Source organism: Grampus griseus (genome assembly GCF_964374135.1).
Source record: "Grampus griseus genome assembly, chromosome: 8".
Lineage (NCBI taxonomy): Eukaryota > Metazoa > Chordata > Mammalia > Artiodactyla > Delphinidae > Grampus > Grampus griseus.
This window is the reverse complement of record NC_139002.1, coordinates 64,532,412-64,671,359: the sequence shown is the minus strand read 5'-3', so window position 1 is coordinate 64,671,359 and position 138,948 is coordinate 64,532,412. Positions and strand designations below refer to the sequence as shown.

The 138,948-nt window shown below is 40.8% G+C and overlaps 1 protein-coding gene across 3 annotated transcripts; it reads left to right on the top strand.

Moving 5' to 3' along the window:
• Positions 1–27,231: 27,231 nt before the first annotated feature.
• On the top strand, positions 27,232–131,745 carry DENND5A (DENN domain containing 5A; the record flags this gene model as incomplete). 3 transcript variants are annotated; one of them, XM_082659686.1, is made up of 23 exons in its annotated part: positions 27,232–27,343; positions 66,793–66,864; positions 67,626–67,735; positions 69,442–70,099; positions 79,451–79,638; positions 87,278–87,595; positions 88,779–88,994; positions 89,494–89,728; positions 104,984–105,134; positions 106,505–106,598; positions 108,806–108,937; positions 113,395–113,547; positions 117,776–117,860; positions 119,417–119,501; positions 120,294–120,422; positions 124,049–124,170; positions 125,338–125,483; positions 126,060–126,178; positions 126,571–126,752; positions 127,365–127,447; positions 127,944–128,067; positions 129,066–129,200; positions 130,725–131,745. In XM_082659686.1, 23 exons carry the CDS (start codon positions 27,232–27,234, stop codon positions 130,802–130,804), a joined length of 3,729 nt encoding a protein of 1,242 aa, XP_082515812.1. In that variant the 3' UTR covers positions 130,805–131,745. The 3 variants fall into 3 exon arrangements, with proteins under 3 accessions (XP_082515812.1, XP_082515810.1, XP_082515811.1); XM_082659684.1 differs by having other exon boundaries at positions 129,066–129,234; XM_082659685.1 differs by lacking the exons at positions 104,984–105,134; positions 106,505–106,598; positions 108,806–108,937; ... (10 more) ...; positions 129,066–129,200; positions 130,725–131,745 and adding an exon at positions 96,648–97,054.
• Positions 131,746–138,948: the final 7,203 nt, after the last annotated feature.

The following is a 138,948-nucleotide window of genomic DNA, read 5'->3' as shown; positions in this document are numbered from 1 at the left end:
TTCTCTATAAAGGAATTGATCTCAGAGAGAGCAGTGAGCAGTCCTGAAGAGAGAATTTTAGTTCCCTGCCCAGGAATTGGACCTAGGTAGCGTGGATGAAAACCAGGAATGGTAGCCACCAGACCACCAGGGGCTAGAGGCTAGAAGCAAAGTGGCCCTAGCTTTTTCCCATTTGAAAGGAAGAATGTCTTGTTCAAGGAGGCAAAAACTGTAAAAACAGGTACAAGGTTTATTATTAAAGACAGCACAACGTATGGGAGAGCACACAGAGAAGCAGTTTGTTTAAGACAGAAGTAAGGCAGAAACACACACCCAGAGAGAAAGGGTATGGGCATCCTCTCTAATGAGGAGGAGCACAGTAAGTCAGAAGCCAGGCAGAAATAGACGCCTGGAAAGGAGTGTGGGCTTCCTGAATGAGGAGCGCAATAAAGAGGTGATTTAAATCACATATAGGACAGCCCTTCTGGGTCTTTGTTTACATTTAGCCAATTATCTTGTTTCTTTTTTCACACCTGACTGGTCCTAGGACTCTCCTCAACATGCATGTGCAACTTTTTTTTTTTTTTTTTTTTGCGGTACGGGGGCCTGTCACTGCTGTGGCCTCTCCCGTTGCAGAGCACAGGCTCCAGACGCGCAGGCCCAGTGGCCATGGCTCACGGGCCTAGCCGCTCCGCGGCATGTGGGATCTTCCCGGACTGGGGCACGAACCCGTGTCCCTTGCATCTGCAGGCGGACTCTCAACCAGTGTACCACCAGGGAAGCCCTGTTTAGATGTTTTAAGGTGGATCTTATTGCAGTTTCAATACTCTACTGATTATTGCTCTTTCTGTTTTTTCTTCATTACCTGGGGAAAACTTGCTAAGCTGGGTGACTTCGGAGGATGTTGTTCAAGCTCTAGGCCTCATTTTTCTCATCTGGACTAAGTGAGCTCTAAGGTCCAGGTTCCTTACAGCTCAGACATGATAGGATTCTCTGAAATTAATGAGATACATTAACAGACCCTTCTAACTAAAAATATTAAATTAAGCAGCCTTTGCTTTGTCTAGCTTGTTTTTTTGTTTTAAAAATTTATTATTTTTGGCTGCGTTGGGTCTTCGTTGCTGTGTGAGGGCTTTCTCTAGTTGTGGTGAGTGGGGGCTACTCTTCATTGCAGTGTGCGGGCTTCTCGTTGCAGTGACTTCTCTTGTGGAGCACGGGCTCTAGATGCGCAGGCTCAGTAGTTGTTGCTCGCGGGCTGTAGAGTGCAGGCTCAGTAGTTGCGGTGCACGGGCCCAGTTGTTCCGCGGCATGTGGGATCTTCCTGGACTAGGGCTCGAACCCATGTCACCTGCATTGGTGGGCAGATTCTTAACCACTGTGCCACCAGGGAAGTCCTGTCTAGCTTGTTTTATAGCTTACGGTGCCAGATGTAGATTTCACATACACTATCTCATTTAAATAAATTAACCATTTTATTTGCAATGAAAGACTTGAGAAAACAGAACAAGGGCTATTCCCATTTGGTTAGTTTGCTAGTAATATGAGGTAGAGTAAAATGGAAATTGTTTAGGGGCTAAAAGGACTCTTCTGAAGAGTCTTTTCATCCTAGAAATACTTGGTATGAAAAACAGAAGTCATAATATCAAGTCTGATGACCACTTCGAGTTATCGGGGATGGTACTTTGAGAATAGAAGGTGGGGGAACTCACTAACTCCTATATTATATTTTGGGGGCCTGCCTGGGCTCCTTAATCTAAGGTTTACTATCATGTAACATCTGGAGCTGTGCCAAGTGGGTACTCTTGTCATGATGACTGAACTGTTAGATAAAGACTGCCAGGAAGAACTTCCCTGGTGGCAGTCCAGTGGTTAAGACTCCACGCTTCCACTGCAGGAGGTGCAGGTTCAATGCCTGGTTGGGAAATTAAGATCCTGCATGCTGCACGGGCATGCTCAAAAAAAAAAAAAAGGAGTGATGGGGAGTAGAAATTGACCCAGTGTTAGCCACTGATAGTTCTGGAGTACCACTTGAAAGTCTAAGGGGACTTTTGAAAACCACTCTGAAATCGTAAAACTATGGAAGCTGAGAGATGGAATTACGCTGTTCAGGTCTGTGTATTTTAAATGGAAAACTAGTCACATTTTAGCATTGTCTTAACCCTGTAGAGTGAATCTATAAGAATCTTCATCCTGAAATTATAGTCTGGAAGATGGTCTTTTGTGCAGCATCACCTACACTTCCTTAAGTAAATGGATTCTTTCCTGGAAAGCTAACAGGTCCAAGGTAGACATAGTGTACTGAGTCAAGACCCCTACCTACTTTAACCTTTGAGACGGTTTCCTGGTGACTAGATCAGCACTCTGGGGCTTGCTTTGGAATTCATGTTAGAACACCAGTCAAGGTTTGTGATGGATAATCTAATGTGTCAACTTGACTGGGCCATGAGATGCCCCAATAGCTGGTTAAACATTATTTCTGAGTGTGTCTTTGAGGGTGTTTCCAGAAGAGATTAGCATTTGAATTGGTGGTCTGAGTAAAGCAGATTGCCCTCCCGCATGTGGGTGGGCATCATCCAATCTGTTGAGGGCCTGAATGGAACAAAAAGGTAGAGGAAAGTTGAATTCACTCTCTGCCTGATGGTTGAACTGGAACATTGATCTGCCCATGGTAGTCCTAGTTCTCAGGCCTTCTGACCTGGACTAGAATCATCATTGGCTCTCAGGCCTTCGACCTATACCACCGACTCTCCTGGGTCTCCAGCTTGCAGACAGTAGATTGTGGGATTTCTCAGTCTCTGTAATCACATGAGCTGATACCTTAATAAGAAATCTCTTTATATAAATATATGTAATATATATCAACGTTTCCTATTGACTCTGTTACTCTGGAGAGCCCTAAGGTCATAGGCTACTATTAACTAGAGAAATATTGAAAGGAAATAGTGATAGATATTGCAGAGGAAAATTGGAATTCCTGGTGAAGTCTGGAAATGATGAAGGGATAGTGATTGATACAAAAAAATTAGAATTATACGTCGTCATCAAGAATTATACGTGGTCTCAAAGATGCAGATGCCCATGTCAGTGTAGTGGTAAGCATGAGTCCTTATATAAGGTATTTGGTAATGTGGATAATTGTCAGAATTTATAGTTTATGGCTACACAAAAAATAGGAAAAATAAAATAATCTCTACCTATATGAAGACTTGGGAGATTTCTCATCAAGTCATGTGATAAGGGTGCTATCAAATACATTTTGGAACATCAGGTCTAGCTGGAGTCAAACATTATAGAAGCAATTTTTAGTGATGTTTAAGTGTAGAAACTAAGATTCCACCTAAGGCCTGAGAGACTCTTGAATCATCTTTCTTAGGTCTCAAATTTGGGTGGAGAAGCAGGATGACACACTGGTTATCTTTAGATAACAATTCTAGCCAGCCTTGTTGGGAAGAGAGGCATCAGTTCAAACGAGCTGGAACTGAGTTCAGAGGCCCAATGAGTAAAGTTCTGGGCAATGGAAAGAAATACATTCCTTACCTTTTGATCGAAGTGCTGCCTAAAGCAAGCCCTAGACATCAATTTGCTTCAGCTGTGAATGTGTGGAAAGGCTTGGTTACAAACAAAACAAGCCTAGCAGGTTTTGGAATATTTGGGAGAGGTTCTGAGAAAACAAAGGGCTGCTTGATTCGGGGAGTGGAGGAGGAGAGTGGGTGGGGCTGAAACACTAACCCATTTGTTACTGTTGTAGAAGCTGGGCATTTGGGGAAGACTGCACTCATGTCCTGATTATTAGTTATTAGTTATTAGTCAGGGTTCATTGATGGCAAACAACAAAACTCAACTCTGGCTTGAGCAAAAGGATATTCATTGGTACCTTTGGAGGCTAGGAACCAGAAGCACTGGAATGGCCTCATAACAGGATAGAGGTCGGGCTACTGCCAATGGAATGAATAAAGTACAACTGTCTGCATCTTGTAGGCATTTGCTCAGCATTCACATTCCAGGGGTTACCACTGGAATGGTAACCATTCCACTCAGCCACCAGACTAAAGAAATTGGAATGCTGATAGGAAGGGGAAATGAATTTAAGTTAACCAAAAAGCCACAAATAGAAAACGGGAAATGAGAGGAGCTGGAATGATTGATCCCTGTGAGCAGAAAGCTTGAAGGTCATATATACACATCCTCTCCCTTAACAGTGATAGAGACCCTGAAATGAGACACTGAAGTAGTCAGGAAGCCCATCTGATGATGTACATTCTCAGGGCATGGGACAGAGACAAAAGAAACCCGATTCTGAGGGTGCGGAGAGTAGCAGAAGATCCTGCCTGGGAACTTGCCTAGTTTGGGGGTTTATGCTGTTTTATCCAATAAGAATGTGCTAAATGTCTAAAATTGAGAGCTCCCAGTTTTGCTCTTCTGTCAGTCTTCCTCCTAAAAATGGCTCCATTAAAAAAAAAAAAGGCTCCATTCATACATCTAGTTTTTTATGCCAAACACTTAGTAGCCAGTCTTTATTCTTCACCCTGAATTCGATTCATCAGCACAACTTATTAATTATGCCTCCAGCACTTTAAAAAAATATAAATTTATTTATTTATGGTTGCATTGGGTCTTCATTGCTGTGCATGGGCTTTCTCTGGTTGCGGTGAGCGGGGGCTACTCTTGGTTGTGGTGCACTGGTTCCTCATTGCAGTGGCTTCTCTTGTTGCAGAGCATGGGCTCTAGGCTTCAGTAGTTGTGGCTCGCAGGCTCAGTAGTTGTGGCTTGTGGGCCCTAGAGCACAGGCTCAGTAGTTGTGGAGCCTGGGCTTAGTTGCTCTGCGGCATGTGGGTTCTTCCTGGACCAGGGCTCAAACCCGTGTCCCCTGCATTGGCAGGTGGACTCTTAACCACTGCGTCACCAGGGAAGCCGTACTTCCAGAACTCTTGAATCCAACTACTTCTTCCATCTTTATTGCTAGCATTGTAGTTTGTCCAAGTCCATTTACCTTTGACCTGGAGTACTTCAATAACCTAATTTGTCTGCCTTTTGCCAGGCTTGCTCCTCTAAATTCCATTTTCTACACAGCAGCCAACATGATCTCTTAAAAACTTAAGTTACCTATCAAGATTGTGAACTACCATAGCCTGCTGGCTTCGTGTCCAAAATCAGCCCTAGAGGAACAAGGGAAGCAAGAGAGAAGCACAAACATCATGAGAAACCTCTGGGGAGAATGAAAGTTTTAGAGACTCTCTGTGTGTGTTTACACATGTATGCTCACTACTGCTAGTAGCTAGAGCCATGGGGGAGGACTGGAGACAAATGAAAGTATGGGTTGAATGTTTCGAAGTTACATTTTTTTCTCTTCCTGCGTTAAATAATAGCCCAGACTCCCTGTGTCACCGGGATAACAACAGGATAGTGCGAAAGTGCTGCTGGGGTGAAGAACTGATGAACACAGGGCCTAGCAGCCCTCAACATTCACTTCTCTCCACCCCTGCCCCCGACCCCACCCCAATCCAGGACTTAGGAATCATAAACTAAAGAGACTACCTCCTACATTGGGGTTTCTTTCCAAGAGTTTATAGGTAAATCCCTGACCTGAGGAGTGGCCTAATAAAGTGGCAGTCAAAGGAACCTAGTATCTGAGGCTTTCTACCCTGGAACTTACTCCATCCTCTCTCTTTAAATTCACTGGGAGAGACACTGAGACTTGGCCTTCAGTCCCTGCTTGATAGATATTAACAGAAAGAGTAACTAATACCAGGAGAACATACGATCATTAACCAAGACAACTAGACACCTGAGAAGAACAATCACTATGAAAGAAAGACAGCAAATTAAACAACGTATAATATTTAAAGCAGAATTATTGGATGAGATAAATGTTAATAAATATATTCAAAATAATAAAGATATTAATATGCTATGAGAACAAGAAATCATAAAGAACTAGGTAAAATATTAAATATGTATAATCATTGAAATAAAGAATATAATAGATGAATATTTAAACAAAAATTTTAAGTGAGAGGATTGAAAGGTATACCAGGTAATTCTAAATCAAAAGAAAGCTGGAGCACTTGACAAAATAGACTTAAAGACAAAAATATCATAGGTGATAAATATACTGAGAAAAAAGTATAGAGTGGAAGATACAATGATTATAAGTATAAATGCATTAAAAACATAGCTTCAAAACGTAAAAAGCAACAACCTATAGAACTGTGGGGAAAATGGATAAATTGATTGCGATTGGAGATTTTAACACATCCCTCTCAGAAACTGAGAAGCAGACAAAAATGAGCAAATACTGAATATATGAAAACTAAATTAATTAAAGCATATATATGTATGATATATATGTAGAATTATGCACCCAAAAAAGAATACATATTCCTTCTGAACACATGCAAAATCTTTACAAAAACAGATCACAGAGAAAGCCTCAATAAATTGCAAAAGACTGATATCAAACAATTTTTTTTAATAAATTTATTTTATTTATTTATTTGTGGCTGCGTTGAGTCTTCGTTGCTGCATTCAGGCTTCCTCTAGTTGCGCCAAGCTAAGGCTACTCTTCGTTGCAGTGCGTGGGCTTCTCATTGTAGTGGCTTCTCTTGTTGTGGAGCACGGCTCCAGGCGCATGGGCTTTAGTAGTTGTGGCACGTGGGCTCAGTAGTTGTGGCTCATGGGCTCTAGAGCACAGGCTCAGTAGTTGTGGCCCATGGACTTAGCTGCTCCATGGCATGTGGGATCTTCCCGGACCAGGGATCGAACCTGTGTCCCCTGCATTGGCAGGTGGATTCTTAACCACTGCGAAGGGAAGTGGTTAAGAATTCCCACACCAGGGAAGCCCCTAGACAATCTTTATACTGCAGTGAAGTTAGAAATTAATAACAAAAAGGTAGCTTAAAAATCCAATTTGTGGGACTTCCCTGGTGTTCCAGTGGTAAAGAATCCGCCTTACAAAGCAGGGGATGCGGGTTCGAACTCTGGTCAGGTAACTAAGATCCCACATACCGCGGTGGGCAACTGAGCTCGCGCACCTCAACTAGATCCTGAGTGCTGCAAACTACAGAGCCCACGCGCTCTGGAGACTGCACGCCGCAACTGGAGAGAGAAAACCTGCCCGCCACAACTAGAGAGAAGCCTGTGTGCCACAACAAAGAACCCGTGCCACAGTGGAAGATCCAGCATGCCTCAACGAAGATCCCACATACCACAACTAAGACCTGATGCAGGTAAAAAAATAAAAATAAATAATAAAAAAATTCCAATTTGTGTAGTAAAGGAAAACATAAATGATATTATGAAATATTTGAAATTCAATGATAATGAATATCTTATATGTTAAAATTTATGGGACACAACTAGCACAGTAGTTAAAGTGAGATGGACTAAACACACTTAAATATTTTAATTACATCAAAAAACAAAAAACATTAAAATTTGAAAATCAATCCATGTAATCCACTATATTAACACGCTGAAGAAGAAAGTTCATTTATCATTTCAATAGATGCAGAAAAAGCATTTGGCAAAATTCAACAGCCACTCATGATAAAAACATTCAGAAAAAGGAATAGAGAGGAACTTCTTTAACTTGACAGAATACAACAGCTAACTAAAGAAGAAATAGTTATTATTACACTTAATGGTGAAAGATTGAATGTTTTCCCTTAGATCAGGAACAAGGCAAGGATATCCACTCTCACCAATTTATATAACACAGTGTTGCAAGTTTTAGCTAGTAAAATGAGGCAGAAAAAGGGATAAAAAGCATATAGGAACTTACCTAGTGGCACAGTGGTTAAGAATCTGCCTGCCGATGCAGGGTACACAGGTTCAGGCCCTGGTCCTGGAAGATCCCACATGCTGCGGAGCAACTAAGCCCATGAACCACAACTACTAAGCCTGCGTGCCTAGAGTCTGTGTTCCACAACAAGAGAAGCCACAGCAATGAGAAACCCGTGCACTGCAGCAAAGAGCAGCCACCGCTGGTCACAACTAGAGAAAGCCCGCGCACAGCAACAGAGACCCAACATAGCCAAAAATAAATAAATAAATTTATATGAAAAGAAGCATACAGATTAGAAAGGAAGAAATAAAATTGTCCCTATTTGCATATGACATGATAATTTCCATAGAAAATACCATGGAATTGACCAAAAAAATGCCTAGAACTAATAAGTGAGTTCAGCAAGGTTGAATTTCTATATACAATGATGAACACATAGAAACTGAAATTAAAAATATAATACCATTTATAGCCACTCAAAACAAAATGAAATACTTAAGTATAAATCTAACAAATTATATACAGGACTTGTATGCTTAAAACTAGATGAGAAAGAAGAGACATACTGGACTTCCCTGGTGGCTCATTGGTTAAAAATCTGCCTGCCAATGCAGGGGGACAAGGGTTCAAGCCCTGGTCCAGGAAGATCCCACATGCTGCAGAGCAACTAAGCCCGTGCACCACAACTACTGAGCCTGCATGCCACAACTACTGAAGCCCGCGTGCCTAGAGCCTGTGCTCCACAACAAGAGAAGTCACCACAATGAGAAACCTGCGCACTGCAACGAAGAGTAGCCCCACGCACTGCAACAAAGAGTACCCCTTGCTCACTGCAAGTAGAGAAAGCCCGCGTGCAGCAACGAAGACCCAACGCAGCCAAAAATAAATAAATTAAATAAATAAATTTATTTAAAAAAAAAAAGAGAGAGAAGAGACCTACCATCTTCATGGACTGGGAGACTCAACACTGTAAAGATGTCAGGGCTCCCCAAATTGATCTGTAGGTTTAATCAATATCTCAGCAAGATATTTTGTAGATAAGATTATTTTAAAATTTATATGGAAAGGCAAAGGAACCAGAATAGATAACACTAGAATAGGTAAAAAGTAGAATAAAGTAGGAGGAATCACTCTTCCCCATTTCAAGACTTATTATATAGCTACAGTAATCAAGACAGTGTGGTACTGGCAGAGGGGCAGATATATAGATCAATGGAACAGAACAGAGAACACAGAAAGAGAACCACACAAATATGCCCAATTGATTTTTGACAAAGGTGCAAAATCAGTTCAATGGAAAAAATATAGCCTTTTAAACAAATAGTGCTGGAGCAATTTGGACATTCATGGGAAAAAAAAATTAACCTCTACAAAAACCTCAAAACATATATCAATTAACTCAAAGTTAATAATAAAACTGAAATGTAAAATATAAAACTAAAACTTTTAGAAAGAAATATAAGAGAAAGTCTTTGTTATCTAGAGCTAGGTAGGGTTCTTAGACTTGTCATCAGAAGCATGATCCATAAAATGAAAAATTGATAATTGTACTTCAGATTTTAAAATGTTGGGACTTCCCTGGCGGTCCAGTGGTTAAGACTTCGCCTTCCAATGCAGGGGGTGCGGGTTTGATCCCTGGTCAGGGAGCTAAGATCCCACATGCCTTGTGACCAAAAAAACCAAAACATAAAACAGATTTTAAAATGTTTACAAAAGATCTTGTTAAGAGGCTGACAAGACAAGCTACGGAATGTGAGAAAATATTTGCACACCACATATCCAATACAGGCCTGGTATCTAGAATGGATGAAGAGCTCTCAAAATTCAACAGTAAAAAAACCCAACAATGCAATTAGAAAATGGGTGAAAGGTATGAACAAATATTTCACCAGAAACAATATACAGATGACAAACAAGCACATGAAAAGATGTTCAACATCATTAGTCATTAGACAACTGCAAATTAAAACAACAAGATATTCCTACACACCTGAGTGGCTAAATAAAAAATAGAGACAATACCAAATGTTGATAAGGATGTGGAGAAACTAGACCATTCATTCATACATTGCTGGTGGAAATGTTAAATAGTATAGCTAATCTGGAAAACAATTTTGCAGTTTCTTAAAAAAAGTAAACATGCAGCTATCATATGACCCAGCAATTGCGTTACTGGGCATTTATCCCAGAGAAATGAAGACTGTTCACATAGAAACCTGCATATGAATGTTTATAACAGTTTCATTCATAATAGCCCCAAACTGGAAACAATACAGATGTCCTTCAATGGGTGAACCATTAAACTGTGGCAACTTCATACCAGGGAATACGGCTCAGCAATTAAAAAGAATGAATTATTTATTCATACAACAACTTGAATGAATGTCCAGAGAATTATACTAAGTGAGAAAAGCCAGTCATAATATGTTTTATATGATTCATTTCTATAACATTCTAGAAGTGACAAAATTATAGACATGGAGTAGATATTAGAGGTTGCCAGAGACTAAGGAAAGGGTGGGTGTAGGACAGAAATGGGTGTGGCTATAAAAGGACCACTTCAGGGATCGTTGTAGTAATAGAAGTGTTCTGTATCTTGACAGTAACAATGTCAATATCCTGGTTGTGGTATTGGACTATAGCTTTCCCAGATATTGCCTTTGGAGGAAATTGGGTAAAAAGTAAATGAGATCTTTCCATGTTATTTCTCAAGGCAACATATAAATCTACAATTATCTCAAAATAAAAAGAGTAATTTAAAAACAAATGAAATGATGGGACTTCCCTGGTGGTCCAGTGGTTAGGACTCCACGCTTTCACTGCCAAGAGCATGGATTCAGTCCCTGTTCTGGGAACTAGGAACCCGCAAGCCGCTCCCTGTGGCCAAAAAAAAAAAGAAGAAGAAGAAGAAACAAATTACATAAATTGTTGGAAATAGAGCAAAAAATCAAAGCCCCAAAACAAAAAAACAAGAAAGAATAAGATAACAGTAGAAATTAATGAACTAAAGAACAAAAAGCCAATAGAGAAGATTAGCAAAATAAAAGTTAGTACTTTGAAAAGATTGTCAGTCATGTTTGACAAGTCTGATCAAGGTAAAAAGGGAAAATGTGCAAATAAATAAAATACAAACAGAAGAAGAGGAAATGGCTATATGCACAATAGAAAATTTTTTATATTTCTGAAATAAATATATATTGGAAAATCTAGATGAAATGGATAAATTCTTAGAAAAACATTTAAAAAAATACAATGCCACAATTGGCAGAAGAAAAAACAGAAAACTTATACAGACCAAAATGTATTAAAAGAAATTGCAAAGGTAATCAGGCACATCACTTTCAAAATCCAGGTGTTTCTCAGGTAAGTTCTAACAAACTTTCAAGGAACAGTTTATTCCTGTCTTAAACAAGCTTTTCCAGAGAGTAGAAAAAGACAGAAAGCCTTCCAGTTCAAAGTGCAAGTGTAGCGGTATAATTTTGATTCCAAAACCTGGTGAGAATAATTCAGTAAAAAAAATTAGACTCATTTCTTTTATGAACACTGATGCAAAAATTCTAAATATTGTATATCTAAATCCAACTCTTATATTTAAAAAATACATCAAGAATAAGTAAAATTTATTCCCAGACCATAGTGATAGTTCAACATAAGAAAAATTTATCAGTGTAATTTGCCACATGAAGAGGAGAAAAAAATACATTATCTTGGTAGATGCAGGAAAATTTCTGATAAAGTTCAATATCTATATAATATATAGTAAAAATTGTAATTATTACAAGTCAGTAATAAAGGTTATTTCTTTAATCTGATAAATTGTTTACCAAACCTATAGCAAATGTCATTCTTTTTTTTAATATATAAATTTATTTATTTATTTATTTACTTATGGCTGCATTGGGTCTTCATTGCTGTGCATGGGCTTTCTCTAGTTGCGGCGAGCGGGGGCTACTCTTCGTTGTGGTGCACAAGCTTCTCACTATGGTGGCTTCTCTTGTTGCGGAGCACGGGCTCTAGGCGCACGGGCTTCAGTAGTTGTGGCACAGGTTCAGTAGTTGTGGCTCACGGGCTCTAGAGCACAGGCTTAGTAGTTGTGGTGCACAGGCCCAGTTGTTCCGCGGCGTGTGGGATCTTCCCGGACCAGGGCTCGAACCCATGTCCCCTGCCCGGCAGGTGGATTCTTAACCACTGCACCACCAGGGAAGTCCCCCAAATGTCATTTTTTTTTTTTTTTTTTTTGCAGTACGCGGGTCTCTCACTGTTGTGGCCTCTCCCGTTGCGGAGCACAGGCTCAGCGGCCATGGCTCACGGGCCCAGCTGCTCCGCGGCATATGGGATCTTCCCGGACCGGGGCACGAACCCGCGTCCCCTGCATCGGCAGGCGGACTCTCAACCACTGCGCCACCAGGGAAGCCCCAAATGTCATTCTTAATGGAAAATTTTAGATGCAATCTCTTTAAGATTGGGAACCAAATAAAGATTCCCACTGCGATTGCTACAGTTTGACATGATACTGAAGGTCTTGGCCAAATGCTGTAAAGAAAGACAAAGAAATATTAGGTGTAAACATTGGAGGGGAAAGGTATAACTGTCATTATTTGAAATTGCTGCAATCATCTACTTAAAACAGCAGAATAAACAAACAAATTGAAACTAAAACAAGGCGTTAGCCCGGTTGCCGGACACAAATAAATGGCATACCGGTTAATAGGATCTACCATCTTAAAAGATAATCTTTTGGGGCTTCCCTGGTGGTGCAGTGGTTGAGTCCGCCCGCAGATGCAGGGGACATGGGTTCGTGCCCCGGTCTGGGAAGATCCCACATTCCGCGGAGCGGCTGGGTCTGTGAGCCATGGCCGCTGAGCCTGCGCGTCTGGAGCCTGTGCTCCGCAACGGGAGAGGACACAACAGTGAGAGGCCCGCATACCGCAAAAAAAAAAAAAGATAATCGTTTGGAATCTCAGCCGTAAACTACAAGGTAATCTCCTCCATTTTTGTACAGCTGTTAAAGGACTAAGTGTTCTCAATGTAGTTAGATCTATTTGCTCTTAACTAACCATGAGCTCTTTGAGTACAGGACCTCTGCTGAAGAGAGGGAAGGTTGATGCAGTCCCAACCAACTGGTATTACTTCAAGAATGGAGACATAAACTTCCAGTTACAAAATAAATGAGTCACGCACCCGGAGGAAATGTATAGCATGGGGAACACAGTCAACGAAAATGCATAGCCCTTTGTTCAAAAAGCAGAAAAAAAATTAGTGCCATTAAAAATACTTAAATGTGGGACTTCCCTGGTGGCGCAGTGGTTAAGAATCTGCCTGTCAATGAGGATTCCCACGTGCCTAGAGCCCATGCTCCACAACAAGAGAAGCCACCCCAATGAGAAGCCCGTGCACTGCAACCAAGAGTAGCCACTGCTTGTTGCAACTAGAGAAAGCCTGAGCGCAGCAACAAAGACCCAGTGCAGCCAAAAAAAAAAAAAAGTCCTTGAATGTAAACATTTTTCTTTGTTTCCAGGGTCTTCTTGATTTGTCCTGGTGTTTGTGTTTACTGTTAGTCTAGGCAAAGAAAAATTAAAATTGTAAATTATTAGCTTGAATTTTATATTTATCTTTATATTGCGCAGTGGCAGTTTTAAATGCAAATATAAGAGCATTTAACTGAATATAGAATCACCGAAATTATACAGTTCTACTGTGACGCTCATACATGCATATTCACTTTATTCTTACACGAACATTGGAAATACTGCAAAAAGTAACTCAACCGTTTTTGTTTCACTTCGTGCTGAGCACTCACTCTACCAGCATTCTTGGACTTACTGATGAATGAAAAAGGCCTGAAAGGAAAAGGAACTATGGGTTGCCCTGTTTTTCCCCTTCCTTCTATGTCACCATTTTTAGCAAGTCATTGGCTACTACAAGGAAGTCACATAAATAAGAATGTGCTAGGGTTCCTCAGTCGTTTGCATTTCTCAGAGTGCCGATGCCTCCTTTCTGTGTTAGGAGCAAGTTCTGGTTTGAATAGAAAGCACACCCTGGCAGGGTAGTCAGCACCCCTACTTATGCAGTTGTAGACATAACATACTTGCCCTGTACTGGCTTTAATTCTCGCTGAATTCCCAAGCAACACAGGTCCACCGGAATTCACCAGCCATGGAATATTGCAGACACTGTATGGGAATCAGGCAGCAAGGAACAGCGGACATGCATTTGCTCATACAACATCTGCTCATGGGCCTGTTCCTTCATTCCATCAGACTTCACTTATAAAACACAAGTTCAAAGATAAAGTTACTAAGAATTTTAAGGGAATTCTCTGGTGGTCCAGTGGTTAGGGCTTGGTGCTCTTACTTCTGGGGCCCCGGTTGGATCCCTGTCAGGGAATTAAGGCAAGCCCCTCCAGGCAACCAAAAGAAAAAAAAAAAAATTAAAGCCGCAACAGCCCAGAATTAAACAAGTTCTGAATACAGAGTCCTGTGCATAGGTAGAAAGCCCGTGGAAGTCGCCCTGGGTGTAATAGAAGGAGGTAAGAATCAATGTAGACTCCAACTATTATTATGTATCCAGTATAGACATTTGTAAACAAATGAGTGAGGAGTGAGGATGGAAAGGGAGGGAGAAGAAGGAGCAGAGAGACTAAAAGAAGCCATGGTGGGGGGGGGTGGGGGGAGAAAGAGAGAGAACAACTAATGTTGACTTGACTTTCTAGTTCTGTGAGGCCCAGTTCTACTTCCTGTGTCTTGCTGTTGACCATCACCATGTTGGGCAATGCAGAGAAAATGCAGCCCCATTGGTAGTTCATACTGTGATTTGGCGTGAACTAGAAAAAGATGCCTCTTTCTTAAGATACTTTACTGCCATCTGTTGGAAAACTGTCGTAATAACTATGTGAATGAATAGTGACCACAATGAATCGTCTCTCTGGGGCAATGCTCTGTCTGTATAGTGAATGGCAGCCCTGCCTGTTACCCTCAGGGTCCCCAGAAGTCAGAGGCACAAATGGGGATAACTTACAACCTGAGCTTAGCAAACTTAGTGGGCGGCAGACAGGAGTTGAGGCAGCAGGCCAAGGGGTGGCCCAGGCACACCTCCGAATCATAGAGGCGTTCAGTTAAGAATCAAAACCAGTAGTTCCTCACTTTTAATATTTATTTATTACTTATTTATTTATTTTATTATTTATTTTATCGGGTCTTAGTTGCGGCACGCGGGATCTTCGTTGAGGCACTCGAGATCTTCCGTTACAGCATGAGGGCTTTTCCCTAGTTGTGGTGTGTGGGTGTGGGTTTTTTCTCCTCTAGTTGTGGCACACAGGCTCTCTAGTTGAGACATTTGAGCTCCGTATTTGTGGCGCGCGGCGTAGTTGCCCTTTGGCATGTGGGATCTTAGTTCCCTGACCAGGGGTGGAACCTGGGTCCCCTGCATTGAAAGGCGGATTCTTTACCACTGGACCACCAGGGAAGTCCCCCAGGGATGTCTTTCTAAGTATAGGGTCCCTGAAGTGGGAGAGCAGTAAAAGAACTCTCAATGATGCAGCTATTGGAAACTGTACTCAGGGCCAAGGCCTTCTCTGTAGAACTGGGTAAGCGGAAGACTTGAGAGAATGAGGGACCTACCAAGGTCACATCATCTGAGTGCATTGCAGAGTTAGGATTTTAACTCGGGTTTCCTGGCTCCTGAGCCAGTCTCCTTTACAGTCCCTAGGAGTGGCATCTGCTTCTTTCTTCCTTCTCCTCCTTGTCTTGAAATTTCATGAACTTTTATTCAGACTCAGAACAAACCCAAACCATTTCACATATATTGTGAATATACTGCATTTAATAACAATCATTAATAATTCTTTTGCAAGCTCTACAGTTACCAGCAACCCAGTAATATCTCTTCCTTGCCCACAGAGTACATTAAACTGTACTCTTTTTTTTTTTTTTTTAAACTGTACTCTTAAAAGAACTTCTTGGGAATTCCCTGGTGGTCCAGTGGTTAGGACTTGGCACTTCCACTGCCAGGGCCTGGGTTCAATCCCGGGTTGGGGAACTAATACCCCACAAGCCGCAAGGCGCAGCTAAAAAAGAAAAAAAAAAGAACATTAAAAAAAAAAGAGAACATCTCCTTATGTATGAATAAAGACAAAGTGTTCCCCAAATATGAACTAGGACATAATGCTCTGAACTTTTTTAGAAATTCAGTTTATTTTGATTATAGTTAATTCTTGATGTGTTAAAAGTCTTGTGCTGTTTTAATTCTGTCAATTCATTACTATAAATTTAATCATTTCAGTAATTAAATATTCTTAATTTTTCTATATGTAATTATTCTTATGTTTTTTGCCTATCATACTAAAGGCAAATTGATATAACCTAGAAAACTGATAGTGTGACACTATGTTTTTGTTTATGGTCAGCTGAAAAAAATACTAACATTCAATTGTCAATTGTACAGACTTTTCCATATTTTTTATTGAGGTATCATTTACAGAAGAATTCACTCTTTTTTTTAAAAAATAAAGTTATTTATTTATTTATTTTTGGCTGTGTTGGGTCTTCACTGCTGCGCGAATACTTTCTCTAGTTGCGGTGAGCAGGGGCTACTCTTCGTTGCGATGCGCAGGCTTCTCATTGCGGTGGCTTCTCTTGTTGTAGAGCACGGGCTCTAGGCATACGGGTTTCAGTAGCTGTGGCATTTGGGCTCAGTAGTTGTAGCTCACGGGCTCTAGAGCGGAGGCTCTGTAGCTGCGGCGTGTGGGCTTAATTGCTCCACAGCATGTGGGATCTTCCTAGCCCATGGCTCGAACCCATGTCCCCTGCATTGGCAGGCGGATTCTTAACCATTGCGCCACCAGGGAAGTCCTAGGAGTCACTCTTCCTAGTGTACAATTCTGTAAGTTTTGACAAACATATACAATTATGGAACCACCATCACAATTAAGATATATAACTATTCCATCACTCCTCCAAAAACCTTTGAGAGCCCAGCCACAGTTAAATATATCTTCCTTTTGGGATCTGGTCCAAGGGCCTTTCACTTCCCCTCAGGAGACCATCTGGCCTTTCCCAGAAAGCTCTTGCTCTCAAGTTGATGGGAATAGCAAGGGTCTGTGTTCACAGTCTAAGGGAGAGGGCCGGATACAACACATATAAGGCCATCCACCCAGACTCTCAAAATGCTCTCAACCCAGGAGGACAGAAGGGAGGAGGGGACAGAGGGACCACCAGTGAGTCACTCCTAGGTTTGTCAAGAGCCAAAGGTACCCCTTTGCTTATCTGGTCTAGCAACTCTGCCCTGTCTCAGCCTCCTCAGATACATACAACACACACAAACATACACACACTACCCACAACACAATTGTTTACACATGCAAGTACACAGACACACATCTAATATATGTGAGTGCCTACATATACATTATCGACTCTATACAAATGTTCATTCACATACAAATAAACAGACATGTATATAGATAAACACATGCACACGCTCATGCACAACTTTTGGGAAAGTTGCATCACACGTGAACATTATCAGCAATTTGCTCTTCCTGTTGCTCAACTTCATCCTTCCCCAGGCCATGGGGCAGCAGATGCTGCTTGGTTGCTGACTCTTCTTTGGGGCTTCTTTGTTGCTGTGAGTTATGGTGGCTGAAGGTGATGTCTGATTTTCAACTGATCTAGGGAGCTTGTGTGGTTGAGAGACATGAGGAGCCTGATACTGGTTATGAATGAGGTATTGGGGGCTGGTGGGACAGCAGGACATGGATCAGTGTGCAAAGAGAGCTGACTGCCAGAGATGGCTGTGGGTGTGTCACTCTACCCAGATGTATTTGTGCTTCTTGTCTTAAGAAAGCCCATACTGTGAAGCTTATGTTTTTCTGTATGATCAGTGGGATTCATTTCAGTTTGCACATGGTGAACTCTTCACTGAGCATTGGAGAGGAAGGGTTTTGAGAACCTCTGGGTTCACCAGCTGACCTTTCTTGAATGCTATGCTGTGAGCTGGGAGTGGGCAGGGTCTCGCTGGGTGGGGTCAGCCCTGTTAGTACAGATATGGACTGTCTCTGAAAGGATAAACAAGGCATTGCTGACATTGACTGCTTTGGGGGAGGGAAACTGAGTGGTGGTATCAAGACCCTGTGTGGTGAGATGCAGAGGGCTCTAGAAGTCCCCAGTTGTGGACTCTTAGAAGAGGTGCTGCATTAGCTGGGCCCCGAGGGAGGTCAGCAGGTGAAGGAGGGCAATTAATCTAATGTTAGCTTGGAGTCCAGCCTTGGCCCTATCTTCTCTTCAGAGGCTCTACCTGAGGCCAAGGCAAGAATGTACAGGTGGGAGGGTAAGGGGGGCTGTCCCAGCCTCCTCGCCTATATGGTGTGCCAGGCCAAGGTCCTCCCATCTGCCTAACCACTTTTCCCTTTCACCTCAGAGCAGGCTTAGTTTGGAAGGAGGAGGTAGGGAAGTTCCTGCTCCTGAGGTTTTCTTAGTGGAAGAGGCCATTGGCCCAGGGACTTTGGGATCCAAAAAGTTCTTTCTCCCTTTCAGAGGTACAGGTCTAAATTGGGTTAGCAGGGCCCCAATCTAAGGCCTGAACTTCTAGGTCGTTATCAGGCTCAGGTAGGGGCAGGGAAGTTTTGTAGGTGTTTACTGACACAAATCAGAGAAAACGGGTGAGATGGGAGGTGTGGAGGTGAGACAGGCTAGGACCTGTGGCCTTGGACCCTTTGCTGCAGTGGTTGCACAAGGGACTAAAAATAACTGCATACATGGGCAGTTGGGGCAAATTATGTACAACAGGATACAAAAAACCCAAAAGCCCAACTGTCACTTCTGAGGTGTCAGGAGCAAAAGCAGGGTACGGCACATGATCCCTGCACACAGCACCACCAAGGGGGTGGGCAGATCATCCAAGCCACCCCTCCAGCTTGACCCCTGGACCTGCCCCTACCCTCACCCCATTTAAGGGATCAACTCATTCCCCTCAGGGAGTGAGCAAGGGCACTTGTTACTTGTTTTCACTCCCTTGTGCTGCAGCACGAGTCCCAATAAAGCTTTGCCTGAATTTCTCATCTGGCTTCTTATCAATTTCTATTGATGAAAGAGTCCAAGAACCCGGTTGGGTAAAAGAGGAGGAGCCACAAATAAGTGATTAACTTTGGGCTTTCCAAATGCCAAGGTGAGGATGGGTTATGGGTACTATGGTCCCAAACAGGGTGACTGCTGGGAAAGTAGTTGAGTGAGTAGTAAGGCTTGACTGGAGACAGCCTGTGTGAAGGGGGATATTGGAAGAATAATAGGATGGGTGCGTTGAGCCTGGATCATATAAAGCCTTAGCAGTCACACTAGGAAGAGTTTGTGCCCTACTGAGGATTCTGACTGGCAGGCTGTAGCATGACCAGAGCTGTGTGTCTGGCAGATTAATCTTGCTGTGTGAGTAGGGGAGACTAAAGGAAGGGGATGGCATTTCAAAAAGTTTTAATAATACTTATTTTTTGAGTAGATAATACATTCTTATGGTTCAAAACCCAAAAAGTACAAAACAATGTAAAACGAAACACTTCCCTTCTGTTCCCAATCCCTGTCATTCAGTTTCTGTCCCTAGAAGCAGTAAAGTTTAACAGAATAATTTATTCTTCCAAAAATAGTATATGCATATACAAGAAAGAATAAAGTACATATTTCTTTATTTTATCTTTTTTACACAGATGACAGCATATTACACACACTTGTTTTTTACATGTATCACTTTAATTCACACAACAAACATATGAGGCAAGTAATATCATTATCTCCATTTTACAGATGAAAAAATTAAGGCACAGAGAGGTTAAGAAATTTACCTAAAATTATAGATTTTGTAAATGGTAAAGTTGAGATTTGAACCTTGGGTCTCTGACTTCAGAGATCCATTCAGAGTTCCACTCAGAGCTGTTCTTTAATAAGTGACTTTGTTTCTTCTACATTTAATTTATTTTTAATTTTATTTTTTTGAAGTATAGTTGATGTACAACATTATATAAATTACAGGTGTACGATGTAGTGATTCACAGTTTCTAAAGGTTATAGTTCACTTATACTTAGTATAAAATATTGGCTATATTCCTTGTGTTGTACACTATATCCTTGTAGCTTATTTTCTACCTAATATTTTGTATCTCTTAATCCCCTACCCCTATATTGCTTTCTCCTACATTTTACTTGTATTTTCAGCTCAGATCTACTTTTTCATTTTTAAAAGCCAGCGTCCAAGAAGTAAATTCAGAACAAACAAAGAATGATGACTTACCTTGAAATTTTATTTTATTTTTACTGTGGATTTTTTTCTCAATTTGAAAAATTGTGGTAAAATACACATAACATAAAAGTTACCATTTTCATCACGTTTATGTGTACATTCAGAGGCGTTAGGTACATTCATAATGTTCTGCAGCCACCACCAGCATCCATCTCCAGAACTCTTTTTATTTTGCAAAATAGACACTCTATACCAATTAAACAATAACTCCTCATTCCTCTCCTCCCATCCCCAGCTCCTGGCAACCGCTTTTCTCTTTCTGTCTCTATGACTTTGACTATTCTAGGTACCATATGTAAGTAGAATCACACAGTATTAGTCTTTTTGTGACTGGCTTGTGTCACAAAAAGACGTCGCATGATGTCCTCAAGCCTCATCCATGTTGTAGCATATGTCAAAATTTCCTTCCTTTTTCAGGCTGAATAATATCCCATTGTATCTATATACTACGTTTTACTTATTCATTCACCTATCGATGGACACTTGGGTTACTTCCATGTTTGAACTGTTACACACACAGTTTTGCACTTGCTTTTTATATTAGCGATATATCTTGGATTTTTTTCTGTATCAGTACCTAATGAGTCTCTTTTATTTTTTTCCTTGTCTTTTCTTCTTTCCTTGTCTTCCTGTTTTGTTTTGCAGATGCATAATATTTCAATATTTACAAGCTGTAGTTTCTTTAACCCGTTCCCTAAAGCTGGATATTTAGATTGTTTCCAGTTTTTTTTTTTGGGGGGTGGGGAAGGGGGTTTCTCTTACAAACAACACTGCAATACAAATATATATAATTTTGCAGTTAGTGTTGATTGAAGATACGCCATGACCTCATTCTAGCTTTCAAAGCAAGGTTTGGCTCTGTGAGTAGATCTGTGTGGACCTTTCCTAGGGGCTCATTTGCTCTGCTCTTGGGCTGATCTATTGTGATCATATCCTCCCTCCCTTTACTTTGGTGTTGCTTTTGTAAGGTACAGACTTGCAAGGCTAGCCCTGCTGTTCCTGCATTTCTCCAGGGAAGAACTAACACCCAAGGGAGTAATAAGGCAGGTAATCTGGTATCTTTCAAAATGATATTTTAAAAATATTTGTTGAATATATATTAAGCAAAGGGAAAGAAACTGATTTATTAATAAAAATTATATACTTTTTCTTTTATATTAAAAATAAAGGATTATTACATGCACTGTATATATCATTGTATTTTATATAATATGAATTTGTCTTTTTTCCCAGTTTTTCCATTATTAATATCATTATCCAGCAACACTCACTAAAGGTAGGGGTAACTTATAAGATACAGTTACAAAGTATTTTTCAAAACATGCTTAGTGATTTTCTGGATTTCGTGTAACCAGGATGTTTCACACTTTCAGTAACCTGTTCTTTTTCCAGCTTCCTTTTATAACTTTCTGAACCAAACAAGGGTTAAAAGTAGACAGAACTGTGCTATGCTTTACTCATTGTTAAAATTTTCAGAACCAATAGAATTTTCTAATGGATATTACGTGGACTGTGTGTGTGTGTGTGTGTGTGTGTGTGTGTGTGTATGTGTGTGTGTGTGTGGTGTAGGTGTGGGGAGGGAGGGAAAGAGAGAGAGAGAGAGAAGAATGAGTGTAAGGTTTTTGGCATGAACTGAAAGCATGAAGTGCTTTCACTTACTGAGATGGGGAAAGCATGTGGAAGGGGCAGCATATTACGGGTGTAAATTAGAAATTTGATTTGGAATATGTTAACTTTGAGATGCCTCTTAGACCTCCAGATTGAGATGATAAGAAGTCAGTTGGATATACAAATCTGAGTTCAGGACAAGTTCAAGGCAGAGTTAATATATATGAAGTGCTTAAAATGGTACCTTACATATCCTTTTAAACAAGGCAGATAATGACACTCCTTTGTTCAAAATTCTACAGTGACTTTTCCTTTTATTCAGAGACAAAGACAAAATCTTTACAGTGCGGCTACAAGGCTCTCCGTGATCTGCTTCCCCTACCCCAACACATTCTACTTGGGTGATGGTAATGCTAGCTGCTATAACAAATAAACCCCACAGTACCAGTGGCTTCACACAATTGAAGTCTGTTTCTTGTTCACCAAAGAGCCCAGTGCGGGTATTCTTGGTCAGCTGGAGACTTTCCTCCATGTAGTTGATTCAGAGATCCAGGCTCCTCTGTCTTCTGTTTTGCCATTCCTTAGAACCTCATAATTCTCTACTTTTAGCTGGTGGAAGGCAAAAAAGAGAGAGGGAAGAAGCCTCATTTGTTTCTTAAATTTTTAATTAATTAATTAATCTCATTTGCTTATTTTTTAATTTCTTTTTTTTTAAATTGAAGTATAGTTGATTTACAATGCTGTGCCAATCTCTGCTGTACGGCAAAGTGACTCAGTTATACACATATGGACATTTTTTTTTTAATATTCTTTTACATTATGGTTTATCACAGGATATTGAATACAGTTCCCTGGGCTATACAGTAGGAACTTGTTGTTTATCCATCCTATATATAATAGTTTACATCTACTAATCCCCAGCTCCTGGTCCTTCTCTCTCCCAATCCCCTCCCCCTTGGCAGCCACAAGTTTGTTCTCTATGTCTGTGAGTCTGTTTCTGTTTTTTTTTTTTTTAAACCCCACATTTGTTTATTTATTTATTTTTGGCTGTGTTGGGTCTTCGTTTCTGTGCGAGGGCTTTCTCTAGTTGTGGCAAGTGGGGGCCACTCTTCATTGCGGTGCGCGGGCCTCTCACTATCGTGGCCTCTCTTGTTGTGGAGCACAGGCTCCAGACGCGCAGGCTCAGTAGTTGTGGCTCACAGGCCTAGTTGCTCCGCGGCATGTGGGATCTTCCCAGACGAGGGCTCGAACCCGTGTCCCCTGCATTACCAAGCAGACTCTCAACCACTGCGCCACCAGGGAAGCCCTTCCTGTTTCTGTTTTATAGATAGGTTCATTTGTTCCATATTTTAGATTCCACATGTAAGTGATATCATATGGTATTTGTCTTTCTCTTTATGACTTACTTCACTTAGTATGATAATCTCTAGTTGCATCCATGTTGCTGCAAATGGCAATAGTTCTTTCTTTTTTTATGGCTGTGTAGTATTCCACTGTATATATATCACATGTTCTTTATGCATGCATCTCTTGATGGACATTTAGGTTGTTTCCATGTCTTGGCTATTGTGAATAGTGCTGCTATGAACATAGGGGTGCATGTATCTTTTTGAATTATAGTTTTGTCTGGGTATATGCCCAGGAGTGGGATTGCTGGATCACATGGTAATTCTATTTTTAGTTTTCTGAGGAAGCTCTATACTGTTTTTCATAGTGGCTACACCAACTTACATTCCCACCAACAGTGTAGGAAGGGTTCCCTTTTCTCTCATTTGCTTCTTTTTCTATTTATTTTTTAAAATTTTGGCTGCACTGGGTCTTCGTTGTGGTGCGTGGGCTTCTCTCTAGTTGTTGTGCGCTGGCTGCAGAGCTCGTGGGCTCCAGAGCGCAGGCTCAGTAGTTGCAGTGTGTGGGCTTAGTTGCCCTGCGGCATGTAGGATCTTAGTTCCCCGACCAGGGATCGAACCCACGTCCCCTGCATTGGAAGGTGGATTCTTAACCACTGGACCACCAGGGAAGTCCCTTCATTTGCTTCTTCTTCTTTTTTTTTAATCATTTATTTGGTTGTGCTGGGTCTTAGTTGCGGCCGCAGACTCCTTAGTTGCAGCTCGCAGCCTCCTTAGTTGCAGCTCGCAGCCTCCTTAGTTGTGGCATGTGAACTTTTAGTTGCAGCATGCACGTGGGATCTAGTTCCCTGACCAGGAATCAAACCTGGCCCCCTGCATTGGGAGCACGGAAGTCCACTGAGCCACCAGGAAGTCCCCCCTCATTTGCTTCTTAAATACACTAATCTAGCAATGACACACATAAAGTCCTTCACATATTCTATTGGTGAGAACCAGTCACATGACCAACATGTGAATGCAAGTGGGGTGGGAAACGTTGTCCCTGACCAGGCAGCTGCTTCCTAGGGACAACTCCACACACTGTGGAAGGCGAAACATGATTATTTGGTGAACTACAAGCCAACATCACCACACCTAACATCTTCTCCCACTCCTCCCACTCCCAACACTTCCCAGCCATCCTAACCTTCTTATTGCTCCTTGACCACTCCTGGCACACTTTTGCCTCATGCCCTTTCCTGGATTTATCTTCCCTCAGATGTCGACTTGCTCTCTCTCAGATCCTTCATTCTGAAGTGGGTGCCCCAGGTTGCCGCTTATTAAGAGTATACTATGTTCCAGATATTTAAAATTCCTTTCTTCATTCATTAAAAAAATTAATTTATGAATCTTAAAAGCAATCTTGTGGGGGGAAAGGTTGATTATTCTCATTCCAGAGAAGTTAACTGATGTGCCTCAGCTCATACAGCTAGTAGGAGTGGGAGTGAGGATTTAAACTGAAACTTAAAAGCATTCAGCTCTGTTTTTTTTCTCTGACTCTGGCAGAAGCAATCACTCTGCCAAACATATTTCCTACTGGGAAGGAGATCACTTTACAGTTGAGTATTCTGGGTCTCTGAGCAGTTACATTTCCCAGGGCAAATTAATACAGTCTTTCGTTTCTAACTTGTTTTATGAGTTGAGTTAGTGTGAGAGGTCTCCTAGCACCTGATCACCCTGGACACATTGGATAAAAAGTTTCTGGGCTTCAAACTGAGGATAATTAAGACTTTTTGAAGCCTCTTCTTCCACATGACTCCCAGAGTGATCATTCTAAGATGTGAGTCAGAGCTTGTCACTCCTCAGCTTTATTTTGTTTATTTTTTAAAAAATTAAGTCTCTATTTTTTTTTTAAATTTATTTATTTTTAGATTCTTGGCTGCGTTGGGTCTTCATTGTTGTGCGTGGGCTTTCTCTAGTTGCAGAGTGCAGGGGCTACTCTTCTTTGCGGTGTGTGGGCTTCTCATTGCAGTGCCTTGCACAGGCTTCAGTAGTTGTGGCACGCGGGCTTAGTTGCTCCGCAGCATGTGGGATTTTCCTGGACCAGGGCTTGAACCCGTGTAGCCTGCATTGGCAGGCGGATTCTTAACCACTGTGTCACCAGGGAAGTCCCTCCTCAGCTTTAATTCCTGCAGTTTACCATTCCTCTAACACAGGGTAAATTTACAGGGTAAATTCTTTAGCCTGGCATTGGAAGCCTTTCCTGCTCTGTCCCCCTCCTCTCTCCCTGGTTTTATCTCCTTTTAATTCTCTGTCTCCCAGAGAAGTGAATTACTTGTTGTTGCCTGTATGTAACCATTTTAATCTGTCACTCCCTGTTGTTGCACACGCTGCCTGAAACATCCTTTCCTCCCCCTTTTACTTGAGAAATTCTTTTTGATCCTTTGGAACTCAGGTCGGATTATATCTCCTTCTGGAAGCCTTCCCTGACCATCCCCCAACCTGGAAAGATGCCCCTCTTCTGTGCTTTGTAACCATTTAGCTCTCTAAACCTCCTCTACTGTCTCTGCAACCCCAGCATGCAAGATAGGGTGAGGCATCACCCTAAATGCACTTTGTGAAGCTACCTTTTCTACACTTTTCTCTTACTAGTTCAGGCAGGTTACATACAAAGAGGAGCAGGTACTATGGTTCCAAGTGACATTGGCTGTGACCTCCAAGCCACCTCCCCCCCAACCAATACTTAAGAGAGGTACCCAGGAGAAAACGCAGGAGATAGCCCAGGGTCAGCCCTTGGGGAAGCCAGCTGCCTTCTAGGGCCTTTAGCAGCAGCCTGCTAGAGCAAACCCTAGGCACACCTCTTGCTGGAATAATAATATAATCTCTAATATTTATTGAGTGCCTTCTACTTCCAGGCACTATTCTGACTACTTAAACTGTATGCGTATTTATCTCATGTAATCTTCACAGAAAACATGACTGCTGGCTCCTGGAGATTGCCCAAGGTCACACAGTAAATGATAAAGTCCAGATTCAAATCTAAGCATTGTTTCTAGAGCCCATTTTAGTAACCACTCTACATATTACCTTCTTGTTTTCTGATCTCCAGTTTCCTGCTTAGCTTCTGTAGGAAACCAAATCGCGGGGTCCCAACACAAGTAACAGGAGGCAAGTTTTTCTCCTCCTCATCCCCCACTTCTCTCAGGAGGACCGACTCAGGGATGGAACTGAGAATTCTCAGAAGCAGAAGGGGAGCTCCCAAGTGGCATGGGTCTCTGGAGGCTCTAGGAGAGAAAAAGGGACAGCCTGGTGCATGGGAAAAGGCCTGGCTGGACTGGGGGGGAGGGAGCGGGGACTAACCACGAGCCCAAGATTCTGGTCCAGGCTTTGTCTCTTAGACTCTATGTAACCTTGGGGAAAGCCCTTGCTTCTTTCTGAGCCTTAGTTTCCCCATTTGTAAGCCAAGGGTAAATATAGGGCGGGCAGATCCACCTCGGCCAAAAGAGGGGGAATCCTCAGCTCTACTCGGGAAAGGGCTGGGCGTGGACGTTAGGGAGCGGGGTCAGGGAGAAGGCGCTATCTGGGATCTAGGCCGGTGGGCTTCCTGGAGTTAGGATGAGGTGAGCTTCCGAGCTCAATCCTGCGACCCTATTGCTGTGACAGGGCCGGTCTAAACAGGAGATCGCCGGACCTCTAGTGGGAGGCGGAGCGTAGGCCAGGCTCCCGGCTCTGCGGGATGCGTCCATCCATCCCGCACCTCCTCTGCCTTCCTTAAAGGAGTCGCAGCCCCGAGGGGGTGGAGGTTGCGGGCGGCCCAGTAGTTGCCCGCCGCGCTGCGGAGACTGCCTGGGAAGCTGCGGCCAGCCTGCCCGAAGAGCATCACGTCATCTTTTCCGCGAGGCGCCCGCCCCCTCCCCGAAGGCGCCTGCGCAGGCGCGGCGGGAGGGGGCCGCGGTGGGGGTTCTCCTCAGCGCTTTACGCCCTTTTCCAGGCTACCTCCGTCCGCGGCGCTCTCGGCTGGCGGCGGCGGCGGCGCGGAGGGGAAGGCGTCCAGGATGCGGCGCGGGGCGGCCCGGTGCCCCCCTGCCCCGTCACGGCAGCCGCGGCGGCCGCGGGGACCGGGCCAAGGCCGGGGGCGGCGGCCGGAGCCGCGGTAGCGTCGGCGCCGGCGGGAGGGGCGGCCTGAGGGCGGGCGGGCGCCCGGTGCGGGGGCTCCGCGCTCCGCACGGCCCGGCCCGGCTCGGCCCCGGCGCCATGAGCGGCGGCGGCGGCGGTGGAGGGGGCTCGGCGCCCAGTCGCTTCGCCGACTACTTTGTCATCTGCGGGCTGGACACTGAGACCGGGCTGGAGCCGGACGAGCTGTCGGGTGAGTGCTCGCTGAGCCCGGGGCTTCTTCCCCGCGGCCGCCGGGGACCCCTGAGGAAACCACCCCACCTCCGCTTTGTCCCGGGAGCAGGGCGAGGGTCGGTCGGAAGGACCCAGGGCGGGCGCGGGGTAGGGGGCGTCACTCTGGAGGAGGGGAAACGGACGAGGGGCTCTGAGCCTTGAGGGTTCCGAACGGCCCCTGCTCCCCGCTGAGCTGTGGCCAGGTCCTCCCGGATGAGGAGGAGAGAAGGGTTGTCTTCACAGTCTGGTGAAGGTTGAGTGACTTAGTATAAAATAAAGGGAAGCTTGTCCTCGAACACCCATTAGGGAGGGAAGAAGATATCCCACGTCCTGGTGAAAGTAAGTTCCACCCAGACTTAAAAAAAAAAACAAAAAAACCCCAAAAACTTGGTGAGTTTATCTGGCCTCTTCCCAAGAAGCCTGTGATTGCAGTTCCTCAAAACCGTTCTAACCCAGCGCTGGGCTGGGCCCCCTGGGTTGATGGGACGTGAAGTAATAAAGTGAACTTGGGCCACACCAAGGAGGGTGAGAACTCCCTTACATCTAGAAAGGGCTTGTACTCCGGGGCCGTGCCATATTTTATTGAAAATAATTTATGTCTTTTATGAGGCCAGCGTCATTTGTGAATAAAAGGGCAGCAGCCTAGTTGGAGAGCCTGGGTTGCGTAGTGATGCTTCTCAAGTCATCTTTCAAAGGGAAGTGGTGGAGAAGTGAAGATAGGGCCCAGATCAGATTTGGCACTAATTGCCCAAGAGTGTCAGAATTGTAAAATCCCATGAATTCCACTGCACCGGTGTCAGAGTTGTAAAATCCCCGCGAACTCCACTGCACCGTCATTGGAGCCTTTGAATCTCAAGGTTTGGAAAAGTTTTTGTCTGGAGTGTCCAGTTTGCACGTTTCATGTGGGTGGCGGTTTGTTGTGTCATCCTGATTTGATGAGAGATACTCCTTTTTACTGTTCTGTCATGATGTGTTTACTGTAAAGTTTCTCTCCTGAAGGTGATTATCCTGTTGACTAATTTTACTTTGCTTCGGAGGTGACAGGACAGGTTTTGTGTGGTTTTTTTCCCCCCATCAGAAAAATTTCAGTGTTTCTTATGAAAAAAAAAAAAAAGGTGCATACTTCGAAATGGACTTTTTTTTTTTAAGTGTGTTGTATCACATTTATTGATTTGCATATGTTGAACCTTTCTTAAATCCCAGGGATAAATCCCACTTGGTCATGGTGTATGATCCTTTTAATGTGTTATCGAATTTGGTTTGTTAATATTTTACTGAGAATTTTTACACCTATATTCATCAGGGATACTGGCCTATAGTTTTTTTTCCTTGTAGTGTCCTTACCTGGCTTTGGTATCAGAGTGGCCTCGTAAAATGAGTTTGGAAGTGTTCTGACCTCTTCAGTTTTTTGGAAGAGTTTGACAAAGATTGATGTTAATTCTTCTTTAAATGTTTGGTAGAATTCACTAGGGATACCATCTGGTCCTTGGTTTTTCTTTGTTGGGAGGTTTTTGATTACTGATTCAATTTCCTTACTTATTATTGGTTTGTTCAGATTTTCTATTTTCTCATGATTCCGTCTGGTAGGTTGTACGTTTCTAGAAATTTATCCATTTCTTTTAGATTGTCCTATTTGTCAAAATGGACTTCTAAAAAAGTGATAAATTGATGACCTTTAGCAAGGTCAGAGCAAATACACTATTTCCTCAAATCAATAGCAGAGCAGGTGGAGAAAAAATCATGAATCAGTAATACAGTTAATACTAGGCCTCTTGTTGGAGTAGTTTTTCACTTTTTTAGGTCTTCAAATTTTTATAATACTGATGTTAATTTTTCATCTGTGTTTCCTATTTGTTAAATTTGTGACTTTGCGATGTGTCAATAGTTGTTGGAATTCAGTTCATGGTACTGGAACTAGAAGGGACCTCAGAGAGGAAAATGAGGCCCAGGAAGGACAGTAGGGCCTATGTCCTGCTAGTTAATTGCTTGACTTTGATCCAGTGCTCCTCTCGTGACACTAAACTGCATCTCATTGCTTGGCTGGGTCTTTAGAAAACACTAACATGTTGAGAAAGACTAAAAATGACACAGTTCTCCCCAGTAAAAGAAACTTTAAACTGGTGGAATAAACCAGTGTGATTTTTATGTTGTGCTTTTAAGTGTCTATTAAATTTTATAGACATTCGATTTTCAAAAATAAAGAGAATGTTTTGCAAATGATAAAGCTTAGGAGTGGAGCCGGGAAGTGATTTGTCAGTGAGAGCATGGGTTTTGGGGTTAAACATTCTTGCTCTGCTGTTGACTAATTCTGTGACTGGGGGCCAAGTTAGATAACTCTGCTGGGGTCCTCATCTATGAAAAAGAGAATGTAAATAAAAAGTGTCTCATCAAGTAGATTCTCAAAAGGTTAATTCTCTTTTAGTGAATATCTGTTAATTATGTGGCTTTTCAGCAAGCTCAAATTGTATACCTGTGAAAGCTTATTGAGAGAATAAAGAAGGGGGGGGATGAGCTGTATAAAATGTGTAAGGAAGGGTATTTTTCTATCTTTTTAAGTGTGGTTGCAGTAGTGGAATGCCAAGACTATTTATTCAATAGGTGGCCTTTGTTAGAATAAGCACTGATTGAAGGATTTCTTCTTTTCCTTCATTTCATTTCTGGTGGGTTGATAGGGGAATCTGGACTACCCAGAGGGAATCTTTGAGGAAAACAAAACAGAATACAAATAGCTCTTTGCGGGTCAGTCTTGAGACTCTCCAGGGTGCATTTTCTCTCTGCCTTATAGCTCCTAAACTGATGATGTCATAGTAAATGAAACTACAGGAAATTGTGAATTGCACCCAGGTTCTCTAGGGAGGTACCAAGGAGTCTATGTTCTCTCCAAGCAAATTAAGTTATATACATCAGATAGCTTCTATACTCTAGGAGTGAATCCAGAACAAGCAGATCAGAGATGCTCAGTGTTCCTTCTGGCTTTATGGAGAAAGTTTAAGATTCATTTTTTTCTGTTTGCAGCAATAAACATAGAGCTTGCTGTGTTGAATATAGACTCTGATCATTGAATTTATAGGAGTCTCTCCATGTCACCTCTCCCCTTTCCTCTAGACTTAAGCATTTAGGCAAGTCATGTAGTTATTTGTTGTGCAAGGAACAGAGGAAGATATGAAAATTAATTTTGTTTTCTCTTCTGGTTAGTTGAGGGAGTACTTTGGGTTGAAGGAGAGAAAGGTAATCTATTGGTGAAGCAGAAGTCTAGCCAACTTTGAGAAATGGTATCTGCTTGTTAGCTTTTTGAGTTTGTCAAGGAGATAAGCAAATCTGGAAGAAACATTTTTGATTTTGGTTTTTCATTATTGTTGGCCCATTCTAAGTGGGGCAGATGGTAGTAGAGTCCAGTCCCTCTTTCTGCCTCTTTGATGGATGGGTGTTTTGGGCATATTCATTTTCCATTTTTCTTCTTATGGTCACCACCAGGTAACTGCAGGAGAAGGTTTACCATGACATGGGACTCCTGAGTTTACGTTCCCTATCTCTGCCTGAGAGTTAAGTTTCCAGAATGCTAGTAACCTATTTCTTACTATGGAATCTTTACGTTCCTCTGCACTGACCTGCACCCAGCATTGAGATATAAGTATCCTAGGTTTATGCATCCACTACTGCAGTTTCCCAGGCTCTGAGTGGTGGGTCTTACCAAGAATTGAAGAGAGGGCTTAGGAACATAGATAGTTGGGAAACTGGCCAGTGTCCTGTATGAACCTGCTTAGAACATTGACATACCCTGAAATCATCTCTTAATGTCACCATTAGAAGAGAGAAAAAATGCTCCCTGTCCAGGAAAGCCAGAGGACTGGTCAGATCATACTTCTCCTTAACTATATTGGGCAATGAAATTAGAACAACAGAATCATGGAATGTCAAACATGGAAGCTCTCTTAGAGACTATATAACCTTCTGACTTTACAGATGAGGGAACTGAGGCTCTGAGAAAGTTGGAGAATATTTGTCTCCCTTGCCACGTTTTATCCTTCTTTTCTGCTACTGGAGTGCTGCTTTGCATGCTTTGCAGTAGTTTGATGAGTGTGGGGGAGACAAGTAAAATACTTGTCTGGCAGGGGTGGGAGCAGACATGGCAGTTTTGTCTAGTGCAGGTTTCCGTTTCATGTTAAGCAAGAATACTGTGCATGATTATCAAGAGAGAGATCTTAATTTTTTTTTTTTTTTGCGGTATGCGGGCCTCTCACTGTTGTGGCCTCTCCCGTTGCGGAGCACAGACTCCGGACGTGCAGGCTCAGTGGCCATGGCTCATGGGCCCAGCTGCTCTGCGCCATTTGGGATCTTCCCGGACCGGGGCACGAACCCGTGTCCCCTGCATCGGCAGGTGGACTCTCAACCACTGCGGCACCAGGGAAGCCCGAGATCTTAATTTTTTTAGCTTTTTCTTTTTTAATATATTTAAAAAAAATAGTTTTATTTATTTTTGGCTGCTTTGGGTCTTTGTTGCTGCGCGCGGGCTCTTCTCTTGTTGCAGTGAGTGGGGGTTACTCTTCGTTGCGGTGCGCGGGCTTCTCATTGCGGTGGCTTCTCTTGTTGAGGAGCACGGGCTCTAGGTGCGTGGGCTTCAGTAGTTGTGGTGCACTGGCTCAGTAGTTGTGGCTCACGGGCCTATTTGCTCCGTGGCATGTGGGATCTTCCCAGACCAGGGTTTGAACCTGTGTCCCCTGCGTTGACAGGCGGATTCCCAACCACTGCGCCACCAGGGAAGCCTAGCTTTTTCTTTTAATGTAATTTCACACCAAACATTGACATGAATGGTACAAAGAACTTCAGTACATCCTTTTTCCAGATTCACTGTTAACATTTTGCTCCAGTTGCTTTATCACTTATATATGTGTCTTATCTTTCTCTCTCTAATATATAAAAAATCTTTATTGAGATTTAATTCTATTTAAAGTACACAATTCAGTGTTTTTTAGTATATTCACAGAGTTGCGAAATCATGACTAAAGTCAATTTTAGAATATTTTCATCACTCTCCCCCCAAAACCTATACCGTTTAGCAGTTACTTCCCATATCCTTCCAACTCCCTAACATCCCAGCTTTAAGCCACCACTAATCTACTTTTTTTTTTCCTCCTTGGGTGAAAAAACTTTTATTTTCTTATCACCAAATCAGTACTAGTTCACATCATTATTCTTCACATCCATGATAATAAGAAAAACTTAATCTCTTCATAGTAGTTAACATTTTAATATAGATCCTTCTAGACCTTTTATTAAAATGAAAGTTATTTTTGTTATTGTACTTATAATTTCGTAAAAACAGGTGCTGATGAGTTGGAGAAAGAAGAGAGTTTGAGGGCAGTAGGTTGATTGGGAACCACTAATCTACCTTTGATCTTTATGGATTTGTCTATTCTGGACATTACATATAAATGGAATCACAATATATGGTCTTTTGTGATTGGCTTCTTTCACCTAGCATGTTTTCAAGGTTCATCTATGTTGTAGCATGTATCAATATATCATTTCTTTTTATGGCTGAATGATATTGTATAAATATACCACATTTTACTTATCGTAAGTTGATGGACATTGGGTTATTTATATACTTTTTGGTTATTATAAATAATGCTACTGTAAACATTTGTGTACATATTTTTGTGTGGACATATGTTTTCATATCTCTTAGGTATATACCTAGGAGTGGAATAGCTGAGTCATGTGGCAATTGTATGTTTAACCTTTTGAGAAATTGCAGACTCTTTTCCAAAACAGCTGCACTGGTTTACATTTCCACTAGCAGTGTTTGAGGGTTCCACACTCTATATCCTCACCAACACTTATTATCTTTTTGATCATGGGCATCCTAGTGGGTGTAAAGTGGTTATCTCAGTGTGATTTTGATTTGCATATTCTTGGTGACTAAGAAGGATATCTTATTCAAAAGAAAAAGTTATCTCTTCTCAGAGATGAAGTGGGTATAAAAAGTTTGATGAGCCAGTTTCAAACAGGGAGTCAATTTGAAATAACCTTAATTTTTATTTTCCTCTACCAGTCTGGTCAATTCAGCACAGATTCTCTCATGATCATTTTATAAAGGCATCCCTGCTCTGAAGCTCAGACTCCTAGCTGAAGCAAAACTCAAATCCTGGTAGCTTACCTCAGGCATCTGTGGATACTTCCAGAGTTCAGGGTAGAAGGGGGAGATTTCCTAAGTTAGGTCATGTGTTTCCTTTTATAAGGTAGAGCAAATAAGAAGTCAAGAGGAGACACTACTAGCACACAGAAAACAATTACAGAGCAGCCCCAAGGTGATTTAAAATTATATGCTAAATTTAGTTGGAGAGGCTATATTTTTAACATAAGAGCACCCTACTTCACACTCTCTCAGGTAGGGAGGATCACATTGAAGGCAAGTGGATTTTACTTTAATAACAATGGGGCTCTGCTCCTCTCTTCTTAGGAGGAAATCCCGAGTCACAGTGTTTCGTGCTTAAACCAAGTTCTTAGACTCTGTTCCGCCCTTCCTTCCTTCTGTACTAGATTATAAATAGTTTTCTTTGCCTAGGGCCTCCTTCGGCAATACCCATTTCCAGTCCTATATCCTTTTATAAGCTTGTTGTTTTTTGCTAACTCTGGAGGAAGGTGTACTTATACTTGGCTTGGCTTCTCAATTCCTGTTGGCATCTCAATTCCTGTTGCCAAATTCTGGATTTGAATTACTGTCAGGTGGTCTTAGAGGTCTCTTAGGAACCTAGGTACACATGAGGGAACCTATGTTGATATGTTTTAGGTTACTGCTGATACGGCATAGGACCTAGTAAAAGAGAGAAAGCCTTGCCCTTTAGAAGCTGGTGACTTCTTGTGGAATTCAGTGATTACACAGAGACTATCGTTGCCAGATTTTTAGGTTTAGTTCTCAAAAGTTATTAAGTGAGGCAGTTACTGGTCAAATGTCTATGTTCCAGATGTTTTGTAATGACTGATTTTAGTTTAGAGTATACAGAACCCTGGACTGGGTTTGTGAGTGTCAGAGTCCTGTCGTGGTGGAAAACGAGGGCATGTGCTAGCTTTCAAGCTGTTTTCTTCCAAGTGTGCTTCCAAGGGGTCGGGTATGGCTCCAGGAAGTTAGATGGGAACAGCTATGGTTTAGACCATCAAGTTTCTCAAATGTTATACTTAGGATATTTGCTTGATGGTCATCCACGGGATCTATCATAGTTTCTTGTTAAAGAGAGCCAGGTTAGTAATTCTTGTTTGTTTCTTTTGTTCATTAGTGTGATGGGCAATTCAGGTCAAAATTTTGCTAGGCCATCTGTGGTCTACTGAATGGGCTGAACTAGCTGCGTTAATCTAAAATGTTTTCATGGAGTGCTGAGAGGCTGTGAGCAGGGAGAAGATGTGTGGAGGTTCCTCTTATTAAGCTTCATCCCTCTGTGAGTGTGGGATTTCTTGTTTTCTAAACTACTTCTAGGTGGCAAAACATAATATAAGTGTGCATTCATTTATATTGGTCACAGAATCAAAAACTGTCAGAGCTAGGTCTGAGATAGTCCAGCCACCACTTTTGACAGATGGTAATGATTAATATTTGTAAATGATTTAATAGTTTTTGGGCTTCCCTGGTGGCACAGTGGTTGAGAATCTGCCTGCCAGTGCAGCAGACACGGGTTCGAGCCCTGGTCTGGGAAGATCCCACATGCCGCGGAGCAACTAAGCCCTTGAGCCACAACTATTGAGCCTGCGCGTCTGGAGCTTGTGCTCCGCAACAAGAGAGGCCGCGACAGTGAGAGGTCCGTGCACCGCGATGAAGACTGGCCCCTGCTCGCCACAACTAGAGAAAGCCCACACACAGAAGCGAAGACCCAACACAGCCAAAATTAAATAAATAAATAAATAAAATTAAAACAAAAATAAGATGTAATAGTTTTAAAACAGTTTTTAATATTTTCAGTCCCATTTGAAAATATAATTTTTTGTCCACTGTTACCCAGAAAGTTAGAAAGAACTGTTAGAATCCAGGTCTTCTGTCTGCTATCTCACCAGTGATGAGATTATTCTTTTTTTTTTTTTTTTTTTGGCTGCGTCATATGGCTTTTGGGATCTTAGTTCCCCGACCAGGGATTGAACCTGAGCCCTCGACAGTGAAAGCCCAGAGTCCTAACCACTGGACTGCCAGGGAATTCCCGAGATTATTCTTTTAAATTTGGGTATATTGAAGCAATGGCTTAATCATCGAGTGGCAGAGCTGTGGCATGGCCTCTTTGATCAGTCCCCAACCCACAATGCAGTAGAGGAACTCTGTCAGGGGAGGAGTCAGGTCACTCGTTTTTTGAATTGTAGTTAAGGCTGGTTGTTATTTTTTATATATATATTTTCCTGTCTCCCCATTCTTATCAGTTCTGGAAATGTTTTTCTTAGACCAAATAGTTACTGGGGCTTTGTTTCTAAGAAGTTCTGTTTTTTGTGTGGCTGTTTCAGGATGTTTTATGCTGTTTGTCTGAGGTCTGTTTTCTTTGAAAAGAAGAAAAAGAGGTTTGTACCTACTAACCTCAGAAATCCCTCAGTGTAACCTGCAGGTTGCATCTTTTTGTGGTTATTGTTGGGTGCTGGCTATGACTTCTGATTTACCATATTCTTTATAATGAAAGGTAATGGGAAGCAACTAAGAAACTTTCAGGATTTTTTGTATTTTATTTAATTTATTTTTTTATACAGCAGGTTCTTATTACTTATCTATTTTATACATATTAGTGTATACATGTCAATCCCAATCTCCCAATCCATCCCACCACCACCACCTCCCCTGCCACTTTCTCCCCTTGGTGTCCATACGTTTGTTCTCTACATCTGTGTCTGTATTTCTACCCTGCAAACCGGTTCATCTGTACCATTTTTCTAGGTTCCACATATATGCGTTAATATACGATATTTGTTTTTCTCTTTCTGACTTACTTCACTCTGTATGACAGTCTCTAGATCCATCCACGTCTCTACAAGTGACCCAATTTCGTTCCTTTTTATGGCTGAGTAATATTCCATTGCATATACGTACTACATCTTCTTTATCCATTCGTCTGTCAATGGGCATTTAGGTTGCTTCCATGACCTGGCTATTGTAAAGAAACTTTCAGGATTTTTAAAGTCAGGAAGACAGAGAAGGAAATGATTTAGAAATAATAATCATAAGCTAGGATTTATAAGTGGATAAACCCAATTTACAACAAATTACATTCATTAAAAACAGTAATACATTAGAATTACTCTCCAGGAATGTCAAAAGAATTGGTTCCTTTCTCAGTTGTGTCATCTCTGGTGTCCTTTTTTTCTTTATTTTTGTAGTTTTAGAATAATGGCTTTCTAACAATGTCATGAAGATAGGTATTAATTATTGTTATATTGTTGAAGAAAACCAGAGGTTTTATTTTGAGTAAGTTAAATGTCTCTTTTCTAGTTTTCCCCATAGTCTTTTTTTTTTTAATTTAAAAAAGTTTTATTTATTTATTTTTTGGCTGCATCAGGTCTTAGTTGTGGCACGCGGGATCTTTTGTTGCAGCGCGTGGGCCCTTTGTTGCAGTGTGTGGGCTTCTCTCTAGTTGTGGCACACAGGTTCATTAGTTGTGGTGTGCGAGCTCATTAGTTGTGGAGCATGGGCTTAGTTGCCCCATGGCATGTGGGATCTTAGTTCCCTGACCAGGGATCAAACAGACGTCCCCTGCATTGCAAGATGGATTCTTAACCACTGGACCACTAGGGAAGTCCCTTCCCTGGAGTCTTTATTTGACAATGACCATTACATTAAAAATTTTTTTCCTGATTATAAAAACCGTAGGTCATTATACAAATTAAAAAATTACAGAGCTATGTTATAACTTCTCTTGTCCCAGAGTCAGGTAGACAAATTTCTGAGCTTTGCTAGAAGAAATGCTTTACATAGTAGGTATTTGATAAAGATTTGTATTAATTATGAAAAGGTAAAGGCTGCTTATTCAGATTTTCAAAGAATTGTATGTAATCATATATATATATTTTTCTGATATAAGGCATAGTACTTAACGTTTTAGAACTTAAAGAAGCCAGACTTCCACAACTTTTCTAAGTGCTGAGTAATAAAGAAGGTGGGGTCTGTAGAGGAGGAGAGTAGCAATGATTGTTTACCCATACTCAAAAAGCTGAGGGCCAACGTCAGATTTAGAGGTAAGATGGTGATGTGAGAGGCATTTTGTATTGCACTGTGATTATTTTGTAATTTTTAATGTATAAAGCTAAATTTTATAATAGTTCAGATGAACCTTTTTTTTTTTTTTTTTAAATGAATCTAGTTTTAGTTTATTTAACCAGTCCCATGGACTTAGGATCACAATCTCTTATTGGGAAAAATAAAACGAATACCTAGACGTATCACCTGCTAAACTGACATCCATCCAGTTTTGCTTAGCTCTGAGGTTCTGTATGTTCAAATGGTATTTAATCCCTTTCTTTGCTAAGTAATTAAGCTAGCATTCTTCTTTTACCCCCATTTTCTCACATCTCTGTGAAACACATTCTTACCACTGCACTTTTATTGTGTGGAAAGTTGGTATTTAAGCATCTGTAGTTTTATCTTCTAGAAGAATGTTTAGTGTTTTGTGGAGGATTGTTGGTCTCCTGGTCTAGCTCTGTTGGCTGCTTAGCTCAGTTGGTTATGAGTGTGATGAATTTAATAAGGCCAGGGTCATTGAGTCAGTCTTCGTAAGGACCAGTTAGCTTTGTTCTACCCACTTTTGTACTAGCCTCTGCTGACCATCCCACTCACAAGTACACTGTAGTTAATGGGGAACACAGACAAGGAAATGAGGCTAGAGTAAACTGTTCAATCCCTCATAACTAAATTAATAGCTATTTATTGTTTAGTGAATACATTTCAATTCTAGGTACCAAATGACATTATCCTCGCTTTACGGATTAGGAAACTAAAGTGCAGGGAATTTAAATAACATGCTTGAGTTCCCATAGCAAGAATTAGGAACCTTTTTTCCCTGTCTCTAAAGTCCTCTACCATATACCTTTCTGTTATTGAAAGACCAACTTAGTGATGGGACAATTGTTTACATACATGTGTGAGATAGAGTTGCTGTTCTTGTGGAGCTCATAGTCTTCTGACAAGTCAGGCATACATAAACCAATAGCTGTGGAAGAGGATCAGTTCCTTAAGTGAGGAGCAGATAATGAGGTGTTGCTGGGGTTCAGGAGAGGGAAAGAGTATTCTGTTCTCTAGCTTTGTAGTTTATGTCTTGCAAAATTTGCTGTAGAGGGCTTAGCTCTGGCTGTGACCCTGAACAAAAACATGGTCTCTCATGTATTCATTGATTAGTTCAATGCTCATTTAATATGTACAAAAACACCTTTGGCCTATACATAAGTTACAGACTCTGAGGTTTGGAAAAAACATATTTGAAGGTCAACCATGTAAGGAGTGGATTTTCTCTCTCTAAAAATAAAACTTTAAATTATAAAGTACATTTCTTATAGGGAACTTAGAAATTATAGAAAGGTACAGAAATAAGTCACTCACGAGTGACTATTCAGAATTAAGCTTGTAGCATTTTGATGTCTTTTTGTAGTTCCTTCCAATTCTTAAAAGTTCGTATTGCAGTCTGCCTTAAGCACAAGTCCTAAGTATATAGCTTGATGTATTTTTACATATGTTTACATGTGTATAGTCATCACCAATATTCTTTCCAGTTTTTACTATATGTGGGTGTATGTGTGTATACTTTTACATACTGTGATAAGGCGAAATGCAAACATTTTATGTTTTGATTTTTTTTTTCACTTAATGTCCTGTCATGAGTATTTCTCAATATCAGCAAGTATTCTCCTGAAATTTTATTGTGCCTAGTTAAGAGTTAATTAATTACAAGTAATAGAAACTCATTCAAACAAGCTGAAGTAAAAAGGGGATTTATTTCAAATTATAACATTCTATATATTTATAAATAACATCTTAAAAAATATCCCACATCAGTACAAAGATCTTTCTGGTGAATATATTCAAATTTTTATTTTATCAAATACCCTTGTACAAGTATTTTTACACTTGTGGGAGTCATTGTATGGGATTAATTGATAAAACTAGACTCTGTGAGTCCAAGGAATAATGTATATTTTAAGTTTTAATAGATATTGCCTAATCGCCCTCTTCAAAAGTTTAGCCTCTCACCAACAATAAGATTCTACCAATTTTTTCTCTATATCTGCAACGAAATATTAACTGCTTTTCTAAAATGTTTTCAATCTGCTGGGAAGAAAATGTGTGTTTTAATCTAAATTTAACTATTTGTGAGGCTGAGTATCTTTTCATATATTTCATGTACACTTGTGTATTTCATGTTTCACTCCTTCAATGAATTACCTGTTCAGTCCTTTTGTTCATATTTCTGTGGTGTTGTTTATATTTTTCTCATTGATTTGCAGAAACTTTATCTCTTAGGAATATTTTGATTCTCAGGAAATACCTCAGAAACACTTGCAATGAAAAACAATATATGTACACTAATATAGAGTTATAAAATTGAGATCATAAGAGAAAAAAATGTTGTATCCTGCTTTTTAAATTTACTGTTATATGTTGATCATTTTCCCATGTTTTTAAATATGTCTTGAATAGTTTTCTCATGCCATTAAGTATTCTTCATAAACATGATTTTAATTGTTATTTGATTCCAAAGTATGAGTGAATTGTAAAATTTTAATGATTACTTGGCACTTGGGTGGTTTGTTTATACTTTTTTATGATAAATAATTTTACAACGTGTATACTTTATCCAAATCTGTGAGTGTCTGTTGCTTTAGTATATATAACAGTAAGACAGTTATTAAGTCAAATTAGATGAACCTTTAAGCACATTTCATGTGTAATGATGAATTTCTTCTTGGAAGTGCTATACCAATTTATGCTCACTTCTAGCTTGCCATCATTTATGTATATATATATATATTTTTTTGGGGGGGGTTGGTAGATTACACATAACAAAATTTACCATTTTAACCATTTAACATAGTTCAGTGGCATTTAGTACATTTCACAATATTGTGCAGTCATCACCATTATGATATATATAACATGTTCATCACCCCAAAAGGAAACCTGTACTCATTGAACAGTCACTCCCTATTCCTCCCTCCCCCAAACCCCCGGCAACCTCTAATCTGCTCTCCGTTTCTTTGAATTTGCCTATTCTGGATATTTAATATAAATGGAATCATACAATATATGGCCTTTTGTGACTTGCTTCTTTCACTTAGCATAATGTTTCCAAGGTTTATCCATGTTGTAGCATAAATTAGTACCTCATTCCTTCCATTATATGGTTATTATTGTATGTGTGAATGTTTATTCATTCACTTAATGGACATTTGGGTTGTTTCCACTTTTTGGCTATTATGAATAGTGCTGCTATGAGCATTTGTGTTCAAGGTTCTGTAGGAACACCTGTTTGAGTATACACCCAGGAGTGGAATTGTTGGGTCGTATGGTAACTCTGTGTTTAATCTTTTGAAGAACTGCCAAACTGTTTTCCACAGTGACTGCACCATTTTACATTCAGACTGTCAACACACGAGGGCTCTACTTTCTCCACATCCTCACTAATTCTCATTGTTTTCCTTTTTTGGGATATCATTATGTTTTAATCTGTATTTCTTTGACTACTACTAAGGTATATTTTTTAAAAAGCTATTTATTAATCCTTTGTGTTCTTATCGTGAATTGTCTGTGTATGCTTTTTATAATTTCTTTTATTGCTCTTTTTTTGTGGGGGATTGGGGAGGGTTGAGGTTAGGCTGCTTTTGAAGGATAATTATGGATTTCTTTTGCTTAGGAAAGCTGGTGAGTTAGCTACAGAAGTAAGGGGTAAAAAAATGCGGTTTGGAGGGTGTATTAGTTTCCTATGACTGCTGCAACAGATTACCATAAACTGGGCGGCTTAAAACAATAGTGATTTTTTTTTCCTCCTCTGTTCTGGAGGCCAGAAGTCCAAATTCAAGGTGTCAGCAGGCTGCATTCCCTCAGAGGGCCTTTGGGGAGAATAATTCTTTGCCTCTCCCAGCTTCTGGTGGCTGCATTTCTTGGCTTCTGGCCACATCACTCACATCTTCACATCACCATCACCTTTGTGTCTTCTCTGTGTGTCTATCTTATAAGGATACTTCTCTTTGGATTTAGAGCCCACTCAGCTAATTCAGGATGATCTTCTCATCTCAAGATCTTTGATAACCTCTGTAAAGATCTTTTCAAATAAGATAATATTCACAGCTTCTGGGGAGTACGATGTGGACATATCTTTTTTGGGGCCAGCATTCCACCCACTACAGAGGGGCTAAAGGGTAGGTTTTGAATTTCTCTAAGTGTGAGCAAGAAGCAGAGAGGAGTAAAAAGGAGAGCCTAGGAAGAATACTTAGGGAAGAAGAAACTAATATCACCATTGCTCTGTACTGTTACTACACTTGGCATTCAGAAATACCATTGGACTTTTTTTGGCTGTGCTGCGCAGCTTGTGGGATCTTAGTTCCCTGACCGGGAATTGAACCTGGGGCATGGCAATGAAAGTGCTGAGTCCTAACCCCTGGACTGCCAGGGAACTCTCTAGGACTGTTTTTTTAAATTACAGTATAGTTGATTTACAGTGTTATACCATAGGATTTTAGGATAAAAATGACTTAGGTCCAGTTATATTTGACAGAAGCCATGTGACTCCGACAAAAATCGAACTTCTGTTTTGGTAGAACATTCTTATCTATAATAAAGTATTTCTTTAGCACAGTGATGTTGGAACCAGTCAGATATGTTGTCATTGTCATCAGTAATCACTGTCTTATCTAGGCCTTGTATTTGTGCTATATTCTTTTAATATAGGCAACAAAGGCTCATAAAAGAGAAGCAAGAGCTGGTTAGACTTTCCAAACCTCTCATTTTACAGAGGAAGAACATGTGGCTGGGAGGGTTTTGAATAATATTTCTGGGTTCCTGCAGCTGGTTAGTTAACTTAGCACTGAAAATTGAATTTGGGGTCTCTTAATTCTTAGGTGAGTGTTTTTTCCCATGATGTGGTATACAAACTGTGCAAACTGTTAAAGAAGTAAATATTTGTGAATCTATATCTGTATCTATATTGGTCTCCTCTCCTTAAAGCTGAGGTTCTCTGCTGGGATAGTAAAGGATATAGTGTAGCCTAAAAGTTACATCTGTCACCTGGATCAGAATCCTCCATTTACTGTTTGTGTGACCTTGGGTGATTTACTTCTCTGTTTTAATTACTTCATTTTTTTGGTAAGTTTATTTATTTTATTTATTTTTGGCTGCGTTGGGTCTTTGTTGCTACACGCGGGTTTCTCTAGTTGCGGCAAGTGGGGGCCACTCTTCATCGCGGTGCACAGGCTTCTCATTGTGGTGGCTTCTCGTTGCAGAGCACGGGCTCCAGGTGCGTGGGCTTCAGTAGTTGTGGCACGTGGGCTCAGTGGTTGTGGCTCGTGGGCTCTAGAGTGCAGGTTCAGTAGTTGTGGCACATGGGCTTAGTTGCTCCGCAGCATGTGAGATCTTCCAGGACCAGGGCTGGAACCTGTGTCCCCTGCATTGGCAGGCGGACTCTCAACCACTGTGCCACCAGGGAAGCCTTAGTTACTTCATTTTTAAAGTGGAAATAAAACCTATCTCTTAGGGATTTTGTAGGATTAAATAAGTTAATACATTAAATGGCTTGGAATAGTGCCTGGCACATGATGAGTATCCATTAAATGTTTGCTATTGCTAACATTTTTATTCTTTGCATCACTTAATTTTCTATATAATTTTGACATTGTTGGGAAGTGGAAATGGGGTAATAGTACTACATACATTATCTCATTTGGGCCTGTTAGCAACCATATGAGAGAAGTTTTATTTTTCCCATTTTATGGACGAGGAAACTGAGGCACAACACAATTTGCCTGAGGTTATACAGCTAATATACAGAAAGGCTGGGGTTCGAACTCAAATCTGTCAGAATCTGGAGTTTATGCTTTAAAAAAAAAGTGAAACTTTACTAAGGAAACAAACAAACACAGTAAAGTACACGTCAAAGTGTACACTGTGATACATTTTCACAAACTGAACACACCCATGTTGCCAGAACCCCAGAATCCTTCCTTGTGCTTCTTCCAGTCCGTAATTGCCCTCCCACCTACCAAAGGTAACCACTGTTCTGACTTCTAACAGCATCAATTAGTTTTGCCTGTCTTTGTACTTTATATAAATGTAACCATACACTATGTGCTCTTTTGTGTCTGGATTTTTTTTTGCACATTATGTCTGAGAGGTTCATTCATACTGTTATATGCAGTTTTAGATTGATCATTCTCACTGCTGTGTTTCCTTTTGTGTTAACTACTCAATAATTTCTCTCTCAATTCCACTGTTGTTGACACTTGGATAGTGTCTAGATTTTGAATGTTAACAATAGTGATATGTTATGAACATTTCCTGTATGTGCCCTTTTTGTGAACGTGCACTTTGTCCTGAGTATATACCTAGGAGTGGAGTTGCTGGGTCATAGGTTTATGTTCAGCTTTAGTAGATACTGCCGTGCTGTTTTCCACAGTAGCTGGATCAATTTACATTCTCAATTGCAGTGCATGAGAGTGTAGGTTGCTCCCTATCCTTACCAACACTCAGCATTTTCCTTCCTTTTCATTTTAGCTATTCTAGCGGTTATGTAGTGGTATTGCATTACTTAAATTTGCATTTTCTGGATGACTGATGAAGTTGAGTACCTCTCAAAGGTTTATCCGTTATTTGTATATCCTCTTTATAGAAGTATCCAAGTCTTTTGCCATTTTTCTTTTAGGTGGTCTTTTTTTTCCTTATTGATTTAATGGAATCTTTATATGTTTCTAGGTATGTTTCTTGTTTCAGTTATATGTATTGCAAGTTATCTTCTTGTGATTTGTGTATTTCCTTTTCATTCTCTTCACGGTGACTTTTAAAGAACAGAAATTTTTAGTTATAATATAATCCATTTTATCAGTTTTCTCTCTTTATGTTTCGTGCATCTTGTATTCTGTTTAAGATATCTTTGCTATTGCAGGGTCACAAAGATGTTCTGTTTCCTTCTAAAGCTTTTATTGTTTTACCTTTCACATTTAGATCTGAAATCCCAGAGCTAACTCTCTTAAGCACTATGCTATAACACAATTCTGTACTGCCTGAAAAAGCTCCCCCATCTCTCTGTGTGTGTGTGTGTGTGTGTGTGTGTGTGTGTGTGTGTCTGCGTGCACGGGCGCACACCATTTATCAGCATTCTGTAGAGTGAAAGAGAAACATGTCCATTGCTCTCACAGCTGGGCCTAAAGTACAACAAGGCTTTGAAATGACCAATAACAGTGCTTTTAATACACATTTAGTAAAACAAATGTTAGTCATTGTTCTTTTTTTAAAAAAATTATTTATTTAATTTATTTTTGGCTGCATTGGGTCTTTGTTGCTGTGCACGGGCTTTCTCTAGTTGTGGTGAGTGGGGGCTACTCTTCGTTGCGGTGCGCAGGCTTCTCATTGCAGTGGCTTCTCTTGTTGCGGAGCACGGGCTCTAGGCACGCGGGCTTCGGTAGTTGTAGCTCATGGGCTCTAGAGCGCAGGCTCAGTAGTTGTGGAGCACTGACTTACTTGTTCCACAGCATGTGGGATCTTCCTGGACCAGGACTTGAACCTGTGTCCCCTGCATTGGCAGGCGGATTCTTTTTTTTTTTTTTTCTTTCAGGTGGATTCTTAACCAGTGCGCCACCAGGGAAGCCCAGTCATTGTTCTTTGATTTAGTACCAATTGGTAAAATTTTAGTAGTTTAGGAAACTCTGTAAAAAAAAAAAAGGTTGTTAGTATAAAAGGCCTTAAGGGTGAAAATAATTCTCTTCTGTTATTAAGGGTAACCTGACAGGAGGTTCCCAGATTCTTAAATCTTGGCAGTCTGGGAAAGAAGACTGTTGGGTGCTTCCTTGTGAGCTGTGGTTTGAAATTTGAATTTAGGGACATTTTAGTGTTTTTGGTACAGCCACGTTTCCTGCTCTGGGTTCTGCTTTGGTACTCATTCTGTGAAGCAGATAAATGCTGTCACTTTCATGCAGTAGAGGCTTCCTTTTGGGGAAGCATGTGGGAATTTCCAGGGCATTTCTGTGTCTTGTTTTCATGGTTGAAGATTTAGATGTGATTCTTGCATGTATGGCTATTTTTTTGCCTCTTGTGCTCCATACAAGTATGTCCCATATGCTTTACACATATTTACACACTCAGTCCTCTCAATACGCCTATGAAATAGGTATTATTATCCCTGCATTACAGGTGAGGAAACTGAGATTTATAGAAGAGAGACCTTAGGCAGATTACTTAAAATTCAACAAGACATGGAACTAGTATTTGAATTTAGATTTGCTGTCATTAAAGTCCTGTTTCTTCCACCATTATAGTATCTATATCACAGGATATACAGCAGTATCTTCCTAGCTTCATCTGGATGAGAGGCCCATTCAGATTTCTGAGGCCTGTCTGCCTGGAGGACGAAATACAAGTTTACTCAAGTGTGTTCATGAATTCCAGGAGGGGTTGATTTTGAATGATAATTTTTAAAAATTAATTAATTAATTAATTAACTTTTGGCTGTGTTGGGTCTTCGTTGCTGTGCATGGGCTTTCTCTCGTTGTGGTGAGTGGGCTTCTCATTGTGGTGGCTTCTCTTGTTGGGAGCACGGGCTCTAGGGTGTGCAGGCTTCAGTGGTTGTGGCACATGGGCTCAGTAGTTGTGGCTCGCGGGCTCTAGAACGCAGGCTCAGTAGTTGTGGTGCACGGGCTTAGTTGCTTTGCAACATGTGAGATCTTCCTGGACCAGGGCTCGAACCTGTGTCCCCTGCATTGGCAGGCGGATTCTTAACCACTGTGCCATCAAGAAATCCCTTGAATGATAAATTTTTATGTCTCTATAGCACTTAGCGGCATAGAGTTGTGTGCTACACAGTAGGAACTCAATGAAGATTAATGGATAAATTGCTTGAGTATGGAATAATGTAGTAATGTCACAGAATGGGTGAATGTGTGGTAGACAGGGTCTCTATCCGGTGGCTGAGTGGAGAAAACATCAGTCTGTGCTTATATTTATAGCTTGGATTTGTTGAGAGGGTGTGATTATGATGTTAGGTTTTTTTTTTTCTTTTTTTTTTTTTTGCGGTATGCGGGCCTCTCACTGTTGTGGCCTCTCCCGTTGCGGAGCACAGGCTCCGGACGCGCAGGCTCAGAGGCCATGGCTCATGGGCCCAGCCGCTCTGCGGCATGTGGGATCCTCCCGGACCGGGGCGCGAACCCGTGTCCCCTGCATTGGCAGGCGGACTCTCAACCACTGCACCACCAGGGAAGCCCATGATGTTAGGTTTTGGATGAATTGTTTTGATTAAATGTCTTGCACAATGCGTAAATATCTGTGGGTTGATATGTTGATGAATTTTGGGGATATTTTCACCTTGGGAGACAATTAAAATTTTTGGCTCGACACATTTTCTTCCCTCTCTGTGGTAGCAGAAGTGTATTCATTTTCAAAATTCTTCTTTAGCGTCATTTGGAATAGGTTGGCTGGTTTGGTTTTTGCTGCTGTGGTAAGAAGAACTGTGTTATAATTACCATCTCTGCTTCCTCTAACAGTTTTATGGATTTGCTTTGAAGAACCCTAAAAAAGAAGAAACTTTTATTGTGATAAATAGTTCTTCCAGAAGGATGTTTTATACTGGGTGATACTCTAAATGTGAAATCCCAAATAACCACATTTGAAAAAAATATCTCCAAGACTGAAATGGCCCCAGAAGCTCCCCCCTCCATTGTCATGGTAAATTATCAATAGATTGGCAAGGATAGAACTGAATTGGTGAGAGACTGAAACCTGAGATCATTAAGCATTTACATAGGAGCATTTAATTCCTCTGAATGAATTCAAGTCTCCTGACCCAGACAAATTACACCCCAGAGTTCTGAAAGAATTTTGGTATGATTATCATTTAGTCACTGTCAATAACCTGTAAGGAATCATAGAATTACCACAAAAGGCATATTTTCAAGTCTGAGAAGAAGGTAAGAGCTCGACATATTCAAAATCTAGAATGGTTTATTAAGGATGTAGTATGAGGATTTAGAAGAGGAAACTGTGATTATTAGGAGCCAACACGGGCCCGCTAGGAATATGTTAGTGACTTAACTAACCACATTTTCTTTATTAAGGGAGTAGACTAGTAGAAAAGGGGAATACTGTCAGCTACCATTTTTTTTTTTACTTTTAATTTTATATTGGAGTATAGCTGATTAACAATGTTGTGATAATTTCAGGTGCACAGCTAAGCGACTCAGCCGTACATATACATGTATCCATTCTCCCCCAGACTCCCCTCCCATCCAGGCTGCCACGCACTTCCCTTGTGGTCCATTGGTTAAGAATCTGCCTTCCAGTGCAGGGGACGCGGGTTCGAACCCTGGTTGGAGAACTAAGATTCCCATGTGCTGCAGTGCAACTAAGCCTTTGTGCTGCAACTAAGACCCGACACAGCCAAAAATAATAAATAAGTAAATATTAAAAAAAAAAAAAGAGTAAGGTAGGTTAACTCTTTAAAAAAAACCCAGAAAACATTGAGCAGAGTTCCCTGTGCTGTACAGTAAGTCCTTGTTGGTTATCCTTTTTAAATATAGTAGTGTGTTCATGTCAATCCCAACCTCCCTAACTATCCCTTCTCTCCACCCTTGGCCTCCCCCACCCCCCATAACCATAAATTCATTCTCTTAAGTCTGTGAATCTGTTTCTGTTTTGTAAGTACGTTCATTTGTATCATTTCTTTTTAGATTCTGCATATAAACTATATCATACGATATTTCTCTTTGTCTGACTTTCACTCAGTATGACAATCTCAGTATGACAGTTTCATGAATATGGTAGCTCATGTTGGTAAATGAGCTACCATGTTTTGATTCAAGAATGTTTTGAAGGGAATGATTAGGATATAGTTGGGAATAAGAGATTTGAGCTGTATGATGAAACAGGTGATGCAGGGAGTTCCCTGGCAGTCCAGTGGTTAGGACTTGGCGCTTTCACTGCCATGGCCCTGGGTTCAGTCCCTGGTCGGGGAAGTAAGATCCCGCAAGCTGCGTAGCGTGACAAAAAAAAAACCCAAGGGGGGAAAAGAAGAAACAGGTAATGTATAAGTGTAGAAGGGAGGTATGACTTAATAGCAACACAAAAATGTAAGGCTTGTAGTTGGCTGCAAGTTGGATTTATGGCAAAAGTGTGGTTTGGTTGACAAAAAGTTGTGGTTTTAGCTTTCATTAATAGATATTGTTGAAAGAGCGAGTGGATAGTGCTGTTTTTTTTTTTGTTTGTTTGTTTTTGATAGTGCTATTTTAAACGATATTAGACCACACCTAGGTAGAGTACTGATTTCAGTTCTAGGATCTAGGGTAGTGAGGGACCTGAAAATATCATATGAACTACATTCAAAGGAGCAGATTTGTTTTTTGACCAGTATATAGCTCTGACAGTAGCTCCCACAGAAGAGCTCCAGAAAAACTTGGAGATGGAGAAACGGCAGCATTGTTGGACTGCCATAGATTTTGATAGCACTCACTTGAATAAATGTAAATTTTGGCTAAGCAGGCAAAGAAGGGTATGAAGGTCATTCTAGGCAGAGAATAGCATCTACAAAAAGAATAAAGGCATGAAAAAGCATGCCATATTTGAGGAACTACAAGTGAGTTAGTACAGATAGTGTGTAAAGGGGAAGAGGAGGGTGGTAGGAGGTGAGACTGGGGAAATTGGCAGGTGCCTTATATGAAGGTGGAGAAACTGGAATCCGGGTGGATAAAAGTGATTGGCATAAGTCTTGATTGTATATTGAACCAGGCCTAGAATTCCAGGCTTTCTTGTGTCATTTCAAGAGCTCTCTCCCTCTTCCTTTTCTTTAGGTATGTTGTTTTACATTTACTTTAAAATAGTCAGGGCATGGCCTATGGTTATGAAAGGATTCTAAATAATCATACAAGACTATCTTTTACATTCTATAGCAAGCTAAAAAAACTGAAGAAAAGCTGTGACCTACAAGCAGTAGGTTCAGCTGTTAACTTTCCTAGTTATCAGTGCCAGATAATCGTTTTAACTTTTAGAGACAGACAGCCTATATTCTAGGTCATGCTAAAATCAAGAACTCTTTCTGCTTTTCCATGCTATTTGCTTAAAAGAGGGTTCTTTCTTTGCCTAGTTCAAATGATAGTTGCTTGAATGAACAGTTGCAGCTGTAGTGATCCAGCAGTTAACAGCTGTGCCAAATAGAAAATATGTTTATCAAGACCTTGTGGTAACTTTGCGTGTGACTGCGGTGTTTGTAGCTTATTGTTGCACTGACGGCAGGGTTGAATTTCAGCATGGGAAGCAGGTTTCTGAGGCCTTTCTGCTTGTTCCTTAGTCAGGGCTCTCTCTATCCAGGGTTGATATCCAGTCTGTATACTACATGTGTATGGCTAGCATTTGTCCTGATTGGTTGGTGCCCACATTGTACTGATTGTTAAATATTTTGAGAATCATGTCTAACTCTAACCATCCCTCTTTCCTGATCTTATGCCAGACCTGAAGTTTCTGTAATTTGTTTGTGGTTTATTCATACAGAGAAATTGCCTCTTTTTCTCCTCATGCTCTTAAACAATTTTATTTAAAAAATTCCTGGAAACAATTTTTTTTTTAATTATTAAAGGCCGTTATGTAGTATTTTCCTTTAAGTCCACTCATTGATTGGAAAGCTAGGTTCAAACATTAGGAGACAATTAAGGAAATTTGAACACTGACTAAGGATTCTTTTGGTCAAATTTTTCTAGGTGTATTAATAGTATTACGGTTATGTTAAAAGAAAAAAAAGGTCTTATTTTTTAGAGACACATGCCGAAATATTGTAGATAAAATATGTCAAGATTTGCTTTAAAATAATTTGGTATGGGGGTGTACAGATATAAAGTAACATTGGACATGCATTGATATTTGTTGAAACTGGATGATGGATACACGGTAATTCATTGTACTTTTCATAATAAAGAGTTAGAAAAAGTTTATGTATTTTAACCACCCCACATTTATAAAATTATAATTGGATTTTAAAAAATTCTCAAAGGTACATTATTGGCAATTATAACTTCTGATTGCCTTGCAATAATTAGAAGTACAACTTGGGGTTAATATGGGTATACCTCATTTTATTGCACTTCCTTTTATTGGGCTTCACAGATATTGCATTTTTACAGATTGAAGGTTTGTGGCCACCTTGCATGGAGCAAGTCTGTCAGCTCCATTTTCCCAACAGCATTTACTCACTTCATATCTCTGTGTCACATTTTGGTAATTCTGGCAATATTTTAAACTTTTTCATTATTATTGTATTTGCTCTGGTGATCTGTAATTAATGATCTTTGATGTTATTATTGCAAAAAAGATTGACTTGCTGAAGGCTTCAATGATGGTTAGCATTTTTTAGAATGAAGTATTTTTAATTAAGATATGTTGGAGACTTCCCTGGTGGTCTAATGGTTAAGACTCTGCGCTCCCAGTTCAGGGGGCCCAGGTTCAATCCCTGATCAGGGAACTAGATCCCACATGCCGCAACTAAGAGCCTGCATGCCACAACTAAAAGATCCCACACATGGCAAGGAAGGTCCCTTGTGCCGCAGCTAAGAGCCTGCACAGCCAAATAAATAAATAAATCAAGAAAAAAAAGATAGGTACATTGTTTTTTTAGACATAATACTATTGCACACTTACTAGACTACAGTGTAGTGTAAACATAACTTTTATATGCATAGGGAAACCAAAAAATTTGTGTGACTCACTCTTGCTGTATTGTGATATTTGCTTTATTGTGGTGGTCTGGAACCAAACCCATGATATCTCTCAGGTATGTCTGTACTTCCAGCCAAAGGCAAAGAAATTTGACCTTTTAGTTTATATAATATTTTTATATAGTATAGCTTTTTGAAGTATTAAAAATGATGCCCCCCGGCTTCCCTGGTGGTGCAGTGGTTGAGAGTCTGCCTGCCAGTGCGGGGTACACGGGTTTGAGCCCTGGCCCCTTAGGATCCTGCATGCTGCGGAACAACTAAGCCCATGCACCACAACTACTTAGCCTGCGCTCTAGAGCCCGCAAGCCACAGCTACTGAAGGCCGCGCGCCTAGAGCCCTTGCTTTGCAACAAGAGAGGCCACCACGATGAGAAGCCCGTGCGCCGCAACGAGGAGTAGCCTCCACTCGCCGCAATTAGAGAGGGCCCGTCTGCAGCAACAAAGACCCAACTCAGCCATAAAGGAAGAAAGGCTTTATGGGCTTCTAGTTGGGAGCCATTGGCTCTAAAAATTTTGATCAACCTTTTTTGTATTTACACTTCTTAACCCAATTGTAATTAATATTGTAATTGGGAATTTTTTCTTTTCCTATGTATGTTGCTTTAATGGTTAGATTGTATTCCAGTGCCTTAATATACCAAACTATCTTCTTGTTGTTAAGCATTTGCTTTTCTTCTTTTTCTTGCAGTTGTTAATAGCTCTACTATGAGAAATAGCTTTTTAAAAAAATGCTATTTGAGTGCTATTTTAGTGGGTGCCTTTTTTTTTTTCCCCCTGGTGCCTTTTGGGTGGTATTTTAGCGGATTTAGCAGGTCAAAGGGTATGGATATTTTTTTCTTTTTACAGCTTTTGTGATGTCGTGCTAGTTTGGTTGAGCTTCTTTCAAAGGTGTCACTTAGTGTGTTGGAACCATTTCAGTGTTTAATTCTCTGACTGCTATACCAAAGTTTTAAGGCAAATTAACAGTCTGGAAAAAAGGATAAATTTGGTTCTATTCAGAAGAACTGAGCTTTCATTGGGAACAGGGGGAAGGATGGGAATGTATTAACTAAATTTTGCCTTCAGTGAAGTCAGTTTAAGATACTGCCGTTTAGCTCAATTAGAGAGTTAGCTGCATAATAAAGGTGGCATTTGAATGAAGTCTTGAAGGATAGGAACAACTTAGACTTGATGTGAGTGGGGCAGGTAAAAGATAGATGAGCAGGGAGCTATGGGGAATGTTTAGGCAATGTCGAGTCATCCTGTTTGGCCATAACATATGCTATTTACAGCATGGTAATGGAAGCTAGGATTAAAGAGTTAGAGGAACAAGTAAAATAAACAAGAATATGACAGACAGACTGTGTGAAGAATAATAGTGGGGGGAAAAAAAGAGAAATGATGGTATTTGACTGTAATAGCTTGAAGACTATCAGCTGCCACTATTGCTTCTATAAATAACTTGCAGGAAAATTGCTACCCTGTTAGTCATTCTGCTAGGGTCCTCATTTTAGCAGACCTATGATTTTCTAGGAAAAGTAGGATCAGTGTTTGTAGGGTTGTTGATCTAAATGGAACTGATTAATTTTCATAGTCTATCCAGATAAGAGAATATGAGAGATGTAGAAGACAATGGACATTGAGAAGGTGGATATAAAAAAACTGACATAGCGTTTACTCCTTGGGCTTTTTCTAAGAAGCTTTTCATCTAAAGCTTTGGCAACAGTGGTGGCTTTTAGTCTTGGTTTTCTTCCCGGGGCTGATAGAAAGCCCTAGCCTCATGAGTTCATGTTCCTCTTACTAAGCTCAGTTACTGGCAGGTTGGGCCCCCAGTTTAACCTCATACTCTCTGTGGATCCCTAGTACCAAGAGAAGGCTCTGAGGGGCCGTCTTTGTCCTAACTGCTAAAGGGTATGGCAACTTGGAGATTGATGGTGCTTGGTGCAGTGAAAGGATCCAGGAGATTTGGGTTGCTTTAGTTGGGGAGGAACCCCTATTATGACCTGTGGCTTGAGGATACTGTTTTGTATCACAGTAGAGAACTTGGGGTTTTATGGCTTTTTAGCCTTCTGATGAAGATTACTTACTCTTACACCAAGATTTTACTTCTTGACTGCTCTAAATTTTAAAGTTCTGAGAGACATACACTCTAGTGTAGTATGTGTAAAGAACATTGGATGGGGTGTCTGGAGGGGTTTCTAATCCCATTTTGCCTTATACCCATTGGTGACTTATTATCTCTGAGCCAGTTTCCTTATCTGTAAAATCCCTCTGAGGGTTGTGGTGAAGCTTAATAAAATAATATACTATGTGAAAATGTTTTCAGTGAATTTCAGATAGTATATGTATTTTTTCATTTTTTGCATTCAAGGTTTCTCATCCTATATAATGCCAAGAGTAGAGGAAATGTGCAAGAGTAATGTGTGGATAATTGTGGAAAGTTTGGATTCATGAAATTGACCTTTTGAGGAGGAATGCTTTTCATTTTCTAAGACTTAAAGAAGATATAGAGAAAACTCTGACAGTGAGGGCTTTAAGGAAAAGATCTGTATTTTCCTCTTTGGAAATCTTTGCAAAAACACAGAGAAAGTGGGTATTGGGTGAGCAGAAATCTGAGAAGGAGGAAATTATCTTGAAATTTTATTTGTGAGGAGATAAATAAAATTTATCTTTAAATTTGTGCTTTACTCACTTGTGGCAATCTGGGAAGGGAGAACAATGCTGACTCAAGTTGGAAACTAAATCTAGAGCCTTGGTAGATTTTTCACTATAAGGTAGTACTGGATTATGAATTTCAAATACTTTTTCCTCCCAAGAGGGCTTTTAGTAACAAGGCAGGGAGTGATGGTTATTCTCCTTTTCGCTATCAATGAATAATGTAGCTGTGCAAATCCCTCTGTAGGTGATGAGTCAGGACTCCTACAGTTGTTTTGGCTTTGAGTTAAAGTTTTGTTCATTTCAGTTTTCAAGTACTGTGTTAGTATTTTATAACTATTTTAATACATGTTTCTTTGGTTTAAAAGAACTGTGTGATTAATATTAGTCTTCTAGTATTCACCTTTAAATTGGTGCATATAAATAGGAAGAGTTTTTTTTTAATCCTTGTACTTTAATATTGTTAAGATATCTAAATTTTGCAGTATAGAAATTAGGAATTAAATTAGTATTCTAAATCCTAGTTTAAAAAAAAAATCTCTACTAGCTCGAGAGAATTGTGCCATTAAGTTATGCATATTTTTTAGTGTAATCTCTTTATCTTGAGATCATACGTGCTCAAGGTAGGCAATATAGAAAGTAGATAAAAGCATAAAGAAAAAAATAGCAATCACCCATAGTCCAGCCTTCTAGAAGTAACATAACCATGTTTAATATTTTGTGTATTTCTTTCCATAATTTTTTCTGTGTTGAATTACTTAAAAATATATTGTAATGCACCCCAGTGTTCATAGCAGCACTGTTTACAATAGCCAAGACATGGAGGCAACGTAAATGTCCATTGACAGAAAAATGGTTAAAAAAGATGTGGTATATACACACAATGGAATCATAGCCATAAAAAAGAATGAAACAATGCCATTTGCAGCAACATGGATGGACATAGAGATTATCATACTAGGTGAAGTCAGTCAGACAAGGAAAGACATATTCATACAATGGGCTTCCCTGGTGGCGCAGTGGTTAAGAATCTGCCTGCCAATGCAGGGGATATGGGTTTGAGTCCTGGTCTGGGAAGATCTTACATGCTGCAGAGCAATGAAGCCCAAGTGCCACAACAACTGAGCCTGCGCTCTAGAGCCCGCAAGACACAACTACTAAGCCCACGTGCCTAGAGCCCATGCTCCACAACAAGAGAAGCCACTGCAATGAGAAGCCCGCACACTGCAACGAAGAGTAGCCTGTGCTCGCTGCAACTAGAGAAAGCCTGCATGCAGCAACAAAGCCCCAATGCAGCCAAAAATAAATAAATAAAAATTTTAAAAAAGAAATACCATGATATCACTTATATGTGGAATCTTAAAAAATGATACAAATGAAATTAATTACAAAACAGAAATGGACTCCTAGACATAGAAAACAAACTTATGGTTACCAAAGGGGAAAAGGTGGGGGTGGGGGGAGGGATAAATTGGGAATTTGGGATTAACAGATACACACTACTATGTATAAAATAAACAACAAAGACTTACTGTATAGCACAGGGAACTATATTCAATATCTTGTAATAACCTATAATGGAAAAGAATCTGAAAAAGTATGTATATGTGTAGATATATATAACAGTCACTTTGCTGTATACCTGAAACATTGTAAATCAACTATACTTCAGTAAAAAATATATATTATAAGCAAACTGTCATTTTTTTGCAATTTATGGGAAATCTATGTTATAGGTACTTATCTATATTTTTTGCTTCTTTTAATGTTCTTCTGATTTAAAATTTTTATATGATTTTTCTTATCATGTCATTTTATTTTTTGAGGTAGGTAGGACAGAAATCACAAAATTAAATAAAATACCATTATCTTCAGGATGTCTTAAGCTCTGTAGGGTAAGGTACCAAGTTTCATCAGAAATCACATTCACAGGGCTTCTTGAGGGCTTTAACTGTGCCTCTGTTTCCTTTCCTTTTATTTGTACATGATCATATCTAGTTAGGAAAACTGTGTTAATCTTCATTACTCTCTATATTTCTTCTCTTTGAGATTTGCAACATCTGAGAGATTCTTTTTGTTATAGGAGTATGTTGTGGTTTGACCCTTGGGTGAAACCTGTAATGGATACTTCGAAGCAGTGGCTTATGGTAGTTTTTGGTTCACAGATCCCTTTGAGAATCTTACACAAACTATGGATCCTTGCTCTAGCTCAATCTGGATCATTTGAAATCTTGGCTTGCTAGGCCTATTGCACAGCTAGTACCTTAGGTTGTCCCTTTATCTTGGAGTTATACTTTGTGATACTTCTCTTGTGATAGATCCAGTTTGCTGCACATCCCATATATACATCTTTCTTGGTTAATTTTAGTTTTGGCAGAGACCTTTTAAATTTCCACAAGCTTGTTGTTGTTTGTCTTTTTATTTTTTTTAAAAACAACTTTATTGAGATATAATTTACATACCATGAAGTCCATATCCCCCCACTGTAGGCAACTACAAATGTATTTTCTGTCTTTGATTTGCTTATTCTGGACATTTTGTTTAAATGGGATATAATTTTTAAAATCTTTTAAATAAACTGTTTTAGAATAGATTTACATTTATAGAAAAGTTGTGAAGATAGTGCAGGAAGTTCCTATATACCCCACATGCAGTTTCCCCAATAGTAGTATCTTAACATTCAATATGGTACATTTGTCACAATTAGTGAGCCAATATTGATACATTATTATAATTAAAGTGTGGGTCTGTTTTCATCCACTGTGCTGGATCGTTGGAGTGTATTTGCGAATTTGGGAATTCATGCCCTTCATTTCTGGGAAATTTTATTGAATTATTTTGTTGATAAGAGCTTCCCCTTTATTTTCTCTGTTCTCTCTTTATGGGATTCTATTATTTGGATATTAGACTTAGTGGACTGACTCCATACTTTATTCATATTTTCTTAGTTTTTGCATAACTCTCTTTCTGTCCAGTATTCCCCATTCAGGATACCATATTATAAATAGTCGTTATGTTTGTTTAGGCTTCTTTTAGCTGTAACCTTTTCTCAGGCTTGTTTTCTTTTTGATGACTTCGGCAGTTTTGAAGAATATTGGTCAGCTGTTTTGTAGAATGTCCCTCAATCGGGATGTGTGTGATGTTTTTCTTCATGATTAGACCGGGGTTATGGTTTTTTGAGAGGAAGACTACAGAGGTAAAGTGTCATTTTCATCATATTATATCAGGAATACATACATACTCTCAACATGACTTATCATTGTTCATGTTTATCTTGATCTCCTGATAGTGTTTGTCAGATTTTTCCAGTGTTTGTCAGATTTGGTAGCGTTTGTCAGATTTTTCCTATGAGCAGCCCATCCTTAAGGAGTGGGGAGTTATTTTCCACCTCATGATCTCTGGCTATGCATTACATCTGAGAATAATGCACCAAGGGGCTTCCCTGGTGGCGCAGTGGTTAAGAGTCTGCCTGCCAATGCAGGGGACACGGGTTCAAGCCCTGGTCTGGGAAGATCCCACATGCTGCAGAGCAACCAAGCCCGTGGGCCACAACTACTGAGCCCACGTGCCACAGCTACTGAAGCCTGCGCACCTAGAGCCGGTGCTCTGCAACAAGAGAAGCCACGACAATGAGAAGCCCGCGCACCGCAACGAAGACCCAACACAGCCATAAATAAATAAATTAGTTAATTAAAAAAATAAATAAAAAAAAATAATGCACCAAGAAGCTGATTGGGATCTCTGTGTTCATAGGTGGGATTTGGTTACTGAGAGGTTCACTATGGAATGATTTGGCTATGTATTTTTTCCCCTGTACCATCAGTATCTCTAGGTCTTTTTTCTTGTGCTGGTCGGGTTTACATAAAATGCTCCTTCAGGTCTCTGCCTTGAGGGCATAATCCTAGCTGCTAACTTTCTGAGAGCCAAGTAGTGGAAGAGCACTGAGGGTCTCAATGTTCAGTATGTAAATCTTCTCTTATTTCCCTATTTTTAGAATGATACCCTTGCTCTCAGCTATGTCTGTGGTTTCTCAGCTGTTAATGCTTGATAACTGTACAATCCCAAGTATAGACACCCATTCTTCTTCTTCTTATTTTTAATTTATTTTTTTTGGCTGCAGTGTGCGGCATGTGGGATCTTAGTTCCCCAACCAGGGATTGAACCCATGCCCTCTGCAATGGGAGCGTGGAGTCTTAACCACTGGACTGCTAGGGAAGTCCCTTCTTTTTTTATTTTTAATTGAGATATAATTGACATATAGCAATGTATTGTTTTAGGTGTACAACAATGATATATGTATATATTGTGAAATGATTACATAATGTCTAGTTAATATCAATCACCATACCTATAAGTTTTTTTTTTCTTGTGATGAGAACTTTTAAGATTTACTCTCTTAGCAGCTTTTAGATATACAATACAGTATTGTTAACTATAGTCACCATGCTGTACATTACAGCCCCAAGACTTATTTATCTTATAACTGGAAGTTTGTAGCTTTTGACCACCATCACCCATTTGCCCTCCCCACTCATTCTTTTATTTATCCATTGTAAAGAATAAACTTTGTTTTCTTCTTGAATGGAGGAGGCCAGATGGAGTGAAAAATGTATGGGGTGGGGTGGGGTGGGCTGGGTGGTCCAGCTGGTTCAAAATTGAGATATAATTCATGTAACATAAATGTGGCATTTTGAAGTGTACACTTCAGTGGTTTTTAGTGTATTCACTGTGTTGTGCAGCCATCACACTATCTAGTTGCAGAACATTTCCATCATCCCAAAAGGAAACTGCATACCTATTAGCAGTTAGTCCCCTGGCAACCACTTTTTGTTTCTGTAAATATGCCTATTCTGGGCATTTCATATACATGAAATTATACAGCATGTGGCCTTTTGTGTCTGGCTTCTTTAACTTAGCATAATGTCTTCAAGGTTCATTTGTGTTGCGGGATGTAACAGTACTTCATTTCTTTTTATGGCTGAATAATGTTCCATTGTGTAGTTACACAACATTTTGTTTATTCATGAGCTGATGCCAGCTGGTTCTTAAATAGACTTTCAATCAATTCTTCTGTTTTTAGCCCCATCATAATCCCTACTTCATAAGTACCTGATGCTACAAGTTCCTGAGCTTTTTGGAGGTTATGTTGTATCTCAGTTTTCTCAAGTCTACTGTCAGTAATGATTCATCCATCTGCTTTCCAGCTTCTAAAATTTTGTTGCTATTATCTTCACTTTCATTCTATAGGTTTATGCTTCCCCACCTCTACTACTGTTTTAGTGGGATTTTGGGAAGAGACAGGCAGTAGAGGGAGAACTAACGCATGCCTAGAGCTCACAATTTGAAAGGTAGAATTTCCACGCTTGGTCAGACTGTAGGCCCAGCAGTCATTAAGTCATGGAATGATCGAGCTGGAAAAACCTTTACGGATCACCAACTAGTTCTCTGCTTCTTAATCTTTCAGTTGAGGAAAGTGAGACCCACAAAACTCAGTAAGTTGTTTAGGATCATACAATTAGTAGCCAAGGTGGGACCTTGACCCTCTCTCCTCCCTTCCAGGCTAGTTGTTTACACTTAATTTAGGCTGCTTATTTTAAAATTTGGTATTGAGGAGAGCGTGGGGACCATCGCTCATATTTGTCCTCTGCTATTTCTTACTTAGAGATTCCAGTCCAGTGGGTTTGCCTAAGCCCAGTTTTCCGGAGGGCCCAGCTTATAGAGAAAAGTGCCTGTGTATACACACGTAAAGCCTCTGGGAGCCCTCACTCTATTTAGAACAGTATGTGTATTTCCATCTCACAGGACTGGGTTCGTTAAACTGGTCTGATAGACCGTGAATTTGAGAGCTTTTTGCTTTCCCCACTAAACACAGCAAATTACATATCTTAGTTCAAGATGTTAGCTCAACAAATGTGTGCCCTGCAGGGTATTCAGCTGGGCTGAAAGGGAGGCAGTGTCTACACTTGATGTCTTGCTACCAAAGTTCTGTCTTAGCTATGGTTTGGAGCAGTCATCTCTGGATAGGTTCTCAAATCTCAGTCTCTTGTTAAAATCAGGTACATGAGAAGTTCAGCCATTTTAGGAATACTAGGTTCATGAGTTGGACTAGGTGTGGTGCCTGGATGATATCAAGCAGGAGGCAAAGCATCAATAAAAGTAGTGGCTGTATACACAAATCTAAAGTTATCTGACAAAGAAAATATGTTGAGAAAGAAAGTGAACAAATCTTCCTCAGGGGAACACATAGGAGTAACAGATGGTTTCTATTGCTCTTTCATTGAAAAGCCTGGTAAATAGCTTTCCTGGGTTAGATAGTGCCTTAGAAGAGGCCTTGTGGCTTGTCCAGGGTGGGGGCAGCTCACTATCTACATTCTGGATATTTGTTTGTAAGTGTCTGACTCCTGAGCACCACAGTCATCTTGGTGATGTGGGCCAAGGTATAGGCTGTTTCTTCAAGGAGCAGTTTACCTTCTTCACTTTATGCTGCAGGAGCTGTGAATTTACCTCGATTGTATGTGTACAAGAGAGGAAGAAGACAGTGATGAGGGCAGTGTAAGATGGCTTTCTTTAGCTACCAGAACTCTGCTTGCTAGTCTTACTGTGTGTTTTAAAGCTGTCTCTATTTAAAAAGTGCTGATATTAATGAAGTAGTCATCTAAAAGTAATAACAAGGTTAATTTAGTTAGAAATTTGCATTCCCTTCTCTTACTACATTGTGCCCTCTTAGTCAAAGATGACAGAAGATGATCTCTGATTTGTACAGGGGTTCAGAAATTATCTAGAAGACAAGCAGAATTGAAATGCTGGGGCAACAAATGAATTGAAGATAAAACCAGCTGGTTTTCAATGTGAACTGAAAACCCAAGTATGAGTTGGTAGTGATACTATTCTGATGTGCAGTCAGTTTCGGAAACGTTTGTAACAGGAGAAATACAGTGATGTCTTTTAATGCAGGAAGGAAATTGATTATAGCATGAGTAGCACTGAATTGATGGCCAGTGACACTAACAGGATCAATTGTAGGACATCCCAGGATGCCAGTATGCAAAGGATAGCATAATAACCTGGTTATATCCATTCCCAGAGGAAAAAATTTCATCATTCTTGCTGTAGATAATGTGAACTAGACCTTGTAGGATTGCTGTTGATGTGGTGAGGTGAGGCAGTTTATGTGACACTTCTGTCTTGGGCCTGGAGAGAGGGATAGTTAAGCTGCCTTCAAAGAGCTCTGTCCAAGGTATAGCTTTGAATGCTTCAATTGTGTTGCCTGCAGCCTCTGCTTTAAAACTTTGGCAGGTTGTTAAAAACATTAAAACACTTTTTAAAAATTAAAAATATACTTTTTAAATACATTAAACTTTTTATTTGACATAATTGTAGATTCATAAGCTGTTGTAAGAAATAGTACAGGGAGATTACCCTGTACTCTTTACCCAATGGTAACATCTTAAAAAACTATAGTATACTGTCACAACCAGGATACTGACATTGATATAGTCAAGATACAGAATAGTTCCATCACCACAAGAATTCTTAGGGCTGCCTTTTTATAGCCACCCTCCCCCCGTCCCTGACCTTTGGCAACCACTAACCTGTTCGTTTCTATAATTTTGTCATTTCAAGAATGTTATATAAATGGAATCATACAGCATGTAACCTATTGGGATGGGCTCTTCTTACTCTTGTAGTGCAGGTCTGCAGCAATGAATTCTCTTAGTTTTGCTTTACTTGCAGTTGTTTTAATTTTGCCTTCATTTTTGAAGGATTTTTGTTTGTTTATAGAATTCTAGGTTGACAAGGCCTTTTTTTTTCTTTTTTTTTAGTGCTTGTAAGGTGTTGTTCCGTGTCTTCTAATCTCCATTGTTTCTGTTAAAAAGGCAGTAGTAATTTCAATAATTTTTTCTTCTTTAATGTATTTTTTCCCCTCTGGCTCCATTCAAGATTTTCTCCTTAAAATTTTTTCTCTCTTTTTTTTCAAAAATTTGACTGCATATGATTTTCTTGGTATTTATCCTGCTTGGGATTCAGCTGAGCTTCTTGACTGTAAATTTATATCTTTTACCAAATTGGGAAAATTTTGATCATTATTTCTTCAAATATTCTTTTTTGCCTCATTTGCTCTCCTTTCCTTTGGGGCTCCAATTATATGTATGTTAGACTTGCTGCCCCACATAACTTTGGGTCCCCCCCACCCCCGACCCCCTTTCTCTCACTAATCTTTTTTCTCTCTGTTCTTCAGATTGGTTATTTTTTGGTTGACCTGTTTTTAAGTTCATTAACTCTTCTGCATCTCCAATCTGCTGTTAAGCCCATCCACTTAATTATAGTGTCTAGTTCGTTGTTCTGTCTTTTCATTCATTATGAACATTGCTGTTTTAAATCCTTGTCTGCTAATCCCAATATTTGGATCAATGCAAAGTCGTTTACTTTTGATTGACTCTTCTCTTGAGAATGGGTCATGTTTTTCTGTTTTTTTATATGCTGAACAATTTTAGATTGTGTCCTTGACATTATGTACGATATGTTGTAGAGACTCTGGATTCTGTCACCTTCCTCCAAAAACATTGACTTTTGTTTGTTCTGTTTCCCAGCAGTGAGCGGCCGCTTAAATCTCAGTTCAGTTCTGTTAGCCCTAACCTAGCTGCTTGGGATCTGTTCCATGCACGCATGGTTCAGGGATCAGCCAGAGATTTGAGCAGCGTTTATACACAGAGTTAGGGGCACCCCCTCTCTGGCTCTCTCTGGAATTTCCTTCCCTTGCTTCCCAGCTGTTGTGGTTGCCTTTAAATTCTGTCCTCCGGTTCCTTAAGCTAGTATAACTATGGATTTTTATCCGAATTTTAGCCACCTCTCATGGCATAGACTGGGACCTGCCTAGCCAAAAGCCATGAAAAGGGGACATTTATCCAGTGTTGTTACCTTTTTCTAAGAGTTGACCCTCCATCTGCGTTCATAATCTGCCTGCTTTTCATTTCTAGTACCTTCAGGTAGTTGTTTTTTATATTTTGTCCGGAGTTCATAGTTATCTGCCAGAGAGTTGGTCTCGCTGGAAGCAGAACTTCCATCAAACTAGATATAAATTATTCTGTTGACAAAGTCAGTTTTTGTTGTTTTTTGTGCGTTTTGTTTCAGTTTCACAGATATTTATATTATCCTCCCTATCTCCTCCAAGGGACCAGATATAAAAATGTCCTTAGCTCTTTTTTTCTTTAATATTTATTTAATTTATTTATTTGGTTGTGCAGGCCCTTAGTTGCAGCATGTGTGCTCCTTAGTTGTGGCTGGCGGGCTCCTTAGTTGCGGCATGCGAGCTCTTAGTTGCGGCATACACGTGGGATCTAGTTCCCTGACCAGGGATCGAACCCAGGCCCCCTGCATTGGGAGCATGGAATCTTAACCACTGCGCCACCAGGGAAGTCCGTTTTTTTTTTTTTTAACTTCAAATTTTATGTAAAACTCCTTTAGTGTATCCAAACTCTGATTACTGATAGGTTTAGAAATTGAAATATTCATTTTATTTGGTATATCTAACCCAAGATGTAGATATAACAGATGTGTCCCATAAACAGTTTCCCAGGAAATGATGGTTACTTTTATTGTGCTTGAATCTAAGCTAGCACTGTGATCTGGAGAAGCTTTGTGTGGTTCAACATAAACCAGGTTGAGATTTAACCATATTGGGTCTTTCTCAGGTAGCTGTTTGGGTACCTACCTTTTCATATCTGCTCTACCATTTAAAAACACAGATGTAATAAATTTAATATAAATGTACAACTTGGAGATCTTGTTGAACATTTTCTGATGACCTTACAGAGGACTTCAGACAGAAGTTTTGAGGATACTTTTTTTCTTTTTTAACTTGTTGACATGTATGTATGAAACAATCAACATAGGTGTCTCATGATAAGAAAGGAGAAAATAATGGTTTTAATTTGGGTCATCATCAACCTAGAAAGCAGTTATTTAGTAGTATGTGTATTTTATTTTAGATTGTATGAAAACCTGCCCATTTAGGTTAACCTTTAAGTGGTCAAAATATTTCTGCCCAAATTAGGATAAACATTTGGAGCTGTGGTTTTTAACTTTTTCGAGTCATGAGATCCTTTGAGATCTGATAGAAATTGTGTTCTCTCCCCAGAAAAATGCAAATGTCTTCATACAAAAATTTGTAAATTATTTCAGAGAGTTTAGGGGTTCCTTTGAAGCTTCTCAGCATAAGCATCCCTCATTCAGGGTTATTCAAATCAAGCTAGTACCAACAGGCTAATAGCAATACAAATATCAGTTTGTTTCTGGCCTGGCCAGAGCAGAACAAGTAAACAAAGAACCTATTAGAAGTCCTTATAAGGCATGCAGGCTTTAAAAAAAATCTGTCGTGATTTTATCTGAACTGTACTTTCCAGGGAGCAAATTCACAAAGACAGACTGATACCTAGTTGACTAATTTTTAAGTTGCCGTTAGAAATGGGCCTTAGTTTTGATATTCAAACCTGCTGACATTTGTGTTGGGCAAATAATTAGTTGTTGTTTCTAGGACAATAGGACAGTAGTTGTTGTGATGTCATATTCCTGATATTGTCTGAATTTCCAAAGGTCTAAATAATTGAGGATTTATGGGACCTGCGACACATGTGTAGGTTTCAGGAGGTGGGGCTATGTAGATGTTCCTGAGGCAATAAGTCTCCATTGCTTATTCTCAAAAAACTCAGCCCTCAGTAAATGATGAGAGATTGAATTGTTTTTTTTTTTTTTTAGATTGAATTGTTTTAACAAAACGATTTTAGGTTTGTGATCTCCTTCCTCTATTACTTTCTGACACTTCCTCTATTACTTTCTGACGTGATTATAATGAACAACGATTATTCTCAGGGCCTTCATACCTCTTCTTTATACATCTTCTTTCCCCTTGCAGTGAAAAGACTATGTTCCTGCTACTGGTCCAGTCTAATACACAGAAGAACTTTTGTCTGAGATTGGCACTCTCTTCTGTGCCTTTACTCAGAACCTGACTCTTTAACAAGACTTCTTTACTCAGCTTGTTTAAAGAAGGAGCCAGGAGGTGGAGAGGTAGTGGTGGGGACAGAGGATCTGAAGGCCAGTTCTCCCTGTGATTCATAGCTTCCCCCACCTCTTTGTCTACACTCCAGGTCAGCTCATCATGTTCACTTCTGGCTCCATTCTACATCTCACTGGTTGTTTAAAATTCTCCCCCTAAATAGTCCCCTGTTCCATCCTTTGAATGCTCTTCATGTCTTAGGGGGCACCTTGTAGCCATCTTAGGAAAACATCTTTCTCTAAAGGCTTCCATATAGGACATTGCTAACTGCCGTGATTCCTGTATATGTTCAAATATTTCGTGGTTTTTACTGAGGGGATTTTCTAGCCTACTAAGGAAGAAATGAGCAAACTGACAATTAAAAATAAAGAAGCTTAGGAGGAAGAAATAGTTATCTTCTCTCAGAACTGAATGCAGTTTAAAAATACATTCTGAGAATGTCAGACTGTAGACAAGATCTTATGTCAGCTGCTTGTTGTTTAATTACTTTCTACAGTGAGTGCAGGCTTGCCATGGGTGGGCTCTTTGCACTCTTTGCAGGTGTTAGTGAAAACTCTGAGACTAGCTCAACGTAGCTGTAGGGCTTTGTTGCTACTGGTATTACCAGCTGCCGGCTGATTTTGCCAGTTTTATTTAGTGAAGATTATGAAATGTATTTTGAGAGATGAAATTTGCTAGAAAAGAGTTTCAGAAAAATCAATTTGGAAGAAGGGATTAGAAATTAGAGGAATTGAGTTGTGGAACTTGCTTTACTAACAGAAAGAAGGTTGAGTCAGAAGTTGAAAATTATGAATAAGTGGGCTTCTGATGATGATGGTGGACAAAACCTGAGATAAAATGGAAGTGAAGGTTTTAATTGTTAAAAGCAATAACTCTCTGACTGGAATCATTATTAGTTTCTGGAACAGGTGCCTTAGAAGTAATATAATATAAACTCTGTTTTAAACTTTCAAGGTGCCTCTGGGATGATTTAGAGTGAAGGACTATCTGACTTTAGGTTCATCCCAGTCTTGTGTTGGTGAGGAGTGCATCTTCCTTAATAATCACTAGCCCCTTTGGGTTCTAAGCCAACTTATAAAAACTTTAGTTGGAACAGAATGTATTCTATCAACTAGAGCCTGTGAACAGGATCCTGTGCAAGTGTGCTCTGAATGGATAGACCACATAAGCTTGAGCCTCCAAGATAATAACCTTCCTGGGAAATTGTTATTTGTGTATGTTATTTTTCCTATACATTTAATGGAAAGGTCTTTGAGGATGGGTGTTTCATCTGGTTCATCTCTATCCTCCACAGTACCTAAGGCCCTTGTATAACATGATTACTCAGTAAATAGATATAGAATTCAATTGAATTGTCCTTGATCATGCTTCCCACATATTTTTCCATGATGCCTACTAAATTTATTTGTTCAAAATATTTAGGTGCATTTAATTTGTTCCCTTCTCCCTAATCCCTTGGGAAAGCAATATTTGGGTGGTATACTTTTAGAAAAAGCACTAGTGGCTTTATAGTAATTTAATACCTGTTGAGCTCTTCATCCCATTATACTATTTTGTAGTGTTTTTCAAACTGTGAATCGTTACCATTAGTAGGTCTGCAGTTAGCCTTTTTGGTTTTAATGATATAGAGTAGAAATTATGAGAACACATTCCATATAGTAAGGGTATTTTTTTGGTGAAATTTTTGTTTTAAGTAAATTTATATATATTAATATATATCATGTGTGTGTTTATTGCTTCATGATATAAACTTTGTTTCATACTGGGGTCATGGTCAAAAAAATTTGAATAACATTGCTTTATTGTAATACTATGTTATTTCATTTATCATATAGCATTATGCCAGTACATACAGGCTTCTAAAGCCAGGGATGGTGCCAGCTCTTTCATTTCAAGTACAACTGAAGGTAAAAACAAAACAAAATTGAGAACACCCAAAGCATTCTGGTGGCTCTTATATAAGTCTCTCCAGTGGCATTTTGTACCCTTTGACCTAACTTTCTTATGCCTTTTTCGACCAATAGATTTTTTCATATTTGTATCCCTCTAGGTGTTGGGTTCTTTGATTCTTCCTCTTTTCTCTTCAGTGTTCTTATTTCAGTATGCTCTAATGTTTTTAGGAGGGGGAAGGGGGAAACAAAGGAGAATTTCAGAAATTTCAAATGATTCTCAATTGACAAAATAGCTCATTGGATTTATCCTGAAATCTGCTTTCTTAATGTTCTTGAATTTTTTAATCCCCTTTGTATTTTTTCAGAGATCATAGAAATGCATACTTTATTTTGAATTTAAAATAATTTATGCTTTTATGATGTTATTAGTTGACTTTAAGCAAAGGAAATGTAGCTTTTAGGGAAAAAAAAATGATGGATATAATCCTTCATCTTTCCTTGTGCTTTCTCCCCTCTCCTCCCAAGAAGATTGTAGTAATGATTTCATTTTAAAGAAAAGCCAGGGTAGCTAACAGTGTCCAGTATTAACCGTGCTAAACTTTTCCAGCTTCTTACTGATCTAATAACTATAATACCTTTCCTGTTCTTAGATGGTTGGCATACTAACCCTTTTGCCTTCATTTCTGTACCTTGCTGGACTACCAAGCTCAGATATTCATAACCTGTGGTTTCAGGGGACTTTGTGGAGATGACTTGCTTCATTCTTTTTCTTGCAGGAGAAAATTTTGAGCAGACACCATTGAGACGAACATTCAAGTCTAAGGTCCTTGCACGATATCCTGAGAATGTGGACTGGAATCCCTTTGACCAAGATGCAGTGGGAATGGTTAGTATTTGTTAGCTATAAGTGTCAGATAATTTACAGAGTAATTCACAGTAGGATTGTGAGTTCAGACTATGGTAGCAGTGGTTCCACCAAGTATCAGTAACTTCTTACATGCATATTGTTTGTGATTCTGCATTTTGATCACTATATCAAATATTTGGAATATATCAGATATACCAAAAGTCACAAGGTGCTTCTGTTGAGTCAGACAAATACATAGTATTGGGTCAGTGAACTTTTTTTGTGAGATTGAGCTATTGGTTGCATATAGCATTGATTTTACACAATAAGTGAGGTTTAAAGCAGTTTTCATCTGTATTGTATGTATCTGAGTAATATGATAGAAATGGGTGTTTTTGTTTTATTATAATTTTAGATAGGGCAGCATTTTAAATTTGTAGACGAATACTACCATGAATAAGCTAACGTGTGTTGAGTATTCACTTTGTGCTAGGCACTGTGATAAGTATTATACATGAATTAACTCATTTAATCCTCACAATACCCCTTATGTAGATAATATTAAGTAAACACACACAGCCACAGACACATATTTTATGGGTGAGGAAACTAAGATCCAGAGAGGTTAAGTAACGTGTTCAAGGTCATAATGGCTAAGGAGCAGTTGAGCAAGCTTAAATACCATAGTCTGTTTCCAGAACTCTGCTCTTAACCATATCTTTGTACTGCCTCTGTTACTTTTTAATAGCTTTTTGAGGATGATCTTGTTTGATGCATGCAATAACCCTGTGAAGTATGCAGAGTAAACTGTATTATCTTCATTGCAGAGTAAACTGTATTATCTTCATTTCACAGGGGAGGAAACTGAATCATAGACAGCCTCAAGTTTTTTGACTCCTCGTCCAGTGCTTATTTCCTTTTAACATACTATATTCTAGAAACACTTAGGCTTTGAGAAGTCAAGTTCAAGGGTAATGGATATACCATAATATAGCTCCTTGTACTTGTTAACCCAGGCTCCTCTTAGTTCCTTAGCCAGGTTTGTGGAAAAGTGGAAAATGGAAACTGATTGATTCAGGTCAGTTAGATTAGCTACCCAAGTTTCTTTATATAACCCATCTGAGTTAAAGTGAAGAAAGTGCATCTTTATCCTAATTATGTCATCTCCTTGCATTACATGAAATGAACACCCTTTTTTTTTTTCTATGAAAAGAGAAGATTTTATTGATGACAGAATCTTGTGAGCTGATAGAATCTAAAACTTTGTTTATTTTTAGGTATGAAGTTGCATCTGTCTGGTTTTTAGATATATTTCTAGCATCATCTCCTAATACATGCTGTCATGCTTAACCACCTACCTAAATTCTCCAAGTTTTCTTTTACCTCCTTTGTGCATTTTCTTCATGCCCCCGAAATACCCTTCTTTCTCTTATCTACCTGATGAATCCTAGCATAAGCTCATCTCTGAAGCCTTTTCTGATGAAGGCTGAGACTGAGTTGTTTGTTCTTTGTTCCTCTAGCACTTTGTGTATATTTCTGTATAGCCTTGATAAATGCATTATAATTTTAGTTACTTGTATATCTTAGAATGGGAGGTCTTTAGGGCAGATATTTTGCTGTGTTGGTCTTATATCCCAGGCACCCAGCACAGTAGGTGCTCTTTAAGTAAATAAGTAGTGATGGTGTTCTGAGAAGAGGATAAGCAGTGAGTGTTCTCACCAGTTGTTTCCTTGTGTCTTTTGCAGCTATGCATGCCCAAAGGGCTGGCATTCAAGACCCAGGCTGATCCCAGGGAGCCTCAGTTCCATGCCTTTATTATCACAAGGGAGGATGGCTCTCGGACATTTGGGTTTTCCCTCACATTTTATGAGGAGGTGACTAGCAAGCAGATCTGCAGTGCAATGCAGACCCTCTACCACATGCATAATGCTGAGTATGATGTCCTCCATGCTCCCCTTGCTTATGGCCGAGACCACAGTGACATGGAGGATGGTGAAGGCACTCCTGGGACCAAGCTGCAGCGCTTCAACTCCTACGACATTAGCCGGGATACGCTCTACGTCTCTAAGTGCATTTGCCTCATCACGCCCATGTCCTTCATGAAAGCATGTCGGAGTGTGCTGGAACAACTTCACCAGGCAGTCACTTCACCTCAGCCCCCTCCACTGCCCCTAGAGAGCTACATATACAATGTACTCTACGAGGTGCCACTCCCACCTCCTGGCCGGTCCTTGAAGTTTTCTGGGGTCTATGGGCCAATTGTCTGCCAGAGACCAAGTACCAATGAGCTTCCCTTATTCGACTTTCCTGTCAAAGAGGTCTTTGAACTGCTTGGGGTGGAGAATGTGTTTCAACTTTTTACTTGTGCCCTTCTGGAGTTTCAAATCCTGCTCTACTCACAGCGTAAGTCAGTGCTTGCTAGAGCTCTCTCCCTTCATAGGGCCTCTCTTCTTTCCATATCAGATACAGTAGGGCTGACTGTAAAGGACAAGGGCTGTTACAGTTTGAGCAAAATTCAGATCTTTTGCAGGTAGGTGCTGGATGGCAAATTAATGGAACATGAGAGGTCTACCATTTCTAATTGGCTATCATCGTGGCCTTTTGCTGGGCACTCCAGTCTGGGAGGGGAACCCTGCCTCCTGACGTCTGATAGATGCTGAAAAGAGGAGGCAGGAGTTGATGGTCATGGGAAATTGACTTTCCATCAGTTTTGTTCTATCACTCTGCAGAGTTATTTCTGCCCCTTCCTCAGCCTGACAATAACGATGATCCTTCCTATATTTGAGAAAATATATTTGAGAAAATGAGGATGTGTTGCTTTTTTCTGTTGTTTGTTTGTTACAACTGAATTGTTTTTATGAATGAGAGGTTAAGTGATGGTGAGCAGGAGATTTGGACAAAACAGTAAAATAGAGCAGAAGGAAACAAATGTTTATTAAAGGAGCCAGATAAGTAACATAAAATTCATTCATTTAGTACATGTTTATTCAGAATCTGCTGTGTGCCAGGAGTTATTCTAGGGGCTAGAGATTCAGGGTGGACAAAATAGATAAAAATCCCTGCTATAATAGAACTTATATTTCAGTGGGGAAAGAGAGGTGATTTTTTTTTTTTTTATGGCCTCATGGCTTGCGGGATCTTAGTTCCCCGAGCAAGGATTGAACCTGGGCCCTGGCAGTGAAAGCGCCGAGTCTTAACCACTGGACTGCCAGGGAATTTCCCCCCCCAACCTTTTTTTTTTTTGAGAGGTGATTAAATAAATAAATAAAATATGTAGTATGTAAGGTGGTAATAAGGTCTGTGGAGAAAAATAAAACAGGAAGGAAGATAGTATTGGGGGGAAGGGAAATTCCAATATTTAATAGAGTGATTATGTTAGGCCTCTGTGAGCAACTCATGTTAATGTCTAGGAAAAGTATTCTAGGCAAAGGGCACAGGAAGTAGAAAGGTTCTGAGACAAAAATGTGATTGGTATGTTCAAGAACATTGAGGAAGCCTGGTAGATATCATGGTGTGAGAGAGCAGGAGTGTAGTAGCAGATAGTGTTAGAGACTTAACAGGAGGCCAAATTGTACAGAGTCCTGTAGGCCATTGTAAGGACTTTGTTGCTCTGAGATGCTTAGTCATTGGAGGTTTTAAGAGTTTTGACTTTTTGTTTTGAAATAATTCCCAGCTTATAGAAGAGTTGTAAGAAATGTTCAAAGAACTCTTGTACACTCTCCCACAATACACCAGTTATTAACATTTAGCCACATTTGTTTTATCATTCCCACTGTATCTCTGTGTGTGTGTGAACATAACTGAACCATTGAGAGTCATTGTAGACTCCATGTTCCTTGACTCCTCAATACTTCAGCTTTTATTTCATAAGAACAAGAACATATTTTTTACATAACCATAGTATGATTAATAAATTTAGGAAATCTAACATTGATAAAATAACAATACTGTATTCAGGTTTTACCATTGTCCAATAATGTCTGTTATGATAAATTTTTAAAAATTGAGGTATGGTTGATACACAATATTATATGTTTCAGGTGTGCAACATAGTGCTTCACAATTTTTAAAGGTTATATTCCATTTATAGTTATTATAAAATATTGGCTGCCCTGTGTTGTACAGTAAATCCTCGTAGCTTATTTATTTATTTTAAATTTATTTATTTTTGGCTGTGTCGGGTCTTCATTGTTGCGCACGGGCTTTCTCTGGTTGCGGCGAGCAGGGGCTACTCTTCGTTGTGGTGCGCGGACCTCTCACTGTGGTGGCTTCTCTCGCTGCGGAGCACAGGCTCCCGGCACACGGGCTTCAGCAACCATGGCCTGCGGGCTCCAGAGCGCAGGCCTAGCAGTTGTGGCGCACGGGCCCAGCCGCTCCGCGGCATGTGGGATCCTCCTGGACCAGGGCCCGAACCCGTGTCCCCTGCACTGGCAGGCAGATTCCCAACCACTGTGCCACCAGGGAAGTCCCCCTTGTAGCGTATTTTATACATAATAGTTTTTGCCTCTTAATCCTCTACCCCCCTATATTGCCTCTCCCCCTCTTCCTTCTCCCCTCTGGTAACCACTTGTTTCTTCTCTATATCTGTGAGTCTCTTCCTTTTTTTTAATAATCTCTAGTTTGTTTTATTTTTTAGATTTCACATAAAAGTGAATGATAATTTTTTTAAAAAATTCCTGGTCCAGGATTTAGTCCAGTAACATGCATTGCTTTTAGTAGTAAATTCCTCATGTCTTTAATGACTGACATTTTTGAAGAGTACAGGCAAGGTATTTTGTAGAATGTCCCTCAATTTCAGTTTGTCTGATGTTTCCTCATGACTAGATTCAGGTTATAAATTTTTGGCTGCAATATCACAGAAGTGATGTTGTGGTTCTCTCAGTGCATTGTATCTAGAGGCACATAATGTCTGTTTATCATCATAGGAGGCACATGGTGTTCATTTGTCCCATTTTTGGTAATGTTAATTTGATCACTTGGTTAAGACGATGTCTGCTGAGCTTCTTAACTGGAAAGTTATCATTTTTCCCTTTGTAATTAAGAAGTAATTTGTGGGAGAAACCCTGTAAATATACTGTTTCTCTTCAAAATTTTGCCTAATAGCTTTAACATCCATTGATGATTCTAGTCTGAACCAGTTACCAGGATGGTTGCATTTTACTGTGAGGAAGAACATTTCATTCTCCCTTGTTTGTTTATTATCGTATGGACTCACAGATTTTTATTTTATTCAGTAGGTTATATAGGCCATTACTATGATTAATTATTTTGATGGTCAGATGTCCCAGATTTGGTCCATGGGCAGAGTCTGGATAATGTTAGTTAGGAGGCCATTTTAACAATCTAAGTGAGAGATTATGTTGTCTCTGACTAGGGAGGTAACAGCGAAGTGGTATGATATGGTTGGATTCTGAAGGTGAAGTAATGGAGACTATGTTGAATTGAAGAGCATGTACCCCATCTAAAGTGGACAGCCACTAGTTAGCTCCAATTAATTCCTTGTGGAAATGCTGGCCTAATGTTACTAGGTCTTCCAGTTTTTCATGAGGACCCAGATTTTTTACATGAAATTTTTGATTTTTAAACGTTGGTAACAACGTTCTTGTTGAACACTGCAGACTGAACAAAAGCGTCTGTTGACTAAAATGTGATTCCTGAGGTTTTACTTTGCAACTTGTTTAAAATAATGATGTTTCAGATTTCTGTCTCTGAGTGAAGTATAGAGTTGTACAATTCTTGTTGCTTTTTTAGTTACTGTTTCTTGACTGGAGCTGGGCAAAACAGTTGACCCTTGAACAACATGGGTTTGAACTGCACGGATCTACTTATATGTGGATCTTTTTCAGTAAATATGTACTATAGGACTACATGATCCATGGTTAGTTGAATCCTTGGATGTGGAACCGTGGATACAGAGGGCCACCTGTAAAGTTATATGCGGGTTTTCAACTGTGTGGGTGGTAGGCACCCCTAACCCCCCTGTTGTTCAAAGGTCAACTGTACTTTGAAACAGAGACTTGGTTGAGTAGTGAAGACTGTCTGGTTTAGACCAGAACAGAGGAGAAACCAAACCAGATAGGGTATTAAAATGTGCAGTGACATTTTAATACCTATGATGCAGTTGGGGATGTTTAAAGGTGAGAAAAGGAGGATTAAAACCAGAAATATGGTAGGTAACATTTTTTCCTTCAGTGCTCCTTCTTATATTTCCCAGAATATGGGTTATTGTATACATAATGATTTTAAGAGATTTGAAGGCAGTTGAGAAGGTGTGTGTGTAGAATCAAATTGAACTCAGGACCTAAAAGTCATGCTTAGCACAGTTAAAAAAAACTTTTTCCGAAAACTTCCTGGGCATTGCTGAGCATGGCTGAGGCTAAAATGCAGTGGATTGCCTTTTATTGGATGTAGATTGTGTTCTCTATTGTTAATAGAGTACTTGAAACAGTTCAGGTTGGTTTTCTTGAAGTAATTTTTTTTATGATTCAGAGGACTCATGTGGATGGAAATCTCTCTGGCCCTCGAAAAACATGCCATCAGCACTCAGAGTTGGTGTTGCCCACTACATGTCCTGCCTTCTGAATAGAAAAGACGTGTTATTTAGGGAAAATCTTTTTTTTAAGATATGTGTAGATCATTTTATTTACTACTGGATAATATTTGTTCTTTGGTCCCTATAGAGAGAGTTTTTCTTTAATAGCATATATTTTAGTGGTTGTTTTAAAATTATACAGAGAGCAGAAGTTCTTTATCTGAAGTGATTTAGTAGCGTAGTGAATTCGATAATTGAAAAAGTCACGTAAGTTTGGGAATCCTAAAAGGATATATACATCCCTTAAACATTTTAATTTAAACCATATGACTGTATAATCACCAATCTTTTGATGAAGTGTCTGTGCATTTTCTTTGATTATGGATCCACTAATCAGGGGTCTGCATTGTTTCTATTGCATAAATCTCACCCATAATTCATTCACTGAGTTTTCCAGTTTTTAAAGTGGAGCGAGAACTTTTAAAGGACCTTGCAAAAGAACCATAGTAGATGCTAGTTTTCCCAAGATTTTTGCACTTAAGTGATATGCCTAATTCAATTGCTGTATTTTTAGTAACTTTGCTTTGCTGAGTCTTTTTAAAGCATTTAATTTTGTTTTCAGAGAAACAGTTCTTTTTTTTTGTCCTCATATCTTACCATTTATTTACATAATATTTGTTTAAATTATACAACCCAGTAATAAGTTCAACTAGTGCAGACAAGCTTGGAAACAAATGCATAATTAGTATTTTTAAATTAATTTTTAATTGAAGTATAGTTGATGCACAATAGTATATAAGTTACAGGTGTACAATATAGTGACTCACAATTTTTAAAGGTTATACCCCATTTATACATATTATAAAATATTGGCTATATTCCCCATGTTGTACAATGTATCCTTGTAGCTTATTTTATACATAACCTTGCATTAGTTTTTGTTTTTGTTTTTTTTGCAAAAGTAATGCAAACTCAAGGCATGCAATCAAAACAATTTTAAAGGGAATAAAATGAAATCTCCTTCCTCTCTCCTTCCTGTGGTAGCCGGAGATCAAGTTTCTTGTGCATCCCTAATGAAATAATAGTTTTTTAAAACAAATAAATAATGTGTGGACAAACAGTGCAGAGAGAATTGAATGTTTCCCTTATGTTTTTTTTTTTGGCTGTGCGGGCTTTCTCTAGTTGTGGTGAGCAGAGGCTACTGTTCGTTGCGATGTGTGGGCTTCTCATTGCGGTGGCTTCTCTTGTTGCGGAGCACGGGCTCTAGGCATGCGGGCTTCAGTAGTTGTGGCGCACGGGCTTAGTTGCTCCGCGGCATGTGGGGTCTTCCCGGACCAGGGATCGAACCCATGTCCCCTGCATTGGCAGGCGGATTCTTAGCCACTGCACTACCAGGGAAGTCCCTGTTTCCCTTTCTTTTTGATCTAAAATCCTACCCTTGTGAAATAATCTCTTGATTTTTTTTATGCCCTCCTCCTAAATACTTTTATATAATGCACTATTTTTAATGTTGTGGTGCACATGTATTAATTATAATATTCTTTAAATTATATACATTTTGATATACATATGGTATATTAAAGTAAAACTTGGAAAAAAAGCATTTCAGTCATATGGTAGAAATTTAAAATATTACAAAAGGGTGTATGTACAGTGACGTGTTAAGACTTATCACTGTTTCCTGTTTCCTTGCATATACAGCATGTATACCTTTTAAAAACAACACAGATGGGAGCATACTAATCATTGTTTTATACCTTCTTTCATTTAACAGTTTATCTTGGAGATATCAGGACATAGATTGGGTTGTTTCCTAAGAACAGAGATTGCATGAGAAACATCCTTGTTCATACAATTTTCACAGAAGTGTGAGTATGCAAGGACAGTTTCTAATTCAATTTCTGATTTGCAGGAACTTCCCTGTAGTTTGTTTTAGGAGTGAACTTATCTGTAAAGTGATCCCAAGCCTAATGTCTTTCTCTGCACAGAGAGAAGTCATAAGAATGTGCTGATTATTCTCTCTTCACCACTCAGAAGTGGTTGTAATCCCAGTATGCTTTGCGTTATCTCCTTTTGTTAAAAGTAATTGCTCATTACAGCATTATGGGAGCTGTGAGAAAACCCAGAGAGTTGCCTCGAGCTGAAGTGTTTCCAGTTGATTTTGATTGGCTAAAACTCTTTGGATGCAGATGACCTTCATCTGTTTCCTATTTATTAGTTTCACCTTCTTGGAATGATGAGCACAGAGACAGGCAATGGCAAAGGAGGTACTGATTTTATCGTTTGTACTGGTGTATAGAAATGGATTTTGTGCTGTTGCTTACAGCTCTGGGAGGTCAGCATCCTAGTGTGGGTACCACGGGTTGATGGATCCCGGAGGCATGGTTTATTAGGCCATCCTTCAAGATGAGTTGTTGCTTTTTTAAAATACAAAAATGTAGGGAAAACGAAACCCACAACTCAGACCAGAGAGGCCATAAAATTCCAAGTTTCTAGTATCTGTAAAACCAAACCATATAAATGGAAAGCAGTTTAGCCTTGAAAGAGGAGATGATTTCTCATCCCCTAAAGTGTTTTGTTTCTAAGAATAGCACACTTTCAAGTGCATCACAGGGAATTCTTCAGGGATTTCAATCTGAGGCGAATAAGGTTACCCACTCTAGCAGAAATAAGTGGGCTGAGTTTCAGATACTGGATTAGACTCATCCTGAAGAGTAGGGAAAAACCAGAACTAGATGTCTGTGCTATTGAAAAGGCTGCTTTTATGGAGCAGAGGAAGCCCCTTCCTTCAGACTTCAGCGTGCCCTGTTTCATGATTAGAGAGTAGATAGATGTTCCCTGACACTGTAACTAGGTACACTATAAGGAGCAAGCAGTCCAGTGTCCAGGAAGCCTCATGAGGAAGGCATTTCAGGGACTCCTTTACTCAGTGTCTGTTGGACCCCTATGAGATGTTCTTGTCTCTGAGCAGACCTGTCAGGAATGCCAGCCACGTAAAGGAGTAGCACCTGCTTTATTGACTTTCGGTAAAAGCAGCAGCTTTTTGGTTTTCACATGATTGGAAAGGCCTTGCTCCTTCCTGCCTTTTTTAAAAAAACCCAGAAATGGTGTGTGTACACTGAAACGGGGGAGAAATTATTCAGTGTAATATTTATTCAAAATGTGTGTTTAAGTGCCAGTGTTGGGACACAGTAAGACTGGACCTTCAGCTTTAAATATCTCTTGGAGGTTTTCTCCCACACCTTTACATTCTTTTGATCATCTTAAGTTTGAATTTTAAAGTATATTCTTATCATGTCTGAGATTCTCAAGATTATTGCTTAGTAGATTATTTACAGGCATTCATATCTAGAAAAGAGAGGTGAAAGATACAAAAACTGAGGCCTCGCCTAGAGAATCATTAGAATTCTTCTTAATAATAATTGTTAGAATAATCATAGAGCAGGAAGATTTCAACAGAAAGATAACAAGCCAAGTTGTACAGGTGCCCCATGGAACTGAGATATCTCAGAAGAGGCTGAAGATAGAACTTGCAGTGGCCTAAATTTTGTTCCTCAGTTGTTGCTTACTCTCACGTTGGAGTAAATACTTTTTCTGAAAGGCTATATAGATTATCTATTTAATCCTTGAAAGAGTTTTTTATTTTTTTTTGTAATTTGTGAAATATTTTTGTTGTTGCTTCAATTGGGAGAGGGTCCTCACCAAATAGTCTTTAATATGGGAATGGCAGTGCTTTGTGGGGCACAGTGAAAGATGAGATCGACTTTCTTCTTGAACTCTTATCAGTCTGTTCCTGATTTTAGTGAATATGAAAAGCTTGCGCTCTTTTGTCCTTCTGCTAAATCAGTTGTATTTTTTTAAAAATCATTATTGATGACCAAATCTCTGAGCTCAGTTTTACCCACTGATTGTTTTACATCACTTACCTATTATCTATCAAATGCCTTAGCTTTCCCCGAAGAAGCGTGAGGCACTTCCTTAGAGTGTACTCAAAATGTTTGAGATGATGAAGTTTTAGTCATCAGTTTTTATTTATTTGCATTACTAGTTAAAAAAAAAACTATTTCCAGGTCATGCTTAGCCAGGAGCAAGGTGGTAAGCTGCTCCAAAGTTTTACTGGTGAGCACAAAGGCTGCTTTGCTAAAACCTAGTTGATATATATCAGCTTCTGCTCACTTCCTACTCATTCTTCTTCATTCTCTGGAAAGCTTTTTGTTATTTATTACTCATTTATGAACCAAGCTGGGATTTGCTTAAATGGTGGGCTGAGTTTTTAGTGCATAAAACTGTTTAGCTCCTGTGAAAACTCATTTGAAATCAGCCATTCCAGGAGGATATTACTCATATGATTTTAAAATTGATGTTCCTACTTTGTCTTTAAGTGTCTGAAACCATCATACCATTTGTAAATAGTAATGTGTTAAATCTCAATCTATTGTATTGGCTTTGCTGATGTATTTTTTACTCATTTTAAAAATAAAACAAGTCTAGAAATTGCATTCTGAAGAAAAGCTAAGCTTTGAGCACAAGCTTCTCTTCCAAGATATGCTCTCTGACCTAGAATAAGAGTTTTGAGTAATGAAAGTCAATCTTCTGGGTCTTTCAGGTTCTAGGGGAGCTTTTTATCAAAGTGTTAAAATGACACTTTCATGCTGTTACCATTCAAGAAAGGTTGCCAGGTGGAAGGCAGACTTGGCTAGTGTGGAAAACCAGCCTCTGCATGCTTGAAGGTTCTTTGGGCTTGATCTTGAAGGCAAAGTTCACATCAGCTCCTAGTAGAATGCAGACATGTGAGTGGTAAATGAGGTGTTTTGACATTCATGCTGAACAGAGACTAGACCACTGTTCCTTTTCTTTTTCTTCCACTTCCCCATTCTCCTTCTACTGAAGAGAATCTACTTAACATTCTGGTTTAGTATTCGGAGCAAGGTACTATTTATGATACGTATTGTATTTCTTTTTTTCTAAATTGTATTTCTATATTAAATTTTATTACTAGCATGGACCTGTGTGTGGGGGGGTATACTTCAGCTTGTGGTTCATTGAGGTCTCTGGGTTGTCTCTCTGATACCCACAAGGGAATCATACTCTGAGCATACCCTTGCTGAAATTTATCCTGTTCCTTTCTAAATGTGAAATTGTGTTGAAGATTTTAACTTACTATTTGAGAAGCAAGTACCTTGTTTTTGACTGGTTTTGTGTGTGTTTTGTTTTTGACCTAGATTACCAGAGACTGATGACTGTGGCGGAGACAATTACAGCTCTCATGTTTCCTTTCCAGTGGCAGCATGTCTATGTTCCTATTCTCCCAGCTTCTCTCCTACATTTCTTAGATGCTCCTGTGCCATACCTGATGGGCTTGCATTCCAATGGCCTGGATGACCGGTCAAAACTGGAGCTGCCTCAAGAGGTAAGAAAAACGTGGAGCTTGGGTGCTGGTGCCTGTGGCCCTGATACAGGATTTGGGAGAGAAGGGCTTTGGGATGAGCCCAGGGTGGTATCACCAAGTTTATTTTCTTTTATCTTGGGGAACACAAACAACTTTCCAGGAAAAAAGTAAAAACAATGAACATTTAGCTCAATTTATATAATTCCAGAAACACCTGTTTCCTCTATCACCTGACATACTTTTATAATAATCTCTGTTTATACTATTGTGAACTGCCTTTTTCAAACATGATATTTTACATATTTTTAAGAAAATCTTTTTATTATGTAAAAGTTTAAACTTACACAGAAGAGTAGCATAGTGAATCTCAGTGTTTTCAATACTTAGCTTTAACAGTTATCATACATTTAAATTGTATTTTACTTCTGTACTTTCTACCCCCTATTTTTTAAAGGAATTCCACATAATATAGTTTTATAACTGCTTTAGTAGCCAGACATGTATTAATAAATCAGTGGTTTTGTTTTATAGGCCACAGTTACTCTGTAAAAGTTGACCTGATCATAGTGATTCTTGTAGTACTGAATGTAGCTTTGAAAACTTTCCTTGCTCAAGATAAGGAAGGCCTTGAGAGGATGCTTCTCCTCCCTTGCTGTGAGGATGGCCTGCTCCTCTTTCCTATTGTTTCAAATACTAAAATAATTGATTAAAAAAATATATTTGTTTATTTACTACTCCATTCTAAAATAGATTTAAAGCATCATCAGAAATAAGATTGTCTTGGTTTTTATTTTCCTAGAATTACCAAGAGGACTGGTCTACCTCTTTTGGTCATTTTGTGGCTTGTATGAAACTAGCTGGGGGAAGGCCTTTCCTACTCTGAATTTCGTAGTCAACAGCAAGGCCTGGGAAGAAGACTTTGGACTATGCACACACTGGTATCAACATGACTCTGTCTCATCCTTCCACCAATGATTTTTGGGGGGAAGATTTTTATCTTTTATATGCTAACACATATATATGGAATCTAAAAAACAAACCAAAAATATGTCATGAAGAATGTAGGGGCAAGACGGGAATAAAGACGCAGACCTACTAGAGAATGGACTTGAGGACATGGGGAGAGGGAAGGGTAAGCTGGGACGAAGTGAGAGAGTGGCATGGACATATATACACTACCAAACGTAAAACAGATAGCTAGTGGGAAGCAGCCGCATAGCACAGGGAGATCAGCTCGGTGCTTTGTGATCCCCTAGAGGGGTGGGATAGGGAGGGTGGGAGGGAGGTAGACCCAAGAGGGAGGAGATATGGGGATATATGTATATGTATAGCTGATTCACTTTGTTATAAAGCAGAAACTAAAACACCATTGTAAAGCAATTATACTCCAATATAGATGTTAAAAAAAAAAGAAAGAATAACAGTAGAAAATGATTGAAGGTAGAAAGCTGAAGAGGCATGCATAATGTGATAAATGGGTCACTAGGCCAGAAGCCAGATTTCTGTTTTATTTTCATCTTTGGCATCAGCTTGCTGTATACTTGGGGCAAGTTCTATTTCCTGTAGGCTCTCTCAGCATTATTTTGTGTGTGCTTCATGTATGTGGGTGTGTGAAGAGGCTTCTGGGAGACCAGCAGTTTTCTTAACAGGACTGAGAAACTGTGGGTTGTTTGAGAAACCCAAAATTTCACTGTTCTGGGATATTGGATTCTCCACTTTTGCAGCCTCCGCCATTGCTGCATCTTTTGTACTCTGCTTCTCCTTGTGGTCTACTTGAGAAGGAGTGGTGACAGTGGGATTGTAGAATACCTTTGTGTATTTCATAAGCAGTTCTAGGGTTTCAGAGTCCCACTTCATCCAGCCTGTTCCTCTGAAGTTCACATATTTGTGCAGACAGTTACGTAGCTGGATATTTTCTAACTTGATTTTTAGCAGATAACCTCTGGGATATCTGAGTCTGTGCAGTCCCCATGGAAAACTTTAGGCTGGAGAGAAAAGACTGGCTTTTTCAAGGAGTAAAGCACCATGAAACGTACACATAGTGAATGGAGCGTGATAATATCTCTGAAAGACAGCTTTGGAATATCTCAGAAATGATACATTTATAGTTAAAAATTCTAACAACGCACAAAAGTATAATGTAAAAATTACCTCAGATTTTACCACCCAGAGATAACTACTTTCAACATTTTGGTGGCCATCCTGTGGTATCTTTACGATGCTAGAAGGAAGCCTTGAGGCTGGGAAATGCACTTGGGCCTTTGCAGGTGGGCACCATCAGGGTAGTGGGGTGGGGGCACATTAGACTTATAAAAGGGACTTTGTCCAGAGACATGGAGAGTGTACATTCTCTAACCCCCCAAGTCAGAATTCATCAGTTGCTGCCCTATCTTTGGGCATCAAAAGTCTGTGAAAAGCCCTTTGTTTCTTTTTACACCAGCACATGAGCTCAGCTGGCCCTGAGCAAGTGAGAGTGCTGAGCTGCCTTTGTGAGACATTCTTTGTCTTGTGCTTCTCTTTTGGGTTTCATTGTCTGAGCACAGGAAGGAGGCAGTTCTTCCACAGCTATGTCAGGGGAAAGGGGTGTTACTTCTTTCTATCTTGGGCCTCTCTTTCTTTCCTACTTTTTTTTTCTCCTTTCTCAGGATACTTTTTCAATAGCTTTTCCCCAGTTATCTGTTGAGCTCCCCTTCAGTGAATAATTTGAAGATAGACTAGCCAGTGAGGCTGTCTGTGATTTGGTGGTGGAAACTCAGGCCTGGGAAGGGCCACTGTGACCTTTTGCAGGAAAGGATTTGGGAAACTTTTTGTGGTTTGGGATATCCATGTGATCACTACCCCAGAGTAGCAAAGTCTTCCCATGGCCTCTCCCAGCGAGACAGGAGGTTAACTGAGGAAGACTGATCACTTGGGTTCAGTGCCCCTTCCAGGTTGCTTCTTGTCTCCCAAGCTGTTTTGCAGGAGTTGGCCTCTTTTCAGGTGAGGAAGGGGGAGCATGAGGGGTTTGAGGTAGGTTTGTAAGTTACTTCTGTTTGCCAGAGCCCTCTGAGTACTGAGAGGAGAAAGCGTGAGGCTGTTGTATGAGTCTAGTAATTGAATGGCCCCCTTTTCATTTTGCCTTCTTACCCCTACCTGCTTTGGCCCAACTCTGCAAAGAATGGCTAGTAGTGTCTCAGAGGCTCCTATCTTAATATGTGAAGTGTGCCTGAGCTGCTTTCTTTCCTCTGGCCACCTCTATCTAGGAGTATCTACAATATGTGGATACAGCATTTGGAGTTTATAAAGTTCTTTACGGACATTCTGTGTTTGGTCAATAGCAGTGGAAGAAAAGCCAGCCAAGCATTGTCGAGTGGTTATAGTTGTATTTAGCTGCCTTTATGTTTCCTATTGGACAAACTGGTTTTCTCCTCGAAAGAGAGGAGGACCAAGAGGATAAATGATTGCACTGTGTGCTTCTGGTGGGTCACAGTGCTTTTCTTCTGTTAGCTGTATGGACAGGCTCATGAGGCAGGTGAGCTTCATGACTAGATGATTTAATTCTGTCTTTACTATATTTTTTAATTGCTTGGCCTGAAGGCACTTATAATTTTAAAATCTTAGAGGAATAAACAAAAAATAGGTGTTATTTTTAGGTGTTCAACATTTATCGTCTCTTTAACAAGGACGGGTTTAAAGTTGTTATCTAGTGGAGGAACTCTAGAAGGTGAAATTTAAAGTGATTCTTCTAATTTTTGAATCTTGGATATGGGAAAGTTCTCTTTATTATAGATTTGTAAATGGAGTAATTTATGCACTCAGCAAATGTGTATTGAATGAATGCATACATGGACATGTTAAAACATGCAGTTTCAATAGATTGAGAGTTTGTGGAATAGTTATATTAATCTGGATTTACTATATGGTCCTCCTGCCTCTTAGAATACAAGACTTACTGGTACAGGGATAAACAGCAGGATCAGTGGAACAGTATTTTGATATATAATAAACATACCATGCCAAAGAACTTTTTAATAACAGAGCTGGAAAAATTGCTTGTCCATAGGGAAAAAAAGTAAAGAAGGATTCCTACCCAATGCCATAACAAAATCAACTTGAGACGGATTAAGCAGTTAAATGTCAAAAAGAAAAATTTAAATCTTCTCGAAGAAAATATTAATATATACCTTTTTGACCTCTGGGTAGGTAGGGACTTTGTAAACAAGATGAAGAAAGCACTTTCCATAAAATAAAAGATTGATAACTGATTTTTTTAGTTAAGAAAAAGACATCTTAAAATGAAAAAATAAAAACTAGGAGAAGATATGTGTAGGACACATATAGCCTATGAAGAGTTAGCATCAGGAGGTTATAAAGAACTCCTACAAATCAGTCAGAAGATAAGCATCCCAATAGAAAAATGGGCTAAAGACATGAAGAGGGATTGTACAAAAAATACACATTTCTTCACTAGCAATCAGGGAAGTGTAAATAAATGTACCCACTAAAGTAGTAATATTAAGAAATCTGATGATACCAAGTTTTGGAAATATTTGGATCAGTAGGATCACTTTAGATTGTTGGTAAAAATGTAAATTGTTATAAGCACTTTGGAACACAGCTAGGCCTTATAAAATTGAACATTTGCATGCCTCACAACGTAGCAGTTCTACTCCTAGGATATACCCAAGAGAAGATCTTGCACACGTGTCCAAGAAAACATGTATAACAATGTAAAAACAATAAACAGGAAGCAAGTCAAATGCCTTTTGATGGGAAAATTGATGAATAAATTGTAGTATATCCACATAGTGTAATATTATACAAGAGTGAAAATGAATAATGGGTAGCTACATACAACAAAACGGCTGAGTCTTAGTAACTTAATGTTCAGTGAAGAAAAATAGTACCACAAGACTGTGTAAAGAACAATAATCCTTTTATAAAATTCAAAAACAAGCAAAAATTTAAAGGCATGTACTATACATACGTGATAAAAAACAAAAGGCAAAAAGATGATAAACAGAATTCAGGATAGTGATTACAGGGGTGGGACTGTGTAGGTTGAGGGATGGGATTGGGGAGTACATAAGTAGATAAAAATATTGGTAATTTCTAGTTCTTGGGTTGGACTGGTTAAAAAAAAAAAAAGAATTTCTTTAAGATTGTTCCCCGAAAGTTGTCAGTTCACATTCCCAATAACAGTGTATGAGTTGTTTGTTTCCTAGTAACTTTGCCAGCATTGGACATTATAAATCTTTTAAATCTTTGCTAATCCAGGAGGTAAAAAATATTTTGTTTGCATTTCTTGGTTTATTAGTGAAATTGAACATCTTTTCATATATTTGAAGTTAATTAAGCGAAACGTCTTCTGTGTTTGCCTTTTATAACCTGTTTCCATTTTTCAGCTGGGTAAATTATCTTTATCTCAATAATTTCTTTGGATGTTAACCTTTTACATGTTATGTATGACAATTATTGTTTCTCAGATTATCTTTAATTATTTTTATGGCAGTAATTACCTTTATGTTTTTTAGCCTTGTATAAAGTTTAGAAAGTCCAACTCTACCCTAAGGCATAATAGTAATCTTTTATATTTTCTTTTAATACTTTTGTGGGGGTATTTATTTTTTCACTTTTTGTTATAGAAAATGTTGAACACATGTAAGAGTAAAGAGACTAGCATCCATCATTACACAGTAATCATCAACTCATGGCCACTCTTCTTTCTATATCCTCCACTCTTTTCCCATTTACCCTACTGGATTATTTTGAAGCAAATCTCACACAGCATTATTATGTCATCATATATTTAGTATGTATCTCTAAAAGGTAGAGATTCTTTTTTAAAACATAAAGTGGCTTTATTTTTTATATTTAAATCTTCAGTCTATCTCAAAGTTATTTTTGAGTATGGTATTATACTTTAACATTTCTAAATGTACAGTCATTTGTCCCCCAAACATTTATTGAATAATTCATCCACAATAAATGGGTCTGTTCAAGACTGTTCTTTTCCAATAGATTATTGTTTTATATTTGTTTTCTTTTAAAAAACACTTTATTTATTTATTTTTAAATATTATTTATCTATTTGGCTGTGCCGGGTCTTAGTTGTGGTACGTGGGATCTTTGTTGAGGCATGTGGGATCTTCAGTTGCAGCATGTGGGATTTTAAGTTGCAGCATGCAAACTCTTAGTTGCGGCATGCAGGATCTAGTTCCCTGACCAGGGATTGAACCTGGGCCCCCTGCATTGGGAGTGCAGAGTCTTAGCCACTGGACCACCAGGGAAGTCCCATTGTTTTATATTTGTAATAGAACCCAGCAAGGCAAGTCTCCCCTCAGAATTTTCTTGGCTATTCTTTTCTTTTCTTTTTTTAGGTAAGATTCAGAATCAATTCATCAGATACTCCCTTGAAAAAAATTAAAATCTTTCTGGGATTTTAAAAAAATTTACATTAAATTTACAAATAAATGTGGGAATTATTAGCATCTTTTCATTATGGAATTTTCCTGTTTAGTAATACAATATATATATTGTGTGTGTGTGTGTGTTCATTTATTGGAGTTTTATATTCCACAGTGATAATAGCAATGTTAATTGACATTTATTGTATACTAACACTGTCCTAAATCCTTGACATTAATTGTCTCATAATCCTCAAAACAAACTTATGACATAGGTAATATTATTATCCTTGCTATAACAAACACTTAAGCATTTAATAATGCTCTGCAGTGAAGGAAATGACAGTTGTCTTGGCTAGAACAGGTTCATGGTTATAAAATAAATACACAAAAATAAAAAGCTTTTCTAATTAATAGCTGCACTGCAAGAAAATTCCAACAGGGATGAGAACTATAAAATATTTAAGTTAAATTGAACAAGAAATTTGTAAGACCTCTAAGGAGAAGAATGTATGGTTAAGAGCTTGAGGGTATGACTGAAGTCAGGCTAGCTGAGTTCAAATCCCAGCTCTCCTACTTACTAGCTGTGTGACTTTGGACAAGTTACTTAACCTCCCTGTGTCAGTTATGTCTATAAAATAAGGATAGATATTGCCAGGTTATTTTTTGTTAATCCAGATTACCTGCCTCCTCAGCAATGTATGAAAGTACTGTCTCTCTACATCCTCTCAGAAGCAATCTTAAAGCCAGAAGGAAGCACAAAAATCAAGACCAGCCATCAAATCTTACAAATCAGAAATGAGGCTCAGAAAGGGATACTGGTATGCTCAGGGTCATATAGGGAGATAGTGACAGATTCAGGTCTGGAACCTAGACTTTCTGACACACTCCTAGCATTCTTTTTACTCTTTTAAGAATTTGTGAACTCAACAAATATTCTATGAGCACTTACTATATATGAGAATTTTGTGCTAGATGCTAAACATCTATGTCATTATGTAATCCTTATCAGTCTCTAAGATAAGTTGTTTTTATCACCATTTTATAGCTGAGGAAACAGAGTTATGTAACTTTCCCAAGATCCCACAACTAGAAAGCATCAGGGGAAGACTGGAACTCAGGTCTACCTCCTTCCACCCCATCTTCTTTAACCATACCTAAGTTATGCCCATTGCAGACGTTTGCTCTTTCCTTTCTTGTTCATTATCCCCTCTAAAGCTTCTTCCTTAATACTTTGGAGTTGTTCACACTCCTCATCATGTTTTGACTGCCAGGCTAACCTCTGCTTTGTGGACATTGACAACCACTTCATTGAGCTGCCGGAGGACTTGCCTCAGTTTCCCAACAAATTGGAGTTTGTCCAGGAAGTCTCTGAGATTCTCATGGCATTTGGCATTCCCCCGGAAGGGAACCTTCACTGTAGCGAGAGTGCCTCCAAGCTGAAGAGGCTCCGGGCCTCTGAGCTCGTCTCCGACAAGAGGAATGGGAACATTGCAGGCTCCCCTTTACATTCCTACGAGTTCCTCAAGGAGAACGAAACTATCGCCCGCCTGCAGGCCTTGGTCAAGAGGACTGGGGTGAGCCTGGAGAAGGTATGATGCTGTATATGGGTCTATGCTAAGGTGCTGTCTTGGTGAAATAAAGTGTGGAATGAGAAGGCACCCAGTTCAGGGCAAGGCATATCTGTGAGTACTGAAAGGATGCTCTGTGTGGGAGACTCTGGATTTAGCTCTGGCAAACATTTAGCTCTGCTACTTGAATCTAAATCTCGGTAGTTTCTCACTTCAACATCAAGGAGAAGCTGCTGTCATTCTCTGTAAACACTACTGCAGAGAGTCTTGGAGGGATGGTGGTGGCAATCTTTGTGTTCAGACTTCTTTCAGATCCATTGCCTTGTGAATTTCACAGCATCCTAAAGCACATAGAGCAGGAATTGTTGACTTAGAGATCCTGAGTGTTTTACCTAAGATTAAATGCTTCTGTGTGGCTGCCTTGTGGCTAGAACCTGGTCCTCTTGAATTCTAGTCCTCTGCTCTTCCCAGGGATGTACTTAACTTTGCATTTCCTGACTTTGATGAGACTGTCCGCTTTGTGTAGTTGTTTACCCATCTCTTCACCCTACCCATTCTCACTATTAAATTACTTTCTTCAATTACATATAAAATGGGGTAATGTAATCATTTCGTTGGGCTATTTTTTAGTGAAGTGTGAAATGTTTCATTTTCCTGATTTGTTTAGTTAGTAGAGCAGATATTAAAAAAGAAAAATCATGGCCAGTTAAAGAAGAGCAGAGAAGTATTTAGAGAGATTAAAAAAGTTAAGAAAACCAGTAAGGAAACATTTTTAGGGAGAAAGATAGGGAAAGTGATATGGGGGAGAAAAACCAAAGAGATGAAGGGAAAACCAGAGTCTGACCTTGTTGCTTTGCATTATCATTTTCTTGTTGACTTCCCAGACTGCTTCCTTTCCCTGACCCTTGAGATAACTGGTGTCTTTTCCTCTATTGCTGAATCTCTCTCTGCTTGTAATGAGTTCCTCTCCACTTTCATTGAGTTGCTGGGTACCTGCAAGTGGAACACCCTGATTTATCTCTTCTCCATGTCAGAATTCCTTTCTTTTTCTTTTCTTCCCATTTTTTTCTCTTTTGTTTATTTTCTCCATTTGCTGCAAAAGTAAATGACCATTGGCGGGGGGCGGGGCAAAGGATGAGTTGCATTTCTTTGGGATAAAAGGAAAAGCTTGCATGTTCTCAACTGTTTTGTTTTGTTTTTGTAGCTGGAAGTACGTGAAGACCCCAGCAGCAATAAGGATCTCAAAGTTCAGTGTGATGAAGAAGAACTAAGGATTTACCAGCTAAACATTCAGATCCGGGAAGTTTTTGCAAATCGTTTCACTCAGATGTTTGCAGATTATGAGGTGTTTGTCATTCAGCCCAGCCAGGATAAGGAGTCCTGGTTTACCAACAGGGAGCAGATGCAAAACTTTGACAAAGTGAGTATAATCCCACTGGGGAGGTGGTAAGAAATGAGAACATGCCAGACTCTCTTAAAGATGTGACTGAAGATGAGTTTTTCTTTCATAATATGTGGTGGAAACAAGTTCATGGTCCTTCTGATGTTGATAAAATATAAGGTCTGCTTGCTTTAGAGCAGAGTGCTGGTTATTGCTATCAGGTGGTTTACCTTCAGTCAAAGAGCTCTCTTAGGCAAAGATGTGCATGCAGGTTGAACATCAGGATTCTGGGAACATTGGTTGCCACAGTAGGTTACCTGAGTAAGTTAAACGGGCCAGTGTGTCAAAGTTTCAGGATATCTGAAATTATATGAATTTTTAAAAAGGATGGAGAGGTTTTATTGTTTGCAATTTATAAAGACCTAGGAAGCTTCAGAGAAGAGTTAACCTACTGAATCCCTTGGGTATGTAGCCATGGTTGATTAAGGCTGATATGCCCTCTTCCCTGTTGATGACCTTTTCCTTTTGGTCCCACCAGGCATCTTTTCTGTCAGATCAGCCTGAGCCCTACCTGCCTTTCCTCTCAAGATTCTTGGAGACCCAGATGTTTGCTTCCTTCATTGACAACAAAATCATGTGTCATGATGATGATGATAAAGATCCTGTGCTCCGGGTGTTTGATTCCCGAGTAGACAAGATCAGGCTGTTGAATGTTCGGACACCTACTCTGCGCACATCCATGTACCAGAAGTGTACCACTGTGGATGAAGCAAGTGAGGCCTCCTTGTTGTACTTTCTAGCCTCTTGGATTATGTCACTAACATGTCCCTGTTCCTAAACATGCCAGCTTCTTTCCCTGTTTTCTGTTTTTGCGTAAGTTGTTCCCATTGCCTGAAATGCTTTCCCCTGTCTTTTTTGCCTGGCAGACTTCTTCTCATCCTTTAACACTGTGTCAGTTAGGAATGGGTCCTGCTGTAAGTACTAGAGAATCTAATCAGCAGTGCATGAGATAAATGGGGGTTATTTTTCTTAAATTATCAAGAAGTGCAGAATTGGTGGTTGCTCAGCTGCTCAGCAGTGTAATCAGGAAATGAGAGTCTATCATTTCACTCAGCTGTCCTTAGCATGTTGACTTTTATATTCATACTTGTTGCCTCTTTGTTACAAGAGGCCTTTTATGTTCACATTCAGAGCAAAGGGGAAAGTTGATGCCAGCTGTATTTTCCCTCTTATATCAGAAAGCAAAAGCTTTCCCAGAAATTCCCAACAACTTCTGTTGTCTCATAGGCCAGAACCATGACCACCCTTAAGTGCAAGGGAGGCTGTGAAAGTGAATATTGACCTGGGTGTAATGTTACCCTGAACTGTATTGATTCTATTAACAAGAAAGAAGGGGCGAGTGAGTTATGGGTAAGCAGCTTATAGAAATCCAGCTGATATGTCTCCTCCTCTGTGAAGCCTTCTCTGATGTTCTCAGGCTGAGCTGATCCTCCGCTAAGCTCCTGTTTTGCTTTGTTCTTGCCTCCCCTTTATAATCTCTATTGTTTTGAGCCATGATTATCAGGGAGCAATTTAAGAGCAGAGACTGTATTTAATCATTGTCCTACCCCCAGTCCTCTAACATTGTGCCTAGAACATATAGATGTTAAAAGTTGTTTACTACTTGCATGATGGAATACACCTTTTTGTTCACAGAGTCCCCATCTAGGTCAGTTTCTCCAGAGAATAGTCTCAGCTTGAGGTGTCAGATTAAGTAGTGTGTTCTCTTCCTTGTGCAATATTCAGTGTCCTTGTTGTAGCCTTTTTGTATATTTTGTTTATTCATTTACCAAATATAAACACCCACTACATGCCCAGTATATGGGAAGTGCTCACCAAGTATTTACTGAATGAATGAATGTGCCAGGCATTTTTTTTAGGTTTTGAAGGTACAAGTGCTGACAGTTTGGACAAAATCCTGGGTTCCTCAGCCTTATGCTCGATAGCCTTCTGACTTTATCTTTCAGCTCTTGCTCCAAGCCTTTCATTAAGGTGACAGTCCTCTTGGCCAAGACTTGAGGACGTGTTGCCCATGCAAGTGGAATACTCTAACACAGTCCTCCTTGCCTCCTGGAACACACACATCAAGTTTCAGGTCCTGAACCCTGCCTAAGGCGTTGGTCCTGGAGAGTTTGATGGAGACTTTTTTACAAAATTGTGGGTTTAGAGAAACATCTCCTAAACCATCACTTTAAATCAGGACTTCTCAATCTTTTCATGTTGTGTTACACTTGAAAAATGACAATATTTATGTATTGCTTGTGGGAATAAAGGGAGGAGTCTGTTTATAGCTGGAGACTGTAAAATGAGACACTCTGGTCACTTGAAACCTTGCCCTTCTGCCCAAAGGGTTGAGGCAGTCAGTTCTCAGCCCATCTGTAATCCAACTGTTGAACACCAAATACTGATATGAGTTACTCTGGTCTCATTTGTGGCCAGGACATGAATTCTTGTGGTCCCATTAGAATGTGGAGTTTGGGATATGGAAGGAGGGTTAACTAACCCTCATTTCTATGACTCATTTCAGAAAAATGGGTATCACAGAGACCCTCCAGGCAACTACATGCTCTGTTCCCAGGAATCATGCCCTTGGTATAGCCCTTCGGTATTTCCCTGAGATACGTACTCCAAATATGCTAGTTCAGAGTTCTTGCCACTGGCTTCAGATTTCTAGCCTAGAGGAGTAGTTCAGCTACCTCACGCCATTCCTCATGGACACCTTAGCTTCTTGAATCAGTCTGATTGGAAAATGGTCAGAATATAACTAAAGGGGTCTTTCTGGAGATTCTTTAAAATTTACATTTAGAAGGGATCTTGATGGCAATTAACTCTACTCATTCACTAATTTTACAGGTAAAGATTTTCCTTTGGCCTGCCATTGTATCTGGGGACCTAGAATAGGGCCTAGCACTTTTTGAGAGACTAAATAAGTTCTGATGAAGGAGGGTAAGGGTGGGAGGAAGTAAGGTAGGCCCAGAGAGAGAAGGCCACTTGACCTAGGACACTCAGCAAGGCCCAAAGGTGAGATGTTTTTATATGTATCTAGGCAATACCAGGAGAATTACCAGCTTTTTGGTTCTTACCCTTTAAAATTTTTGAGATACTATTGACATACAGTAAACTGCACACATTTAAAGTTTTGTTACACGTTATATTCACTGACATCGGGAACATACCCATACCCTCAAAGGTTTTCTCATGCCCTTTTATAATACCTCCATCCTGTCCTCTCTGCGTTCTCTCCCCCAGTCTCCAGGCAACCACTGATACGATTTCTGTTACTATAGAGTTTGAATTTTCTAGGTTTTTATATAAATGGAATCATGCAGTATGTATTCTTTTTTTTTTTTTTTTGCGGTATGCGGGCCTCTCACTGTTGTGGCCTCTCCCGTTGCAGAGCACAGGCTCCGGACACACAGGCTCAGCGGCCATGGCTCACGGGCCTAGCCGCTCCGCGGCATGTGGGATCCTCCCGGACCGGGGCACGAACCCGTGTCCCCTGCATCGGCAGGCGGACTCTCAACCACTGCGCCACCAGGGAAGCCCTGTATTCCTTTTTTCTTTTTCTTTTTTTGGCTGTGTTGGGTCTTCGTTGCTGCGCACGGGCTTTCTTTAGTTGCGGTGAGGGGGCCTACTCTTTGTTGTGGTGCACGGGCTTCTCATTGCTGTGGTTTCTCTTGTTGTGGAGCACGGGCTCTAGGCGTGTGGGCTTCAGTAGTTGTGGTGCGCAGGCTCAGTAGTTGTGGCTCACAGGCTCTAGAGCACAGGCTCTGTAGTTGCTTCGCGGCATGTGGGATCTTCCCGGACCAGGGCTCGAACCCGTATCCCCTGCATTGGCAGGCAGATTCTTAACCACTGCGCCACCAGGGAAGCCCCAGTATGCATTCTTTATTTTAGTCTGTCTTCTTTTACTCAGCATAATTATATTGAGATTCATTCATGTTCCTTTTATTGCTGAGTAGTATTCCACCGTATGGATATTACTACAATTTGTTTGTTTACCTGTTGGTGGGCATTAGAGCTATGAACATTTGTATGTAAGTTTTTGTATAGACATATGTTTTCTTTTCCCTTGCATACATACCTAGGAGTAGAATGACTGCACCATATGATATTCATATGTTGACTTTTTAAAGAAATTGCCAAATTGTCTTTCAAAGTAGGTGTGTATTTTACATTCTCACTAGCAGTGTATGAGAGTTATAGTTCTTCCACATTGTTGTTAACATTTACTATGCTCAGTCTTTTCAGTTTTAGCCATCTAATAGCTATGTAGTGGTATCTCATTGTGGTTTTGATTTGCATGTGCTTGATGACTAGTAATGTTGAACATTTTTTCATTTGCTTATTTGCCATCCACAGGTCTTCTATGGTGAAGTGCCTGTTTAAATCTTTTGCCCATTTTTTTTTATTGTGTTGTTTTGTTATTACTGAGTTTTGGAAGTTCTTTATATATTCTGGATACAGGTCCTTTATCAGATATTTGATTTGCAGATATTTCCCTGTTCTGTGGCTTGTCTTTTTGCTCTCTTAATGGTGTCCTTCAAAGAACAGTTCTTAATTTTGATGAAGTCTGTTTATCAGGGTTTTTTTTAATGGATTATGCTTTTAGTGTTGTATTTAAGAAAATTTTGCCTAACCAAGGTAACATAGTTTTTTTTTTCTATACATATCCTTCTAGAAGTTTTTAGTCTTAGGCTTTACATTTAAGTCTATGATCCATTTCAAGTTGATTTTGGTAAATGGTGTAAGCTAAGGGTCCAGGTTTATTTTTTCTGGATGGATATCCAGTTGTTCCAGAATCATATGTTGAAAAGATTATCCTCTCTCTGATAAATTGTCTTTTCACCTTTGTCAAAATATTAGTGATCTGTATATGTGTGAGTCTGTTTCTGGATTCTTTGTTCTGTTTCATTGATGTGTTAGTCTACATTTACACCAATACCACACTGTCTTGATTACTGTAGCTTTATATTAAATCTTGAAGTCAGGTAGTGTTAGTCTTTCAACTTTGTTCTTATTTTCAAAGTTGTTTTGGCTATTGTAGGTCCTTTTTATTTCATATGTATTTAGAATCAGCTTGCCAATCTACAAATAACCTGAAATTTTCATTTGGATTGCCTTGAATCTATAGCCCAATTTAGGGAGAATTGACATTTTAACATTATTCAGTCTTCTGATACATGAACATGGCATATCTCTCCATTTATTCAGGTCTTTAATTTCTCTCAGCAGTGTTATATAGTTTTCAGTGAACAGGTTTTACATATCTTTTGTCAGATTTATTCCTAAGTATTTCATATGTTTAGTGCTATTGTAAATGGTATTTTAAAGTTTCAATTTCTGATTGTTCATTGCTAATATATAGAAATATAATAGAGTTTTGTATATTGATCTGTGTCCTACAACCTTCCTAAACTAGTAGCTTTTTGTATATTCCTTCAGATTTTTTATGTAGACAGTCTTATTGCCTGCAAATAATGATAGTTTTACTTTTTCCTTTCCAGTCTTGATATCTTTTCTTTTTCTTGCCTTATTGCACTGGCTAGAACCTCTAGTGCAATGTCAAATAGAATATGGCATGCTTGTCTTATTTCTGATCTTAAGGGGAAAGCATTCACCACTAAGTATGGTGTTATTACTATGTTTTTTTCTTTTAATTAATTAATTAATTAATTTTTGGCTGAGTTGAGTCTTTGTTGCTGCGCGTGGGCTTTTTCTAGTTGCGGCAAGAGGGGGCTACTCTTTGTTGAGGTGCACAGGCTTCTCATTACAGTGGCTTCTCTTGTCGTGGAGCACGGGCTCTAGGCGTGCGGGCTTCAGTAGTTGTGGCTCGCGGGCTCTAGAGCGCAGGCTCAGTAGTTGTGGCGCACGGGCTTAGTTGCTCCGTGGCAAGTGGGATCCTCCCGGAGCAGGGCTCGAACCCGTGTCCCCTGCATTGGCAGGCGGATTTTTAACCACTGCACCACCACGAAGCCCATCACATGGTTTTTCATGGGTATTTTTCTATCAGTTGAGAATGTTGGTTTCTGTTAGTAGCTTGCTGACAGTTTTTATCAGAAGTGGTGGTTGTATTTTGCCAAATGCTTTTTTGCATCTATTGAGGTAATTATATGGTTTTTAGCTTTAGTTTTATCAAAATGGTGAATTATATTCATTGATTTTTGAATGTGTAAACCAGTCTTGCAGTCCTGAGATAAACTCTCTTTGGTCATGATGTATTATCCTTTTGTTTATTATTGGATTCGCTTTACTAAAAATTTGTTTAGAATTTTTGCATCTGTGTTCATGAGGGATTTGGTTCCTAGTTTTCATTTAATGTCTTGGTCTGATTTGGTATCAGGATAATGCTGGCCTCATAGAATAAGTTGGGAAATACTCCCTTTAGTTTTTTGGAGGAGCTTGTGTAAGTGATACTATTTCTTCTTTAAATGTTTAGCAGAATTCATCAGTGGAGCCATCAGGGCCTGGAGTTTTCTTTGTAGGAAGGTTTTAGACTACAGATTCAATTTAAAAAATAGATATAGAGCTATTCAGGTTATCTGTTTTCTTGAGTGAGCTTTAACAGTTTGTGTGTTTCATCTGTTGTCAAATTTGTTGGCATTGAGTTGTTTGTAATATTCATGGCCTAAGATAGGCTGTAAATCTTTCAAGTAATATTTTAATGACATTCCACAAATTTTGATATTTTGTGTTTTCATTTTTATTCAGCTCAAAATACTTTATTTCCTTTTTTTTTCCTTAGAAATTCTGGAATTCCTTTAATGTTCTCTGACATATATTTAATTCTGTACAATTATTATCAAAATAATCTTTTTTTTTTTAACATCTTTATTGGAGTATGATTGCTTTACAATGGTGTTTTAGTTTCTGCTTTATAACAAAGTGAATCAGCTATACATATACATATATCCCCATATCTCCTCCCTCTTGGGTCTACCTCCCTCCCACCCTCCCTATCCCACCCCTCTAGGGGATCACAAAGCACCGAGCTGATCTCCCTGTGCTATGCGGCTGCTTCCCACTAGCTATCTGTTTTACGTTTGGTAGTGTATATATGTCCATGCCACTCTCTCACTTCGTCCCAGCTTACCCTTCCCTCTCCCCATGTCCTCAAGTCCATTCTCTAGTAGGTCTGCGTCTTTATTCCCGTCTTGCCCCTACATTCTTCATGACATATTTTTGGTTTGTTTTTTAGATTCCATATATATGTGTTAGCATACGGTATTTATTTTTCTCTTTCTGACTTACTTCACTCTGTATGACAGACTCTAGGTCCATCCACCTCACTATAAATATCTCAGTTTCGTTTCTTTTTATTGCTGAGTAATATTCCATTGTGTATATGTGCCACATCTTCTTTATCCATTCATCTGTCGATGGACACTTAGGTTGCTTCCATGTCCAGACTATTGTCAATAGAGCTGCAATGAACATTTTCACTGTTATTCTTATTTTGACTTTTACAAAATGATAATTACGTTTACCAGAAGAAGGTGTCAATATTAAATATGCAGTCATTTAAAGCAACAACAAAAAGCTCCCCACTCTCTAATCTTTGATATCTACTCTTTATGCATATTTATCAGTAGACAAATAAATATAAAAACCCAGTACCCCAAAACTCAATGGTTTTCTCCATCATTGTGAAAGGAAAGTCAAAATGGAGTCAGTATTTCTAAGAGAGATCTCTAAAATGGAGCCGGGAAGCCATTAAGGAAGTACGATGTTTGCATGACTCAGCCTGGATGGAAGCTGACCTTTTGACCTGATGAAGAACAGAACACCAGAACACCTGCCAGAAACTCAAGATACTAATCAGACCCTTACCCTAAAACAATTCGTGACAGTCTATACACTAACAAGACCCCTACCCTAAAATAACCTGTGATTTCTTAAGGACAAATAATTTGACTCGCATCAGAGTCGATCACAACTCTCACCAGGGCAACTTTTAACAACCTCGTGGTTTTTGTCTTTATAAGCCCCTGACTCTTTCTCTTCCTCGGAATACTCTTTCAGGGTTAACTGAATCTGTGTCTCCCCAATTGCAATTCTTAAGTCCCCAAATAAACTCTGTTCTTTTTGCAGCCTCCTGCATTTTTTTAGTTGACATTATTTAGATCTTTTCTTCCTTAATTAATCTTGTCGCACCCCAAATAGCACAAAGCTCTATAGATTCAAAGGAGGCAGAAATGGAAAAAACTACAAGGAAGACACTCTGATTCTAAAACCAAAGGCGAGGGACTTCCTTGGTGGTCCAGTGGTTAAGAATCCACCTTCCGGGGCTTCCCCGGTGGCGCAGTGGTTAAGAATCCACCTGCCAATGCAAGGGACACGGGTTCAAGCCCTGGTCCGGGAAGATCCCACATGCTGCAGAGCAACTAAGCCCATGCACAACAGCTACCGAGCCTGTGCTCTAGAGCTCACGAGCCACAACTACTGAGCCCATGAGCCACAACTACTGAGGCCCGCGCACCTAGAGCCCGTGCTTCGCAACAGGAGAAGCCACCACAATGGGAAGACCGCGTACCGTGGCGAGAGGGGGCCTCCCTCGCCACAGCTGGGGGGAGCCTGCGCGCAGCAACGAGGACACAATGCAGCCAAAAATAAATAAATTGAATAAATAAATTTAAAAAAGAACAAAAGAATCCACCTTCCAATGCAAGGGACGTGGGTTCGATCCCTGGTCGGGGAACTAAGATCCTACATGCTGCGGGGCAACTAAGCCCGCGCGCTGCAACTACTGAGCCCATACACTCCAGAGCCCGTGCGCCACAACTAGAAAGCCCACGTGTTGCAACTACTGAGCCCACGCACCACAACTAAGACCCAACGCAGCCAAACAAATAAATAAAAATAAAACCAAAGGAGAGAGAAAAAGAGATGCAATTGACTATAGCTTAAACATTACGGGTATGATCTAATTATCAGGCATGTTCATCAAGATGGCTGCCCAGACATGCCCAACAATGTGAATGCTGCTTAGATCCAATTCTATGAGAGCGGTCTCTTCTTTGGAGGTCCTCTTACTCACATTCCTCAGCTATACATAAAAATCTTCCCCCCAAAAATCATTGGTGGAAGGATGAGACAAAGTCATGTTGATACCAGTGTGTGCATAGTCCAAAGTCTTCTTCCCAGGCCTTGCTGTTGACTACGAAATTCAGAGTAGGAAAGGCCTTCCCCCAGCTAGTTTCATGCAAGCCACAAAATGACCAAAAGAGGTAGACCAGTCCTCTTGGTAATTCTAGGAAAATAAAAACCAAGACAATCTTATTTCTGATGATGCTTTAAATCTATTTTAGAATGGAGTAGTAAATAAACAAATATATTTTTTTAATCAATTATTTTAGTATTTGAAACAATAGGAAAGAGGAGCAGGCCATCCTCACAGCAAGGGAGGAGAAGCATCCTCTCAAGGCCTTCCTTATCTTGAGCAAGGAAAGTTTTCAAAGCTACATTCAGTACTACAAGAATCACTATGATCAGGTCAACTTTTACAGAGTAACTGTGGCCTATAAAACAAAACCACTGATTTATTAATACATGTCTGGCTACTAAAGCAGTTATAAAACTATATTATGTGGAATTCCTTTAAAAAATAGGGGGTAGAAAGTACAGAAGTAAAATACAATTTAAATGTATGATAACTGTTAAAGCTAAGTATTGAAAACACTGAGATTCACTATGCTACTCTTCTGTGTAAGTTTAAACTTTTACATAATAAAAAGATTTTCTTAAAAATATGTAAAATATGTTTGAAAAAGGCAGTTCACAATAGTATAAACAGAGATTATTATAAAAGTATGTCAGGTGATAGAGGAAACAGGTGTTTCTGGAATTATATAAATTGAGCTAAATGTTCATTGTTTTTACTTTTTTCCTGGAAAGTTGTTTGTGTTCCCCAAGATAAAAGAAAATAAACTTGGTGATACCACCCTGGGCTCATCCCAAAGCCCTTCTCTCCCAAATCCTGTATCAGGGCCACAGGCACCAGCACCCAAGCTCCACGTTTTTCTTACCTCTTGAGGCAGCTCCAGTTTTGACCGGTCATCCAGGCCATTGGAATGCAAGCCCATCAGGTATGGCACAGGAGCATCTAAGAAATGTAGGAGAGAAGCTGGGAGAATAGGAACATAGACATGCTGCCACTGGAAAGGAAACATGAGAGCTGTAATTGTCTCCGCCACAGTCATCAGTCTCTGGTAATCTAGGTCAAAAACAAAACACACACAAAACCAGTCAAAAACAAGGTACTTGCTTCTCAAATAGTAAGTTAAAATCTTCAACACAATTTCACATTTAGAAAGGAACAGGATAAATTTCAGCAAGGGTATGCTCAGAGTATGATTCCCTTGTGGGTATCAGAGAGACAACCCAGAGACCTCAATGAACCACAAGCTGAAGTATACCCCCCCCCCACAGGTCCATGCTAGTAATAAAATTTAATATAGAAATACAATTTAGAAAAAAAGAAATACAATACGTATCATAAATAGTACCTTGCTCCGAATACTAAACCAGAATGTTAAGTAGATTCTCTTCAGTAGAAGGAGAATGGGGAAGTGGAAGAAAAAGAAAAGGAACAGTGGTCTAGTCTCTGTTCAGCATGAATGTCAAAACACCTCATTTACCACTCACATGTCTGCATTCTACTAGGAGCTGATGTGAACTTTGCCTTCAAGATCAAGCCCAAAGAACCTTCAAGCATGCAGAGGCTGGTTTTCCACACTAGCCAAGTCTGCCTTCCACCTGGCAACCTTTCTTGAATGGTAACAGCATGAAAGTGTCATTTTAACACTTTGATAAAAAGCTCCCCTAGAACCTGAAAGACCCAGAAGATTGACTTTCATTACTCAAAACTCTTATCCTAGGTCAGAGAGCATATCTTGGAAGAGAAGCTTGTGCTCAAAGCTTAGCTTTTCTTCAGAATGCAATTTCTAGACTTGTTTTATTTTTAAAATGAGTAAAAAATACATCAGCAAAGCCAATACAATAGATTGAGATTTAACACATTACTATTTACAAATGGTATGATGGTTTCAGACACTTAAAGACAAAGTAGGAACATCAATTTTAAAATCATATGAGTAATATCCTCCTGGAATGGCTGATTTCAAATGAGTTTTCACAGGAGCTAAACAGTTTTATGCACTAAAAACTCAGCCCACCATTTAAGCAAATCCCAGCTTGGTTCATAAATGAGTAATAAATAACAAAAAGCTTTCCAGAGAATGAAGAAGAATGAGTAGGAAGTGAGCAGAAGCTGATATATATCAACTAGGTTTTAGCAAAGCAGCCTTTGTGCTCACCAGTAAAACTTTGGAGCAGCTTACCACCTTGCTCCTGGCTAAGCATGACCTGGAAATAGTTTTTTTTTTAACTAGTAATGCAAATAAATAAAAACTGATGACTAAAACTTCATCATCTCAAACATTTTGAGTACACTCTAAGGAAGTGCCTCACGCTTCTTCGGGGAAAGCTAAGGCATTTGATAGATAATAGGTAAGTGATGTAAAACAATCAGTGGGTAAAACTGAGCTCAGAGATTTGGTCATCAATAATGATTTTTAAAAAAATACAACTGATTTAGCAGAAGGACAAAAGAGCGCAAGCTTTTCATATTCACTAAAATCAGGAACAGACTGATAAGAGTTCAAGAAGAAAGTCGATCTCATCTTTCACTGTGCCCCACAAAGCACTGCCATTCCCATATTAAAGACTATTTGGTGAGGACCCTCTCCCAATTGAAGCAACAACAAAAATATTTCACAAATTACAAAAAAAAATAAAAAACTCTTTCAAGGATTAAATAGATAATCTATATAGCCTTTCAGAAAAAGTATTTACTCCAACGTGAGAGTAAGCAACAACTGAGGAACAAAATTTAGGCCACTGCAAGTTCTATCTTCAGCCTCTTCTGAGATATCTCAGTTCCATGGGGCACCTGTACAACTTGGCTTGTTATCTTTCTGTTGAAATCTTCCTGCTCTATGATTATTCTAACAATTATTATTAAGAAGAATTCTAATGATTCTCTAGGCGAGGCCTCAGTTTTTGTATCTTTCACCTCTCTTTTCTAGATATGAATGCCTGTAAATAATCTACTAAGCAATAATCTTGAGAATCTCAGACATGATAAGAATATACTTTAAAATTCAAACTTAAGATGATCAAAAGAATGTAAAGGTGTGGGAGAAAACCTCCAAGAGATATTTAAAGCTGAAGGTCCAGTCTTACTGTGTCCCAACACTGGCACTTAAACACACATTTTGAATAAATATTACACTGAATAATTTCTCCCCCGTTTCAGTGTACACACACCATTTCTGGGTTTTTTTAAAAAAGGCAGGAAGGAGCAAGGCCTTTCCAATCATGTGAAAACCAAAAAGCTGCTGCTTTTACCGAAAGTCAATAAAGCAGGTGCTACTCCTTTACGTGGCTGGCATTCCTGACAGGTCTGCTCAGAGACAAGAACATCTCATAGGGGTCCAACAGACACTGAGTAAAGGAGTCCCTGAAATGCCTTCCTCATGAGGCTTCCTGGACACTGGACTGCTTGCTCCTTATAGTGTACCTAGTTACAGTGTCAGGGAACATCTATCTACTCTCTAATCATGAAACAGGGCACGCTGAAGTCTGAAGGAAGGGGCTTCCTCTGCTCCATAAAAGCAGCCTTTTCAATAGCACAGACATCTAGTTCTGGTTTTTCCCTACTCTTCAGGATGAGTCTAATCCAGTATCTGAAACTCAGCCCACTTATTTCTGCTAGAGTGGGTAACCTTATTCGCCTCAGATTGAAATCCCTGAAGAATTCCCTGTGATGCACTTGAAAGTGTGCTATTCTTAGAAACAAAACACTTTAGGGGATGAGAAATCATCTCCTCTTTCAAGGCTAAACTGCTTTCCATTTATATGGTTTGGTTTTACAGATACTAGAAACTTGGAATTTTATGGCCTCTCTGGTCTGAGTTGTGGGTTTCGTTTTCCCTACATTTTTGTATTTTAAAAAAGCAACAACTCATCTTGAAGGATGGCCTAATAAACCATGCCTCCGGGATCCATCAACCCGTGGTACCCACACTAGGATGCTGACCTCCCAGAGCTGTAAGCAACAGCACAAAATCCATTTCTATACACCAGTACAAACGATAAAATCAGTACCTCCTTTGCCATTGCCTGTCTCTGTGCTCATCATTCCAAGAAGGTGAAACTAATAAATAGGAAACAGATGAAGGTCATCTGCATCCAAAGAGTTTTAGCCAATCAAAATCAACTGGAAACACTTCAGCTCGAGGCAACTCTCTGGGTTTTCTCACAGCTCCCATAATGCTGTAATGAGCAATTACTTTTAACAAAAGGAGATAACGCAAAGCATACTGGGATTACAACCACTTCTGAGTGGTGAAGAGAGAATAATCAGCACATTCTTATGACTTCTCTCTGTGCAGAGAAAGACATTAGGCTTGGGATCACTTTACAGATAAGTTCACTCCTAAAACAAACTACAGGGAAGTTCCTGCAAATCAGAAATTGAATTAGAAACTGTCCTTGCATACTCACACTTCTGTGAAAATTGTATGAACAAGGATGTTTCTCATGCAATCTCTGTTCTTAGGAAACAACCCAATCTATGTCCTGATATCTCCAAGATAAACTGTTAAATGAAAGAAGGTATAAAACAATGATTAGTATGCTCCCATCTGTGTTGTTTTTAAAAGGTATACATGCTGTATATGCAAGGAAACAGGAAACAGTGATAAGTCTTAACACGTCACTGTACATACACCCTTTTGTAATATTTTAAATTTCTACCATATGACTGAAATGCTTTTTTTCCAAGTTTTACTTTAATATACCATATGTATATCAAAATGTATATAATTTAAAGAATATTATAATTAATACATGTGCACCACAACATTAAAAATAGTGCATTATATAAAAGTATTTAGGAGGAGGGCATAAAAAAAATCAAGAGATTATTTCACAAGGGTAGGATTTTAGATCAAAAAGAAAGGGAAACAGGGACTTCCCTGGTAGTGCAGTGGCTAAGAATCCGCCTGCCAATGCAGGGGACATGGGTTCGATCCCTGGTCCGGGAAGACCCCACATGCCGCGGAGCAACTAAGCCCGTGCGCCACAACTACTGAAGCCCGCATGCCTAGAGCCCGTGCTCCGCAACAAGAGAAGCCACCGCAATGAGAAGCCCACACATCGCAACGAAGAGTAGCCTCTGCTCACCACAACTAGAGAAAGCCCGCACAGCCAAAAAAAAAAACATAAGGGAAACATTCAATTCTCTCTGCACTGTTTGTCCACACATTATTTATTTGTTTTAAAAAACTATTATTTCATTAGGGATGCACAAGAAACTTGATCTCCGGCTACCACAGGAAGGAGAGAGGAAGGAGATTTCATTTTATTCCCTTTAAAATTGTTTTGATTGCATGCCTTGAGTTTGCATTACTTTTGCAAAAAAAACAAAAACAAAAACTAATGCAAGGTTATGTATAAAATAAGCTACAAGGATACATTGTACAACATGGGGAATATAGCCAATATTTTATAATATGTATAAATGGGGTATAACCTTTAAAAATTGTGAGTCACTATATTGTACACCTGTAACTTATATACTATTGTACATCAACTATACTTCAATTAAAAATTAATTAAAAAATACTAATTATGCATTTGTTTCCAAGCTTGTCTGCACTAGTTGAACTTATTACTGGGTTGTATAATTTAAACAAATATTATGTAAATAAATGGTAAGATATGAGGACAAAAAAAAGAACTGTTTCTCTGAAAACAAAATTAAATGCTTTAAAAAGCAAAGTCACTAAAAATACAGCAATTGAATTAGGCATATCACTTAAGTGCAAAAATCTTGGGAAAACTAGCATCTACTATGGTTCTTTTGCAAGGTCCTTTAAAAGTTCTCACTCCACTTTAAAAACTGGAAAACTCAGTGAATGAATTATGGGTGAGATTTATGCAAGAGAAACAGTGCAGACCCCTGATTAGTGGATCCATAATCAAAGAAAATGCACAGACACTTCATCAAAAGATTGGTGATTATACAGTCATATGGTTTAAATTAAAATGTTTAAGGGATGTATATATCCTTTTAGGATTCCCAAAGTTACATGACTTTTTCAATTATCGAATTCACTACGCTACTAAATCACTTCAGATAAAGAACTTCTGCTCTCTGTATAATTTTAAAACAACCACTAAAATATATGCTATTAAAGAAAAACTATCTCTATAGGGACCAAAGAACAAATATTATGCAGTAGTAAATGATCTACACATATGTTGAAAAAAAGATTTTCGGGGCTTACCTGGTGGCGCAGTGGTTGAGAGTCCGCCTGCCGATGCAGCGGACACGGGTTCGTGCCCCGGTCCGGGAAGATCCCACATGCCGCGGAGCGGCTCTGCCTGTGATCCATGGCCGCTGAGCCTGTGCATCCGGAGCCTGTGTTCCGCAACAGGAGAGGCCAGGGCAGTGAGAGGCCCGCATACCGCAAAAAAAAAAAAAAAAAAAAAAATTTCCCTAAATAACACGTCTTTTCTATTCAGAAGGCAGGACATGTAGTGGGCAACACCGACTCTGAGTGCTGATGGCATGTTTTTCGAGGGCCAGAGAGATTTCCATCCACATGAGTTCTCTGAATCATAAATACAAATTACTTCAAGAAAACCAACCTGAATTGTTTCAAGTACTCTTAACAATAGACAGTACAATCTACATCCAATAAAAGACATTCCATTCCATTTTAACCTCAACCATGCTGATTTTCTTTTTGACCCCTTGGTTATTTTGAAGTGTGTTTTTTAGTTTTAAGGTATTATTGATTATTGTTGGTCACAAGACATACTTTGTATGATTCAAGTTATTTTAAATTTATTGAGACTTGTTTTATGGCCCAGAATATGGTATGTTTTTTAAAATATTGGACTTTTTCATTCTCATCCAGAGAAAGCAATTGAGCTGCGACTGGCAAAAATCGACCATACTGCGGTTCACCCCCATTTACTTGACATGAAGATTGGACAAGGGAAGTATGAACCAGGCTTCTTCCCTAAGCTGCAGTCTGATGTGCTTTCCACCGGGCCAGCCAGCAACAAGTGAGTCAACCCCAGGGATTCCCTGATTCAGCTCCCTAGCCACAGTGGTGAGGGTTATACGGTATCTGGACCTGGACTGTTATCTCCAGGAGACCTTGACATTTGTAAAGCAAATATGGAGAAAACACACACTATCCAGGTTGTTCACTTGTTTTAACAAGGAAACAGGTGACAGAGTATCATCGGCTCCTGTCTCCACTGTGCAAATTGGGATAGCTCCATGTGTCAGGGCCTGTAAAAGGCCGGACTGCAGATGGGTTGAAATCATCTCATTATTGAATCCGTACAACACCTAGCTAGCGCTGTATCGTTAGTAAGTGGTGGTTGAAATAACTGAACTGAAAGTAGATAGCTTAGCAGGATTGCTCTTCTTCGTTACTTTTGGAGATGAGTGTATCAATGCCCAGGCAGAGTTGAATGAGTATAGTTTTGGATCTGCAAGTGAAGTTTTTGTAGGTGTTTCAAGAGAGATATGTCTCTTGGGACTTCCCTGGTGGCGCAGTGGTTAAGAATCTGCATGCCAATGCAGGGGACACGGGTTCGAGCCCTGGTCTGGGAAGATCCCACGTGCCACGGAGCAACTAGGCCCGTGAGCCATGGCCACTGAGCCCGCTCGCCTAGAGCCGGTGCTCCACAACAGGAGAAGTCACCGCAGTGAGAAGCCCACGCACAGCAATGCAACTAGAGAAAGCCCACGCACAGCAACGAAGACCCAATGCAGCCAAAACCAAATAAATTTATTTAAAAAAAAAAGATATGTCTCTGTCCCTGGGGAGTTATCTCTTTCTTGCCTCGCAAGTGATCTTTAAGCTACCCTTCTCAAGGTTTCTGAGCTATCTCTGGTGATTTCTTGGTGGTTTCCCATGGCCACCATTGGTCCCTAGATGTTTTAAGTTTTCTCCCGTCAGTTGACCTTACTTTCTTAGCAGAATATTCTTTCTTTCTTCCCTTCCTTCTTTCCTCCCTCTCTCCCTCCCTCCCTTCATTCCTTCCTTTCTTCATTTATTTTTGGCTGTGTTGGGTCTTCGTTGCTGTGCACGGGCTTTCTCTAGTTGTGGCGAGTGGGAGCTACTCTTCGTTGTGGTGCGCAGGCTTCTCATTGTGGTGGCTTCTTTTGTTGAGCTCGGGCTCTAGGTGTGCGGGCTTCAGTAGTTGTGGCACGCGGGCTCAGTAGTTGTGGCTTGCGGGCTGTAGAGTGCAAGCTCAGTAGTTGTGGTGCACAGGCTTAGTTGCTCTGCGGCATGTGGGATCTTCCCGCCCAGGGCTCGAACCCGTGTCCTCTGCATTGGCAGGCGGCTTCTTAACCACTGCGCCACCAGGGAAGTCCCTCTTAGCGGAATATTCTTAATTGTCTGCTTTGATTCTGTCAGGTGGACAAAAAGGAATGCCCCTGCCCAGTGGAGGCGTAAAGACCGGCAGAAGCAGCACACAGAACACCTGCGTTTAGACAATGACCAGAGAGAGGTAAGACACCTTGAGAATGACAAGGAATGACCCTGTTATCATGCTACACCCTCCTTCTCCTTCTCATTTCCTTGGCCTCTGTTCTGATTCAAATATCCTCCTCATAAAGAAGGGTTAATAATAAGTTAGTTCCTGATCCCTGATATGGGCCTCGGTTGTGACAAATTCAGGATGTACAGTGTTTCACAAGGGGCAGCAGGGCCACTAGCCATGTGCGTCCTCTCCCTGAACCAGATTTGTACCTCTGTTCGGGAATGATAACCAGTGCTTGGAAGAGAGCCTTTCACTGTCCTTTCAGTAGTCACTCATGCATGATACTCACTTCCTCCCAGGGGTTGGGAGAGTGGGAGGGCTGACAGGAACCTCAGAAGATAAGATTCTAAAACTTGGGAAAAATCCCTTTAAAATTTTTGAGGCTTTTGTGTGTGTGTGTGTGTGGTATGGTGGTAAAGAAGTTAATTTTGTTAGAGTGAGAAAGAGGAAAAGCTGAACTTGGGTTAATGCTGTGACTCTCTGAACCTGGGGAGGAGGAACCTTTTTTCCTATTTTTTTCTTTATTTTAATTTAAAACAGGTAATCTTGACTTTTTTTTGTCAGAGGAGCAAAATAATATTATTATCAGGTGCGTGCGGATTGAGGATTCTTGAATTGACCTGAGTCCTTATTGCTTGTAAGCTGAGTTTCTCAGCTCCACTGTAACTTGTTCCCAGTAAAGTTTCTATTATAAACTTCAGGTTGGAGACCCTGCCTTACTGAGTTGCAGAGAACTTGTGAAAATGGAGCTTCACCTTCAGAAACCTATTTCAGAAACTTCTCTTTGAGAAAAGACCCTGCAGTTTGCATTTTATACGATGAAATCCAGTAAAGCATGTTGTTTTCATATGTGTCTGGCATCTCAATGAATGGGAAAATATTTTGCCTTTGCTGTTTTTTAAAGGAATAAATTAATATTGCAAAATATGGTTATGAATTTTTAACTGCTGGTTTATAGGGTACAATTGTACTTGGCGTTTTTGTGAGGGTGGCCTAATGGGTGTTGGGTGTAGGTGTTATTTTAAAAGTCTCCCCTGGGTCTTCCACCTCACCTCCATATTATTTCTTTCAGCAGTGTTTATTGAGTACGTTTTCTTGGTCAAAATCACTATAGTAAACACTTTGAAATATAAAGATGATTAGGAGGTAGCCTTGTCCTCAGGGAATACCAGTTTATTAAGGGAGCAAAGGCCATATGAAAGGGCCATATGAGAGGCACGCCAGTGTTTGATCACTGATTAGAGAAAGCAGAGGTCAGTTCTGTCTGGGGTAATCCCAAACAAGACTGTTTGGAGGAACCAGCATCTGTTTAAGTCTTGAGGATGATAGGATTGTTAGGGACAAAGATGAGTATTGCAAGTAAAGGAGATGGCAGGATCCAAAGTTTGGTGGTGGTTGTGTGAAGGAGGCTGTGGGCAGAATATTTGGCAGGCAAGAGGTACTGGAGGTAGCTAGCAAGTTAGGAGCAGGTAGCAGTAGTGCAGGTGATAGTAATTGAAGCCTAATCTTAGGGGCTGGTAGTAGGGGCAGATTGAGGGGCCAGAAGATAGAATGGACAGAATTGTACTACTGGAATAAATATGGGGAAAGAAAGAAGTTGGGAGTAAAAATGTTGGTTGTGAACCTGGGATACTGAGAGGATGTCAGTGTGCAATTTACTGCATTGATTTGGTTATATGTTAAAGCAGACAGCATATGGGGAATCACCAGCAAACTGTAGAAAATCAGAAAATGCAGTTGTTGTTTTGAGTGTACACACGTGTTCTTTAGGCCCTAATTTAGCAAGGATGGATATCTTTGATATGAGCAGAGGAATTAAATTCCTCCAAACTTGGTGGGGAAAATGATTTTCCTCAATAGTACGCTGAGATTTGAGTTGGTTTGCCTACTCATAGGAGTTTGCACACTCATACATGTTGCAGCCATATGTTTTTTACCTCTTGTATCATTAAAGCCAAGAGGGCTTTACATTAGAAAAAACAGAATTAATTCATCATATTTTCTCAGTTTTCCCTACGATACAAGCACTGCATTTTAAACTTTGCCCTGAGCCTAGGAAAGAGGCAGTAAGAAAGTGCGGGGTGATAGTGCCCTCTTCAGGCCCCATCAGTACTGGTTGCCTGTGGTCTGTGTGCATGGGCACTAAGAGTCTTTGATTTTTCCGTTGGCTTTAGAAGTACATCCAGGAAGCCAGGAATATGGGCAGCACCATCCGCCAGCCCAAACTATCCAACCTTTCCCCGTCAGTGATTGCCCAAACCAACTGGAAGTTTGTGGAGGGTCTGCTGAAGGAATGCCGCAACAAGGTGAGCTGTGGACACTTCTGAATGTGTATTTTCCTTGGCAGCCAAGATGAGACCAAGTCCTAGCTCTGACCACTCTTTTCTTGATTTTGAAAACATTGTTAATGTAATGGGATAGTACTAATGTTAAGATCCTTTTAACTTGGAATTAGGTGTATTTGTTTTAAATAAAATATACCATTAATTGAGAGCAAGCACACTTTGCTTGATAAAAACTTAATATGTATTCTTTAAAACTGAGAGACAGATGTAGTTTTTAATTTTAGACATCTTATGTTACTTAAAATCATTAATTTTAAGTAAGTAGTATCTTAAGTAAGTAATGTAGTTGTATTGTCTTCAACAGATTAGTCTTACACGTATGCAAATGTTTTTGCCTCTCTGATTTAATCTGATAGCACTGATCTCGTGTCTAGAAACAAGAATTCGCTGAGTGCCTACTGTGTGCCAGATGAAGGTGTATTATTCAGTTTAAGCTTGCTGTTGGCATGTTTTTTTTCCATTCTACAAGAAGAGTAATTTTTTAAAGCTTTATTAAGGTATAATTGATATACAAAAAATTGCACACATATAATGTATACATCTTGATGAGTTTGGACATATGCATACACTGGTGATACTGTTACCACCAATCAAGGTAGACATATCTGTCACTTCCAAAAATTTCCTTATATTCTTTTGCGTTTTTTGTTTGTTTTGGGGGTAAGAGCACAACATGAGATCTGTCCTCTTAACATTTTAAATGGCACAATATTGTATTATTATAGGTGCTATGTTGTACAGCAGGTCTCCAGAGCTTATTCTTCTTACCTATGAATACCGAAACTTCATACCTCTTGAGCAACAATTCTATTTTTCCCTCCCCACAGCCCCTAGCAACCACCATTCTATTCTCTGCTTCTATGAATTTGTTTGACTATTTCAGATACCTTATATAAGTGGAATCATGTAGTATTTGTCCTGTTTGGCTTATTTCACTTAGCATAATGTCGTCCAGGTTCATCCATGTTACTGCAAATGGCAGGATTTCCTTCTTTTTTAAGGCTTTTTAAAGGCTGAATAATACTCCATCATATGTTATGTATATACCACATATTGTTTAGCCATTCATCTATTGGTAGATACTTGGGTAGTTTCTATATCTAGGCTTTCATGAATAATGCTGCAATGAACATGGGGATGCAGATATTTCTTTGAGATCCTAATTTCAGTTCTTTCGGGTATATACTCAGAAGTGGGATTGCTGGATCAAAAGACAGTCATTCTTTTTTTTTTTTAATAACAGATTTGTAGAGATCTGCTTTCTTGTATTTTTAAAATTATTATTTTTATTTTTGGTTGCCTTGGGTCTTTGTTGCTGCGATGAGCTTTCTCTGGTTGCAGTGAGTGGGGGCTACTCTTGTTGCAGTGTACGGGCTTCTCATTGCGGTGGCTTCTCTTGTTGCAGAGCACGGGCTCTAGGTGCGCAGGCTTCAGTAGTTGTGGCGCGTGGGCTCAGTAGTTGTGGCTTGCGGGCTTTAGAGCGCAGGCTCAGTAGTTGTGGCGCACAGGCTTAGTTGCTCTGCGGCACGTGGGATCTTCTGGGACCAGGGATCAAACCTATGTCCCCTGCATTGGCAGAGGGATTCTTAACCACTGTGCCACCAGGGAAGTCCCAAGATAGTCATTCTTAACTTTTAATATTTTAGTTCAGAACTTAAATTTCTAATAAAAATATAGCCTTTCAACCAAGTCAGTATACTGTGCTTTTTAGGACAGTTGAACTAACTTGGCCCCTACTACATCCTGTTTATTCATCAATGGAAAAAAAAGATTTTCCTGCATTTCAGTTTCTAAGTGATGCTCATTTATGGGATGAAATCAAATATACTTTCTCTTGAAGAAAAAATTATTACTGTTACAAGTTAGGTTGATATACCAATACTGATATTTTGAATTCAGGCATCTTAAAAACTTCATCAGTTCATTCTAAGTCGTTGATATCCATGATTTTTCCCAATAATGTTGTCTTTTCTCCCATCAAGAACATTGGTGATGCTGCCTTTTTTGAAACAGGGCTTGTCTCTTGTCTCTGGGATTTGTTTTCCATGCCCCTTGCATTCATTTTCAAGTTTTGAGATGCATGCTCTGGCAGTGACAGCTTTCTTATGTCTACTGCCTGGTCAACAATGATGGTGAAATATATCCTAATTTCAGATTTGTTGTTATGTGGAAAAGTGTACATGTTAGAATTGAAGAATAGCCTAACGCTATCAACTGTTGGCTAGCATGTGGAGCAACAGGGAACTCTGATACTGTTGGAAATGTAAATTGGTATGATTGCTTTGCAAAACAGCATAGCATTTATTATCCAGTATTCTTCTCCTAGGTATACTCCCTAGAGAAACCTTTGCAGCATGACCCAGGAGATATGTACGAGACGTCTACAGCAGAATTCTTTGTAATAGTCCCAAACCGGAAACAACCCAAATGCCAATCAGTAGGAGAATAAATAATAAATTGCAGTATATTTATACAGTGGAATGCTATACAGCGTGGAAATCGACAACAGATATATTGATCAGTGTGTATGAATTTCACAAACATAAAGTTAAGTGAAAAAGAAAATAACAAAAGGGGCTTCCCTGGTGGCGCAGTGGTTAAGAATCTGCCTGCCAATGCAGGGGACGCGGGTTCGAGCCCCGGTCCGGGGAGATCCCACATGCCGTGGAGCAACTAAGCCCATGCACCACAATTACTGTGCCTGCGCTCTAGAGCCCACGAGCCACAACTGCTGAGCCCGTGTGCCACAACTGCTGAAGCCCGAGAGCCTAGAGCCCGTGCTCCGCAACAAGAAAAGCCAGTGCAATGAGAAGCCTGCACACTGCAACGAAGAGTGGCCCCCGCTTGCCACAACTAGGAAAGCCTGCACACAGCAACAAAGACCCAATGCAGCCAAAAATAAATAAATAAAATAAATAAATTTTAAAAAGAAAATAACAACAAAAAAACCATACTGGCAAAACTAAACTACATTGTTTAGGGATACAAATATAGGTGTTAATCATTTCCTTGCATTTCTGTAGTTTTACCGTGTAAGTCAGAACAGTGATCACTTCTAGAGTGGGAAAGGTGATTGGAGAAGGCACATGGGATTCTTCAAAGGTATAGATGGGCAATATTTTTTTCTTAATCTCGTTGATGGTTATGATAGTCTAATAGTATACACTCACATACACACATATATGTGTCTGTATATGAGATATATTTCACAATAAAAAATTAAAAATAGTAACACTGGAAAGAAATATGCCAAAGTGTTAAGAGTTGTTGCTTCTGCAGGGTAGGGGTGATATTTTTCCTTGCTCTTTAGATTCTTTTTTTTTTTTATAAATTTATTTTATTGATTTTTATTTTTGGCTGTGTTGGGTCTTCGTTGCTGCGCGAGGGCTTTCTCTAGTTGCGGCGAGTGGGAGCTGCTCATCGTCGCGGTGCGCAGGCTTCTCATTGTGGTAGCTTCTCTTGTTGCAGAGCACGGGCTCTAGGCACATGGGCTTTGGTAGTTGTGTCACGTGGGCTCAGTAGTTGTGGCTTGTGGGCTCTTGAGCGCAGGCTCAGTAGTTGTGGCGCACAGGCTTATTTTCTCCGTGACATGTGGGATCTTCTCAGTCTGGGGCTGGAATCCGTGTCCCCTGCACTGGCAGGCGGATTCTTAACCACTGCACCACCAGGGAAGCCCCTAGATTTTTATATGTCACAAATTTATAACATGATTAAATCTTCCTTAAGAACTTGGATTCAATATTCAGGCAGCTTTAGGTTCAAAGACCAGATTTGCTGCTTCTTTGCTGTGTGAATTTGGGCAAGTTACTTAAGTTCTCTGACCTCAATTTCCTTATCAGTAAATTGTGAAAAATAGTAATACTTCTCATAGAGTTATTAGGCTTAAATGAGATAATGTAATACTTAGTACAGTGCCTGGCACAAAGCTGCAATTATCATTATTCAGTGTGGTTTTTTGTTTTTGTTTTACAATGAGCACGTGAAAAATTTTACCTAAAAGTAAATTATTCCTCCTCAACTTTTCATTCCCTTGATAGATACTTTAGATATATTTCTAGGATTAAATGCTGAAAGGTTTGTTTAATAGGGTCAGTTAAGCAGTCAGAATCAGAGAATATCAGAGATGAGCATGACCAAAGGGTTTTATTCAACTCTTTTCATCTCATAAATGTAAAAACTGAATCTAGAGTGATGAAATCACTTGCCCAGGGTCAAATAGTGATTTCTGTGTTTTTATCTTCTTTGAAGAAGGCCCTCTACTATAACCTGACCTCAGTGGTGGAGAATAAATACACTCTTTATCTGTGGGTCTTACTCCCAGCCCAGCAGATATGCTGGGCAGTTGGCCACAACCCTCTCTAGTTGAATGTGATCTGGCTAACTGTGGGTGTCTAATCTTACCGACTGATTTCTTATAGACCAAGAGGATGCTGGTGGAGAAGATGGGCCGAGAGGCTGTGGAGCTAGGGCACGGGGAGGTGAACATCACAGGGGTGGAAGAGAACACCTTGATTGCCAGCCTTTGTGACCTCCTGGAAAGGATTTGGAGTCATGGGCTACAAGTGAAACAGGTAATGAATGTCTGGCCTCTCCCTGTTGAGCAGACTGTCTTCCTGTTTTTGCTTACTAGCTTTCCCACACTTTTCCAGCTGACTGGCTTTGAAGAATGGTGCATGGTGCTTTTGGAGTGAGACTTGAAATAGTTCAACAAATAAGTAAATAAATGTGACCCAAGCTATCTTCTTTAAAAATAAGCTTTATAAATCTGTGTATTTGTCAGACATTTTAAAAGTGGCATCTTTTTTCCTGCAAACAGAGCTGAAGGCCAAACTGATAGATCCTGTTTGGTGGCTGGTCCTAGTCTGGAGATGGAACACAAAAGAAAGAGAACTTGGAGCTCAGGAAGTACCAAATGTATTTTAAGGGTCCTTCACTATTTGTATTCCCAGTGGGAAAAGGTCTGTCATTAACATTTCTTTTATAAGCAGATAGCTTAACCTTCTAAAGATTTCAGAGAATACCAAAAAAGTTGAGTAAGTTTGATTTTTACTGCTCAATACCAAGAGAATCTCATTTCAAAATACTGTACTTTGAATAACTAGGCAAGATGGACAGCTTACACTTTCATGCATTTTTAAATTTGAAAAGAACTTGAAAAGTTTTCAAAAGCAGTTTTATTATGGAAAAATTAGGAAATATATGTACGTATCCAGCAAATATTTATTTAGGGCCTGCAGTGTGCCAGGCACTGTTGTAGGTACTTGAGATACCTCAGTGAACAAAGCAGACCAAGATCTCTGCCCTCCTGGAGTTTTCATTCTCATGGGCATAGAGACAATCTACCTCATCTGTCCTTCAAAACATTTTTCTGTACACGTATGCCCATGTACAGCTGTATATTTAAAAATCCAACAGAACTGCAATGAGATACCTTTTCACATCTACTAGGATAGGTAAAATAAAGAAGACAGACAATAACAAGAGTTAGTAAGGATGCAGAGAAATTGGAACCTTCAGATATTGCTGATGGGAATGTAAAGTGGTGCAGCCTCTTTGGAAAACAATCTGGCAATTCCTTGAAATGTTAGAGTTATCATGTGACCCAGCAAGTCCACTTCTAGCTATGTACTCAAGAGAAAGGGAAACATGTCTATGTAAATATGTGTATGAAAATGTTCATATTCCTAGCAGCATTATTCCTAATAACCAAAAGTTGGAACAACCCAAATGTCCATAAGCTGGTGAATGGATAAACTGAATGTGGTGTATTCATACAGTGGAATATTTTTCAGCAATAAAAGGAATGAAGTGTGGATACATGGTACAATATAGATGAAATTTGAAAACATACTAAGAGGAAGAAGTCAGTCACAGAAGACCACATAGTATATGATCTCATTTCTATAAAATGTCCAGAACAGGCAAATCCATAGATAGAAAGTAGATTAGGGGTTGCCACAGGCTAGGGAGGGATAAGGAGTGACTGCTAATGGGTTTTTTGGGGTGGTAAAAATCACCTAAAATTAGGTAGTGGTGATGGTTGCACAACTCTGTGACTATACTGAAACAGATTTTTTTTTTTTGGTACAGAACTTTGTACACTTTATAAGTGTTGCGGTCCAGGGATTATAACCTGGCTCCCTGGTCTCTTCCATCGTGTACCCGATTGCGATCAAATTCACTCTCAGAGGGTGATCTTATCACCCCTCTCTGAATCAATCCTTTATTATTGGTTGTTTGAGTTATTTGATTTTTCTGATTTTTTGGCCACGTCACTGAGCAACTACCCATTGTCTGATTTTTGGGGCACGTTACTGAGCAACTACCCATAGTATCTGCTTAGAAAGTAGAGAGAACCCAAACCGCAGTTTTTGCTGCTGGCCTCCTAGGTTTTGTTATTAGCTGCCTGCAGGGCTGCCTGCCGCAAGTCCTCATAAAAACCTGTTATCCTCACCATTCTCTTTGGCTTTCGGTGACATTTTCCGAGGACATGGACTTTCTCCTTTAGTATATTTTCTGACAATTAAAGGTGAGGTTTGTTTTTATCATACTGTTTTTGTACCTGCTGCCATTTGAGGACTGGTAAATGAAAAGGGGTTGTTTCTCATCTTTCATGCATGTGACATTCTTGGAGAATCTGGTGCTATATACTGTGTGGCCACGTTCCCAAATGGGTAGTGGGACTGTATTGAATCTTGCAATCCCAATCAGCCCCTTTGCAAAAGAGGAAAAGAATAATCCATGTCTCTTGAACTGGAAAACCCCCAGTGCCCTGTCACTAGGTTTCAGCCCAGCTGCTGCTCTCTCACTCTTGCCCTGGCTCTCCGTCCTCACCAGTGCAATCACTGAGCACCCGGGCGTCCTTCTGGCACAGTGGCCTGGTGTTGCTCTTGCCTTTGGCTCTTCGGTATCATTGCATGTGAGGACTCTCTGGTGACCAGCTGTACTTTACTTCCAGACAGTTCTGTTAAGGGAGGCTGCTTTCCTCGTCTGCCCAGATTTTGGGGATACAGTGATGAAAAAGGCTGTCTCTGCCTTTTTAGGGGCCTATGCTATGGTTTCAGTAAATGGATGGATGAATGGGTTTCTAGAAGTTGTATTACTAAATCAAAGAGCATGAATATTTTAAGGTCTCGTATTGTCTTCTACATACATTGTATTAATATACCAGTTAGTAACAGTTTAGGAGTAGTCTCATTGATGTTGTTGAACAGCTGTTTTCTCAAACGTTTGGTAATTCAGTGAATTTAAAAAAATGGTCTTGTCTAGTTTTAACTTGTGTGATTTTTAAAAAACTGCCATTGGGGTTGTTGGGTTTTACGTTGGTTAAATCTTGTAGGAAAGCCAAACTTACAGCAAGTTTATGTCAACAGCTTGCTGATCTATAGATGAGGGGTTTTTTTCCATTCAAATGCTTGATTTTTTTCCCCCCAAAACAGATCAAGTTGGAGGTTAAGAATAAAACAGATCCTCAATATCCTCAGGGGGAAAATCTTGAGACCTTAAATCCTCACATTCATTCCAGAGAATAAAATTTTCTTCAGAAAATATAACTTCAGAAGTTAAATGCTCTCTTCCAGAAGCAGCCATATAGCATCATTATTAACAGCAATGGTTCTAATATTAGATATACTTAAGCTTGCCCAACATTCTACTTCCTAGCTGTGTGATCTTTTACAAGTTACTTAGTCTTTCTGATCCTCAATTTGCTCTTTTCTAAAGAAAATGGGGATAGAGGTACCTACCTTTTAGGACTGTTGAAAGCATTAAACAGAGTATTGTATTTTAAACATATAACATAGTGCTTAGTTCATAGAAAAATTCAAGACATGGTAGCTTCTGTGCTTATTATTACTCTTACTTTTATGAAATACAGAAACTAAGTGACTTATAAAATGATCATAATAAATCCTACTATTAAAACAAACTTATACTACATTTATATTATATCAACTATATAGGAACATTTACCATGAATCTGAAATAAAGTTTTTAATCCCATAACAAGGGTCACTGTGTACTGAAGGATGACTAGAAAGAGACAAAGCAGTTGCTGGGTGACCAGCTAGGCTTATTCACTATGTAGGCAAATTGCTTCCTTATGTCAGGCTTGAGAATGCTGTTCAGATTTGTGCCTTGGTAAAATGACAAATCACTGCGTGTCTCCAGCAGTTTAAACTGCAGCTTTTATATTTTCAAATGCCAAGGTTCTGCTGTGTCGACTATAGTATATCTCAGATTTGCAGTTAAGTACCGACCTCCTTTCCTGCAGGCTTCTTCAAAGTACCTTCCACAGTAAATCCCCATCCTTGTGATGACTTACCCTCCCTAGGCTGCACTAAGGGCAGGAATGCCTTTAAATATTTTAGGAAATTCGGGAGCTGTCACAGAATCTCGTAGGCTCGGTATCCATTCCTCTGTGCAAAAGCCATCATGCACTACCCAAGCTGACCTTCAACCAACAGACCATTTAGAGATTGATAGGTTATTTGCTTTTTTCTTTCTTATCCACTGGTCCATTCCCAGGCTCTTTTTTGGCCACGTCCTTCCTATTCCCAGTGGGGGATCATTTCTTTTTCTGTTCCCTTCCATTCTTCTTTATATTTCTCCTGGATTTTAGTAAGGGGATATATATTTGTATACATTGCATCTGGGTGTACATCGAGATAACAAATAGGACAGATACTTTTTAGCAAAAGCGCATATCTATATGTTCAAATTATCTCTGACTCTGCTCACTAGATGCCTTGCCCTTAGAAATCTAAACTGATAGATATTTCTCCCTTGCATTGGTTCCAGGGGAAATCAGCCTTGTGGTCCCACCTGTTACATTATCAGGAAAACCGGCAGAGAAAACTCACATCAGGAAACCTCAGTACCTCAGGTAAGATGGTCTCTGCACCATTGGCCAAACTCCCTCCACTTACTTTCCCATCCCCCACTGAAGTGATCATCTGTAGCAGACTGTTCCAGGTCAATGAAGTCTTTACTCTGTAATGTTTAAGCCACAGGGCTCTCTGAACCACAGAGCATGCCAAAACCATGGGGTTTGCTTTTATTATGTGTTTCTATACACTTGATCAGTGAGATAGAAGATTTATATCAGCAAGAGGCCAGTCTTAGAATAAATTTGGGTTTTAAATGAATTTGGATTGATACTGATGTCCTGTGTTTAGAGTGTTTTCAGAGTCTTTCGTTTTATTTCTCTGAGATGAACATTGAGATGATCTATCCTATCAGTTAAGAGAGCCTGTTTGTCAGTGTCCTGCCTTGGAACTGCTCAAAGTCAAGGCCTGGTGTGCATGATCCCTTCCATTTGCTTTCTGTTTATATTTAATAAAAATATCAGAGTTGGCAGGGACCCCAGAAATCATCTAGTCCAGCCCCCTTTTTTTACAAGAGGAGGAAACTGGGATCCAGAAAGGAATTTAATTTACTCAAGATCACACAGTGAATTGATAGAAGAGGCCAGATTAGGAGCCAGGCCTCTTGTCTCCTGGTCTACTGTTCTTTATAACATCCTGCAGTGTCCCTTCCAGGACAGTCTCCCTCCTTCCTTTTCTTCTTGGCAGCATCTCCCCTTCATACCATCCTTCATTCTCCTCTCTCTGCCAGGGAGTTTGTTTAACTTTCTTAGATGTTTTTGTCCTAATGGTAAAGATAAGTTTAAGTGGGGGCGAAAAGGTAGGCATATACTCAGTGTTGTCTTTGGCCTTGAATTAGTTGATCTCAGCTAGCACTGAACATGGGGAAAACAGTGGGCAAAAAACTAGGTACAAAAGCTCCCAAAGTAGCCTCATAAGGAGTTTTTTGTCCACTTTCTGAGTATGAGAGCAGAGTCTTCTCAGGAAAGCTGTAGAATTTATTGCCAAGGGATAAACTGTAGCCAAAAATTATCAGCCGCTGAATGATGAAGATACTAATTTTAAATGTTGGGCCAAACATGAGGATATAGAGGTGTTGTATCTAGAGGTCCTAAGCATTCTGGATCATGTTCTTTACATATTCCCTTGGCTCTTTTGTAGTCCATTTTGAGGCAAGAGCAGGACATGCGTAGTAGATCCTAGTGGAAGCACTGCTTCCATGGATTATGATGAGAACACACTGGATTAGGAGCCAGAGGATCTGTGTTCCTTCCAGTCCTGACTTTGCCACTTGGTGATTGGGGCAAAGCAGCTAACCTCTCCGAATTTCAGTTTCCTCCTCTGTGATACCGTCCATGGCTATCTTATAAGTTGTTAGAGAATTAAGTGAGATAATATGCATAAAAGTATAAAATTTGATACCTGGTAGGTACTTAATATTCATGAAATGATTGATCAAAGTGTTACCAAAGTAACCCCAGCTTTTTTCTGTAGATATTTGTGATTTGAGATAAGAAGGGTAGTCAGCTATTTGGGTATACAGATCTCTTTGGACTTAACCAACTTTTTGTTCTAGGAATATTTCTTGATTCAGAACGGAGGAAGTCTGATGCCAGCTCAGTCATGCCTCCCCTGAGAATCTCCCTCATTCAGGATATGAGGTCAGTCTGGGCTCATTTGTAATAAGCCACTAAAATCCTGTTTTCAGTTGCTGCTTAGGTGTCCACTTTATTTATTTATTTATTTTTGGCTACGTTGGGTCTTCGTTGCTGTGCGCAGGCTTTCTCTAGTTGTGGCGAGCGGGGGCTACTCTTCGTTTTGGTGCGCGGACTTCTCATTATGTTAGATTCTCTTGTTGCAGAGCAGGGGCTCTAGGTGCATGGGCTTCCATAGTTGTGGCATGCAGGCTGAGTAGTTGTGGCGCACGGGCTTAGTTGCTCCACAGCATGTGGGACCTTCCCGGACCAGGGCTTGAACCTGTGTCCCCTGCATTGGCAGGTGGATTCTTAACCACTGCGCCACCAGGGAAGTCTGAGGTGTCCACTTTAAATAGCAGGGTCTCAGTGACCTGGGCTTCTACAGTGTCTCATTTAACCAGGAATCCCTCCTCATTGGTCCTGTGCTTCATGATGCATTTGTAGAGCTGTACAAGCAATTGTGTTTCCTGACATTTTTGGAGAATTACACCAGAGTATTTCAAGGCCTGAGACCTCTGGGGTTAGCCTTGCTTTTTAAGAGCTGTACTGGCTTCCTCCCAAGCCCCCCCAAATTATGCTGAGTCTATCTGGCAAAGTTACATGGAAGCTCAGGATTTAGAGAACAAGAGAGATGGACTCTCTCAGGATGCAGTAGGGCTTCCTGGCCAGGCTTCCTTTGGTGGTACAGGGGAGGTATTGATAGTGAGTTCATCTCCCACCCTATCCTCCACTCCCCTTTTCCCATTCCCCCTTCAGGCACATCCAGAACATTGGGGAAATCAAGACTGATGTGGGAAAAGCCAGAGCATGGGTGCGACTGTCCATGGAAAAAAAGTTACTTTCCAGACACCTGAAGCAGCTTCTCTCAGACCATGAGCTCACCAAGTAAGGCCACTCCACTTGGAGTATAACCAGCTCCTGGGAATGGCGGGAGGGATTGGAAACCCCCGTGGGAAGGGAAGGGTATTCAGTATATCATTACTGCTGAATTCAGCTAAACTCAAATTGCATATGAAGGTTTTGCAGCATTTCTTCTTTTTTCTTTTCTTTGTAGAACACTGTTGTACACTTACACTGCAATATTTTTTATATTTTCCTGTAGATGAATTAACTCCTTTGGCGCTGCTTAACACAGCACATTTGTTTTAGTAGGAACATTCAGACATAATCAGTTGACTTCATGCTCTCTAACTTAGTTCTTTTTTTTTTTCCTAACTTAGTTCTAAAGGCCTGGATTCTTCGGGCCTCTAGCCACAGCCACTCCAGGAAGCAGTGGTCCTCCCTTTTGGCTGTTGGTTTCTCTTCTGGGACTTACTATGGTTTATCCAGGCTCTTTCAGCCATTGGTCAACCAATGAGCTCTTGCTGTGCTCTACCTTGGATCAGTTCCCGTAAAGAAGATGGGAGGACTTTTCTTGTTTTGGTGATATATTCTTCCTGAAGTTTTTGGTGATGTAACATTTCTTCTTCTCTTTCTTTATCTGTAGAAGAAGAATTCTGTTATATCTGTTCTCCCTACCTTCTTGATCTATATCCCCGCCCCCCCCCAATAGCTTTCTTACAGACGTAGTGAGAAGGATGGAATCCTCATTGGATACCTCAGAGTTTTGGGGGGTCCTCCTCTCCTTGTGGCACTCAAGTGATCTGTATACCTGTTGGGCATAGGGCATTTTCTTGGTCTCTTTCCTGTCTTGAGGAGGAAAGGATTGGAGAATTAAAAAGAAACTTCTAAGATATACCCTATATCTTTTGTTCTCTCCTGAGCCTAGGCCAGCCCAGAGTAACCAGGTCCTTGCTCTTCCTCACTCCTAGGAACCGCTAAATCTACAGTTCCCTTCTCTTGATTTTATATCCTTTGCATTCATTCCATACCCTAGTTACTAGAGCAGGAGTGGGGAGGAAGGCTGTCTCCCTTCTCTGCCTCTCAGTTACCACCTCTCTGTCTTTTCCTATATATAATATGTTTGGTTCTTTCTTCATTGGCAAGCCTATTGGGCATTTTTCTTTTTGGCATTTCCTTGGGCATCTTTTCATGGTATCCTTTATTATGTGACTTCCCTGTGGACAATAAAGCAGAGAAGTGGACCTTGGAGAAATTTTGTGTAAGTGAATTGATTAAACCTGAAGAATCTGTTTTTATTTAAAGTGAAAATGTAATTTTTTAGACTTTATTGTGTGTTTAAACCACAGCAAGAAACCAGTTTCAAAATCTTGATAGATTAGAGAGCTCACTTTGAGAGGTTACAAAATAACAACTCTTAAAGTGCTTACATTTGATTCCCTTTAGTGGTGAAAAGGTTTAGGAATAATATTTGAAGATTGGAAGGACAACTAAAAGAGAACAAGTGAACATTTAAGCCTGGAGTTTGGAAGGGAATTGTTTGCATACCAGATTCTAGAGGACAGTTGTGTGTCCTGGGAAAATCTGTGGCTGTGTGGGCACTAGGGGCTGACAGGGCAGAAGTGATTCCTGTTGGCCGGTGTGGGCATCGTCTGTCAGGAGATGCTGCAAGTTGGCAGGAGGACATGGCAGAGAGGTAGCCAAGAGGGAGTCAAGCCCAGGATCTTTATGAAGGTCTAGGGCAGTGGATAGGTCTAGGGCCTGTGAACTTAAGGGCCTAGGCAGGAGCAAACAGGGCACAGACTTTGGTGAGGAGACTAATTTTGGTTTCTTTAAACTGTAGCCCTGATAGAGGACAAAAGCTTAGAATTTACTCCAGTGAGTATAAAATGAGAGTTTTGCTGCCACAGATTGCGTTTTGGGTGGGATATAGGGAGAGAGAAAGGTGTACTTCATCAAAACCTACTTACTACTCCATCCTACCCTCTCTCACCTTTCTCCTAAGTTTGCTTAAAGCTCTAGCCACATCAAACCCCTCACACTTCTCAGGATGTGTTCAGCCCTTTCAGGGCCTAGTCAGAAGTCTTCTTTGCCAGAGTTTGCCTAGACTACCCAGAGACTTAGTCCATTCCTCCTCCAGGCACCCATAGCATTTGTTACAGTATTTGTTCATTCCTTTTTTTTTTTTTTTTACCACTGGTGGTCTGTGTTATCATTATCCATTTGTTTTCCACTTATTAAAATTTGCTTTCATTGGAGGCATGAACCATGTACCTCTCCCAATACTCCTTCTCCCTACCTCGGTTCACACTTTGGAGTTCGTGTGACTCCTTGCTTAACTTTACCTCCCACATATACATTTCAGGTCCTTAGCCGCTGTTCCATCTGTCTCCTTATTTACTTCCACTCCCTAGGTTTCATCCTCATGCCCCTTTCACCCTTCAGCTGTACTAAATTCAAATTTCTTGAAGTTGGTTATGGCTTTCCCTTTACTTCTAAGAAACATATTACTTGTAGGGCAGATTACAAACTCTTTAGCCTGAATATTTAGGGCCTGCCTTCGTTTTACCCTAGCCATACTTTTCAGTCTCATTGCTAACTGATCACTTCTCTGAGCCCTCAACTCTAGCCAAACTGGCTTTTATACCCTGTCCTTCTCCTTCTTCTACAACCCCTGTCTAAATTTGTGCCGTCCTTCAGGCCCTCCTGTTCTAGGACCATCGAAACTTCTGGGTCTTTAAATTCCCAGAGAGTGCCTTTCATTTGGCAACTCATTATGTCTTATACTGTGGCCTTTATCAGATTTATTCATCTAGACTGTATGTGAGGATAGGTGCTTCCCTCTCCAGCACCTGCACAGAGTAGGTTTTGGTTGGTGAATTTTCCTACCTTATAAACTGTCTAGGTAGAACCTCACAGGTCTACTGAATCCCATACCTCTCTGGCATGGTGACTGCAGTCTGGGCAGGCAGGACAGGGACCTTCCTTTGTTCTCTGTGTGTTTCTTGTGCTGGGGGCCTGTGCGTTTGGCTCTCTGTGTCCCTGCTACTTGGGGAAGGTACCATTGCTGTGCAGGCCCAGAGGCCTGCAGTGTCAGGCAGAGGGGTTGGCCTTTGATGAGTGAGCAGTGGATGAGGGGTGGGGATGGGAGGAAATTTGAAAAGAGGGGAAGGACATCGTCTACACAGCTCTTCGTTGCCTATGACCTGGATCATTCCATTCCTTGCCTCTGAAGCTGTCCTCAGCTTACATTCATGTTCAGAGCAGTGTTCTGACTTGTGGATCTCAGGTCTGCTGAGGGTCAGAGACTAGCTCTGGTAACAACCTCCTGCTGTTGCTACTCCTACACCATACACTGGGGTGTATGGGCCCTATAGAAGCCCTCAGGTTAGGAAAGAAGATCCCATGACGTCTGACACTTTACATTATAGTAACGTCAACTCTTGGACACAGGTGGAGTTTGGTTTTTGTTGTTCCTGCTGTAGCTAAAGCCACTTTCCCTCTAGCCTTCAGTTGGAGTAGCTGGCTTTGTTCCTTTTTTCGGTGACCCTAAAGAGCTTGAGGCTTGACTCACATTCTTCCCTTAGCTGTGTCCTTCCAGAACTGAATAATTCTAGCCTCTTATCCCTCCTTTTGTCTGGGAGACTGATGTATTGCCTCTTCTCCGACAGAAAGTTGTACAAGCGCTATGCCTTCCTGCGCAGTGATGATGAGAAGGAGCAGTTCCTCTATCACCTCCTCTCTTTCAATGCCGTCGATTACTTCTGCTTCACCAACGTCTTCACAACTATCCGTGAGTAGCCCTGTGCTCCCCACTAGCCTTCCCAATGCCAGTCTTCATGAGCCTGTCTGAGGCTAACTTACTGTCCCCTTTTTAAAGAAAGATTATCACTTGTACTTTCTTCTGTGGGGAGAGGTGTACTTGCCCTCCTTGGAGGTTGTATTTTCTCTCAGGCTTCTTACTCTTGTTCTGAACTAGGGAGCTGAGCGCTTTTGGCCATTGTGTTGTTACTGTGGTCCTGGGTGCTGGGGGCCTAAGGTGGAGTGGGGTGTGGGGGGTGAAGTTCACTGCCCTCCCTGCACACCTGTAAAGAAACCTCCCTCTTGTTTTGGGCTGAGAGAGTCATTCAGCATTACAGAAAGTTTCAGAGTAGCCCCCAGGGAACAACAACTCTTCCTGAAGTAGCAGAAAAAACTCCAGATGGCAGTGGGAGGTTTGGGTCCAGGCCCTGTTCTGCCCTAACTCATTCTGGATCTGTGAGCAGTGTCTACTCCTGCAGTGGGGCTTGGTCTCCCTATTTGCAGAGCGAGGAAGAGGGTTTAAAATGGTCTAAGGAAGGCCCTTGGAGCCTCAACTTTCTTTGGTGCTAGGATGCTTTGTTTGGTGGGGGGTGGTCTGAATTTGCCCCATGACTAGTTGTTTGGCCAGTGACTCAGCAGCTTCAGCAGTGGTGGACTCTTGTTCTATATGACACCCATCCTCCCTCTCAGAGAAAAGGGTTGTAGGCTTCAGTGGAAGCAGCACTGGACTGGAATATAGGAGACCTGGGGGAAACTATTTCCCTCTCAGTTCCTCAGAAAAGGCATTGTGATACCTGCCTGGCCTCTCTGGAGATTGTTATTAGAGTCCTTGAGATGATAGATAGAAAAGTGCTCTGAAAAGCAATTCAGTGCAGTGTTGAGTTAGTGATATTGTTTAAGGAACAGGTTTACTTAGCTCTGAGCTTGCAGATGGGCTTGGATTTGGATGTTTGGGTGATAACCCTGGGAGGAGTGAGATTGAGGGGAAGACTGGCTAATATTCTAAGCCAGCCAGAGACTGGGTCCTCAGGACCTGCTGCTCCAGGCTATGTACCAGGAACCCCAATCATGCCAACACACCTGGGGCAGGTCAGGGCCCTCTCAGGTATGGGAGGGATTCCCGATCCCCTCCAATGCCTTTGTGGCTTCCCCTAAACAGTGATTCCTTACCACATCCTGATCGTACCGAGCAAGAAGCTGGGGGGCTCCATGTTCACCGCCAACCCATGGATCTGCATCTCGGGAGAACTGGGTGAGACACAGATCCTGCAGATTCCCAGGAATGTGTTAGAGATGACCTTCGAGGTACGTGTTATCTGGTGACCACAGCCCCAGGCTCTATGGGTATCTGAGTTTCAACAGCTACTTTGGGAAGCTTTCTCCAGCGTTTTAGAGGCCTTGCTCTATGCAGTGTTACGCTTCAGCACAGCTGACCTGTCAAGATGATCAGAGGCCAGAGCCAAGGGTTGACCTGAGGACGGGGGAACCTGCCCTGTCTAAGTGGTTTCTGGCTGGAAGGCACCCATCTGGACTTGCATACCTCCTTGTCCATGGTGTATTGAAAAACCCCCAAGAATTCTTTCAGCTGCTGAGCCCAAATGTTCACAGAGAGCTCAGACTGCTCTGCCATTTCCAGAGCCTTCTGCTCCCAGGTCCTAGTCTTCCTCCAGGTAGTGTCTCTTTCTTTCTTGGCATCGTGCCTCATGAGGTAGTACTATACTGCCAGCTTTGGCAGTAGGTGGAGCCATGAGCTCTGCCCCTGCAGATACTGGGGGGCCACGTTGCAGGGAGCCAGTCAGATGTGTGCCTCTGAGGAGTGTGGCGCTTTTCTTCTGTTTTCTTGACCTACCCCATCTTCTTTGTTTGGCTGTTCTCTCACAGTACCAGAACTTGGGGAAGCTCACTACGGTGCAGATAGGCCATGATAACTCTGGGCTGTATGCCAAATGGCTTGTTGAGTATGTGATGGTCAGGAATGAGATCACCGGACATACCTACAAGTAAGTGTTCCCTCAGCTATGCCCAGAGACAGTGGGGCTAGGTGTACCACCAGGGGCTGTGTTTGATGCTTGGGTATGTGGGGTTCTCAGGGAGACCTTTTAGGTTGTGATAGGCGGAGGCAACTTCCTGTTTGGCTCTGCCTCATGCCCTGAAAAGAAATAGAAGGAGGGCTTTACAAGTGAAGGTGTATGACATCGCTGTGCACAGGTTCCAGGCCACCTGTCACTCGGGTGGCTTCCCTGATGCCGCACGGTGGGATGAGGAGCAGGGCCTTGAGGATCCCCAGCCCGGTTTCAGAGCCTGTCCTCAGGGATTGGCTTTTTGATGGCCTTTACTGATCAGGGACGCTGAAGGAGCTGGCAGTTCTGACAGGCTATTGCCTGACCCTCAGGTTCCCGTGTGGCCGGTGGTTGGGGAAGGGCATGGATGACGGAAGCCTGGAGCGGGTCCTAGTCGGGGACCTGCTCACATCCCAGCCTGAGGTGGACGAGAGGCCATGCCGGACCCCGCCCCTGCAGCAGTCTCCCAGCGTCATCCGGAGGCTCGTTACCATCTCACCCAACAGCAAGCCCAGTAAGTGGGAGATGGGGCCGGGCCCTCATGTTGCCCTGCCTGGGGAATGGGCAGATTTCTGGAAGTACTGATAAGGGAGCCCAGATTCCCCGCAGCCTGTGCAGCTGCCTCAGGAACCACCTCTGCCGACAAAGACAAAGCAGCCCCAGGCATTTGTCACCCTCCTCTCATGAATCAGTTGTGGGGGGTTGGCACTCTTGTTAGAGGACTGGAAGGAGAGGGGAGAGCTCCTGGATCCTGGCCTGGGTCCTCTGTGCTATTTGTATGTGCCCCTATAGAGGAGACGGGTTTACTTTCTGCCCTTCCCCTTCCTGGTTCCTGAGCTTTATTGTCAAGTCTTGGCACTCTTTTGGTTGCCAAAAGTTCCAGAGCAAAGTGGAGAAGAAACTTGACCAGCATCTTCTGGAGACAGAACTCTAAGATCCTAGCTTTTGCTTTTTGTCCCAAGATTTTAGGAAGAGCTAGCTCAGCAAAGTTGGGTGGGCAAGAGCCACTCTTCCCAGGGTCCAAGCTGCCCTACCTCTCCTGTGGGTCTTCTTATGTCCTCAGTCTTTTGCTCAGTCAACTAAGTACTGTTAACCTGAGACTGGATATCTGCTTGATTTTTATCAGAGCTGAACACTGGGCAGATCCAGGAGTCCATCGGTGAGGCAGTCAATGGCATCGTGAAGCACTTCCATAAGCCTGAGAAAGAGGTGAGCCTCCCTGCCCTCCAACCCAGGGCCTTATATTGAGTAAGAGAGAATAATCTTGTTCCAGGCCCATGTGCTGTGGACAGCCCAGCACATGGAGTGTGTGCCTCAGTGAGTTTGAGATTCAGCAGATTCCTTTCTCTGGGGGCCTGTGCCTAGGGTTGCCCTGTTTCCTTACTCACTGACAACCCAGCAGAGTCCCTGGGTCTCCAATGGACAGTGTATTTCTGTCCTCTTCTGAAATTGTCTGGGTCTCCCTGAACATTGGCCACATGGGCTTTGTCCCCTGCTGGGGGCCCAGAACCATCATCTGTTCATTCAATAGCTATTTACTGAGAACTGCTCTAAGTCAGGCCCTGCCAGGTGCTGGGGAGACTAGACAAGGTCCCTGCATGTCTTTTGCTGCCCTCCCAGGTGTGGGCAGTGGGCTGGGGATGCAGTGGTGGGAGGGCATCTTGGCTGAGGCAAGCCTGGCATTCTCTCCTGTTTCCTTATATAGCGAGGTAGTCTTACGCTGTTGCTTTGTGGAGAATGTGGCCTTGTCTCGGCCCTGGAACAGGCTTTCCAGCATGGATTTAAATCACCGCGGCTCTTCAAAAATGTCTTCATTTGGGATTTCTTGGGTGAGTTGGGCTAGGGTGTGAGGGTGGGAAAAGCATGCAGAGACATGGGGGAATCATCAGCATAATGTGGGTGCTGACCACTGGGGTCTGAGGTACAGAAGCTAAATCAGGTGACTCTCAGGTTAGATGTGTTTGTTTGCCCTGGCTTTTCTCGGAGGTAATAACAGAAGCCCTCCCACCCTTCGCCCCTCATCTCCTGAGAATTGGACAGGAAGGGTTCTTTCCAGGCATCTGTCATATATAATACAGGCTTAGTCATGACTCCTCACACTTCCTGCTCGTAGGTCCAAAAGACCAGTTGCATTGGAGTCCAAGCCCTGTGTTACACCCCCTTGGAGAATTTGATGCAAGAAGCTTCTCCCTCAAGAGTTTTGTTGAGAAAGGACCATCTTTATATCAAGGGCCACATAAAGAAATTTAAAATACAGAGATAGGGAACATAAGGATCATTTTTTATTTTTATTTTTTTTTAAAGTACCAATTGTTTTAATTTATTCAAAGTGAAAATAAATATCCATATGGAACATTTTATAAAGTAAATGGTTTCAAAATAAAACATAAAGACAAAATGGCCAGTTAAACCATACTATCAAAGTGAATGAAACACAAATTTTCAAATTTTCAAAAATTTTCAAATTTTTCAAACTAAATATACATAGTCTCTCTCATTTTCAGTTGAAGATGCAGTGTTGAACGTTGGTCAGTCATGTGTGATTTTTAGGATGCCTTTAGAATTGAAGTCTGAGACCACAACTAACAAAAAGCAAGCACTTGGCTGCTTCACAGCAGGATGCAGCTTCCTCTTTCTCAGCAGAATTCCAGACATTCATAAGGATCATTTTGAAATGTGACCAGTGGCCTCAGAGCACTCATGTTATTCCTACTAAGTTACTTGTGTTGACACGGAGGTAGGCCTGTGGCAAGTGGCCTACGGGACAGTCAGGGACAGGTTGGTTTTGAGAGCCTTTGTCACTGGCAGGCTTGTCTCCTCTTCACAGAAAAAGCACAAACCTATTACGAGACTTTGGAGCAGAATGAACTTGTTCCTGAGGAAAACTGGCATACGAGGGCCCGGAACTTCTGCCGTTTTGTCACTGCGATCAACAATAATCCCCGGAACATTGGCAAGGATGGCAAGTTTCAGATGCTGGTGTGCTTGGGAGCCAGGTACTGCAGCCTCATGGCCCAGTGTGCACACAGCCAGCCCTGAAGATGGTGCTGGAGGCCCGGTGTGGTGCGGGGGTGGGGAGTGGCTAATGGCCAGGTGCCCTTGGGCAGGTGAGGCCTTGGTAGAGGCCCTTACTTTTCTTCATGCGCCACGCGTGTGTGTGTGCGTGTGAGAGAGAGGGGTAGGGTGGGGATGAAAGTGTGTGTGTAACTGGGGAGGAGGGGCCACATTTTGATGCGAGGGAATAAAACTGTCTCCCTGACAAAATTTGAAGTAGAGGGTATATATCTAGTAATTTCTTTAACAAACATTTGAATGTGCCAGGCCTCATGGAAGGTGTGGGAATAGAGCTGAATAAAATACGGTCTCTACCATTTAGAAGTTCACCTGTCCTGATTATTTAGTACAAGGCAGAAGTTTGGGAGAGTTCAAAAAAGTACGCATTCGTAACGTTTGCTGAAAATGTAGAGGAGAAGGATCAGAGGAGGCTCAGGGAGTAGGTGGTATTTGAGGTGAGCCTTAACGGGAGGGTAGACGTGAGGAGGGAGCTTGAAGCAGACAGAACTAACAGAGAGGCCCTAAAGGAAGCAAAGCATGTGGGGTCAGGAAATAACAGGTGGAATGTGGGAAGGAAACACTTTAAGGGATAGGGGCCATGAGGAGCTGGGACAGAGTTGATTTTTAATCAGGGGACTGAAATGCTGGTGATTTGATAGCATGGATGGTATTCATGGGCAAAATTGTTAGGGGTTATTCCAGTGGGTCAGGTGAGAGCACGAAGCCCAGATAAACAAGGCAGTTTTTATTTAGGCCGTGCAAGGGAGGGAGTTAGCATAGTGGTTAAAAACAGATTCAGGAACCAGATTCACCAGGTTCACATCACAGATCAGCCGCTTACTAGCTGTGTGCTCTTGGACAAGCTGCTTAACCTCCATCAACCTCACTTTCTTCATCTGTAAAGTGGGGATAATAATAGCACCGATAGCACCTACCTCACATCATGGGGTTGTCATGAAGGTTAAATCTCTTATAATGGTGGCTGGCACATGCTGAGTGCTATGTGGATGTCAGCTTGCAGTGTTATTCCTGGTGGTGGTCGCTGTGGGGAGGAGCGACGATCTAGGAGAGATTGGCTGTTGAGATGGAGGAAGTGCTGCTGACAGGACATGGTGTCTTGTTGGTGGGGTTGTCTGGGGGGCTAGAGGGGGAGGCGGAGCAGGCCTTCTGGCAGATGACAGGGCCTGTTTGGGTCAGGTTGGGTTGGCATCCCTAGGGCTCGGTAGCCCACAGTGGGGGCCTTTTAAAGCTGTGTAAGACATCTTCGCCAAGTGCTCTTAGGGGAGGGAAAGGGGGCTGCGGGGAGATATCTGCTTCTCCAGCTTCAGACTTTGTTCAGGGTGTGATGGAGCAGGTTTCTCCCTTGGGCTTTCGCTAACCGTGTCCCTTCCCTTTCCCTTCTGACGCATCTGGACTGATCCTTCCCTGCCAGAGATCACCTCCTGCACCACTGGATCGCCCTGCTGGCTGACTGCCCCATCACCGCACACATGTATGAGGATGTGGCGCTGATCAAAGACCACACACTTGTCAATTCCTTGATCCGCGTGCTGCAGACACTGCAGGAGTTCAACATCACGCTGGAGACATCCCTGGTCAAGGGCATCGACATCTGACTTCCCAGCACCAGCTAGCAGCAGGACCCAGAGACTCGCCTGTAGCTCTCCCCCCTTCTTCCCAAAGGGACCTACGCGAGTTGTGCAGGAGATGAGAGGAGATGTACACTCACTGTAAAAAGAAAAGTAGAGGATTTTTGGAATAAATAATCTATTTTAGAGTTTATTTGCTGATTTGCTTTTTACACACTTTCATGTGAAAGAGTGATAGGGAGAGGGAGACGAGGTTGGTGCCGCTTATTTTGAAGCTGGTGCCCTCCCTCGCCGTGGCCACGCGCTGGAGCCTGCGGCCTCCCTGGACTGAGCCTGCGGCACGTGCGGGGCAGTTCTGCTTCCTCGTCCCCGCCGCGTTAATGAGGCCATTCCACATTGTTTTTAAACTGATGTTTTCTATATTAACATTATTATGGATATTTGGCTTTCACGGGCCACATACAGGTGTGCTGAGCAGGAAGCCCCAAGCTCCAATCAAAGGGATTTTTAGTAGTGCCTCTACAAGCACTGATGAGTCAGCTCCATGTCTTTTCTTTTTTTTGTCAGTATTATTTGGGAAGGAGACATGCCAGGATGTATCGTCGTGCAGAAAATCAGTTTCCTCTTGGCACACAGTTGCACAGAAGTAAACATAAGCATGTTTTAACAGGTTTTCCTTTTCTTTCTTTTATGTATTATTTATTTAACCCTCCATTGTGTGTTTTAAGTCTTTTTCTTTTTTTCTAAGGAAAGAAAAAGCTGTCACAGTCTAACTGGCTATGTTATCATTGTTAAATTTATGTTATTTTGCGACTTAGAAACCAGCTGCAGTATGGCCCACTTAATAAAACACCTGAAACAGAACTGTGTGGGTCCCTGACTTTCATGGGGTATTGCGAGGAGTGGGTAGTAGAGGGTGCAGCTGGGTCTGTCTGAGAGAACCAGGCTGTAGCGTCGCCTCCCAGGCCAGGACTGCCCAGAGGGCCTTGTGTGTCCTGGGTCCTACCCACTGCGGCACCAGGAGCTTTCCTGGCTGTTTGAGAGGGATGCATCCCAGGGTTAATTTCCCACTACCCAGAGGAGGAGGCTGAGGCAGAGAGGGGAAAAGACCTGGCCAAGGTTGCAAAAGTTGTCACTTGACCGAGACGGGATGGGCCATTTCTTGAAGGGTAAGAAAGACCAGGTGTGGGAACACGGCACAGGAGACCCTGTCTGCCCTCGGGAAGGAAAGCTTTTTCTTGAGAGAAGATTTGGTTTTTCCCAGGATGGCAGGTGATAGAGCTTTATAAGGGTCCTGGGAATCAGCTTCCTTTGGTTTTATTCTTCAACCAAGCTGCTTTGGCAGGAAGCTCCAGAAGTGTAGCACAATCAAGTACAGCACCTCAAGCCAATCAGTGTCCTCTTTTATGCTTCCCTGACTTTGCATGTTCTGTTCTCTGCGTGGAATGCCTCCCCTCTTGTCCACTTATGTTCATTGTTCAGGGTTTCCTTTACCACCCCCCACCCCCCACCCCGGGCACGGTTAATCATTCCCTCATTGTGCTCCTGTAGTTTCTTAGATGCTGGGACTTCCTCTCTGGGTTGTTATTACCTGCTTTCATGTTGGGCCCACTCCCTAGACTGAGCTCCTAGAGGGCGGGGAGGGTCTCTTGTTCATCTCCTTCCCTGATGACTGACAGTGCTCAGGTGAGGCTTTTTAAAGAGGTGAGGAAAGCAACTGGAGGCTTCCGGGACAGCTGCAGTGCGCCGTCCTGCCGGCAGAGGGTGTGAGCGGGTGGTGAGAGTCTTCAGGTTCTTTTGGAAGTGGGACAGGTAGGCAGTGCCTCTGGAGCATGTGTATGTTGTGGGCCGAGATCAGAGATGACCTTAAGCCAGGTGCTTTACGCATACCTCTCCCTTTTACTCACAACTCTGCAAGGCAAGTTTAGATTATTCCCAGTTTATAGGTGAGGAAATCGAAGTTCGGAGAAGGTTAGTCACTTGCCCAAGGCCACACATCATGTAAGTAGTTTGCAGTTACCAGACTGTTTCACTCCAAGCTTGTGGCTTTTCCATTGACAACTACTCCCTTATTGGATTCGGGTCTCTGCTCAGATGTCCTTAGAGAGACCTATTCTGACCACTCTAAAATACCAACGGTCACTTTTTTCCCCTATTCTGCTTTATTTTTCTTCCTAACATCGGCAACCATTATACTAATTATTTGGTAATTCTAAATGTAAGTTTTATGAGGGAGGAACCCAATCCACTTTGTTCATGAAGTAGTAGCTGGCACAGGTTATGTACCTAGTAGGTGTCTGTGGAATACATGAATTCATTGGCACTGGTTAACATCACAGACTATACTATGGGCCAAAGTCCTTTGGTTGAATTCTTGCTCTGCTACTGGGACTTAGAGCAAGCTATGTAACTTTTCCGAACTTCAGTTTACTTACCATCGATGAAATGGGAATGGTAATAGTGGCTGCCTCATAGGTTTGTTGTGAGGACTAAATGACTCTGCATATATGCCTGGAATAGGTCAGCTGTGTGTAAATGTTGGTCATTGTTATTACCCCATTGTATCAAGCTCTGTCCTGGTTCTTGACTGAGACCCAGACTCTCTGTCCTTGAGGAGCTCAGAGGCAAGTGCTGCAGGAGAATATGACATCAGGGAAGATACTGACCATAGTGAGTTGTGCTTACGGTGGAGGATTGTCCCAAGAGTGGACATTGCATGTAGACTGAACAGCATGTGCAAAGGCATGGCGATGTGAAGGTGCCTGCCGTACTGTGAAGCTTGGGGAAGTCTAGTTCTAGAGTCAAGTCTGAGACAGGGAGGAGAGCGTATGTGTGGGCTCTGCATCCGCAAAGCGGGAGACAAGGAAAAGGCTGACAGGTATCCCAGGGCTTCGAACATTGCTGGTGCTCAGTAGACGTGGACTGAATGAAAGAATGAACCCATGCTGCAGGCACAAAAACCAAAGCCATACCACCAGTATGTGGCATTCCTTGTGCACATTTACACCTGTGAAGAATGTTATTGATGCTCTGGCCCCTCCTTCTCTGACATGAGAAATGGAAACCTGTGGTCAGAGCATAACTGCTGGGCTGAGACATGACAACTGTGTGGCCTGAACAGGTCACTGGCAACATAGGCTCATAACCAACGTGTATGGTCTACTGCCTGGCAGATTCACCCATGACCGGACCACGTCTCAGAGGAGCAAGGGGAGGATACTGTTTAGGTAACCTGGGAGTATTTCTCCTCTGCCTTCAGCCACCGGTCGAGCCGGTTAGAGTTAAGTGACCTTCCTGGATGTGGTCATGGGTCTAACTTGTAAAGTGGTCCAGTGGGTCCTGGCTCTGTGTGATGTGTGCACAGCATCCAGCACTTGATTATGTGCTTTGACGGAGGGTGCTGGTGGCCTCAGTCAGCCAAAAGCAGTAGAGAAGCAACACCCTTTCCAGCAGACGCTGCTGAGAAGGTAAGTGTGAATCATGTTTTATAAATCAGGGCTCTCCTGGAACCATCTGTGTTCTGCTCCTTCTAACAGCCGATTGTGCTATGAATATGAATGTCTCACTTTCTACTGCGTTTTGTTTTATAATCTGCAGCAAACCCTTTTCGGAATGATGTGTGATATAAGAGAACAGACATGTTCAGTAGCTCAATGTTTCAAGGACACTCGAGTCAACTGCCTCTCAAGCAGCTCCGGGTAGATCAAGTGCAGTCAGTGTGCTCAGTAAGCAGCGCTTCCTGCCTCGACTTCTGCACCCGCTCTCACTCAGTGCTTCTCAGACTCTGAGATTTCAGGGACTGGTCAATAAACAAGCAGATGAACTCAGTGAATTGTTACGAAGTGAGCACCCTTGTAACCACTACCCTGGCCAGGAATAGAGCTTTACCAGTCTCCCCAGCGTCCTCCAAGCTCCCCATTCCTGTCCCAGCCGCCTCCCTCCTTCCAACTTCTTGACCATTACAGTAATGACTTCCTTGAGTTTCTTTTATTGTTTTATCACCCAAGTGTGCATCCCTACACACTATAGTTTAGTTTTACTGTTTTGTTTCTTTTTTAGACTTGATACATCTCTCTTAATCTAACGAGTTTCCTCTACCCCTTTCTTTTCTTTTCTTTACAGTTTATCTGTTGAGGAACCTGGGCAGTTTGACCTGTAGTTTTTCCACAGCCTGGATTTTGCTAGTTTCACCCTGGGGGTGCAGTTCAATGTGCTCCTTTACTCTCTGCACTTCCTGCAAATCAGCAGCTAGATCCAGAGACCTGATTTGCCTCAGGTTGGATCCCTCTGATGAAGAGACTCTAGGCAGTGTGTGCTTATTTACCAGGAGGCACCTCATGACTGGTGTTCACTTTTATTGGTGTTGGCAGTCACTGATGCTCAACACCTACATCCGGTAAGTAATTCACTGGGGGTTGCAACATGGGGATATTCTAATCTATCATTTTGTTTTCATTTATTAGATGGAATAATTTTATAAGGAGATGCTGCCCCCTCATCTATTTGATTTCTCAGTAGAGTTTGTATAGGAAAGGCAGGATAAGTGCTTAATTCTTTCCTTTTATTTACTCAACTTTTAAGACAATTAATTGGACTGGTTCCCTGCTATCCTCAGAAGGTGGCTATTTAAAAAAATTACTATGAACTTATGAATAAACATATCTGATGGCTTTCATTTCATTGCAATTATTGTCTTTATTGTCCCGTCTTGGCTGTTGGGAGCCTCTTCAAGTTGGTTGGCTCCTGAGTTGTTTGACAAGACCCTGGTGGTTGCTTTCTGGCATTTCAAGATGTCCCAAGCTCCTCTTGTACATTTTCTGTCCTAAACTTGGAATCAGCTATTTCTCTAAGAAGCCCTGGGTTTCACGTGTGTTTTACCCATCCCCTATGTATAAAGGCAGCCCTACCACCTCCTGCTCTTCAGGCTCAATTATCTCTGCCAAGATGGTGACTCCTTTCTTGTCTGCTGGTCCTCAGACACATGGAATGCAAAGTGCCCTGGTGGCAGCTGGAGCCTATAGTTCAATGCACCGGGACCTAAAGAATGTAGTTCTGTGTCCCCTGGAAAGAGTGTGCTCCCTTTGGAGATCAGTGCTTCCAACCCCACAGAACCCAGAGCTGCAGAAACAGGAAGCACAGTGTCCCACAGTGGGCCCTTGGAAGTGATGGTAAGTGTGGCCACTCCTTCTTCTGCCCCTTGGTTCCTGGAACCATGTATTCTTCCTTAGGGGCGCAGCAGCACATGAAAGTCTCTGATTTAATGAATATACTGGATCCTGAAGGATGGCACCCCACCCTTGACGATTATTGCCTCAGGTTATTGAAGCTAGTGCTTCAGTTGTGCCTTTAGTAGGCCATGTCAGGGCTCTTTGAGATTGGTAGCGTCTGGATGGTGCAATTAAAAAAAATCTATCTATCTATCTATCTGTCTGTCTCAATCACCAGTGGATCCTAACGTCACGGGCCCACTCCCTAACTTGCCTCACTGTGAAGTGGTGCGCTGGTTGAATGCTATGCTGGATGTAATTCCATACCTGAGGATCAGGTACTCTCTAAGCTTCTGGATATTGGTGCTAGCTGAGGTTCTGTGGGCAGGAAAGGCAAACATTTTCAGAATAGATCTCTATCCTTGTGAGGATGAACTGCAGGCTCTCCCAGGATGGAAGGGGCCTGACATAGCTGATTTGCCACCAAGTGGCTGGTTGGTCTCCTCAAGGAATAATGCCATATCTGGGGCTCAGCTTTGGTCTCTTTCGCTGGCAGATTGGACACTCAGAGTCAGCAGTAGCTAGATTAGCTTTGGTACATGGGCGTCCATGCTGGTGGGCCTATGCATAGCCTCCATATCTATCTTGTGACCAACTCCATTCATGTGCTTATTGTGCCAGTTCCAGGGTGGCCAGTGACAAAGTGGCTGAGTCATTTAATCTACTTAGTTTACTTCTCTTCTGTGGTGGATGCTGTCTGGTGGGTGGTGATGTGTGACATACTGGCTGTCTGCTTCTAAGAGTCCAACCACACCCCTCTACCCCAAACCTTCTTGTCGCTAGTCTTCCAGACCCTTTCCTTCCAGTCCCCTGACTAGCCAGCTAGGCCACGGGCCACTGCCCAGGAATGTGTGTCCAGCCTCTTGTATACAGCTCTCCTTCCATAACCAGGGTCACAGTTTGCAGCTCACTGGGAAAATTTTCCCTTGCTTCCCACTGTCTTTCAAGGCAACTCCTGAATGTGACTGTCATGCAGCCACTGTCCTTTTTGGCTTCCACCCACATACCAAGCTGACCTACCAGCAAACCAAGGTTACCATTTCCATCTTACAATGATCTACTGCTGGCTGCACCTGACTTTATGACTTGGCCAGCTTGACAGAACCCAGTTCATAACCGGAAGTTCTTGATGTCTTTTCACTTGAGCTCATGGATAAGCATTTCATCTAAACCAGGGCCCAGGGCCAGGAGCTGCTTCTCAAAAGGTGTGTAATTCTCTGCTGTAGATGGCATGACTTTGATCCAGAATCCCAGGGGCCTACTTTGTGATTCTTTCCCTGGGGCTTGCAATGAGCTCTAGATTGCATCTTTACCCATCATTGACACTTCCAACACTATAGAGTCTGCTGGATCGTATGACCCAAATGACAGGCTATTTGCTTAGCAGCTTGGACCTCTTGTAGAGCCCTCTTCTGCTCCAGGCCCCACTCAAAGCTGGCTCTTCCTGTGTCACCAGAGAAGAATTCCTAGTTGTGGAATGTGGGACCTCCAGAGACCAAAGAGGCCTTCCAGGTGCTGAGCTTCCTTCTTTGTGGTAGAGGATGAAAGAGGCATCAATCGGTCTTTTAATTTGAAGGAGATATTCTGGCACACCCACGACCACTGGACACCTAAAAACTTCAGTGAGGTAGCAGGTCCCTGAGTCTTCATAGGGTTTATTACCCACCTACTGGAGCACGTGTCTTAAAGTCTCCAATAAACTAGCCACCTCTTGTTTTTCCCACTCAGTCACTATTTATTTATTCTTTAATAAATTCCTTAGGGACGACTCATAGGAATATTATTTCCAGAGTTCTTACATGTTTTACTTGAAGGTCAGTTTTGCTAGATATTAAATCTTGGCTCACATTTTCTCTCCTTGGATATCTGAAATACATTATTCTGTCTCTGGCATGAGTTATTACTGTCAAAAAGTCCAGTGATAGTGATCACTTTATTTCTTTTTAAAATCACGTGTTTTTTTTTTTTTTTTTTTGGCTAAATACTCAAAATGCTTTTTCTTTAAAGTTACGTAATTTTACTAAAATATAACTTGGTGTTGGTTGTCCTAGGTCAATAATCTCAGGTACATGGTGTGCTCTTCCAAATGTGAGGGGCCTTGGGTGATTTTCCTTTCACTGTGAACAGAACACCCATCTTGGAGGAAGTAAGTGCTCTGACCCAGGTCATGCTTTTTGTGATTTGACTCCAACTTAAAGTTTTAGATACCATCTTGGCATCTTCTCTGCTGATGAGATACTCCCTTAGCTCCATCTGGGCCTGCTGCCACTCTGCATACTGAGAGAATGACCTTGTTCACAGGTGGTCCAGTAGGTCAGTCTTCTGGCCTGACCCTTAAAACACCGAGAGTATTTTCATTCACTTTTTCATTCATTTATCCAACAAATTTATGAGTCCCAGTTATGTGCCAGCCACTGTTCTAGGCACTTAAGCAATTGTGAGCAAATACTAACTATTAGAACTAATAAACGAAAGATTGGCAAGGTTTCAGAATACAAGATCAATATACAAAAATAAATTGTACTTCTCTATAGGAGCAATAAACAAGCTGAAGTTAAATTAATAAAACAATTTATAATAGTATCAAAAAAATAAAATACTTAGGAACCTATAACAAAAGGGTAACACCTATGTATACTCTGAAAACTACCAAACATCACTGAAGGAAATTAAAGGAGATGTAAATAAACAGATATGCATGTTCATGGATCAGAAGACTTAATACTGGTGAGACGGCAATACTCCCTAAATTTATCTATAGTTGAATGCAATTCCTACCAAAATTCCATGTGACTTCACA